The sequence below is a fragment of the Argentina silus genome (assembly GCF_951799395.1).
Source record: "Argentina silus genome assembly, chromosome: 9".
Taxonomy (NCBI): domain Eukaryota; kingdom Metazoa; phylum Chordata; class Actinopteri; order Argentiniformes; family Argentinidae; genus Argentina; species Argentina silus.
The window spans coordinates 7,736,236-7,879,756 of NC_139663.1; the positions used below are offsets into that span (position 1 = coordinate 7,736,236).

The following is a 143,521-nucleotide window of genomic DNA, read 5'->3' on the forward strand; positions in this document are numbered from 1 at the left end:
GAGAATATATTGTGTTGTTATTGTTGCCCCAGTGACTTGTGGAAACACCTGTAAACCATTGAATGGAACTGTCAGACCCTGACCCTCTGTCGCCTAACATCTTTAGTATTCACTGATGCAGTGCAGATTATTGTTGAGATGTGTAGATGTTGCAGAGGATAAGAAAAGGTTCAGGGCTGTTTCAGATGCACTTTGGCAATTCTCCAGGATTATGTTTTTCTGTGTAAAACAGTACACAATTTGGTCTGCTAGATGAAACACCTATTCTATCTATTAGAATATATCACATCATGTAGTTATTACTCCTTTGCAAAAAAAAAACCTGGACATGGTCATTGTTCAATTAAATACATAAATGTTCATCTAAACAATTAAAGGAGCAGGGTGTAAGTCTGTTGGAAATCTGTCATCTCTGGAGAAATTCAGTTTGATGTTCCAAACAACAACATCCATTCTTAATAATAATATAACCCCCCGAAATGGACTTGCAGTGTCTGACATTAGCTGTTGTGTTTCTGCATGCGAGCACAATTCAAAGAGGCAGCCACCAGAGAGAGAAAGGCAAAAATAAGTGAGTCACCTGGCACATCCCTGGCCAGTAACAACATGTTTGTATACAAACCGAGTGTCGGGTAGGACACTCCATTTTAGAAAGCGCTTTTCGGGACCAAAACAGTGGTCTTAAATAAAATATTTCTTTCAAGGGATCTCATTCCCTGATCGCTACCAATTAAGCATGGCCATTACAACCATTTAGAAAGTTTGAATTTTACATTTTGCACCTTTAAGTGCAGAACAAATGACATTTTCTTCTTGAGTAATTGACAACTTGGGCTGAATTCTAACTACATCTATTTCAGTGTACGCATAGCATTATTAGTTAAACAACATTGTTGTTTTCCAAACTTCATCTGTTGCAGTATTAAAGATACTGTACAGCCCCACATGTTCCGATAGGGATGCCTGTGGCTTAAAAGTCACTCCCTAAAAGGTGTTATGAAGTGGGAGTACGTGACTACCATGTACTTTACGATTGCAACCTATTTGTTTTTCTTAAGTTCCTCTCCATAAGTGTCTTTGTTACTATTAATGTGTTTGGTCAAAACATCTCTCCTAATTATCATGTTCAAGTTTCTTCCCCCAGGCCATCAGGAGCATCAACGACGACCCCACCAGTGCCCCCCTCAAGTCACTCACACACTCACTGACATCATAACACATACGCACACACATAATTACCCATTGCGGACTCATCTTTCACTGTAATGAACCTGTCAATGCCATTGTATATAGTCATTCCATTGTGTACATTGCTTACATTGCTGTTTATACTGCTGTTTATATTCTATTTATTTTAAATTTACTGTTGCACTCCTCTGTGGCACTGTCACTTTTGCATTTCACTGCATACTTGTATGCATGTGATAAATAAAGAATCTTGAATGTTGAATCATGTACTATCATTGTTTTTTAAATATTGCATGTATCTGCTCCTATACAAAGTTGAATAAAATGTGAAATACTGTCTTACTGTATTTTCTCTTGGTTTAGGTTATATATATTATATATGAAAAATGTGCCTGAGGCTACAGTACAAGTGAACTGAGAAATAATAAATATATAAATAACTATTTGTTTCTGGTTTGATGTTTTTGCAAAAATATAGTATGTTGTATTCTCAGAATTGAATGAAAAAATGGCTGATTGTTGCTTACTTGTCAAATACCCTTGCAAAGTAGAGAGTGAGGTCTCATTTGTCCAATTTAGTTTGAAGGTAACTAGTCTGATAAATGAATATATCCATATATGATTACTCTGTCCCTTAAACTTACCATCAGAAATCATTATCCCTGTAGTACAGTATTCTCTCATCTGGTTAAATATTGTGCATCACCATGATATCACATGGCACATCATTTATATTAAGGGGAACTCTAGCAGTAGTTTAATTTCCTCATAAAACCAAAGTGCTTTCCAGAATGGAAAGGTGGGATTAGTTCCATCAAGAGAATCATAACTTAATTGTTCACTATAAGAGACTGTTGGAAATGTTTTACAGATATATCCACTAAAACTATTATGTTCTGTCTAAAATCACCATAGAACAACATGGATGAGCACAGGACACCGTTTTTCAGCTTGAAAAGTTGATATAATCAATCTTAAGTTCATGGCCTGCCACACCATGAGATACATTTGTACAGTATATTTTAATTTGTAGAGTAAAATTAGGAGCTACATGAAAGAACGAACAGGTCAGGTGAAGATGTCATACCCAGGTTTTTACTTTGACAGCTGGGTAGTGGAAGAAACTGTAATAGAGCTGTGTGTACCTCACAGACTACCAGTTCCATTTCACAGGGCTCACAGTATCAATTTTCAAAGTCATTGCCTTTATTTACTCCGTCCTGTGGCTGTAAAGGTGGTCAGTGGTCTGCTGCCCGGTGTGTGTACGTTTACTGTATGTATGAGACAAATAGTACCAGACAGAGGGCGGGGGGGAGGGGGGGGGGGGGGGGGGTGCCTTTATGTTATTTGTTATTTGTTGCACTTGCGAACTAGTCATTAATGGTCTGGTCAAAATACTCCTCCGCACTACTTTTTAAACCTACAGTTCACTATTTCCCAGTCTGACATGATGCAGAATGATATGTACTGTATGCACTGATTTTCTATGCAAACCATACTAAAGAGGGGCGTGAGCTACTGTACTGTTAATATGACCAGTGCCCTGCAGAGAACTGATGGTAGCCTAGGAAAGGTAGGTAATCCCAGTTCTTGGAGTGAGTGCCAAGCTTGCGCTTCCTCTGTTCATTAGGGTAGAAAAACGGAATATACATCAACTTGACACAAACAGAAGTCTTGCATTCTGGCATAATTAATCATTCTGCGACATAGTCTCACATCTAATGAGCAATCTAAAATTGTAAACAGCTCATGATATGCTTTTCAAATATAAATTCTGCATACAGTTAGTCTATCATGGATATAAAATACATTTAAATACACTTTTTAACTACTTATGTCATTTATTTGGATGAATATGCATATATTCCAAATACTGGCCCAAGACTGGGGCAGAGTCAGATTTTTCCCAATGCTATTATTGCACTGCATGTAGTCTGTCTGATTAAGGTCACACTACGATCTTAACGTACCTAACCTTCACTTCATATGTTTTAACCTATCTCCAAGTCAAGCATTTCTTATATGAAGAGAGGGTCATGCAGGCACAAATGAAAAACAACAGGGAGGACAAAAACAAAACATACTGTAATTGAGAACAGCCTTCTGAGAACTAAGGCCTTGGGCTGCCCCTCCTTCCAGACAATCCTCCAATGCTTCCTCCCTCCGACAGTACCTCCTACCTCCTCCCTCCAATACCAGCCTCAACGTCTCCAAGACTCTCCAAGAGAGGAAGCAAAAATATCTTGGAAGGAAACCACAATAACGGGTTGGAGGAGCTAGATACTGGGCATATAAAAAAGGTGAGCCACTCTGGGGCTTTCAGCACTGCATAAGGAGCAGCAGACCATGTGCATGGCACTTGGTGCAAAACAGAGAGTATTTGGCAAAAATCCTTGCATTGGAGCAGTGCTAGACTCCATGCAAAATACCTTGGAGGAGTTGGACTCATGCAAAAGGCGGTGGCGCATTTACAGACATGCTGACACAAGCCTGATAACAGCATCATTAGGGTGTATCTACATATCAATGTACTGTATTGATGTTGAAACATCAAGGCTGTGTACTATTGAGACCATTAACGGTTTGTACACATTGGTACATAACATGGTGAACCTGCAGGGTTTACCTAAAACATTTACCAAACCATAACCACAAATATAATATAACCTGTTAAGTTGGATGTTAATGTACTGTACATGACCTTTTCTTTTTCTGACTGACAACCGGCTCTTTCTGACTGACAACCGGAATGTGCTGTTAAACGACATAATTCACCTATACTTGTGTGAAGAAGGACTGCATTCAGTAACAAGTATTTTGTTATTCACTTAGACAAATATAATGGGAGAGAAATTGTCACTGTCATCACTACATGGCAGCTGATATCTGCTTTTACAGTTTGCCATTATCTCCAGTATAAATGTTTCCCATATTAGTTGCCTTTCTTTTATATTGTTTATGAACACATGAAACACTTGAAAATGATTTATGCAAATAAGAGATGTCTCCATATTGATACTATGGCAAGCCCATGCATGCAGCTATAAAGAACCACTGACAAAGAGGTGGGTCAATTTCTATCAGCTCGTTGCACTTGGCTGACATAGCATGATGCCTGAAAGGAAAGGGACTATTAGAGTAAATCATCACGCACGGACTCTTGTTTCTCCCTTAAAGATGGTAATCTACTGTAAATCAATAGGCCCCCTGCACCATGGGCATGGCTGGGCGCTGACGCAGCTTAATTACCAGCCAGTCTGTGCCCTAAATCACATGAATGAGATCAAATAAATAATGACCAGTTAAAGTGCCGCTGTCCAAGTGCTTCCGTCAAAATCGGCAAGCGTAAATGAATTGCAAATTTATGGAAATGCAACAAGCTCAGGAGGAACGTCCTGTATTTTGGGTGACAAATTGAAAGAGGGGGAATGCCCAGGAACTGTCTGCCTCACTGCCAAGTGAGACAGTCAATCTCTACAGAGTCCTGGGTCACTCAATTCCCACTGAAATGTGTGTTACTTCCCCATCTCTCTCTCTCTCCCTCCCTTTTGACTTTTTAATTCGGTGTGCGTTGACGATAGCCAATATGACAGCATGTGCTATTCTCTGCGGACTGATGGCTTACAGTCCTCAGGCGATGACAAGAATGTATGTGAAAGGGAATGTCTATCCTGTTGCATATATGCCTCAATACTATACAACCGTATGAGACAATTAAATGGAAAAATAAGGACCTCTACACCCTATGCAGAAAAGCTATATGTACAGTATACCTACACCTCCTCTCCATCCTCCATGGTCTGGCATGTATTTGTGATGATTAGAAGTTTCCCCCAAAACTCCAAGGTCAGCACATCTGCTGCTATTGAGAACCAGTTGACAACATGATTTAGTTTGGTTGGTGCAATGGATCCTGAGTGTGAAGTTTGTCAACTGGGCAGCAAACTCAATTTGCAGAACTCTCCATTGATTTTTTTTCTCCCCTCACATGTTGGGAAATGATTTGTGGGGACTTACATCCCTTTTAAAACTGGGTCAGATATTGTTCTTCAAGGGGTTGCAACAATGGTTCTGCAGCTGACAGGTTTATTGGGTCATAGTGGTGTTTTACGCTAAAATCTCCTGTGCTCGTTTGTGCAATACGTGCTCTTCTGAAAGGTACGCTAGCTGTAATAAAACATTGTTTTACCTTGTCTTTTCGACTATCAATGGCTAACATGACACACTGCTGCTGGCTCTGAACTGTCCACTGCAATTCATTACATTCACAGAAGACCACACTCTAATAGATCAAGATATTCTGTAGGCCTACCCTACACATGTATGTACTATAACTGTCATCATCATCGGTACTTTGAGTCTGGGATTGTTAGTTTAGTTTAGACTGGAGGATAATTTCTGACACCTCAAATGATAATACACTACCCAGTCAGCAGACAATTGTAGGTCAGTGTTGTGTTGAAATTATTGGGTAATTATTGGGTAACGCAATGCTTTTATTTATAACTTTGGAAAGACACTTTGTGGGTACTCTTTATATTAACAATAATAAAGGCACTAATCTATTTCCATAAATGTAGCCCTGATACGTTCCTGTAGTTACTGGGCCGTGTGGTTGACAAGTACTGGGTCAGAGTTGGCATTTTGCTCATGGGCAAGCTCTGAGATGTGACATCTGGCTCTAATACCTTCCTGTCATTACTTGGTCACTTTTGGGATTTGCTAAAAAATGGCAATCAAAACACTTGCCAAACTTCTTTCACGATTTAAGCCTGGGCCACATACAGTTCAGATCTTGTTGGTCTAAGAATGTAGAGCTATGAAACCACTAAAGTCTGTCATTGTGGCCATGAAATACACAACAAAAGACCAATCCTGTATTAAACTTCTGACAAAATCTAGTTTTCATTTATGAATATTCTATGTGTTCTATATTCTCAGATGTTGTCAGATTGTATGTGTGACTTCCCCAGTTTAAGTGATCCAATAAGTTCCAAACAAAACTGACTGAGATCTGAGCCAATCAACATGAGATAAGTCTAGATTTCATTAGACAGACCGCCTGTGTCCCATACTAAGACATTAACAAATTACTAGACTGATACAACAATGTTTATTTCTGAAGAAACTGGATAAGCAAACAAACTGTTAGTGTAGCAAATCTGACTTCCAAAAAAGCTCCCCAAACACTTGACACATCTTCAATTTAGAGGAGACTCAGGTGTGGCCGATTAAGACACAACACACCTCATGCCCCTTCACTCATTAAGGCAGTATGTAAGCTATGGCCTCAGAGTCATTTGGTGGGAGTTCTTTGGTAAAAGGTGGAAGGCGGAAGGCGCAAGGCGGAAGGCGCAAGGCGGAAGGCGGAAGGCTAGGCTGTTTGTGCATTTGTTTAGATTACTGGGTTGCGAAGTGTTCTTGTAACTAATCAATTTCACTTCACTTTTCAAGACCTAAAAGTATTTTTATCATTGTACTTAATATACATATCTATAATGGATTCTGTTTAAGGTTTTGATCTGCCCTTAAGTAAAATAAATATCCTGGATTTGACTTGAGTCTCTGTATGTTGTGTGGTGAGTGTGTTGTGTGTGTTCCTTCCCTTAAAGGATACGTTTATGATATTTAATGTTCTAATCAGATGGATCCTTATTTGGAGAGTAGTCTCTTCAGATAACTGGGCCACATCCATATACCGGCCAAGGTCTGGCCTTTTCATGGCAAAAGATAAGGTTCAAGAACGTCAGCCAGAGCCGGCCCACTTCTGGCCCGGGGAACAAAGTTGTACCTGGGCTACATCCACATGCCAACCAAGGTCTGGCCTTTTCAAAAACAAAAGATAAGGTTCAAGAATGACAGCCAGAGCTGGCCCATTTCTGGCCCAGAGAACAAAGTTATACCTGGGCCACATCCAGAGGCTGTTAGAAAACAGATGTGGGCCAGATCTGGGCCTTCACTACTCTGCTGACAGGGTTCTTGAAGTATATTAATCTTTTGCATAAGGACATAAGGAGGGAACAGCTGTTTCCTCTTAGGAGGCATGCACAACAAGTGACCAGTTCAGTGTGGATGGAACTGAGACACAAAGGTTAGATTATTGTGCCCTGTGCCACATAAATTCATGTTGACCATAATTAAATGTTTCTGCAGTGTTTTGTAACTCCCTATGAAATCTTTGCTGCTTCGATTAGAGGGCCACACACATAGAAGACCATGCAATGAGGCTTGTTGTTGACTTATCATCCAGTGGTAACAAAGAAAGTGGAGAGCAAAAACACCCTTTCATCTGCCCTGTGGGTCATTAAAAGCTCCCTAGGAAATGCTTCTGCCATGCCCTCATTTATCCATTAATCCTCTTTAATTAATTATCTTTCATTTACCTTGGTTAGAAGAAATCAATACCACAGGTTTCACTTAATTTGACAAATGTTCTTTCTCTTAATCCCTTGGTGCCTTATAGGATTTGTGTGTGTGTGTCTGCGTGTGTGTGTGTGTGTGTGTGTGTGTGTGTGTGTGTGTGTGTGTGTGTGTGTGTGTGTGTGTGTGTGTGTGTGTGTGTGTGTGTGTGTGTAACTTGATTCCAAAATGTATTTAGTAATGGTTAATTTGGTGTGCAAGACAAAACGGTGCCATTAACCCATTGTCCCTTCATTTACATCCCGAAATGAGGAGGGGGGTGAGTTGATTCTGTCGATTCAGGCCACCAGCTTTCATGCTGCTTCTCTCCTACTGTTTAATGTACATCATTATCAGACTCCTCCTGCCTCGAGTTCCACTCAGGATGCTGACCTTCATTATGGACTCCTAAACTGACATTTTGCACCACACCACATTCCAAATGAGTTTACTGTTCAACCAGCACCTAACCAGCCAGAGGAGGATGGCTCCCCCTTTGAGCCTGGTTCTTCTAGCCTGGTTTCTTCCTACCAGGGAGTTTTTCCTTGCCACTGTGCCCTCTGTTTTCTCCTCACTGGGGAGTTTTTCCTTGGCTTGCTTTTTGGGGGTCTACGGTTGGGTGTTAGTTCATATTGTTTATATTGTAGTAATTGTTCATATTGCTTGTATTGTTCTTCGTTGTAAAGCAGTTTGGGACAATTGTTTTGTAAAAAGCATTACACAAATAAATGTGATTGATTGATCGATCATTGAAACTTTTATACACAGATTATGAAATGAAGCACAATAACAACTATTTGTACTAAAAAATAAGTATTGTCAGCATGCAACTTATTATTTGTTACCAAAACCTTAAAAACTACATCCCTGGTTTTCTTTTTGTGTGACATATAAACATACTCTTATGCATCTATGTTATTAGTGCCAGAACCCTGAAGTTTAGTCAGATCCAATAACAAGTTAATAGTACCATATCTGATAGTTGGTAGATTCTTGAGGTGGTGGGCCTCTTATAGCAGATTGTTTTCTATAAGGAAAGGGCACAGATCCTTTGAGCTCTTTCCTAACATTTATATGCTTTTTCATGAGCTCAAAAAGTCAGTCCCAAAGGTTTCAATTAGAAAAGTGTGAAGCATCGTAGTGTATTCGCTTTAATAGTAGAGACTGATCTCCTGAGTGTTGTGGAAGGTTGTTGCTGGAAGTGTTGCCCTGTCTCTAACTCGGGTTAATTGGGTTCCTTTCAGCTTTAGCCAAAGAGAGCCTATCGGAAATTGTAAGAATCCTCTTATTGTAGGTTGAAACTGTTAGCCAAGTGTGGAATTCAAATGTGTATTTTGTCAGTTCCAGATACATGCCTCTAATATTCCACAAACGTTGAAAATAGTGTCACATATTTAACTTTGAGGAAGAAGCAATGCTTTTGAAGCTTTCTGACCACTTTCTGACTTCATTATTTCTCTGTGTATGTACACAGGAGAGGCTGCTAAGCCATGCAAAGATCCATTGGGAATTGGCCAAAAAAAGAAAAAAAAGTTTGAAACCCACAAAAGGAAATTATTTCTAAAAGTTGCTACAATGAAATGAATAGTGCTGTTCTCTTAGTGTTGCAATGAAACTATTGCTGAATGATAGAAGAGTATTGATAGAAGACTATTGCTGAAGAGGCCTGGACACAATAAAGAGCATAACTTTCAAGTTCCTACCTGTTTATTTAAGCTAAGACTTGTGTAGTTCATACAGAAGAACACTCCCAGTCAGCAGACAATTATGGGCCAAATCTGTTCTTGTGGTGGCACATACAGCTGAGTGCCAGCAACGGCAAGTATTATATGGGTCAGACCTGGTCTAAATGTGGGGGGCCAGCACTGCGTTAGAGTTTTCAATTTGCTGTGCCAGCTCTGGTATGAGGAATGTGGCCTTGATACATTCCTGTAGCTAGCCATCTTTGGTCTGAGCCTGGGCCACATCCACGTGGCCTTTTCATGGGAAAGATAATAAAATGGCAACCAAAGCCGGCCCACTTCTGGCCCGGGGAACAAAGATGTACCTGGGCCACATCCGGCCGGATGCAGGTAGATAACAGACATGGGCCAGATCTGGGCCGTGGTTACTCGGCTGACAGGGCTGTAGCATACATTGTGAAGACAAGAGATGACAGACAAGGGCGAGATTAATGACAGAGTGTGTGTGTGCGTGTGTGTGTGTGTGTCTGTGTGTCTTGAGGGGCTGGTTAGAAAGCAAACAAGCTACAGGCTACAATAAGCTTACTATAAGCTACAAATGTATCTTACAGGATGTGTCTTCACAAAAATAGTGCAATGATTTAACATCAACAATTAGAAAACATTCTGGCAAATGTTTCAAATGGCATATTATTGAATTCAGATTAGCACAATGTACAGCATAATAGGATTATGCTGTCATGATCCATTTGTTATGATAATATAAAAAGTTCTGGAACAATTCAACAATTTATTACTTTTCCTGTATGAACACATTCATTCTTCTCAGTGATTGACTCGTCCCTCACCTTTGTGGACATTTCTATAGTTCTTGAGCTACACAGTTTTCATGTCTTCCATTGGCTTCCGTGGCACGGCCAAACCTACATTTGGTTAGGTAAGTATACAGTAAAACATGGTATTCTTACAGGGTTGTTCTACAATTTACTCCTGACATTTTGAGAGATCTTAAACAAGTGATGAAGCCTTAAAATCTTGTTGACTGAATTTGTCTTCTGTGAATTGTAAAATAAATTACTTCTTAATAATGTAAATTAAGCAAGTTTGATGGTGTTAAACCACAAACAAATATAGAGGTAGAACCATTGAAGTGGTGTTCAGAGTGCCAGTGTTCAGCTGCATGATCTTATGAGCTAATATATCCAGTTTGGTGGTGTACAGTATGAACGTGTCTGTTTAAAAGAGTACTTCATAAAGGGAAGTCACTACACCTTTCATAAGTGACTCTCTGTTGAAGAGGGGGATACGCTGGATGTGGATTTCAGTTGATAGGGAATGCACTGGTTTCAAATTATTATGCTTTCTAATATTACATGATAGAGGCTATTAGAGTGGTAAATACACTCACCGAACACTTTATTAGGAACACCTGTACACCTTCTCATGGTGGAGGTGGTGTAATGGTGTGGGGAATGTTTTCTTGACACACTTTGGGCCTGTTAATACCAATCAATCATCGCTTGAATGCCACAGCCTATTTGAGTATTGTTGCTGACCATGTGCATCCCTTCATGGCCACAATTTACCCATCATCTAATGGCTACTTCCAGCATGATAATGCACCATGTCACAAAGCAAAAGTCGTCTCAAACTGGTTTCATGCACATGACAATGAGTTCAGTGTTCTTCAGTGGCCTTCCCAGTCACCGGATCTGAATCCAATAGAACACCTTTGGGATGTGGTAGAACGGGAGATTCATAGCTCGAAAGTGCACCTGAAATATCTGCAGGAATTGCATGATGCAATCATGTCATCATGAACCAGAATCTCAAAGTAATGTTTCCAACATCTTGTGGAATCAATGCCACGAAGAATTGAGGCTGTTTTGAGAGCAAAGGGAGGCCCTACCCAGAATTAGTATAGTGTTCCCAATAAAGTGTTCGGTGAGTGTAGGAGTCCACTGTGCTGTTCAGAAATCTATTCACCCTCCACCCCACTCCCCCTCTCAGTCTTTGCTTTGAATCAATATCCTTGGGATAATTCATTCTGTATGTAGCAGTAACTGTTCCTAGCTCAACTGCTACATCTACAACATAAATGAGGGATTCCATGCAATAGGTTGCTAATTACAGGAATTTACAACATCCCACATGAAACAGCAGTGGCGAAATAGAGAGTCGTGCAGCAGTGCCAGAGACTTCCCATGGTGCAATAAAACCACATGGGCAGAACTGAACACTGATGATAAAAAATTGAATCGATGGGAGTGCTTCACATGTTTCCTATCCCATTGATAGATTATTTCATGGATCACAGCAAACAAACTGTGGTTCGTCCAGCAGAGGGAATGACTTAGCTTCCATTCTTTAATATGTTATTTTGATTAGTATGAGGCAGAGGCTGTTAAAGGTTTTTGGCAGGAACAGAATTAGATGTAGAGTGGGGGTATGGGGATGCTCCACACTGACTTACTGCAGATGCCAAAAGTAGGCAGGCAGAGAGAGAGAGGCACATAATCTAAGTCATTATCAGACATAAATGGACAGAATGTGCAACCATCTCAAACGAACAAAGTGATTTCACAGATCGCTGATGCTCTTTTCTGGAGATGGCAAATTAATGGCTGCGCTATATATTTTTTCCTCTGCTGTGTAAGTTCTCCTGAGAGCAGTTATACTGAGTGCAATGACCTCCTATCATGGTGTTGAAATTGTCTTCTGCCATGGATGTAGAGTGATAGTAATCTGGATGGGGGAATGAATTAGTCCCTCAGTAATGGGATTCTGTTAATTGTGCTGTTATTTCCTTATTGATTGATTCACTCATTTTGCAGTATTGATGTTGAAGGATGTTTTCTGCAGTCAAAGATTAGGAGGAATTAAAGCCACATTATTGTTTGATTAATCAAACTGACCAACACAAATACGGTTTCAAATTGAACTGATGTCCATACTAACTATTTGTGTATATCAGTGATGACACATCTTGTGCACAAAACATACTAAAATAGGACCCATTCTGTTCATTTTTGACAGTATTTCATCGAGACGTCTTTCCCAACAAAAGACTGGCCCACCTTCTCCTCTGATACCTGACCTGGCTTGCTCAGCCTGGTTTACAAAAAACTAAACTAAACCTCAACACTGTAGACTGTACTGGACGGCATAATGTAAAATTGGTCACACTTCACATTATCCCCCCCCCCCCGTTTCAGCTGTTATTTACCCAGTAATTCCATAGAAACTATTTGGTAACTATGTGGGAACAAGTGGTACTTTCTGGTACTTACCTAAATAAATTCAGCACTATTAGTACTAAATGGCATATAGTGGTGCTTGAGTCAATGAATCGAAAAGAAACACTGAGTGTAATTTATGTACTATTATAATTATAATAAACGCTTTTACTCAGACTTTTAATTCCAGGATTACATGGATACCCAACATTGTACTAACATTGACAACAGTAAGTAATTGTTATTACACAAGTGAACTGTTTGTTATTCCACTTGTTTAATAACACAAACCACTCAACCTTATACAACATTGAATTGCCAAATAACTATTTAAAAGCATGTTTATACATTGTTACCATAGCAATTTCTGTATTACTATATAGGGGCATTTTCTGCATGCATTGTCTGAAACCAGAACATAATGTAATGGCAAATTTCACCCATATGATTATGTAATTACAGATATGCATGCCAATAAGTACATCTATCTAATTTGCCTAATGTCTAATATCACATTAACCTGATGTGATTAACCAAATTAGAGCCTAAAATAAGCAGAGACCATGACTCTTTTTCAAGTCAAATTAAATCTTAAAGAGGCAATCTGGGATTGGTACATCCATGTTTTGACTTTTAAATGCATGATGTATAGCCATATGATTCTTATAAATGCCTCATGAGCTTATTCGTTAGTTTTACTCCATTGTTTGTGAACAATGTAATTGTAAACTAACACTGTGTAGCTTCAGAACCTGGTTAAAACTATCATTTTGTTCTCACAATTGCTTCTCGGTCCTTGCATCATTGCTTTGTCTATGAATTTGAGAGTGGTTCCATTTCGCTCGCCAGCTCTAAAGGAACAGTTCACAGTGTGCATTGATAATCAGTTGCTACAGCTTCATGAACATTGTTTTTTGCAATTGCTACATTTTATAAAAAATATCATCCAACCTACCCTGACAAGATCCTGTTTGGTCTCTGATCCATGTGTCTTACTGTACTTGTGCCTCACTGCTTCCCTTTCAAACTGTCAAATACTTTGAACTCATTGTGAGGCGAAGTTGACTTGACCACAGCTAAAAACACTTTGTCTGTGTGGAGTTTCTTAACTTTGTGTTGCTTGCATGGCAAAACCCCCTATTCTACTATAATTCAGTTCAATGGACAATTATAACCTATGCCCTTCACAACCAGAGGGTCAGACGGCAAGGAATGAAATACACACCATGATAAGAATTTATATTTTTCAGACAAAAATGGCCACTCCCTTCACAACGAATCTACTCTGTGCCTGGGCAGAATGCTGATTAATGCTACAATATGGACCTTGTTTGAGATCTCAAGCTCCAAGGTTGAAAAATAACTCTTTAATCCTCTTTTCTTAAAAAAAGCTGATTTGCCAGGCCTTTGAGACGCGATCTTCCTAATCAGCCAGGACTGAGTGCAGTGAATATATCCAGTGAATATTGTGACCTTTTTATGACAACTAGATACACCTCTCCTCACAGCATACCTCCTCCTGTTGGATTGTCAACTGAACCTGCCTTAGAATAATTCAGACAGGAAGAATTGCTTTATATATGAAACATGAGTGTATTTTATCATTTATACTAAGTTGTCACTTATATAAATGTAATATATAAAGTACAAATATATAGTATCTAATATGTTATTCTGACAAAAGGAGACTATTAAAATATACATTTTTGTGATTGAGATTGTAGCCACAAATGTATGAAAATGTATTTGACAAAATTAAGACATAGATTGAATACATTTTAACTATTTCACATAAGGTGATTTCCTACAACATGTGCTGTACTCCTTCTTTGGTTTAGTGTATTCTCAGATACCCAATTTCTACACACTGTAGTGGAAATGATTGGATTAGCCATACGCATTTCATCTTCAGCATGCTCAAAATCCAGTGCAATTATACACATTGAACGGGCAGGAAGGATATAAAGCCACCATGCCGCAGTCATCGAAGGCACCCTTATCACCCTATTCACACCAGTTAAAGCCACAGAGCTGGGGGTCCTGCTTAGCTTCACACTAATGGAAGACAAAAGGTTTTAGCTGTCATGACAATTAGTGGAAGACTCGAAGCTGGGAGAAGACTCGGATTGCCTGAAGTTATTAGCTAACGGTAATTAAGTTTGCATTATTCTCTCCCGACACCAATATGGCTCCCTCTGTCCTCTGTCATTGCAGACAGGACATGTACTGATCTGACTCTCAGAGATACACAAGAGCTGACCCTTTTCTTCCTATCATATGAGGAACATTGTGACAGAGAGGAAAAGTATCTGAATAAGATTATGATTTGTAAGAAGGCAATGAAGGAGGATGAGGAGCAACTTCAAAATCCGAGAAATGTTAATTAAAGTTTATGGTGGTGGGGAACCTTAGTTCTTACCCTGTTCTTACATTTAAGTAATTTAGCAGATGCTTTTATCTAAAGGGACTTACAATAAGTACATTTGTCTAAGTAAGTGAATCAACTACACAACAGTCAAAACCTTCGATAAGAACAAGTGCCATCAGCAGTCACAGTGCTAGAGAAAGATAACTTTTTTTTTTTTTTTTTGGGGGGGGGGGGGGGGGGGGGCATGTTAGGGGGGTGGAGAGGTCAGAGGAGGAAGAGCCCAGGTGTACCCTAAAGAGATGGGTCTTTAGTCTACGGCAGAAGATAGGTAGTGACTCAGTTGTCCTGGCAGTGGTGGGAAGCTCATTCCACCACTGGGACGCCAAGACAGAGAAGAGCCGTGACTGAGCAGAGAGCGCACTACGTTCTCATAGAGATGGGCATGCAAAGCGGCCAGCAGAGATGGAAGAACAGAGTGATCAGGCTGGGGTTTGGGGACTGACCATCATTTGCAGAGAGGGAGGGGCTGTTCCCTTTACCGCTCAGTAGGCGAACACCAGGATTTTGAATCTGATGCGAGCTGTTACTGGGAGCCAGTGAAGGGTGTGGAGGAGGGGGGTGACATGGGAGAATTTGGGGAGATTGAACACCAGATGGGCTGCAGTGTTCTGGATGAGCTGATCTGATGGCGGAGGCAGGGCCAGAAGTGAGTTGTAGTAGTCTAGGCGGGAGATGACAAGTGCTCAATGTTCTTGTGACGTGCCAAATTAAATTGCAAAGCAGTGCAGGCTAAAATGACGTGAAGGGAGACCAATTAGTTTAGTACAGTCGTATTGTCATGAACCTTCACAACCAGATATGTGAGAAAAGGCTAGAATGAATAATTATTTTGGTTAAATTTGTTGCATGTAGCGATCAAGGAATGAAATCAAGGAAGAATGTTCGTTGAAGAGCTCTGTTTGGTCCAAACAAAGAGCATTCTAAAACTAAAAGTTTCACCTTTACAGTAGGATACAAACCATATCTTTCGCTGAACAGTGTTACCTTAACTGTTGTGTATATATGCTCTGGTAAAGTAGATTAAGGGGGACAGTCTTTGCAGCATCAAAGGAGAAGGTGTGTGTGTGCATGCGTGTGTGTGTGTGTGTGTGTGTGTGTGTGTGTGTGTGTGTGTGTGTGTGTGTGTGTGTGTTTGTGTGTGTGTGAAATTGCACAGAAAACGTGACATTCACAAATTCACATGGCATTGTCCAAATAGATTTGCTTTCTTTTGTCATTTCGCGCTACCTTGTTGTTTTCTCAGTAATGTTTCTATGACTGCACCCTCACAAATCATTAGAATAAAAGGCTGTGCCTCGTGGGTTACTCAAGGACATTGGGTTTCAGAGAAGCAGCACTTCTCTTGGCTTCATCAGGCCTCTCCAAGGTCTCCTTTTCTCCCTGAAGCTGCTGTTTACAGAGGTTGCTAAGAGTACTTTGTGCTCTTACATTCTGAAAACACAGAGAACTCAGGCTGGAGAACTTACCAATCACTAGTCTCTTCTACAGGGATGACAGCCGCAGGTAGAGCAGAGTAGCTCAAGAGCATAAAGACTCCAGATCATACTAATGAAAGCTACCCCTGCCTCCCCTCTAGAAAAGGATGTCAACATCATTTGACAGCATCATGAGCTTTATGAAGCATTCATTATGTTGCAGGAATTACTTTTGCATACTTGAACATTAATGGGACAGTTCATATTACTTTAAATATTCATATACAGTGCAAGTTTACTTTATGGTAATATATGTACATTCAGATCTCAGTCATGACTGTATGCCCAAATTATTTACATGCACCAATGAAACCATGTTGTAACCACACACATTTTGAATACAAGTGCATCAAATAAATGTACGGTTGTGTAATTTGAATTTGCTTAGTGACCCCCTTCATAACTCCAGTGTTAATCATAGACTAATGTGATGCTTTGAAGTTCCCCAGATGGTGTTCTGTGGCATTATTCATGCTCACTGTTTGGGCTCTATGACCTGTGGCTAATGCCCAAACCTGGGTTGTGCTCAATGTCAATAACAAACACGTGGGCATTGCTTTGGAAACTTCAAAGAGTCTCACAGTTTCAGAACCCCCCACCCCCCCAAAGAATTCTGTTTAATTTCCCTCCCTCTCATTTAATACAAACATGGCATCAAGGGTCCTTGTGAGTTACAGAATACGTCTGTACAGTAGGTCTGTGTTTAAAACATTCATACTGCCTTAGCAGTGGTGGGGTAACTCAATGCCGCTGCTGCAGCAGACACAAATTGTGAAGACGTGTGAAGTGCTTCCGAAAGCCACCACAAGATGTTGACAAGAGCTGTGAAGGATGTTTGAGATGATCCATTCTTCTGTCTTATTTTGGCCATTGGAGTAATCGCACGCCTATCTTCCCATTTTTGAGACATCTCAAAGGGTTCAAAACAAAACTGAGTAACAGATAAGCAAGAGGAATAGTCAACCTTCCAATTTAAATTGTTGTTGTATGCCTCAGAAATATGCTCAGATTTGTCACTACCCAAGGCAACTAGCTACCGGCGCTAGCTATCTAGCTGCAGAAATAAGCATGCAAAGTGACTAAAAACTAAACCATAAGTTGGCAAACAAAAGCAAAATGCAGGTGAAAACCAATCCAAGATTACTGTATCTTTGTTTATCGATTTGTGTCCTGTAATTTTTCATTTTACAGGCAATAATCCAGTGTGGTGTGTAATCCAGGGATGTGAGTGTGGGTGCTGGCTAGCTAGCTAATGTTTTCATGTTTTTTTGTTTTTTTTGTTTTACCAACTGTCAAATCGATTGGTATCAATAATGACTAGACTGCCAGGTTTATGTATTTTTTCTTTCAGTAGTAATGATTTGTATTGTCCCATTGATAGCCATCCAATCCAATAGTTTGGTTGGGATTTATATCTTTAAAAATACATTTGTAACAAAAACTTGTAACATTTATCCTCAGATTTTGAGTTATTCACCATTATTTCAGACATTAGAGAAATAGAATAATTGTGTAACAACCTGCTTAAGGTTTTTAGCCCATATTTGGCCAGGTGAAGCGGGGTGGGAGAATCGTCAAAGTGAGGAGGAGGAGAAGTTGTTTTTTTATACCACACAACCGCCCTGTTGTGGATAACTGCTCATGTTCAGGCCTCATCTATCAACATGTTCCTAACTAATTAGTTTAGGCCCCATTGGATGATTCAAAACTGAAATCAATGTCAATTTCAAGGAATTTCTAAATGTTTGGAATGTCGCAAGCTGCTGTATTTATAAAGCCAATGTCCACATTATGTGCCTCTATTCAAACGCTACACGTGTGCTATTCAAATGGAGCCAATTTGATACGTTGATACCTCCAATTTTTTTTATTTGTTCCATGTTTTAACGAAAGTTTAGATTTACTCATGATAGTTGTTCTCTATGACAACTATTTCAAATCGACTTGTGTCATTACAACAGAGATCCGATCGAAACAAATCTAAATGTTGGCGCATCTCGTATTCACAGATAATCAATGTTGATTGAAGGGGGAGGGTCATATTTTTTTCTATGCACCGCATAATTACAATGAGTGAGTGAGAGAACGAGAGGGGGAGAGAAAAGGAGAGAGAGAGGGAGATTACAGCAGAGCATGTGTCCAAATCAGGGGTGTTGCTATATTCTTGTGTGCTGGTACGCTCCTCCCAAATACATTTCATTATCTTTAGCCCACTAGTTAAAGTAGGCCTATGCCCTCTACACCCAGCATCTTTTCAACTATATACAGTGCCTTCGGAAAGTATTTAGCCCCCTTTACTTTTTTCATATTTTGTTGGTTTATAGACTCAATTTAAAAAGAATTAAATAAAAAAAAAAATCTAACAATCCACACACAATACCCCAGAATGAAGAAACAAAAACATGTTTTCGCGTATACTGTACATTTCTATATTTAAATTGTAATACATTTGCACAAATTTCTAAATACGTGTTTTCGCTTTGTCATTACGGGGTATTGTGTGTGGATTGATGGTAAAACACAACAAAATGTGGAAAACGTGAAGGAGTCCGAGTACAAAGGCACTGTATGTGCAAAAATTCATGAACATAATTTGGACAGAGGGTCTGTAAATGTGGTATACTGTCACTACATTTCATGCAATTCTGCATAGTTCTCTTTCAATCGACTCGGCTCGAACCCTCACTATTGGACACACAGTCTTGTGTACCTTTCGCTGAAGGCCCTTATGAAATCATGCCTGGTACAGGCTGGTGGCTCTTGCAAGGAGATAGCCTCGCCTATCACCCATCCCAATAAAGGGACGCAGCAAGCGCACCAAATTCTTTAGAATAGTTTGAACCCCTGCTAGCTTGACGATAATTCCTCAGGTTATTATTATAACATTCTAGGTCACTTGTGTAGGCTACGGCTAGCACTTGGACGGTTGGCTAGTTTAAGTGACTCGTCTGCAGATGGCTGAGCCCTTGGCTAGCTTTGACAAAGCACATTTTTTCTCACCTATATTATCATGGTAGAGACCTGTTCGCAGGAGGGTTGGCCAGCTCCTGTTTGTAGTCCAAGGACTATTTGAGCACTTACTAGCTCACCGTAATTCCTAGCTAGTTACTTTGTGTAACTAACCTAGGTTCCTAGTGTCAGCATTGAGTAACCACACAGCTAATCTGACAGTTGCTAGTTCCTATGCTACGCACGGACAGAGCTATCTTAAAAATAGCAACGCTATTAAAAGACTGACCTACTGTAGTTGTAACGCTTTTGCTTGAGAATTATTTGTGGCTATAATAAGTTTATTTTATACGGCATATGAAACGTGGATATTGTATTGTTCCTTTGTCCTTGTGAAACTCGGGTTTAAACTGTTCAGCATGCGTTTAGTCATGGTGGCTCTGTTACTGGGGTTTTATACTGCAGTAATTAGAAAGGGTGGTCTGATGTACTTTGGGGACTCTCCTGAGATGGACCGTTCTAATGTACTCTGGGTAGAACTGGTGCTGTAAAAAAGGCCAATGACCTAGCTTGTCTTTTCAGAAGACACCATTGGGTCAAGGACCATATTTGAAGACATAAATTCAGCTGCAACCCCCTTTGAAACTGCTTTCCATCCAAAGGCCAACTTTTTCACTAACTATTACTGACTGTGGTTTATCTGCTGTTCACATGCTGTTCCTATTGTTTTGTATAGTTTCTCAGACCCAGAGCGAGGAATAATAGCTTTCCCTGAGCAAAGCTGACACACTGGCAAGCCCTGCTTATAGAGGTCTGACACAGAATAAATTCTACTTCCACTGAAAATCAACCCCTCATTGGTAGAGGCTCCAACCACCACACACACACACACACACACACACACACACACACACACACATACACACGCACATGCACATGAATGCACACAAACACACACATGCACACTCTCTCTCTCACACACACACAAAAAGTGAAGGTGACAGTGAGGGGCAGTCCCTTAATCTCGGCTTACCCTTGACCGTGCGAACATTGTGTTAACAATAATGAAATGTGATCTGGAGGGTCATATTGGGTGAACAAATCACCAGCTCTGGTTAAATGTGTCACCTTTTATAAGAGAATGTCATAAGTTATTGTGCTGCATCAACCCTTGTTTCATGATTACTGGAAATTGTTATATCTTGGCTAAAGCTGATGAGTAATACCTTTTCCTTTTTCCAAAGTTATCAAGGGGAAAGGTTAAATATCCAATTTCATTCCGTTGGTTATTCTGGCAGCAGGTGATTTTGCTGAGTGAAATTCCTCTTGACATTAAACTGTGTGTGCTGTAGAAATAAGGACTTCTGTTGAACAAAGAGTTTAAGACACACAGAGATCCTGTTCTCGAAAACATCAACCTAACTCTTGATGATGGGCTACTGTTGTCCTTATAATCAGATACTGTAATGAGTTATACAGATGAATTTGTATTGTTTTGATAAATATCAATTATAGTGTAAAGCATTCATGACCTTTTTTGAAAGGCTTTATGCAACATGTAATTATGTATTTTAGAATCAGGATGATGGTTTGCACAGCTGGGGAAACAAGCTCTTTCAAGTGAAACAGTGATTTGTGTCTGTGAAACTGCTGTGTACTGATACAGTAAGTCTGGGTATTGCACTTACTGTATGTTATCAAATGAGCTGAAAACAACACAAACCTCTTTCATCTCTTCCCACTGAAACTGCATCTGTTTCATAATGGATGACAGCTCTGCCCTCCATGGATGAGGGGATTTCATTAATATCACAATGGAAGCCTTCTTCCGACTCCACTTCTCAACTGTTGTCTCCAGATAACCCTGCCAACAGTCAAGGCTGCAGTATGAGTACAATACACTCATCCCACTCTCCCTCATTTCTACCACTGAGGCTAAACCTCTCACTATGTGTATTTTCTCTTTAGAACCATTGTCATTCATGTGTAGGAAGACTGATAGGAAAAGAGATGATGATATTTAACACGATAAGAAAACCCTTGTAACCTTACAGTACGAGGAAGTCCATACTGTAGCTTCCACTTGTCATACAGTTTCCCTAGTTTTGAAAGGCAAACAAACAGTATTCATGACCATCTCAGACATCTCATCTTCCTGACAGTGTATGGCAAGAAAAAAACGAAAAAAAAAAAAACGTGTTTGCATTACCCTACAGAATTGATTCGGTCTGAGAAACACACAATATTGTATTTTGTATACAAACTAGAAAGCAACAGTCTAAATTCTAACAGTAAACCAATAGCTGGCATAAAACTGAAACACTTACAGTACAGCCCCCTAAGGAGAGAGGTGTTTATCCTACACTTAGGCTCTGTAATTCTCCAGGACATTAGGGAGGCGTTTCTCCATGGGGTGAGCTAGATAAGTAGCCTTGCCATAGCCTGTTGTCACAGGGGTAAGTGTGAGTGATGACCATTGAAACACACCTCTTTGGTGGATCTCCTTCACCCCTGCCACTGTCCTTAATGCTTAGCGCTGGCAGAGAAAGCTGGTGCCCTACTTCAAATGCTGTGTCTCTTCTTTTTGTATAGTAGTGCCACATTGTTTAGGTGGCATGCAGGCATACATAGCTCTCCCTTTTTTTGCATTGTTGTAATCTATTTCATCAAGAAGTGCTGCTGCATGACAACTCCTCATTGACTGCGGTCTTATTACAAGATATGGGAAATACCAAAATAATTACTGACTATGTAATTTGATCCAATTAAATGGGTTTGATGAAGCACTCTCCTTCAACTGTCATTGCTAGCAAGATACAGTATGGGCATGTAAGTGTATTTATTGCTCAGATGGTGAAGAATTTGAATAAAAACACTGAAGGATCGAGAAAGGACTGGACGGGTTAAGAATAAAGATTCCCCAGTACAACTCATATAGTTATGGACATGATAAAGCGGACTCTACACAAGTGTTCACATGACCAACTGACACAAGTTAACATTACGTTATATCTGACTCCAAAATATATTTGATGGTTAATAATGATTAATAATGATTTGCTCATCCCTGTGTGACAGACACTCGATCATATCAGATTCTAGATTCCATTGAGAAAACCCGTAATGCTACCACCATGCTAATTACAATGAATCGCAAGGAGTTTACTTGGTTTACTTGGCATAGAACATAGGTGGGAGGGGCCATGTTGGTGTTGTTTTTTGGTGTCTTAAAGTCTTCTACCCATTGCATTTACTTCAAATTCGAGGTAAGTCCCTTCAGAGAGACAAGTGGAAGTGGACAAACAATCAGTGAAGATAGAGACAGATGGAATGTTTCCCAACATGAGCACACCGCTTCCAGCAGTCCACTTCAGACTAGATCCACAGCACTCATCCTTCCTCTGAGGACGTGACTCCTCCAACAAAGCATGTCTAATTTAAAAAAGGAGTAGAAAAAAAGGTTTAAATGAGCCAGAAAATCTAATGTATCTGCCCCAGCCACTTTGATGGGAGTCCATCGACTTTGATATTAACGTGAGGATTTATGTGGCCATTTATGTATGCTGCTTTTCAGTTGAGAGAGCATGGCCTTGTTCTATTACATGGGTTAACACTCCTGTAGAGATCACCTGAGACCTGGTTGACTTTTTTTCCTCCATATTCTCTCACATTGTCACTCCTCAGCTGTGCTGTCTAGTGTCTGTCTAGTGTGTGACAGTAAAATCATATAATACCAAAGTGGATCATCCAAGCTTGAAAATGGCTGATATAAGTTATGGCTCGTTATTCAACACACTTAAGATATCCCTGTCTCTAAGACTATAGAGGTAATAAAGATGAGACTAAAAGTTTGGACTAAATTTGCCTTACCTATTAGATAAAATGTTCTATCTAGGGTTGATAATTTTTCAACATAACGTGATAAAGTGACAGATACTCAAAAGTGAGTTCACTGAGTCTAGGGCCAGTAAAACTAGGCAATAACTTTAACAAAGTGTCAGCACAGTATGGTCATAATCAAACCTGTTCTCTTCATTTTTTCTCAGCTTTATACAAAAATAGTGTCGTGATAGCAACAAAGCACATGCAGCAAGAGTTCTGAAATGTAGTAAATATTGTTAAACATTGTTTAACATCTAATTAAACATTGTTCCATATTAAACACAAAGCACTTACAATAAATCACAATAAAACTGTGGAGTGAGATACTGTCAACTGAAAGATTTCTCAATAAGAGGGGCTGATGGTCCCCTGGAAGTATTCGAAAGTAAAGATGTCAACATTCAAGCAGGTACAGCAGGGACTGTGCGGAGGTTGGAGCTCCTCGGACAACAGGACTGCAGCCCACTAATGGAGCTGGGGGAAACGGAGGACATCTTGAAGGGGTTATGACTCCAAACACATACAGCCCTGAAAGGCCCAGCAGCTCCAGCCTGAGGGAACAGATTGCTCCAATTACAGCAAGCCTCACACTCTAGAGTCTCCCCTGATGCATGCATCGGTGTGCTAGAGTGGGCTTGGGGGAAGCAGGATGTTGCTCTGGAGCACTGGGAGCCAACACATGCCCATGCCAATCTGTATTCTGTTTGAACCTCGAGACATGTCCTTTTAGCCCCGCTTTCAATTCGAATTCTGTCCAGACCGGGTGTCTATAGCCGCCAATTCAGGTGATTGGCACCCACTCTCTGAATTTATAACAAAATCAATTCTCCAACAGCATTCCTGAGCACATCAATCTGAGATAGAGATGCTCTCTCCCCCCCCTCTCCCCCCCCCCCTCATCACAGGCGCTGCATGGTTTCAGATGAATCCCTTGGCATGCCCTGCCCATATCGGCTCTGATAATAGTGGCTGCCTGCTCCTTTAATTGGCAGCATCAAGTAATGCACAACATGTTAGGAACCAGCAGCATTGGGAATCACTGCGTTAATTGCGGGCCGCAGTTGAGCGATTGACTAATTGATCAAGGCCTTTACACTGGTAGATAATTCATGGCGGCAATGCCAGGAGGGAGGAGTCTTGTCACTGATGATTCATGCGTCTCTTGGAGGAGAGATAGTCTCAGTGGGCTCTTTTGTTCAGCAGGCCTGGTGTGAAGAGGATTGTATCATCAGCACCTCTGCCCAACCCCTCAGTTCTCCCTCTAAATCTGAATTAAAAAGGTGAGCCCAGTGTTGATAGGTTGCCACAAATGATACAGTGTTGTATGTCTGTGTACTCCCCTGGATACAGGCTGCTCTCCCTGTACACCACCAAGATGCAGGGAAGATGTATGGCTGTGCTTTAATGAAGGCATGAAGGGACCCTAAGCCACGGAGGAAATGTCTCTATCACACAGGTAGCACAATAATCATGCCCTGGTGTATATGATAGCAAATGAAATGTGTGACAACATTGTGAGGCCCAAGGTTGTGGAGGAAAGGCTGAACAGCTTCTGCATGGAGCTGTGAGCTCAGCCCAAGGAGCAAACTCCACTGTGAAGGCTAACATAAAGAGCAGACTGGTCAGGAACATTTGCCTTGCAGATATCTCTTCTTAATTTATATTAGAATATGGTAATGACTGTCAGTTATGGTGAACACTGTTATGTTGGCTACAAATTGTGAAACTAGTTGCTTTGATTTATTAAGTATCAATAAGAGCAGTAGCAGTGACAGTATGCATAGTGGTAGTTTATGTACTACCAGCAGTCTTAGTGATCATATCTTTTATCTCAACATTTTGTCAGACATGAATTATTTTAATTCTACTACTCTCAATGCCTGCCTCTTCATTTCCATTACCTTTCAAAGGGAGCGAGTTTGTCTTTGATACGATTATTTGACATGTAGGCAGAGACAGAATGGAGTCATGTTTCTTGTTGAGATGTGCTGTCACAGTGGTTTAAAGACAGTGGTCTGTGGCGCATACTGAGATGGGCACTGCAGATTTTTGGGATAAGGAACTGTTCAAGTCATGCACTGTAAATCAAATTTCCCTCTATTGTCTATGTCTGGAAGAAAAAACAGTGACTGCATCGAAAAATAGCTTGAGGGCTATGACTTAAATTATTTTCATGATTTCACACAGACTCCTTTCAGCTAGTATATTAGCATTAATGAATCACACTGTGAATCACTTATGTTTTACATAACATTCGTATCCACATCAGAAGACCCTCTCAGGAAAATATTTAGTTTGAGTCAAATCTCTAAGCCCAAATACAAACTCTTGCCAACTTCACATGGAGTAAGTGAACTGCCAAATCTTTATCTCATCCTACGCCCAAAGGATTCATCTGAAAGTTTCTGTGGTGGAGGAGCATTATGGGTTTTGGAAATGCCTTTCATGGCCAGACAGAGTGAGTCACAAGGTCTCCTCACACACATTTGACTTCTTTTGAATGATAATGTCCCCAGAGTACAGCTTAAACCGCAGAACTACAGGTTCTCTTTGTTGTCCAGCTCATATCATTGTTATCATAGGGGTCAATCAACAGAGATGTTTCAAATTGTATTTGGTAACATTCTAAAAAATATGTGTATGAAAAAACTGTAGTGAATTAAAATAATACAGTCCAACAGTATCACCATTCTCACTGTTTGCATTGGTGCAAACATTATGCTGACTTCCTTAGTGAACCAGTGACATCACTAATGTCAAAATACAATCAACTACATTTGTAAATGGCAGCCCTACAGTGTGCCCAAGGCAACTCTCCACGAAAGTAGACAGAAGAAAATAATTAAATGGTTGGGCTTTGATTTCAGAGGAAGTGTAAGAAGCTTATGGGTGACTGCAGTCCTTCAGCCAGTTCAATTATGTGTCGCCACCATCATTAAGACTTTCCCTAATTTTTCACAGACTATGGAAACTGCACACAACTTATATTACAATTTTCACATACTGTATACATGAGCTAATATGGGGAGGAAGCACTTTCTTTCATCTGCTTTTCTTCATATGGACTGGTTTCAATGGACTGGCAGAGCATATGGTCTTGCAGATAGGTCTCGGAGGGAGAAGAAAATAAATGTTTTGTCATCTTTGTCCTTGTACATCTGGCAAGACGCAGAAGTAGGATGTTTGACAGATGCAGTCTGTGTCAATTTCAGTTTTTAGTATCAGAAAGTTTTGGACTTTCAAATGATTTACAATATGAAGGACACATTCTAAAACAATTTTCACAACACCTCTAGTTTCCAAGGTTACCACAGAGGCAGCTCTATTATTTAGATTTCTGTTTTGTACAAGGAAACATTCACACATACAGTAGGCTGTGGTGAAAAATAATGTTTCCCAGCTACTCACTGGTAATTTGCCCTAACCCTAATCCTAACCTGATCATAACCCAAAATCTATGGCAGTTTCCCACATTGCCTTTATGCTTTTGTTGTTATTGGAGAGTTTGAAAACAGACAATGTATAGCCTCAAAATGTGTTTTTAAAAAGTAATGTTGATCTCATGGAATGTCATCCCATGCATCCATAGCTGTGTTATGGTTTTAGGGGCAGTTACCTTATAATGTGGCAGCTGGCTGATTGGGGCTTTGATGTTCAAATCATACTTTGCTTTGTTGCTGCTTTGAGTCATGTAGTTAATGCAAACATTCAGAACATGAGAGTCGGTGAGTATAAAGAGGGTGAGGAAACAGAATAATTGCATCTTAAAGGGACATTTGACTAATGATTTTACCTCAAAATCATTGTCCAGATCACCTCACAGTACGAACGTGTGGGCATGTGAAAACAGCTTCCAAATACATTCTGTAGATCAAAAGCTACAGAATGTATGTGGAAGCTGTTTTCACATGCCCACACGTTCGTAAGGTGATTGAGGATTTTACCCTGAGTGACTGTAGTGTTTATTTGGGGGGCACCACACTAGTGCATACATCTATCACTTGTATTTACTAACATGCATCTTAGCTTCCCTCCATGGCTGGCTGGGAGCCGCAAAGCACTATGGTCATTGTAGGATTTCATCATTCGGACATATAACTTCCTGGTCTGATAAAAGGCTATTTTCCCGCTTATTTGTGTGATTGTATTTTATATTTCCTGGCTTTTAGACAACAAAGACCACTTATAACTTGCTGTTGAGTCGTGGTGACCATCAGTGAAATGTTCCTTTAATGTGACCACCTAACTGATAAATCTAACTGAACTGAGATATTGAGGTCAAGAGGTCTCCTGAGGTCAGACGTTTGATAGCATGTTCTAGAATCTATGCCTACTAAGTCTCATAAGTGCACACTGCACTGACCGAACAAGGAAATATGGGGAGAGAAAGATGAGAGAAATGAGAAAAAAATGACTCCACTATGTTTTCTCTGATGTATGTTAAAACTTCTCTCTGCCAAAGAAAATAACAAAAGGTGCCTTTATGCAAATTGGTGCATTTTGCAGATGTTCAATAATGATCTAGTGGCATGACAGGTGTATGGTAATGATTTATTGTAATGGCAATGAAGTGGATGCAAATGATGTCCTTAAAGTCGGGAAGCGTCACTGTCAAATAGTCTTAAGTGAGCAGAGTGGCAATGAGGGGGAGGCTCATTGCTAAGCGAGGATAGAGTAGAAATCATCAAGCCTACACCTCAGATCTCCTAAATCAATAGCAAGTGGTGGCATACACTTGGCAGGGTTCTGCAAATCTCAGAACGACGGAAATGCACCACACACTGTTCGAGCTAAAAGCTAGACTCTTCTGCCATGTCTTATTCCCCTATTTCCCCTTTGATTTGCCTTGGCAGTTGTTGGTGGCAGAAACAGAGGCAGGTCACAGGTGCCAGAGAAATTATCTATCCCCTGCTCCCACAGAAAACAAGTGCGAACGTTTACCCTCCCACATGCAGAGAGAGAGAGCAGGGTGTAGAGGCATGCACCCTGGGCATTAGATTTTTCTTGTACCCCAGCGAAGAATAGGCTGCTCTTCACTAGTAGAGTTCACTGCTGACTGAGACTGGGCCTAAGTTCCAAGGTCACACGCCCACACCTAGAGGTTTTGTTTATTGTTCACAAACTGCCAAAAACCATCCTTAACTCAGGTGAACATAAGAAAGTGTGTTTTTATACACAATTTGATATACTTCTCAATAAAGTGTAACGTAGGCTACAGACTACCGTGTTTCTGTGGTAGTTTTTTTTTGTCAAAAGATGCTTGCAGAATTTGAAAAGGAGCTTTTATTGGTCTGTGCTGTTATCTTATCACCTTAGCGCATCAGTTCAATTCTAGATGCAATGGACCCTGGGACTAGTGGCATCCAGTCCTTGTATTCCTTATTGAATAGACCCTCTTATCGATGTGAACATTCACTTTTTGTTACCTTTGAAATAGCTGTTCTCTAAATGCTTCAAGTGCTTTAAGAAACCAAGAAGGGTGAAGAGATCATGTGCCTTTGATATCAAATATGGCCTGTTGGGGAAATGTAAGATGTGTATTCTAAATGTACAGCACATAGTCTAGTGTACACACAAAAGTGTGAACACAACAAAAGATAAAGATGATTTTAAAACCTTACTTTGTTATTTTTCTTACTAATGCCCTTACTGGGATAACTAGCAGTTTGCTGCCACACTACTGCCCTCTGCTGGTAAATGAACCTATTACAGAGTGAAATATCAATGGAAAATTGGGGGAAATGACCAGAAAGAATAACAATTCATACTGTATGAATTATGAGAAGTTTATGAAACATACTGAAAGTGTGACAGTGCATAGTATACAGTTTCCTATTGATGCACAGTGTGCCCATACATAGGGGGTCTTATATTCCCCAATGAGCTATTCAAATGCCGAATCATCCCAACACACCAACATGAAGGTAGGAAGGGACGCTTAACATATACCATCATAATCTTCAGACATATAGACTAGCATTCTATTCAATTAAGTCTATTATACAGAACCCAGCTATGAAAGATCATGCTTTACTTCTGAAACTGATATTTACAAGAGGAGCTTGCAGGACTTTTCTCTTCAGAAGCGAATTAATTTGTGTCCCTGGTTGAGTGCACACTCCATAATTTAATCTCATTATTACTTCATTAATTAAGATATAATAAAGAATCTCTCACTGTAACACTATCCAGTCCAATACAGTCCATTATTCTGATAAATGATGAGAGAGAAACCATCAAATCAATGTCATCAACTGTATTTGACATTTACTGTCTTGGATATACAGTGGATCTCCATTTTTGTCAATTGGTTTAGATGTGGGGGTTTTCCAGTCTCTTCCCTGAGAAAAGACAGCTCATAAATGCACTGGTGAAACACTAGGTCTACAAAAGCAGATTCAAATTCAATATGTAGATTCTACAGTACATTGATTTTTGCACAAAGCTGTCATCTTCTTTTTTTCTCTTTCTTTAAAAAAACAAAGGTAAATCTAGATGGAGCTCACGCTCCATCTATGCTATGCCTATTACATGAGTAACATCAAAGCCACCTTAGACTGTCCCTACCACTCACAGTCCCTTGAGGATATCTCACACTGTTAGAATGAGTAGGTGATATCCAGCCACTGCTTCCATTTCCCCCCCCCCTCAGGCCTGGCTAGGCAACTGAGTCCTTATTGCCAGAAATGCCTTGCCCACCGACATCTCCCCACACATGCAGCTGTCTGAAAACAGGTCTTCATACTCAGATATACAAACATGAACAACATCAGTGCCGTCTCTTACATTACTCTTCCTTACTTCGTTAGACAGATAACTTAATAAATATGAAATATATAACCCTATTGGTGGATTCTCATTCAGCGTAATACATCACTAGAAGACAAAGAGGAGCACCCTACAGTACACTCAGTGCTCTGAGTCCCCATTTGGCGTTGGTGTCTCTGTCACCAGCAGCAAGTCACATCTCGCCCATGGCGGATGTATCATGATTCAAAGCATTGGTTCAGGTTGGTGAACAACATGGGACAGCCATCCCCTCTGTCTATCCTGAAACAGCTGTTTTAGCTCTAATTAAAGGGAAGTAGCAGGTGTCACCTGAGCCCCAACTGTGGGGGCACACCTGGTTGAATTAATTTGATCCAAAGTGGTTTCGACGGACTGCCTGCACTGTGGCGTCTCACATTAGGCCATGGGAACTGAGCACCTGCTTGGAGTGAGCAAGCAACAGCATTGCACTACAGTGTGGAGGCATGCCAAGCTGGTGGTCCTCAATGACCCCAGGGACTGTGCCGTCATCTCTCAGCCTCTGAGTAGCAACAACATCTGTAAGTGAACAAGCTTTCGGATGCAGACCTATGGTCACCCAGAGATAAGAGCTGAGTGTACCCAGGATAATTGGCTGTGTTAGGAAACCACCCTGCGGCTGTAATGCCTGCTTGTTTCAGGTTCTCTCATGATTTCACAGGACATTTAACTTTACACCTCTCATTTGTTACATCTTTAGGGCATTTCCAGATGTCCATTAAGTGTATCCCTGGAACTTAGCAATCCTTAACCTAAAGGGATTTTATGCATGCATAAATTGTCTCTGAGATGCAAGGGGATATTGCAGTGGTCAGTTAGTTATATTGACACTGCAACTGGGGAGTAAAACACAGTCTTAGGGGAGTTGCTTAACTGAGCAAATAAAAACAAATATTTTGTATAATAGTGTGTGTGTGTGTGTGTGTGTGTGTGTGTGTGTGTGTGTGTGTGTGTGTGTGTGTGTGTTTTTGAACAAGGCAAGTGAATAAGGCATTTGAATAAAGCAAGTGACCATCCCGTATAGGTGCCTCAAGATATATGTAGCCGAACATTGTCAGCCAGATATTGTGTTGTCACTTTGACAACATAATTGGCACAATAAAGTTTAATATTGACATCATCAAGGTATGATGCAGCTATGTCAATTTGACTGGATGCTGCCTGAGGTAATGCTTTGCTTTCTTTGTACTACAACAATGCATTAATTTCATGAGTCAACAGACTAAGACTGGCAGCTTGTGTAGAGCTAAACAGTGTTTAATTGGATTCTGATCCACAGCAACACCACCGCAGGGTTGTTCCATTTTTTTTCAGGAGCACCTGGAGCGTAATGGGTGATTACATCCCTCCGATGGTGCCTTGGTGGTTCAGTGTTGCAGGCCCCTGGGAATGTCATGTTGACAGTCACGCTCCATGCTGCCCTGATGCCCTGGCTGGGGTCCTGGCATCCCTCATAATGTCACCAGCGCTTATGCTGCTAATGCTGCTGCCGCTACTGCTGCAGAGAAGAGACAAGCCTACTGTAGTGTTGCAGGGATTACCCAATGTGATTCCAGCAACCATAATAATTTCCGGCTCTGTGGTATCTTACACACAAAAGGAACTGTTTATTGCAAAGTAAGTGTTTGCCATTACTCATTGACTGTAATCTTGAAGATGATCATGATTGTAACCTATGATGTGATTATGTAAATTTACAGTAAAATAAGTGTCTTTAATCTACCTCATATTGTGTTTTCCACAGCTTGGAGACTCAGCTTCTCATCAGATGACCTTGATTCTCATCTCTCTATAGAATCTGTGGCGCTGGTAAAATTCACTGGATGGATACCCCCTTCCCAGCCCCACTTGCATTACAGTTTGCCATCAGACTCTTCACTTATGGAGAGGAGAGTCTGACTAAGAGAGACTACTTGGAAACAATTGAAAATATTCTATAATACTGTGCCCAAATATTCACTGAAAGGTTGATCAACATACTGTAACAATCCACAGAGTCCAAAAGGGGCCCATACTTTTTGTGATGTACAAGAACAATTGTGCATTATTCAAATAATTAAGTGATGTTCCACCAATAGGTGCTTACGAAAATTGCCAAAAGAAACACTGTCTAAAAGGATACCATGAGTATGCATTATCACTGTCATCACTCTGGTCAAGGTTCAGACCGATATTTAGATTGGAGGTTTATTTACTTATGTTGATTCAGACTAGTGTATGTTGTGAGTGACACCAGCTAACGAGTCCCTCGGCATAACAGACACGTAGAGATGTATGAACCAGGGGAAAGGTCACAGACCCCTCCCGAAGAGGACCTGGGAAGACGGCCAGCAGGTGATGTCAGTGTTGACAGCACAGGGAGGAACAGCGTTGCTGAGCCTCTGACCTTCAGTGCACCCCTACACTCCCCACACCCCCACAGAGAGAGACGCATCTGAATAATACATTTGTGTCTCCTGCAGGGACAACCCCCACCTCCACCCGACCCACAGATAAGCTAACACGGCATCTACGTCACAGTATGAGCCATGTCTACCACAGCACCACATGCACAAATACACACACACTCTGCATGCCCAGCTGACGCCAGATCTCTGTATCCTCATGTTCCACTGCCGTAGAGACACACACGCAGAGACTTCGAGCATACATCAATGGGTGCATGCATTGACTGAGCATAAAAAACTATGATTCATATATTTTCAATATAATTTTCTGAATAAATTAAATACTTCTTTAAAAGGTGGGAAAGGGTTGAACATTATAGAACATCTCTGATTTATTTAAATACACTCGAAAAAATGCTAAGTATATCTTCAAAAGGAGCCATTATTCTTTGGAATCTTACCCTAACAAACCTATGATGAACAGGAATGACCACACAACTCTAACAGTAAGCATGGTGCACTGCAGAAAGCATTGTGGGGCACTAAATTCTTGCTTCCACTCGAGTAGGTGAACAATGGAGTGAGCTCCCAGAATTCAGCTGTTTACATAGCAAAAGTGAATAGAAATGCATGAAACATTTTCCAGTCCCTTGTGATTCCTGGAAGAGCAGGCGGCCTTGTTTTCATCTGCTTTACATACGGGAACAGCTCCACAGTTTGCGCTAAGATTATTTGAAATTCATGAGGTGTTTGACAGTTGACAATAGTGTTGTGTCTATAGATTATTTTGAGGTCTGTGACAGAAGATTTCTTCTTGTGTTTGTTCAGGTATCCCTAAAAAGGTATATGGATATGAAAAATGAAATATCTCTGGATCAGATCAAGGAAACAAGCCAATGACTGTTAGTGCTTTTTTCATTTGTATATTATAGATGAACAAATAAAAAGACACAAGAAAAAAATATCTGTATTTCTCATCATTTAATTATAATAAATGTATTATCTCCCGTTAGGAACAATACTAGTGTTGTTCTCCACTATGAACAATATGAGTACTACATTTAGAGAGCATTTGTAATAAAAGTGTGCTAGAGGGGGTAAAAAACTAATTGTTCAGTGTCTCATGTTACACCTTTTTTTAATTAATGTTAAGTATTCAACCCATCACTGGAAAACTAGTGTTGACAGGATTGAGCTGTATGTTCTGTATCTGTCCACTATTCATGTGTTCATCATCAATAATTTACTACATTGCTATGTTTTTGCATCTGTTAAATGACAGGGCATTGACACATCTAGATCAAGATCAGCTTAGTAGGTGTGTTGAAGTTGAGCTTAAAACTGCAGAGACCGATTCCCTGCAGTGCATCACTACATTTAAAGCTTCCAGTCTACATGTTTTATCAAGGCCTTCAAAAACTTTTTAAAAATACATTTCTTGAGTTACCCTCCTTTTGCCTGTAAATGCATTAAGTATTTTGTGAATGTGAGCTCTCTTTCAGTCGAGAAAGAGTTTGTGGTTGTCTATGAACTGCTCTCTGATGATAACTATTGAAACACAAACATAATTAGAACTGTATCTTTATAGTAATATCTTAATGGAATACTTTTGTCGTATTGTGCCTTTTACACCATCATGGTCCCTTTCTTCATTTGGCATGTTTGGCATGTTGATTCAACACCATCTCTCTGCCCTCCTCTCACACAATCCTTCACAGATCATCTAACCGCAACCACATCTCCTAGTTTTAGGCAGCTGGCCCATTCCTATCTAATAGGCAGACTAATTGCCAAGGGAGGAATTACCACTAAATTAAGGACTAAACAAATGCTCTAATTTATGAAACACCATAAATGGATGAGACAACTTGGAGCCACTGTCCCAATTGTCCCACTGTCCCAATTCAATATTTGTTGGAATATTGCACTCTATCTCACTTAAATGGGACTTTATGGACATTGAGCAAGGGGTCTGCTGAAATAACATCCAGAGCATAAACACTGTACCCTGGTGGCCTAGTGCTCATGAATAGGTCTGTTGACTCAGTCACTATTGTTAATTAGAAAATAATAGCAGTGGGGCAGAGGGGAATTGATCTAATCTGCATCATAATTTTTGTATGCTGTTTTCCCATATCCTTTTAAGACGTTTATGCACATCATTGGGTTCAAAACTAAAGTCGGTACTTGTCTGTGATTCAGCAGAATTACAGTAAGAATGATTAATTCAACAAATAATTAAGCCATCACAAATATTGCATTATCCAAAACTTTCATATAAATGTCATTTATTTTATTACATAGTCTAATAACAATGTTCATTCCCTGGAATTTCTTGTCAGCTTTCCAACTATGGCCCTATCTTTCCCTGAGTATGGTACGACTCCAACCCTGTTGGCAATACCATAACTGCCTTTTTATTCCCGAAACTAGTCAACCATGCAATGTTGCACACTTTATTTCTTTAACAATTGGGTACAATGTACAATATTGATCTAACAAAAAAAAATCCCAGTGTTAAACTATTTTCAATTTGTTTTAGTCCACTGAACATATTACAGTTTGTGTGGGCTATCCAGCCAAATCAACCTGGGTGCAACACTACAAATCAAATCGATGCAGACATTGATAGATTGATCTTGTGAGGCTAGAACCCTGGGGGGCTGTGAACAGATGTGACTGTGAAAGAGAGCCATGGGTTGGATGAGTTTATGTACAATGTTGGTGAGCTGTGGCAAGATGTCAAACATATTTCTTTCAAGGTTCTCTCAGCTTTTGAGAAGGAAAAAACATCTGTGTGTTACCACCCATTAATGTGCAAACCAGCAAGACATTGTTGCATTAAGGATAATTAATGAACATTACATGAATGTTCCATGGAATTAAATGAGATGTTTGATAATGCAAAACAAATTCAATTTAAAATCACAAATTCAATTCACAGATTCATAGGTCTGTGGAGCACATGCTCCTCTCATTGATATACAGCACCCATGAAAAGTCCAAAGCAAAGTTTTCTAAAACAAAAATAAATACAAATAAATAAACTTTAGCATATTTATAAGAAGCCTACCATATCAGTATATCCAGAGCAGCCCTCTTCGTAAATACTGAAAAATATAGGCATCTACTCTTATGTTACTACCCTCTTCTGGAGGTAGATGTCAGCAGCAAAACTAGTCATATGAAGCTTTTTTGTCTCCTCGCTCAGACCGATGTCTGACTCAGAAAGGGAAATAGCTAACATGTTTTATTTTCAAACGAGAAATCTTCATCATTTCACCAAACCATATGATCCTATCACTGTTGGAAACCAAATCGGAATAAACTGGAAGAACCACAGCCTTGGAAAGATTGTATTGTGTGGCTCTGGGTAAAACTTCTGTTTTAGGCCTTGTTTGACTTGAAATTGAACCCAACTAGAATTCTGGAGAACAGGCGAGCGCAGTGTATCTGTGCATTCTCAAGTTGGACAATGAAGTACAATTCTGACTGCACGACTTGAAAACATGGCGGTGACATGACGGTTATTGAAATCCTCAATAAAACGACCGATGAATTCTCTTTGAATAATCACCACATCACAATCACCACAACAGCTCTATACTCCAACAGTTTGGAATTGAAATCAAACAATTAATATGAGGTTAAAGTATAGATTCTCAGCTTTTATTCAATGTTTTCTTTTTTTAGATTGGTTTCACCATCTATAAATTACAACCCTTTTTATACATAGTTCCCCTATTTCAGGGAACCAGTAGTATTGGTAAATTGGCTTGGCAGGTGTTTCTGGTTAGTTAGGTGTGTTCTGTCACGTCATTTGTGCAGGCATAAGAGAGCTGTCAATGTCTAGTATTGATTCCAGCCTTTACGTTTTCCTTTGGAGTCTGCTAATGGTGTCTGTCAACATGAAGACAAAAGAGCTGTCACTGCAAATCAAGGAATCCATTATTGGGCTGAGAAATCTGAAATAAACTATCATAAACATATCCAAAACCTTAGGCTTGATAGCAACAACAGTTTGGAACATCATCCAAAAGAAGAAAAACACTGAATCGCAAACAGCCTGGTTGGCCAAGGAAGACGAAGAATGCTCACCATAATTAAGAAAACCCCCAAAACAACTGTCCTAAATCAGGAACCCTCAGATCAGGCCTGAATGTGTCAGAGACTACCATCCGCAGAAGAATTCACCAGCAGAACTACAGAGGCTACACTGCAAGGTGTAAATATTAGCTAGCAACAGAAACCAGATGGCCAGATTTTAGTTTGTTAAAAGGTACCTAAAAGAGTCTGCAGAGTTATGGAAAAAGGTCTTGTGGACAGATGAGACAAAGATTAACATGTACCAGAATGATGGCAAGTATAAAGTGTGGAGAAAAAGAGAAACTGCCCAAAATCCTGGCATACCACCTCATCTGTGAAATATGGTGGGGGTGTTATGGCTTGGGCATGTATGGCTGCCATGGGAACTGGCTTACTTGTCTTCATTGATGATGTAACTGCTGACGGTAGCAGCAGAATGAATTCTGAAGTGTACAGAAACATCTTGTCTGCTGAAGTATGAGCAAATGCTTCTAATCTCATTGGACGGCGCTTCATGATACAGTACAGCATGACAATGATCCAAACATACTGCCTTAGCAACTAGGGAGTTTTTCAGGGCTAAAAAGTGGAAGGTTCTAGAGTGGCATCCAGATTTAAATCTAATTGAACATGCATTTAATTTGCTTAAGAGGGAACTTAAGGCAAAACAACATAAAAACAACTGAAGATGTCTGCAGTACAGGCCTGGCAGAGCATCACTAGAGAATATATCCAGCGTCTGGTGGGGTCAATGGGTCACAGACTTCAAGCAGTTCAGTCAGGACACTTATGTCAGTTTAATCATTGTTTAATCAAAATGGTAATACATTAAGTTTGGTTGTATACGTGTGAATCAGATGGACAGCTGCGCCGTTCGACTTAAAGTGTCATGCCTGAACTAAGGCAAGCTTCATTTATTGCATGCAAAGGATTGTCGACCAAATACTAAACATAAGTGCTTTATTATGACATTATATGATTTTTTCATTATATATTTTTACATTTAATTTAAAATCCAAACTGTTGGCGTATAGAGCTAAAAGAAGACCAAATGCTTCCTCTTTCCAATACGTATGGAGGGCACTGTAAATGTGCAATCAATAGATCTCTCAAATACCATAATGATGTATATCCTACCACAGTCTACACAGCATATAGGGATTTATCTGATTCAGGTACACCTGTCAATACAACATTCATGACTGGTCATGAAAAGTACAGTCTGTGAGAAGTAACTAAGGGGCTCCACATCACCTCACTCTGAAAACTGTGTGAGCCTCGATCTTTGTGTGGCCTAAATGGGAATTAGTGAGGGTAACTTATACCCTCATTATTACCATGTATTATGTGTGTAATAGGTTATTACCATATTACCCATTAATGGATACCTGACAACGTAACCCTCACATGTAGAATTGAGGGATCTCCCAAACAGGTATGGGTCCAGAGTAAATAGGACCAGAGGCTGATGTAGAAAAGATAGTAATACTTTATTTGGCACAGTATCTAATGTTAACACAGGAAGGGCCCAGTAATGTTAATTAGATCAAAGAAAAGGGTTAGGGTTACATTAAATAGGGCTTAATGGGGGGCACAGAGGAAAACTAGGACAAGCAAGGAGCAAAACAGGGGTGATGGGATCCAAGGCAAACTACTAGGCCTACTAGGGGCATGCAACCAACAAACAAATCAAGAATAAGAGGAAAACAAATCAAACTTAGGATGGATACAAAAAAAAAAACACAATAACACTTAATGTAAACAGAACACAGCACACAAAGGCCCAAAACCTACAGAGACCAATAAGCCTGCCTCACCCTGTCATGCCTTGCCCAAATGATGATGCTTGCCAGGACCTTAATAATAAGTTTGCTAAAGATAATAATGCAGCACAAATAAAAACGTGGGAAAAATAGTGGCAAATAAATTAGTTGCTTCTTCCTTTTGTTGTTTTACAGCTGCCCGTGATCTCTGTCCAACAAACATTCAAATAGGACTTGGTACAAAACGAAAGGCCCAAGCTTCCTTTTGTTGCTGCTGCTCAGGCTCTGTTCAACAAACACCCAAATCAGGCTTGGTGCAAAGGAGAACAGAAGCCTTGTGCTCCCCTATTTATACCCTCCCCTGCTCCTCAGGGTCCTAGAGTTATAGGTCTGCATTTGGACTCATGTAAATCTCAAGCAGCCGAAATGTTTTAGCACATTGGATAGATTTGATCTCCATCATGCAACAGGTTGTGAAATGCAACTGCTCAAAATTGATCCTCTCAAACACGCTGATAAGCCTTCAAGTCATTAGGGAATCAAATGTCGATGCCTCGTTTTCCACACGAACTATTATTTTCGGAACACCTGTGTGTTCATATGTGTCGTTTTTTGTGCAATATTCTAATAATTCGGTCTACTGAGAACATTTATTGGTACATGGACGTAGCAATGTAGAATTACCGCATTCAACCAACTGCCTTAACGTTACTAGTAAAGAGACCGGCTAGTTCAAACCCCTCGCTAGTTAACTAGCCAGCTAATTGTGATTCACTTGCTAAGGAGCTAAATCAGACAGGATACGCATATCATCCGCAAAGACGAAAAGCGAATGAAATAACGTAGCTATAGCTTTGTTTGTATATGGAAGTACAGTAAGGGTATAGAGCAATTAGCTAGCAATGCTATTCTATTAACACGTTACATGACTCAGCAACGACCTGCATGGCAGTTGATCAGACTATCCTCTGTATTGGCCCATCCGATCTGCTGCATAGCTATGAGATATAATTGAATGGCATCAGAAACTAGTCTATCTTGTCTCTCTAACACTATAAATCAAGCTTGAGCATTTCTTATAAATCCGTTGCATGGGTCTACATTCTTTCTATTCTAGTCTAGTTTATGGCTGAACCGTGGTCAACCATCTCTGGTGCTTTGCCTTTGACTGAGGCAGAATTTCCACTTGAGTTCAGTGAGAAGGTGGAGTCCAGTGTGGTGGATGTGCTGAAACGGTCCAGGCAGCAGCTGTACAGCTGTAAAACTGGGGTCTCTCCCCTGAGGCAATATGCTCAGATCATCTTGGACATTTCCTGGGAGAAGCTTAACACAGGGACATGGCGTGATGTGGACAAAGAGTGGAGGCGTGTGTATTCATACGGCTGTCTGTTCAAAGTAGCAGCCCTGTGCCACCAGGATTCCTCAAAAGCTACTGTACAGGAGGCCATAAGGACTTGTGACATGGGTCTCCTCATGGGTGCAGAAATCATGAACAATATTTTACAAACCCTTGTTAGGATCTTGCAAAATGAAGTCAAGAGGAGCCACTTCAATGAAGATGATCTGTGTGAGGGGGTTATAGCCAAGGTGGTTTTCATGAGAGCATGTCATATTCCTTTCCTTCTGTCATACATTTTTGTTTTTTCTTTTCTTGTCTGGAAATTTTCTTTTATTCATGCTCCCTTCTCTTTGCTTCTCAACAGAAAATAAAGATTGACTGCCTCTCTATGCCTGTGGTAAAACAGACAATAGCAGTTCCAAGAATATGTTGCCCATCATTGGAGAGCTTCAAGACAGGTTACTTGGTTCCCCAAAAGCCAGTCATATTAGAAGGCATTATAGACCACTGGCCCGCCCTCAAAGACCATCTCTGGAGGTACCTTTTTCTTTGTGCATATGTCTTCCTCTTAGTTTTCATTGCCCATAAATATACACACTTTTGAAGTGACCTTATAAGAAATGGTTAACCCATCCCTATTCATGCTGCATATTGACCTTTCTTCTGTGAGAAGTGTGTTTTAAGGAGCCTTATTCAGACTACACTTTTAAGACGTTTGATTGGTTTTAGCTGTTCTACCATGCTTGTCAGCTGACTCAGATTTTCTCCTCTGTAAAGCTTAGATTACCTGCGAACTGTTGCTGGTTGTCGGACTGTACCTGTTGAAGTGGGATCAAGGTATACTGATGAGGAATGGACACAGACTCTCCTTACTGTCAATGAATTTATAGATCGCTATATCCTTGTAAAAGTAAGTGTGCCTTCATCCTGGTCATTGTATCTCCTGTCATTGTTGATGTGAACAAGTACTCTATGATGACACAAGGCTTCATGCACTCTATCTATCCCATCCTCTCTTTCTCTCACTTTGTGAATCTCACATAGGATGCAACGGGTTTGGGATATCTTGCCCAGCACCAACTATTTGATCAGGTGGGTCAAATCAAACTTTATTAACATAGCATATTTCGTACAAACAAGCAATACAATGCACTTAACAATAAAAACAAAGAGAATTTGCACACGATAGTAACTGGAGTTGGTAGTACATCAATGCTCCAAATTTCATGATTACTATTTGCATTGATGAGGTCAATAAAAATATATTCTTAAAAATGCAAGGTCCCAGAACTGAAAGAAGACATTTGTGTCCCTGACTACTGCTGTCTTGGTGAGGGAGATGAAGATGACATCACCATCAACGCTTGGTTTGGTCCAGGAGGTACGGTGTCACCCCTTCATCAAGATCCTCAACAGAACTTCTTGGCCCAGGTATGTCTTACACACATGTCCACAGGGAAGGGGAGGAGACTCCAGAGAAGAGTCATGCTGTGCTTTCAGCCAAGCATGTTTGGTGACTGCATTTTTCCTTTCCTTTTGTGCAACAGGTGGTTGGGAAAAAGTACATACGTCTGTACTCCCCAGAGGACACTGAGAAACTCTACCCTCACCAATCACAGCTCCTACACAACACCAGTCAGGTAAGAATTAAGTTAAAAAATGTCCATGTCCTTATTCCCCATGTATAAAGGTCTTAAAGTCTAGTTATGCATTCTGCCTGTTCTAATCCCTAACCTGTACCTCTCTGGTACATGTTAGGGATTTGTTCTGAACAGGGAAGACGCCTGCAATATTTGCCAATTACAGTATATACTTTCTTCAATACAGGTGGAGGTAGAGAGTCCAGATGTGGTGCGGTTCCCAGAGTTTGTAAAGGCTCCTTACCTAGAATGTGTACTGTGGCCTGGGGATGTCCTGTTCATCCCAGTCAAGCACTGGCATTATGTGCGTTCTTTGGAGATCAGCTTCTCCGTGAGCTTCTGGTGGTCATGATCCAGAGCAGAACAAAGCTTTTATTTTTTATACAAAATGGCATTTGGGTAAAATAGGTATAAAAAAACAAAACAATTGCGATGTTGCTTCATGACCATTTTCCGTTGGTTATTTCTGCAGTGATCTTGTTGATTGTCCTATTCTAGTTTGTTTCTCTTTTCTAGATGTGGGGAAATTAAAAAATTAAAAATCTATTGATTATTTACATCATGCCTGTTCTTTAATTGTTTCTTTTTCATGCCCTCTGGGTTTCTCTCACCAAATAGCATTCATAATACCACACTTCAATCAGTGGTACTCCCAATGAAGATGGATAAGTTGAGATGGAAAATGAGTCTCTGCTTTTTGTCTTCTTTTTGCTCTATACACCAACAGTTTGAAATCAAACAATTACTATGATGTTAAAGTAGAGATTCTCAGTTTTAATTCAATGTTTTATTTTTTCACCATTTAGAAATGATATATTTGTATACATAGTCCCCCTATTTCAGGGCGCCAAAAGCATTGGAAAATTGGCTTGACAGCTGTCAATGTCTAGTATTGATTCTAGGCTTTGCATTTGCCTTTGGAGTGCTATTGGTGTCTGTCAACATGAGGACCAAAGCAGTGTCAATGAAAGTCATTGAAGCCGTTATGAGGCTGAAATATAAGAAAAATCTATCAGAAACAAACTAAACTTGGACTTACCAAACTCAAGTTTGTAACATCATTAAAAAACAGAAAGCACTGGTGGGCTCAGCAATCACAAACGGGTTGGTAGGCCAAGGAAGACACTGGATGACCGAAGAATGCTCACCATAAATCTGTGAAACATGGTGGAGGGATTGCTATGGTTTGGGCATGTATAGCTGCCACAAGAACTAGCTAACTTGTCTTAATTAGCCAAAAAGCATTCTTGACTGACCAAGGCAATCTTCTGATTTAAATCCAATTCAACATGCGTTTAATTTCCTGATAAGATTTTAGGCAAAAAGACCTAAAACAAACAACAACTGAAGATATTATCAGGTGATGCTCTGCCAGGCCTGCAGTACAGGTCTGGCAGAACATCACCAGAGAATATACCCAGCGTCAGGTGGGGTCAATGGGTTGCAGACTTCAGGCAGTTATTGCATGCCATTGTCGACCAAACATTCATACTTTATTTGGACATTATATGATGTTTATAATACATTATATTTCCAATACTTTTGGAGCCCTGAATGGGGGGAATATGTTTAAACAATGGTGAACCCAATCGGAAAAAAACAACAACATTGAATTAGTCTCTACTTTGGCCCCATAGTAATTGTTTGATTTCACCTGTTGGAGTATAGAGCTTAAAGAAGACAAAATACTTCCTCTTTCCAATACTTATGGAGGGCCCTGTATACTGTATGTATAACAGAGACTTATTTTCCATCTGAACCTATTATGGCATGGTAGTTCATAGCTCCCATATTCAAGGGTAATTCACATTTAATAATCATGGGAAACCTACTCAACTCAACATAAAGAGGAGAAAAATAGCCTCTCTCAATTGCTGTTTTACATAATTACAATTATCCCACCTGAATACATAAAAAGGGAAGGCCAGATGTAAAGCGAGTTCTCAATCTGTCAACGCTTGAATGTGAAGGTAAAATACCCATATTAAGTAGAAAGCTACCTGCATGGTTTGTGCTTGTATCCACTCATCAGAAAAAATAAGTGAATGAGCAGTTAAAAGTGTATGCTCATTTCCTCCTGCATATAAATTATGGAGAGTTGTTACCCATTTAATTTGATAGGGTGTGCTTTTTCAAATTAGCATATTTAATTATGTGTTCCCAAATTATTCTTGCAGATACTTTCAGAGATGAGGAGTAATTTCCATAATTTATTCAAATAAGGCAAGACTTTTTTAATTTAACAACCTAATGAACCACAGGTACAAATTATGTAAACACAGCTTTCCATTTAAAACAAGTCTTAAATAATGAAGTGGTTCTCACATTTCACAGAATTGCACCCCAAGAAACAAACTTAATAAAATTAGGATAATCAAGTTAAATCCACTGACAATTCAACTTCAACTTTTTCTCACTGCCAAGGACAATCTAATTATAACAAGTGACAACATTTTATTTAAACAATTGAATATCTTAAATCTACCAGATTCAAGCACAGAAACATGCAAGTAGAAACTTTGAGTTTATGCTACATTGGTCTGATCTACATTAGAAAATCAGAGAAGAATTTTATAAGATGTACAATTTAGGTTCTCCTTGATCTTCGGGGATTAGTTGATGTCCGAGTTGGGGCAGTGTTCTCTTTGGTTGATGTTGACTGGCTCTGAGAGGACTGTGATTGAGGCCGATTCACTTCTGAATGGAAGAGAAGCACATTTTTACTTAATAACAATAGTGATACCATGTGGCATAAGTAATTCATCTAACAGGGAGCATGACATGATATGATAAAGATTATAGAACGTTTTTACCTGGAATCTCATGTGGCCAAAAGTCCTCACAAGCAGGGCATCGGGGATCAGTCCTTCCTTTGAAGTATCTGGCAACACACGGGGTGTGGATTTTGATGCCACATGTAGGGCTCTCACACATTTGGCACTGAGGGAAAAAGAGCAAATCATCACAATGAAGAATGCAGCCAAATTATTTGCCAATCGAGTTAATTACATTGAACATTATATTAAGTTTCACATGTGTATATGGCTTTGGGGAATTGATGAGGATACATTCTAAAGTGAAAACATAATGTTGTCAATTAAATACCAATACTGTGCTCAATTACCAAACCATAAGTATATATATATCTGCCCACATATCCTCTTTAAAGAGCATCTGTAGAGTACAACATACAAATAATAACAATAATAAATGTTATACAAATACAATACTTTTCTAGAATCTAAAGACACTTTAACACAATGCAATGTCATACAAGTAAAAGCATTATAAGGAAGGTAGAAAAAAACTGAAAACAAAACACACACCATTAGAAGAGGGAGGAACAAAGGAGCTGGAAGAAAAACATACAGTATGGAGAGCAGAGAGGTAAGTGTGGTTAGTAGACTTGGTAATCAGCAAGGAATCATTGCCTTGACACCTTTTTACTAGTGAACTTTACTTGTGACTTTACCTGCAAGGCAACATTGTGACAAATATGGCAGACCTTGACCTGGTCCTGGTACATCAATCGAATGTATGGCTCCATCTCCATTACACAGCGAGTGGAGAGTGAGTATTCCCCATGTTTCTGAAGAAAATAACATTTTATAATAGATTTAATAATAAGTCCTATGTAACTCAAGAACTCCTCTGAGGACTTCCAGAGTGAATGGAAAGAATGTGCAGAAGCTCTATAGATACATTTTCAGACTGTACCTCATTTAGCCATCTGTCCTGAACAAGCCTGCTCAATACATGTTCCGTTTCCTTTTTCTTTAGTTTCTTTGTCACAATGCTGTCAGCGCAATTCAGAATGTCTGTGGACGAGGCGGTTCCATTATCGGACTCGACAATCATGTCCATCTGAAAACATACTAGTTAGTACTAAGATATTAAGTATTATTAATTGTAAATATTGTCGATGAGGTCTATAAGTCATTGGGCAAATATCGGTAACTGTGAATAGATATCCACTAACTGTTTTCCTGAATAATTCCAACTCGTTGTCCGCATAATCTGATGACAATCTTGTCACATCAGTCTCAGCCATGTTCACCTAGACAGGAGAAGATAATAATAGGTATGGTTGGTGATTCCATGAAGTAATGACAATGTCAAGACTATACTGATCCATGTATAAATCACCTGTTTATATACTGTCAAATGTTTTCCTGTTATTGCATCAACCCTCAGATAGTCACTAACCAAGGCATAGTACTGAAGACCATCCTCCTCTGACATGCCTTTTCTGATCTCCATGAACATGGGCTGAAGTTGAGCATTGATGACATCAACGAATTCATCCAGTTTATCCTGAGCATAGTGCGCTGAACGAAAATGAGGTAAATGTTTGATGTTAGGGACTAGTGTCTCCCACCAAATACTATTTGATTTGACGTCATTCATTGAGTAGTAATGTTCAGCAATGAGAATCCGATCTGAAAGCTGCTGTAAGAAAACAACTAGTATGTGTATGTGGCACAAGCTACAATTTCAAGGGATTGCTGTAGATTTAACATGGCAAATGCAAACAATTACAGTAGAGCACTTGAGGCAAAATAACCCTCAAAATGTGCTATCCTCACCACTGTGTGTCTCACAACAATGCCGATGGAGAACCCTTGCTCGAGGGCCATCAATGATCCCATTGATCATCATGGTTTGCAAGAATCTTCTATGACTTTCTCCCATCGGTCGAGCCATAATAGAGTATTGAAGATGGACTGCCCTACAGGAAAGTGAACCGTGCAAACATAAATGTTTGGTTAATATGTATGGTCTTTACTATGGTCATACGATTACCAATATGGATTAGCTACAAATCTGATACATGTTAAATCGGGAATTAGCTGCATTTAGCTACGTCGCGACACAAGAAATGACACCTTGTGGGCGTCATTATGATAGCGAACGCTTTGCTAAGTTAGGTCGTTTAATTTAACTTACAGTACTTGTGCCCCGTTATTGTACTGCGTGCTGACAGATGAAAACAATTAAAGAAAGCATTTTTACTCAATAGTATGATAAGTTCAATACTTACTATTTGTTTGTTTGTTTACCCTTGCCGCCTTCCTCTTATTCTTCCTCTATGTTTTATTACGAGTGCGAGACACATTGGGCAGACCAATGGCACTACCGCCCTCAAGTGGAATGAATTGGATCAGCAACTTAGGTCGACCTCTAAAAAACACACTAAGTAGGGTTAGTTCACCTTTTTTGACTGCACTACAGGTGCTGCTGTCAGTATCTGTGGCAGGCCTGGCAGAAGACACTAAAGTAGTCGCCAGTAATTGTGAGAGACTGTGTTAGCTAATAATGTCTGTCCCTGTGGACAATCAATCTATTCTATTTTAAGAAAAAAATTAATATGAGAAAATGTAATCACTGGAAATATAAATTCAAATGTATGTCTTAGCATAAACGTGCAATTATAAACAATGAATAAAAGAACCGCCCTTAAGTCAGTGATATCACTGATATCATCATAGGGAAAGGGGACGAACTTCCAATGAAAGGTGTGCCCTAGTGGAAATCTACGATTTCCAGTAAGCAGCGTTGCGTCGTCACATCTAGTCAACTTTTCTTTCACTTTTTTATTCCTACATGACATGAAACCTTTTGATCAGGATTAAATGGACTATAAGCGGTTTAAGGAATATTTTCTTTTGTTTGTTTCAGTGGTTTGTCTTTGATATAAAAACCGTCAACTTCCTCAAAATATTTTGGCTACGATTTGAGAAAGGAATAAGTAACAAACAAACAAAAGAAGTTAAAGAATAATTTAAACAATGATAGCCTATTGACAGAAAACATTCTCCGAATCATTTCAGATTGAATAGTGTGGCCTCGTAAAAGCTATTGCAATAATGTATTTTCTGTTGCTACTTATTTTCAACAATCTCGCACCTGTGCTGGGTGGTAAGTGTTTTATACATATATTATGATTATTGTATTATTGTATGATAACATTATAGGCCGAGGCCTATTCTTCCAGATAATGAATAACACTTTTCTTATTGATGTCTTATTTTGTAGCAACGCATATGAGTGAAATTAATCTTCACTGCCTCAATGACTATGAAAAATTGATGGTTTGTCATTTCACATCTGACAAGTCTAATTGTTCTGAATACAACATGGATATGAAACTATTGAACAGTTCTCTATCAGTGTAAGTATCAGTGTTGTTTGATGCTGCATGATTATGTTAATCTCATTAGGAAGACGTATATTTCAAATGTGTACCTGTATTTCCCAGAATGACTAATTGCACATTCGAGGACAAAGAGAGGTCCAAAGATATTTCCAAATGTGGATGCTCTATTGAAATGGCACTAATAGGTGGGGAGCAGTATAGAGCAAAACTTTGGAATTCTGGGAAACTTCAGTCTTCAAAAATCATCAACATCTTGGAAAGCTGTGAGTTTCTTCTATGCAGATTTCTATATTTAATTAAAATACCCTAGATACTAACAACCTACTAATAAAACGTCTGTAAAATTAACCTTATTGTTGTCCTCTTCAGTGAAGCCCAAAGTTCCCACAATCCTAGATGTGACACAAACAGTAAATGGCAATTTCCTGGTCACATGTACAACAAACTACAAGTTGAATAGCTTGATATCTCGACTAACTCTTGAACTGAACTACAGACAGAAAGGAGAAACAGAGGAAGTAAGGCTGATGTAATATATCAGTAATATTACACCATTTCCCCTCAATGTGTTATGGAGTCAGTCAACCAAAAGGAAACTCTACATTGACCCCCTTAATTTTTCCTATAGGTTTCATCAACATCCCATGAGATACTTGGCAAAGACTTGAAGCCAAATACAAAATATGTGCTTAGGGTCAGAACCTCATCTTCCTTAAGCAGTCATATCAGTGACTGGAGTGAAGAATGGGAATTCATTAACCGTAAGTTAGAAAACAGAGATTTTAACGGGTTCTCAAACCTTGATTATGGTGATACCTAACTTATTCTACATCCATCTCTTATTCACAGCTGCATCGCCTCAAAGTCCACAGATTGTCATTGTTGTCCTCTCCATCACTGCTGTCATCATTACAATTGCCCTGTATTGGTGCTATGTTAGGTATGTACTCATGACATTTTTTGCATGTTTTTCAAGTATTTTTCTAATCAGAGGATATGTATTTATCAGCCTATGATTCTTAAATCCTTGTCCTCCATACAGACTCAAAGGTAAATGGTGGGATAACATTCCTAAATGTTCAAACCAAGACCTTTTGTCTATGGTTCCAGGAGAAATTAAGGTAAGGCCCCATTACCCGAATGTGTAAACTTAAATGTCAACTAGTTGTCTTTCTCTAGGTTTCTAATCTCAAATATTGTTCATTATACAACCTTCATTATACAACGGATTGATGAAAACAAGCATTGTTATTGGCCAAGAGGAGTTGTGAACAATAATGTCACAGTTAAATCACATATTATGATATTCCTACACCACAGTATCACGTTCATCATTTCTGTATCGCGTTCCCCTGACAACGTTTACAATTTTAGGAACTATATTTCTCAGTGCAGGGCAGAAGCCACCACAATCTATCACAAAATAAATACTTAAAACATTGTTTTCTTGTCACAATTTTTTGTTGTATAACCGTTTGTATTAAGGCAATAATGCCCTCAAGGCTGTGATTTATCGTAAATATTATCATTTGGTAGGGGTTTGCCAGCACTCCACTGCTCATCGTGCAACTCCCCCTACCCATGGCAATATTGACAGTAAATCACGGCCTCTCAGGCATTGCTTAATAAAATTCTTATATGTTTCCAATTAAGCCTTTTCATTTGGTGATGCCTTGTTCTCCATCACAGGTATTATCCCTTCGAAAAATAGTTTTATCTTCCATCTATGTTGATTCTCCTAAAATGGACATAACTGACGGAAAACCATGGTGAGCATTTTGCTATAGTAATATATTGTCTGCACGTTAAGTCCTGCTTGCCTTGGCAGTCATGTCCTTGTATTGGAAATAAATGTAAACAAATATCTTCTCTTTTTTTTGCTATACAGGACAACCCCCTCCATTGGAGATGAAAGTGGTGAGAGATGCCAGAATGGCAGTGGGACAGACTCCTCTTCCCTAGGTTATGCCCACACTTGTCCCACAAACCAGGAGCACAGCAATGAGCAAATCATCAAGCATGTTCAGGAAGCCCTGAGCAAAGTTTTCCCCAACCTTGTTCATCCTCATAAGTCATCACTGTCTGACAGTTCTATGATGGATTATGCGAGTACAAATATTAACTGCCCACAGTCAAACAGAGACAGTGCTGTGTGCTCCTCTGACTATAATGCTGAAGTTGGGGGTTCTGAATCATATTCCTACAACAATAGGACCTATCTTAGCTGTAAGGAGTCAACTCTGACATCCTTGTTTTCTACACAGCCTTTGCCCTTCTGTGACTCTGCCTACCATCCTGATGAAGGAGAGGTGTTGAAAAATGTCAAACCACAGGTCTGTCTAGCTACTGTTCAACAAGACCTTAACTTGTCCACAAATGTTGCACCTCTCATGCAAAAAGACTTTTCATGTTGCCCATATGACGGTGGCTCAAAGAGTACCCCATCCACAGAGGGTACCAGCCTGAGCTACGCTTCCAGTGAGAACAATGTGTTCACAGCTGACAATGTCAAAAGTGACGTTGCTGGATATCAGAGCTTCAGTGAGGCGGTTAGCCTGGAAAATAAGAGAGGGACTGATATCTATAGGGACGCACCACTGATGAGCTTCCAACATGAGTACAGTAAAGAGGCACTGAACTATGGTATGAATCCATGTTACAACACGTCTACCCCTGAATGTGACCTTCCTCCAAGTGACGGTGATTATCAAGATTTACAGAACCTGAGACTAAACAGCCCAGATCTGTGGATCCCAGGACCAGGGCAGAGTGTTGAGCAAGTGGAATTGCTAAAGAAGTGTCAGAAGAGTGAGATACCTCAAAGCCCTACAGGGAATATGTCTCTAGATTTCATACACAACTCCCAGGGAGAACCATGTCTGACCCTTGGAAATCCCTTTCTCTCTACTTTGTGTACAAATCAAGCTGAGCAAATACTCAACGACAGCACTTATCACTGTTTGTAATAATACCTTAGCCACCATAGAACCTTCACAGACAGTTTGTTATGAAATCTATCCTGTCATGTGGTATTTGTATGCTAATTAATTTAGCTATAGTGACTTGAGCTTACTTCAAATAATATATGTTTGGTTTGGGGGTTTTCACAGTACAGAAATTATCAGGTATTTATTAGTAATTACAGCACTCAAGGCACCATTTGCTACCAGGCACCATTTGGTATCAGGTAGTACCAGGAAGTACCAGGAAGTAAATACAAGATAATACCAGTAGAACAGTACTGTTAGATAAAGTGCAACAGATGGTTGTTTTTTCCAATACCATATTCTTCTATGAAAAATGAGAATCCAGATTCTCCCTATCCTGTCTGTTTCTCCCAATCTCTCTCTACCATTGTTTTAATAAAATGAATAAAGTTGTTCAAATGGAGCATTTTATGTACGACTAGACCAACATTTAAGGTTGGCACTTGTGTTAACAGGTTAACATTAGACAAATCTTTGCTGTACAGTACAGCACCCTGACTTAAAATTGAAGTCTAATTGTGCTCTGCAGAACTCTTCTGGGGAGAGACAGAGATTATTACGTGTTAATACAATGGACCTCCCTTTCAGATGACTGAGGGAGAGACACTTGAATATTCATGCAGATGTTCCATTCTGGCATAAAAAAACTATTTTTTTTATTGTCCTTAATTTCACAAGTGTCCTCTATATATTAGTTGTCTGATATGGGATTTTAGAGACTAAGGAGCCTTATCAAAAGCATTTGTTCAAAATAAGTGGAAAGTTAATTCTTGGTAATTCCATGCCCCAAATATGTAAAATGTTCATTTAAAACTTTAACTGACTGTCCCTCTCAATGAAACAGTTCCATTAATATTGAGAAAGAGAAACTTCCCCTGCACTGAAAAATGCAAATGACTGCCACGTAGGCATAGACTATCTAAACAAATAGTCATATCTTAAGTGTAAGAAACATTTGAGTATATTCTACATAATTTGTATAGGTTGGAGATAGGGGAAACCAGTAAACTTATGCGCGTACATGGAGATTGAGTTTCTGAAGAAGAACAAAAGCAGGTGCTACTTTATTTCTGTTTTCTCAAACTTGTAAAATGCAGCTTCCACAGAAATACACACCCACGTTGCAGTCATAGTTGCACGTAGAGTGTTGCACACATTAAGGGGTTGTTTGGTATTGCCTTATGCAAAATCGGTTATGTTGATGAAGGTACAAAGCATCAGGTTTCAAATATGCAGTGCTTGACTGTTGACATGAAGTGATGATTTCCAAAGTTTAACCATCTCAATAAAGTTATATGGTTGGAATTGGATGAATTTCAATAACTATAGTAGATGTATTGTGACAAGCACTCTTTTCATACGAAGAGAACTGTGGTCACACCAGAGGTGATTGTGAAAGGCAATTGTCACAAAGCTACATGTCTGCTATACCAGCTTCTCATGAATTGCGCAAGCATACCGGTAAGGCATTGTGGCAATCCACAGCCACAGGCTATTTAGAAATGCCTTTGGCAGGCAATGCAACAAATGGAAAATGTTCTATGAATTTCACTTGAAAATCGAAATGAAAAGGTGAAAACATCACCCATGAACATGCAACCAAACAAAAATGTATATGTTTTAATACACAAAATAATGTAAGAAATAAGCAGTTGTTGACTGGCTTAAGTATTTCAGTGCTTACTTCACATTCTTGTTTATGTTTGTACGCAGAGCATCAAGTGGCACAATTGACTAGAAAATAGCACGCAGGAAAAGCACTTTAGGATTCCGATTATAATGCAATCAATACTCAATTACCTGTGAAGTACTTTGGGACCTCTGGTGCCCTCCCTGCTCCTCCAAGGCTACTCATCCACCCCTCTGATTTATGGGCCCAGCCCTTGGACCTTGCTTGGAAAACAAATTAACTGAAGTGATACCACATCTCCCTGCAAGTAATCAACATTTAAATGTCCTTGTTAGAAAGAGAAAATATGTATCACATTTATGGAGAGGGAACATTTAAATCACCTTCATTAGATTATTTCCTGCTGTTCATCTAAACTGTTGTCAGGCTAAAGCTTTGCATTGTTCACTGAAAACATTTAATATGTACAATGATATTTATGTGCAAGTAATAAAACTTCTAAATAAAAGTGCAATTCAACAATAAACAGAACCAAAACACCAGCAAGTAGTGGTCAGAAGTAGAATAACTTTTCAAACGTTGGCGTAGTGTAGGTGTCGGTGTAATTGCGGTGTCTTGGCACCATCTTCTGAATGTAATATGTATTGCATGCCATTGTCTATATCAGGGCTAGCACTTGTCCCACAGACAATGATCTCTGACATTAAAGGTGCAACCTGTCGGCCCCTACATTCTATTTACAGGAGAAGGCCTAGGAGGAACTACAGTAGATGGTATTAATAAAATCAAAACATGTTGGGGTTGTTTCAGGTCAGTTGTGTATGTGCTTCATCTTCTTGTCAGAGGGAATAGAGAACTTTAATTAAATTGAGTAAATTGCTTTATTTATTTAAAAAAAAAAAAACATTAAAAATGAACAGGCACTTAGTGTGTACAACTAGCAGTGTCATGATAAGCTAACTATAAAAATAGAAGCAAAATGATGGAATATTCTGCCCTTCTATGTTAATGCACTTGGCTGTATTATTAGTAGAGTACTTCCAAACATCACTGTTTGACTTCTGAATAGCTTTGGTATGACAGTTGTTGAGCATCTTTATCACTTACAAACCTGATCATCTTACACTTTCAACACATCATTTACAACAGTGGAGGCAGAAATCGGAAGACGGGCTCATTGTAATACATGGAACGGATTCAGGAATGGTATTTGATACCACTCCTTATTCCATTCCATGTATTACAATGAGCCTGTCATCCGATTTCTACCACCACCAACCACCCCTGATTTATAAGAAGTACAGTGTCTGTGAGTCCTGTCGAAAGATGACGTGGGGAGTGGGAAGAGCTTGTGCAGTCATTGGAAACCCTCATCAACTAGTAAGTATAACAAGCAAAGCTAATATAAATGTGTTCTATTTCCTTGAGACAGAGACTTGATGAAGAATCAATATTAATATGAAGAGCTGTTTCTCATTCTCTTTGGTGGCAAACGTATTACAGCATTCATTTACCAGTATAATTCAACATCACTTGATCACACATGGCTAACGTGGCTTTGTTACTAATTACATACAGTATTTCATCAAACTAAAGTTTTTCAACCAAAAAGCCTTGATATTAACATTTAACAACTAGCTCATGTATATCTTACATTCCTATAATAAACGATGTACAAAAAAACAAAGGAATTTACTAAATGTATTATGATATATAGCACAACAGAATTGGCAACAATTTGAGTTTCATAAATAACAACCCTGAGAGCAATGCATAAAGACATCTAAGACATAAGGTGAGTGGTTATTACTTACAATTAATATGAAACATAAAAATCCTACAGTAACATGTCTGTAGCAAAAACAACATTAAAAAAATATTGATTATCTAAATACTATTGCTGTATTGTTCAAGATAAGTTAAAACAGAAAAGGTGCAAAGTATCTTTTCTGTAAAAAAACAACAAAAAAAACCTACAAAATATGTTGAAATGATGGGGCCTAAGAGGCTAGTACTCTGGCAAATCCACAGAGAAGTTTTGCATCCTCTCCACCAAGAAGAAGCAGAGTGTTCCAGTGAAGCCCAGGATGACCATGAGCAGGAGTTGCCATGTCAACAGGAGGTAACCACTATAGAAGAAGGCCACAGCTGCAAAGATGGACTGGCAAGAGAAATTAGAGTATAAAAGCTGTTAAAAGTAGAAGTAGAATACGTTGATGCATAAAAGCTGTGTAAAAAGAACTGTGTTATTTCAGAGTACAGTATACTGTATCAATTGTAGAGTTCTCACAGAATACTACTTTGTCATAATCCCACATAGACCAAAACACACCAGCCATAAGTTATTAATGAACTACATTGTAGGTCCTCAGTATCAGTTTCAGGTACACTTGTTTTTGTAAATGCAAAACATGCATCATACCCTCCCAGGAGTTACCTGAATGAATTTGAAGATTGCAAAAGCAGGCGCACTTTGATCAGCATACACACGCCCCAAGATGCTGTACAGCTGAGTGTTGAAACAGCTGTCACCAAGTCCAAGCAAGAAACTACACAGCAGGGCAATGGGCACACTAGGGAATCAGATGACACACACATTATTAAAGGATACATATATTCTGCTCTCTTTGATATTTAGTAGCCTGGTCATATTTTCTTTTCACAGTATTGCTATAGGGCCATATTCATTTTGAAAACAAAACCTTCCATAGTAAATGGGGTGCTATGGCAATAATGTCAAGGAACTTGACCTAAACACTGTCTGGGTGCATCAACTACAGCCAACGCCAGTGGAAAATCTCATGCTGGGATGTATTTTGAGTCCACAGAACATCCCTTTAACTGTGAGGGGATTCTAACGTGTAATTTTCACACACAGCATCTATGATAATGAACACAAAAAAACTGTACCTTGGTGTCAGATATGGCTTGTGCTGTGTGCTGGTTTTTAAAACCACAGGGGCATCATCTGGGATGTTGAGGAAGATCAAGTAGAAGGCAACAAAATGAACAACCATTCCCAGAAAGACCACAGAGGTGCGTCTGAAACGGTTGTTCTTACATATTAGTCCAAAGAAGCCTCCACCTGATGAAAGAAATTGCTTACAGTCAAACACCACCAACCTAGATCAGAAAGGATTTTAGAACAAACTAAATAATAAAAATGACCTTGAGTCACAGTGGTAATCATAAACTTACCAACTATCTCTCCAATTCCCACCACAATTCCAGAGATTCCAATCAAGCCTTTAGCTGCCTCTCCAAACTGTTCTGTCGCTCCAATGCATGTTCCATACACACCACTGTAAAAGGACAGCTCCAGACCTACAATGAGGACATACTGATAGTAACAATTCATTGAGCAAAGCATTTTATATGATTTTTTCTTGTTTGTGTGCAATCTACTCACCACTGTATGCCATGCAGCAGCTCAGGAGCAATATTGTTTTGGTTTTGAGAAGCTGCAGGATTGTCTCTTAAGAGGGAGAAACACACATTATTGTAGATGGCCAACAGCAAACAGTGCAAAAATATAATCTAAGTAAAATATCTGTTCCAAAATAATTCTATAATGTTGGACCATGGTATACAAAATGTACCTGTGATGTTAAAATCCACTTACTGAATTCGGTCTTTGCATCCTTTACAGCAGAGTTTGCTCTTTGCTTGCTGCAAAATAAAAGAGGGAGTGTTCAAAGCAAATAAACTATGTCCATTCCATATATTATATACATCTCAAGCATAGCAGTATGCTCAACTACCCATTGAAACAGAAACCCATAAGCAAAGCAAACAGATGTGGGACTACCTATATCAAACTGTTCAACTAACTATCACTTCACTCTAAACCTAACACCTACGCATATTAATAGAGTTGCAGTTGATAGTTTGTTGAGCATCAGTAAATCATCTATGTGGCACTATCCAAATACAGTTGGGCTGAAATCAGTTTCTTTACATCATGCCAGTTGACAGCAAAGACTGCCCCTCTTCCTCGGAGAGAACCTCCTCTTGCGGACGAGTCTTTCTCAATGTTAGGAAGCTAAGTGTTCCTAGCACCGAGGTGACCAGCAGAGCTATGAAGATTGTCTTTCTGCTCCTGTCTGAGAGGGAGATCAAGAGCAAAGGATAGTGTATTAGAAACAGAAAACACAACTACTGAGGGGAAACAATATTGAAAGAAAGAAAACAAAGACACAACCATTCCCTGTACATAATTTAAGCAATTTTCATATGTTATCATCCAATCATCTGTACATACCTGTGATTTCTGTACTTCCATTCCAATCAAAATAAATGTAAAGATTGCCAAACAACATGCTGTAAAAGGAAACCAATGTTATATATATATATATATATATATATATATATATAGATATAGATATATATAATCAAAATATATAAAATGATGACACAAAAGACAGTGTAATAGTACATACAATATGATATGACTATGACCAGTAAACACACAAATAGGACCAGTCACACCACTTTGTAGATCTAACAGTTTACAAATTCTAACATTGCATACCTGCACTGCAAAAGACCCCAAAACATCCCTGTGTTCCTATTGATTGTTGAAGCATCAGAATTCTCCACAAGGAAGTGTCCTTGAGCCGTCCAAAGCACTGAAAGGAGAGGGAAACAATGAGTGTTCTTCCTTTCTCTAGCACTGTGACATATATATATATTATTTTGATTGGAATGGAAGGACAGAAATCACAGGTGTATATATATATATATATATATATATATAACATGCAGTTAGTTTACCTAAATTTGTCCACCAATAATGCTTTTTTACCATTTGAAAACAATTGTTCCCGCTCTGAGATAATGCACATGACCCCTTAATTTCCCTTTTTTGTAACTCATTAACAGGCTCCATTTCAGACTTTATTCCTGTGATAACCTTTGTCCAATGTTCAGTGACTCACTAGGCAGACTCATAATATATTACATCATGCATGCAAGTTTCTTCCTGGATTTGGTCTTTCAATTTCAACATGAAGAGATGGTATAGTGAATTCCTACCAGAGGGAATGGAGTAAAAACAGAATATCAGGATGAGGGACTTACTGGCTGCTCCTATGCCAATTAGCATTGAGGTCAAGTAAAAGGACCATGTTGTTGGGTTGATGAACACAGCTATGTAACCACTGTGAGGAAAAGATTGACATCAAAATAAACATGTTGTGTCCATGTACAGCTATAAAACTACCTAAATACTGTAGCAACTACTAATCTGCAACATGCAAACAACACTTTATTTACCTTTGTCAATACTCACCTGTAAAGAATTCCACTGAAAAACATGGTAAACTGTGGTCCAATGATTGCAACAACAGTTGGCGCTAATAAGTTTGAGAAGGAAAAAATCCCATAGATGATCCCAAGGCTGTTGTAGGAGAGGAAAAAGACATGTATTCTAGCAGAACAGAAAATATGAAAAATAATCTGTTTTATAAAACTTTTAGCCGATGTTCAGCTAAAATCATTGTGGTGTAATGCATCTGACTGTTGGGGATGTGTAAATGTACTGTATCTGTCCATACAAAATCAAGTATATGATAAATATAGTATCATGAAACAATGCATTCATAAAGCTATTATTAAAATATTACTGCAATGGTCTATTAATTGTATGGTTTGATAACCTGTGACACACACATCTATATAGCACTAGCGCGCGCACACACACACACACTATATTTTCTTGATTTCAAACTATTGGAATAGATTTTAGAGGGGCTATTTCAAATAGTTCTAATTTCCCATCCTATGATGGTGGAACTTGTTTCTGATGTCTATGATGACAGGTGGACAATGGCATGAGCTCTGTTTCAATACTCGTGGATTTCTAGTGGGTGACCAGGCTAGTAAAGGGCCTGTGTATTAATCAACCATACCAGATGGCTCTTTAATTGGGTTTTGAGTTATTTCACTTTTGTGATGCAAGGTGGGACGAATCCAGTGGATTTACAGGGGTGCTTTAATTCCCCATAATTATGTAGCCTACTCCACTTTTGGAGTCGAAGAAAACTCACCTGTGGTAACCACTTCCAGTGAATGTATCATTCTTCAAACTTTTAACCACGGTTTGCTTTAAAATAAGGAAAAAGTAAAAAGTAAATCACATGTACAAAAAGAATGTTCAAATACTGCTGCCACTGAGACCTGCGGGCGTGACCTCTCAATTTATACAATTATTTGAGTCATCCTTCTGGCATGATATTCATTGACCGATGAGGCAAATTAGAAACACGAGATGCGCCTGACTCAGGATTCCTCGAACAATTGCTCTACTGACAAGCTTATAGAGATCATGTGAGCGGGGAAGAGCATGGAGAAATAAACTGCTGCAATTTACTAAAGGAAAATGGTCACAAAACTAAATGCACTTCTATTATCGTTTATACACTATTAATTAATGATATAATTATAATTAATATTTCCTCTTTAATTCAGTCTAGCAAGGATCGAGGATCAAACAGCCGCCCAGCTGTGCTGCTGCTGTACAGATGTGGAGCTGCAGTTATTTCAAGTAATTCATTCCTATCTATCAAATAAAACAAATAATCAATATAACTTTAGACAACACCACATTTCAGCTGACGTCCCCCAATGGAAAATGTGTCCGTGAACTTACTTCTATGTTTCCACATGTGGTGAAGGCAGTGAAAATGAACAAAAATCCTACTCCCAGAACGACAACGTTAAACGTTCTCAGGTCTGCCATGTTACCTGCACCAGCACTAGATTCGGGCTCCCAGATCGCTGCTCTTTCAGGATCAAAAGAAGATGTGATTTTTCTCGCAGTCACACTTCTTACGTGGACCTGACATTTCTATGGTAGCTGCGAAGCTTGAGTAGTAGTTGCAAAGACCTCAAGAGGAGACCCAACGCCCCTGCCTAAGCATGAAGTTTCGCTACCATTCTCCGTTAACTTTTTCCTTTTGCCAAGTTTTCTTGGCAGTAATACCCAGCGGATTGTGCTAACGTACGCAGTTAGATATGATTCTGGTTCTCGTGACCATTGGCCAACATACAATAGTACCAAGCTCGATATCGATGTTGGCAAACAACTGCCATGTGACTTCCATTACACAGTAAGCGAAACGCAAACTATGGAAGCCCTGTAAGCACAGTCAACGTCGGACCGTAGGTTTCCCAGCAGCAGCAGGCACACTTCATATTGTACACAATCATCATGGCGACCCAGGATGGTAGGTATTGAGAAAATATACTTTTATGCCATCTCAACTATCTCCGCGGTGCACTTTTACGTTTTTTTCTGTTAACTGACCAATGTATTATTAATTGGCTTTCAAGTGTTTGTACACATTGAACCTGTCATTGTGATTGAAATTATTTTTCCCCTCACAATCGAATGCTCGCCCGTACGTTTGATACTGGCCAGATCGCACTAGCCCTAGCGCTTTCGATTTTGTTACAGAGCCAACAACGTACGGTTACATAAGTTGTCATTTGGTTCTCGAAAGAACCAGAAATATAGTACCAATTGTTGTAATTTAGTGTTCTCTGAGAGCTAATTTGCTAACTCACATATACAGTGAGATTCTACAGACAAATTTACGAGATAGGTAGCTACCGCTATCTAGCTAATTCGCGACGCTACTCGCGAGTTGACGCTAGCTGGTCAGTTTTCTCCATCATCATCATCATCATCATGCACTTATAGGATTCCTAATATCGAATGTCACAATAACCGTCCAGTTAGCTGGCAAGCGGCGTGGTTGCAGAAGGAACTACGCTTTCCAGTTAGCTGCTGGAGGAAGTTATAGGCCTAGCTATAATAATATGTTCGATATCATACATTAGGGTCGGACTAATTGCCAGTTAATTGCTTGACATCTGCTCAATCATAATAAATAACGTTACTAGCAACTCTTGTTTTCTCAGGGAGTGAAGAAGTCATAATGGAAACTGAAGCCAAGCTGAAAGAGCCAGAACCACTGTGTGAAAATGTTGACAAAGTGGATGCTGCGGAGTCTGAATATGCGTCTCGGACAGATGGGGAAAACTCCTCAACTCAGGACCCTACTGTCAGCAATGGAGACGACACTGATGAGGGGAAGGAGATGGTGGATCTAAAGATTATTTGGAACAAGAATAAATATGATCTAAAAATTCCTTTAGATGGCACCGGAGCCAAGCTGAAAGAGAGGATTCATTCACTCACTGGTAAGAGTACAGATAGGCTGTAGGACAAACTTAGAATGCTCCCAAGTAAGTTCTCAACAAAATTACACTTGACTATCATCATGTTCAGAGTCAGACTTCAAAAGTAGTCTCATGACAAGATAAGTCAAATTAATGAAAGGGGGCCAGTGCTTATCTTGTCCATTCATTTGGGGGTGAGGTATATGGGTGAATTTAGCAATCACGGACAATGGTGTGGGACGTTAGACTTGATCTCATCTCATTAGATTTGATATTATGGTAAGAAATGGCTCACAAACTGTTTGTAGATTGTAGACTGACTTGTCCCTTCTTATATGGTGACTTTGACACGTATTAGTCATCAACCAATTTAAATGTCGTTCTTTTACATGTTATTAGGTCTTCCACCTGCTATGCAGAAAGTGATGTACAAGGGATTGCTACCAGAGGACAAGACACTACGTGAAATTAAAGTAACAAATGGTGCAAAAATAATGGTAGTGGGATCCACAATAAATGATGTACTAGCTGTAAATACTCCAAAAGAGGTTATTCAGCAGGAAGTTAAAGCCGAGGAAAACAAAAAGGAACCTTTGTGTCGGCAAAAGGTAAGACTATAACAACATCATTGGTTTGCATATTGATAAATCAATTAGGATGGAATTTGTTTGATGATAGAAGCTTTTCATACTGTGCTTTCAGAAGTAGATTTGCATAGTGGTGTGGCCCGGTCCTCCCGGTCCTTTTCCCCAGGAAAAATGAGTTTAGCCAGCCAGGTTCACCATCAGCACTTAACAAGTCACGGCACAAGACTGTCTGTTTCTAAATCAAGCATCAATTGCTGACACATAGGACACTGCTGTAAATAAAGCACACTTATGAAAGCGCAGTATGGAATGCTGCTATCGGTAATTCATCGAATTGCCTGTGCGAAAAATTACTGTTACACTTTCCAAGGAGTGGTTGGGGGCTATAATCCATTTGATCCAGATGTTTAACCTGCTATGTATTGTATTACAGCAACACAGAAAGGTGTTGGACAAAGGTAAACCGGAGGATATAATGCCATCTGTTAAAGGAACAAAGGTAAGTGTTCTTCATGTTTGATGATAATAATGGCAGGGGGGAGTTATTCACTGTCCCCTATCTAGTCTTGTCCAGAGTTTTATCAAAAAAACACTCCACTGTTGTCATTGTCGGAGGAGCTAGGAGAGTAGGCACTGTGAATGACTCCTTTGTTCTTATACTAATGACCAGCAAGTGATCTCTCATTTGTTTAACAGGAACGCTTACCCACAGTGCCTTTAGCCGGAATGTACAACAAATCCGGTGGAAAAGTTCGGCTCACCTTCAAACTGGAACAAGATCAGCTGTGGATTGGCACTAAGGGTGAGTTAATGCCCTAGTTTTAAAGAAACTTGTAAAGATTTTTTTTTTTATGGTATAGCCCCTTATATTTGTGTATTCTCTCCTACAGAGAGGACAGAGAAGGTGCCAATGGGCTCCATAAAAAATGTGGCGACTGAACCCATTGAAGGCCATGATGACTATTACATGATGGTCAGTTTCATTGCACAAGCTGAAATGATGGTTGAAGTAATGTATTTGTTTTTCAGTTAAAAAAGAGACCCACTCATAGTGTCTTAAAGATGGAAGAAAATAAGGAAAACCTTGAAGGTTTTTAGTTAGGAAGTTAAGAACTAATGTCATGTAGCTAACCTGCCATTATTTATGGTGAAATTCTGTTTCATTGTTTTCTTTTTTCCTAGGCGTTTCAGCTGGGTCCAACAGAAGCCTCTCAGTATTGGGTCTACTGGGTGCCTGTGCAGTTTGTTGATGCAATCAAAGACACAGTCCTTGGGAAGTGGCAGTATTTTTAATGTGCCTCTATTACTGACTATGAAGAACTGGGATCTAGAACAGGAACTTGTGTAAATGGGAACTGGAGACGACGAGGAGACCAGAGGAACTTATTATTGAAGCATATTAGAGAAGCAAACTGAAGGATGCCTATGGACTTATCATATTCTTTTGGGTTTAATGTGCACTAAGCGGCAGCATCATATTTCTTAGCCCATTTCATCAATTTTTTGAGCAAACCCAAGGGAAAATAATGAAACAATTGTACAGAGATTGCTGACGCATTTCTCCCAGTTATTCTTAAAGAAATAAAACTTATTTAAGGAAAATAATGCACTAGGACATTTTTATGTAGTATGTTTGTCCACTCTATGGTCATCTCAAGTGCAATCTTGCCAAAGTTAAATTCAGTTTAATGATCTATAGATACTGGTTTAAATGGATAGTTCAGGATTTTCTATGTTAGACCCAATTTTCCATTTACTTAGTGTTTTTTCTGTCATATTTCCATTGAGCTTTCTTTGGCTGCCTCAGGGGCTAGCATTTAACCACACCAGTGTACATGAATGGGATCACCTGAGCGTTATGCGTATGACAACTTTAAAACATCTCCGCAAGATCTCCACATCATTCGGTTGAAGTAGCTAGTCCATTCTATTCAAAGGCATAATGACACACTGATCTATTTGTGTGAGAGACGTTTTAAAAGCTGTTTTCTGCCTTTGATAGCTTACAGGTGATCACATTCATGTACACTGGTATGGCTAAATGCTAGCCCGAGAGCCAGCCAAAGAAAGCTAAAGAATGGAAATATGACCGGTAAAAGTATCTGGATGAGCCTACAAACACTCCAAGTAAGTTGACAAATGATATGTAACATTAAAAAAAAAACTGAACTACTCCTTTAAGTTTGGTCATAAAAAAGTTTATGTTCAGGGAAAATGTTGAAAAACCTTATCGAATTCATGACAATTTCCTCATTGGAAATAGAGGAATGTGTGACTATCCAGAGAATATACCAGAGATATGAGCAACTTCCTCTGCGTTAGAATATTACTATTTACCATCATTACTTTCAATGATTGATGGAGGCTTTCTTGTTTATAAGTGGAGCTTAGAGTGGTAAGCTAAGGTTGGGGCACATATATGTGCTTAAATTGACTAGAAAATGAAAATGCCTGTTTGTATTAGGGCTGTGACGGTCATGTGATTGTGGGTGATGATCGATCATCATGCAAATAATCGTCATAACCGTTTGAAGTAACGTGGCTAACGTTAAAAAAATAAAAACGTGGTGCAGTCGCTAATATAGCTGAAAAAGGATTCTGAAAATAAATATTCTTATCTGCGCAGTTTTTCACACTGTCTGTTTCTGGGATGATGGGGAACTCAAAAATAATTAATAATATTCAATTATATTATGGTGGGAGCCCATTTAGCAGCCAAATATGACCATCCTCATGTCAGGGTTGCATCACTGCAGGTCTGTTCCACTTTACCAGCTAATTACTGAATAACGAATATAGGCCTACACATTAAATGTTTTTAAACAGAAGATCAATATATGTATTCAACAGAAAGCAAGAACATCTGGTCTAAAATCAATGTATTGAAACGGTTATGACTGTCTTTTTCTTTTCTTTTTTCATGGTCCACATATAACCGTCAAACCGAAGGTCACCTTGTAACTGTCACAGCCCTAGTTTGTTACCATAGACAATTCAGCATGTGATACAACCCCGTTTCAAGTAATCTTGAGGCCTGTTCCACATGCAGAGGGAGTCAGCCCCCAAACGGTTTAAATGTGCTCTGCTGTTCCAACAGGAGAGGGCAACAGCATCACTTTTTCATAGCCATATCAACTGCCATAAGCACACCAAACTGGGTTAAAATGCTCTTGTATGCATTTGACATTTTTATAGCTGCATTTTGGGATTTTATTTTGGTTACACATCAAGGAAGTATCTAAATGCAGTATCAGACAGCAACAATAACCTCAATATTCTAATCCACACACAAAAAATAAACACTGAAAATGCTTACAAAGCCTAAGTTAGTTATGCATTTGCTCAATTCTATTAAATGTCCATAGCAAAATTCATCAAGGGTCTTCAATCTTCACATTAAAGCCATTAAAAAAAGCAAATGTGAATATGTTAGGGCTTGATGTTGTAGTGATACATTGACAGGTATAGTTGTGTCCCCATGGTAAGTCATCCACTGAGCCTACACAGAGCTACAAACTAGATTTAGTATGCTTCTCTGACCTGGTTGATGAAGATAAATTAGAAATGTTTCAGTTCAGTCATATATACATTTGTAATTAGTTCCTCTACAAAGAATTGAAAGTGGTTAACATTGACTGCAATAATGCAAGCTTGTGACTTCCCGCTCAAACAGCACTCTCCTGAAAGAGTCATTTATTGAATCATATGATCTAAATACTGAAACACTACATTAATGTATACAGTTGTTTTCTTCTTTTTTTAAGTGTTTACAATTACACACTGAACCATTAGTTTATTGATAGTCTTTGAATCAGTTATAAAGGGTTATAACCCATTTACTAAAAGTGTGTGATCATCACTTCAGTGCTGGGGGTACCAAAAGGTAGCTTGCTTTAAGCGTCTGTGAACTTTTCAAATAAATGGGTTATACCTGTTATAAATAAACTAATTATTAACTAATTACAAACCACAAAGGATACCTTATGTGTGATTGTTAAGTGACACTGGATGATACGTTGACAGTCTATAAACCACCACAAGCATTAGTGTGTAAGCATTATTTACTTGACAATCTATGTTGCCCATCTAGTGAATCCATCCATTAAGTGTCCCGTTTTACAAGTTCCAAGAGAAACTGGTAAAAGGTAGTTTTGAGTGTTAAACTGTTAAAGGTAGTTTAAAGTGTTAAATCTATTTTTTACAGGCCAAAGAGTACCATCTAATATGTAATGTATTATTAACCTCTTATGTGAGAGATTCCCTGCCAAGTTATATTTCTGTAAGGAGTTATGAGGAAAAATAAACATTTTGAGCATGTCTCTTTTCCTCAGGTAAACCACCACTACCAACATTTTACCACTTACTGTACCCTTATTTACAACAGACCAGTCCTTTCTAAATAAAGATATGTGGTGGAGCAATTGAGTGTACAGGCTCTATTTAACTGGTATATGCTTATAAGTACTGTAGGTTTTATGATGATTATTCTCGGGATAGAAATTGCCAGCAATTCCGATTTTAAAATGAATTGTAACTACGGTTCTACAAAGATAAAAACCTTTGTTCAGATGGATATGAGACGAGGCAGTGCACTTTTTAGTTGTTGTATATCTTAGTCACAAAGGTTTCCACTCCCATAAGAAAGTCTTTTCAGGAATGTCACCTTTGTCCTCAAATAACTTCATCTCATCACCAGGCAACACCCTTGTTTCTTAACTCTCATAGGTGAATAGCATTGCAAAATATGTAGCATGACCATTTTTAAAGTTTCCAGTGATACAGGTCAATAATTACACACAATATGTTTAAAGATAACAACATACTTGTCAGTCCACATTACATGTTTATTTTGTAATGTCTGTAGCATGTAACAAGGTGTTTTAAAGACCTTTAGATATTTTTACAAATCAATAACATTTAGGATAATGTGCCATGGCTCAGTCTGGGTAAGGTATCTGTCCTTACTTGGGAAGGTTTCTTGACATATTAAGCCAAGTTCAGACTAAACTGCACTTTCAATGGAACATCAAGATTGAAAATGTAAGATATCTTCCTGGTCTTTGAGGTTTAATCTGTATCTGGGAAAACGCCCTGTCGTGTTTTCTGTGTTTATCAGAGGGGGGGTAAACCCGCCAGCTGAACAGCTGAGTGATGGGGCTGGAGAAATGTAACCACTCTCAAATTCATAAACGGAGCTATGGATGCAATGAGTGACCATCCATTAGACCCAAATGTTTTGAAGCTATAACAATGTTTTGAAGCTACAGTATATACTGTAATGTTTGTTTATAATTACAAACAATAGAGTAAAATAAGCTTATATTTTGGCTTCTGATGGCGTAAGACAGTTTAACTAAGCTCATGAGGCATTTATAAGTTATATTCTTCATTCTTCGTTATATACAGTGTAATTAATTGAAAAGTCTAACAATGGATGTACCAATCCCAGACTGCACCTTTAAACTAAAAAAGAACAAATGTCTGACCTTTACTGTCACTTAAAGCGTGACAGCCCTGCATTATTCTGGCTCGAGATTGTCTTCCAATGTTATGGACCAAGTAGCATGACCGGTCCTCCCAATCTGCATTTTATTCGCTGGTAGCGTCATGAGTAACTGGCACTGTAACATGAGTTTTAGTGTCACATTCTTGTGTGTCCTTAACAACCACTGTTTGTCCTATCTTATAACGTGTAATTAAGAACACAGTAACCTATAATCACATACTTAACAACCCCCCATACAAGTTTGATCTTGCAATGCATTGTTTTTCATTCACAATAGATTTTTTTTTTGTGTTCTGGTTTATAGCTGTAAATCTTGATCACGGTGGTTTGATTTTGAAATAACTCACTGTTACATCACTTTGGATTGACATTGTGTTGTACCTCCCATCTCATTTTTGAAGGATTTTCAATTGAATACCCTAAACTAACCACCCGAAAACCTTTTTTGCCAGCTTTTTTACTATCTTAAGCCTAAAGGTTAAACACATTATGATTTGATTTGAATTATGATCATAATTAAATAATATATGACCTGTATGACACTCTTATGTCTTAGTATCATCTCTCAGATAATTATGTTGTTACTATTAGCCATTTTCTTTTAATAAAATGACAAATATTCTTCATTATTCTTCACTATATGCACTGTTCAGTGACTTAATGGTGTTCAGTGACTTAACTATGTGAGGTAGTATTATGCCATTAATACTACCTCACATATTAACAATTATGTTGTGGATCTTGCAATACTATCTTTAATGTGACCAGTGTAGCTGTATCATGTAATAGTGATGCTAACTCTAAATGTATGACATTGTGTTTGTGTGCTTGAGCACATCATATTGAGAGCAAACAGATATTATATTGCTGTTATTTTCATGTAGATTTCTTTTTTAATCATTTGCTTAGTATCTATCTACTGTATATTGTTATGGTCTTTGGTAATAATAGCCATATGTGTTTTTCTAATTTGCATTGTACACACCCTACAGTATCCCACACCCTTTTTTGGCAATATGTCCTGGTTCGAGTCTCATATATCACTCACTCCATCTCAATTGCTCAATGGTACCACACATCACAACAGGCAGGCAGGTAAGCCCTTTTAACTCATTTAGTGCTGAGGGTGAATAAAGGTGCCAAAATTGTTGACTTCATTCACCAAAAATGCATAAACTTTAAGGTTGCTTGATTAGAAGGTTGTCAGATGTTGCCAGATAATTTGATCAAATTAATTTCAGATTGTTTTTTAATGAAGAAATAAGAAAAAAGGATTTTTCAGCCTGTTATAGCAAATGAAGAGAGTGATTGCATTGAAGTCCTTCCGTCGAATTACTCAGTGTTTTTTTCAATATCAACTAAACTGTGTTTACATTTATATGTGTTTTATTTCAAGGGATCCTGGTTGAGACAATAAAATGAGACATACGTTTGGTCTCGCCATCACCTTGGCTGTCCTTGGTTCAGGTGGGTGAAATTCTTGAGACAAATGAATGACAAAACCCTAAAAGGGTGGCACTTTATTACACTGTCACAGAGCCAAGATGACTGCATTAATGTTTTCATTGTTATGTTCTGTTTATTTTAGGTTTTGTTTCATTTGTGTCAGGACAGGTATGACACATTATTTTTCTTTACACTAAAAACAGGATTTTCAAGTCCCTCATCAATTGATGTTATTGTGTAATTAACAAATGAAACAGCTCATGTGACCTATGAAGGAAGATATGTTGCCAAGGCTTCTCAATAAAATAAAATAAAATAAAATACTTATGTACCACTTGATCTCTAAGAATGGAATCTAATTTTAGAGAATGTGCTCATTGTTAGGTACTGTACCAGTCAGAGAAATTACAGTCACCCAACACCAGTTTGATTGTGACCTTATTCAATATGAACAGTAATTATGAAAATGCTATGTTGATGTACTTGAAACTATGGTAATGTTGTTATGTCATTTTTTTCTTCTTTTTTCTTCAAGTGCTCAGAGGGAAATGGGTAAGTTACTAAACATTTTCTATTTCTTGTATATATTTGGTACTGTGGTCATGTAGTGTTCTGATTAGAGATTGTCCGTAGCAAAATGTGTGTCTTTATGTCATTCAAGCATTAGCAGTGAACAAATCTTCAAATTAAAGCCAATATAAAAGCAAATGTAAAGATGTTAGGGCTTGACGTTGTAGTGATACATGGACGGGTATAGTTGTGTCCGTGGTAAGTCATCCACTGAGAGATTGTCTTAACTTGCTACTTCTCACTCTGTTCCCACATAGCACCCAGATCAGAAACTCCACTGATGGAATGTGTAACAGCACCTTTGTCCTTGTGAGTGCTCTTTCCTCACTTTTACTACTTTCCAAAATATTGAAACAAAAATTGCAGGAATGTGCAGCAATATGTGCAGCAATATACCCATATACACATGAGCTATTGTAAGATTAACAATATTTTCTGCTTATCATGATATGTTATGGCACACTTATATTCTTTTTTTATACCACAATCACTCTTTTTTTAGTTCTCAAATGCCACACTTACCAGCTTCCAAAGTTGTGCTGGACTGCAGATGATGAACAAGTCTGAGATCAGCATGGAGCATCTCAACAGGCTGAAAGGAGTCATGGACGAGGCCTTTGATTTGTACTCCTTCATGGTACCGTAAAAGAAAAGAGACACTAACAATCTCTGGTGAAACATAAACACACTATTATGAATATGTTATAATGGCATAAAATGGAATTTCAGATGTATTATTAAGTGCTAAAGGGCCTCTCTGTGGTTTCCCTATGTAGCGGTCCAGCAGCCGTCTGAAGCCCAACCTTGACTTGATTCGTGGGCTCAGCTTTAACGCCTCAAGGGAGAGGTTACACGATGTCAACTTCATCAGATTGTGGTCCCGGGTCAAGCTCAGGCCACACCTGGCGTCCGTCTCCCAACAGTTCCTCTCCTGCCTCAGCACCAGCAACTTCACCTGCGAGACCTACCAGGCTCTGTGAGTGTTTCCCATTTTATGCATTCGCACAGTGTATTTCACTTGCCACATAGCAGTATTACAGCCATGGATGATGTTGATTTGAATTGTTGTTTTGAACATTTTAGGGTAAAAGAACTAAATGTCGATATCCAGAAGATTAACCCCGTGCGTCAACAGATGGTCTACATGTTCTTAATTCGCCCATTTCTTGCCAGGACTGATACAGCAGGTACTCATTATTGTTGTGCATTGTTGTCACAGTCTATAGTGTGAGAATGGATACAACGTGTTCTGGGTGTACTTACAATTGATGACTGGTGAAAGTGATAATGCGTGGGAAGTAATTGACTTTTTGTCTTCAAAAGGCTGTGTGAACAGTGGGAACAGCAGTGAGGAGTGGCTGGTGCAGAACTTTCTATCCTTTTCAACCCTCGCTCCCCTTAGAGACTTGACTGCGCTGAACGTGAATTTCCGTGGGGTAAGTGTATTTCTCACAGGGGGTTATGTTGGCTCTTAGAACAGGATCTGTAATGTCAAGAAGATACAGGTTATGGTTAAAATCATATAGGATGAATAGATACAGGAAGTTCATGAAGAACAATGTCCTCCCACAGCCGGCGGTCATGGAACTCCTCACCCCTGAGCAGAAGGCTGAGCTGATTCTGGACCTTGAATCTGGAGGCCTGGACAATGGCACCATCAACCGTGTGTTTGAGAGCCTGCTTAGACCTCTGCTGAAGAATGAGCACCTGAACCAGTCAATGCTCAATGGAACCAAAGCACCAAATACTACCATGTCCAACATGACCGCAGAGAATGCCACATTACCACGTAGACTCAATGAGGTGGGTTCATGACATGTCTATTGTTTTCATATCAAACATATCAAACGTTGACTATGAGATAACCCATACTTTCATCTCCATGATCGCAGAATTTCCGAGGCTTTGTGTCATTCCTAATACCACTGGGGAGATTTGTGAAGGCTTTTGTCTCCACCATTCAGCAGGTACATGTATTGTCCTTCTTGAATCTAGCCAGGGTAACCCGATACTTTCTTTCCATTATGTGAAATGCTTTTGAGTTTGAAGTCTGAAAACGTCCTTCTCTCTCTCACCTCAGAGTAACGTGAGCTCTATGAGTAGCCAGACTCTGGCCCAGGCTATAGTGAACTGGACCCTGACAGAGCTGGCTGGACACTTTTCCTACAACTTCACCCTGAGAAATGAGACCATGCTGGGACAGACTTCATCTCTCAACACCTTCAACATCTCCAGCATGGATGACTGGTTCCGGAATGTAGTCATCCCCGCCATCAAACGTTTTCTGCCAAACAACCAGACCGAGATTCCTCAGGACCTCACTGCTGCCTTCCACCATGTCTTGTGAGTTATCTTTTGTGTTATTGGCCCAATACCAGAAATGGACTAGCATAGAATACTAAAACCTTAGGCCTCTGTCATTTTGCAGCTCACTGAAGTCTGACATGGGTTCAAAATCCTTGGATTCCATGGATATCTGTTACGCCAGCAACAACAATAGGTCATGCTCGGTGAGTTTGCTTATCTGTGCCTACTGTAAATTCACCTAATTTAACCCCTGTCCTCAGTACTCATATGCTTCTATCTTACTTTTCAAATAATGCCTTGTGATATAAGCATTGTTCAAGCAATCCTGTCTGGTCTGTTAAGAAAATATTCCACAGACACTTTATTTCAACAGTACTGTCAGAAGAGACTCCCTGCACAATCAGGATCACCGTCATCCAATGACATCACATTCCACTCCTTGATAAGAGATATATTTTTTCCCTCACTGCTGTGAATGTCTTTTTTTTTTTTTTATAACTTTACACTTAAGCGGTCAGGATGTCACATTATGTCTGTAATATTCCCAATCAAATAAATTTCAATCTAAATCAATTTATGCCATGCTTGTGTCTCCCATTGTCATAGGTGTCCCATTCAACAGAAAACCTGGCTGTAGTCCTTAAATGTGTGGCCCATTCCAATCTGAGCTTGACTGCTGGCAACCTGAAATTATTGGTCACAGAGCTTTGCAGGACACTAGATAACTCAACAGAAGTACGTCCAATGATGGTATGAAACATGATCTTTTTCAATGAGTATAACATTTGAGCATTTGTCATAAATGTCACTGTACTACAGTATGTGATTCATATTTTGAAATTCTTCCATTTCAGAATGGCACCTCGGGTCAGTCCAACAGCACAAACTTGTTTGGGAAGCTTCCAGCCAAAAGTTTAAGTGTTGAGAATCTTGATGATGTGGATTTCATCCGGTTTTGGTTCCTGATCAAACTGAGGCCCCTCCTGCCCTCAGTGTCAGAGGAGTACCTGTCTTGTCTCAGCACTCAAGGCTTCAGCTGTCTTGCCTACCAAGCCCTGTATGTACACTGCTGAACCACAAAGCTGCTAAATACACATTTGTCAGTACAAACACATATTCATCATGACTTCATTTATATAGCCATCTTATGTAGATGCATATTGCATTTGTTCAGAATTAATTCACTATCAACAGAACAATGTTTATTATAGATAAATTAATTGTTGTTAAAATTAATAATTTTTATTACTCATTGTTTCTTCCCTGGTTTTTGCTTCATTTACAGTGTCAGGGGTCTGAGTGATCACATCTCATCAATGAATGAAATGAGACAGAGACTGGTGTACACACGCTTTATTCACCCCTTCCTCTCCCAATGCAGACATTCAGGTATTACTTTCTTGATCTAATGGACATTTTAATAAAACACCCCAAAATTAGATAATGACATATATTTCATGTTTTTTTTTTTCAGATATGATGAACTGTACCTCACAAACAAACAGAAGTGTTGATTCAGTTAAGAGGAATTTGGGGAGATTTTCTGTCTTTGCCCCTCTCCAGCACTTATTTGACTTGCAAAGGAATTTTTCTGCTGTAAGCATAAATCTGGCATTTTGTCAACTCTGTCCATAACTGGGTAGTTTTAATGGAGTGCACTTTTCAGGGATTAAGCTCATGTTTCTTTTAGTTTCTGGTTGCACAAAGGCGTGATAAATGGATGGAACCTCTCTCTGTCTCTCCCTCAGCTGGAGGCTCTACCAGCGCTCTCTCCTCAACAGATAGCAGACCTGGTGGCGAAGCCCCACACTTCACCTCCACAGAGAGATCACATCATCAACACAGTCTTTGACCACCTGCAGAACAAAACCAGATTCATGGACTTCCTCCAGTACCTACAGATGAGGGCCAGAGGGGTAGCTACATCATGAATACTCTATGTTTACTTCAATATTTGTCACATGTTGGTCTGCTTGTGTTCCTATTCCATAACCAATGCGACTGCCATAATGAAAACAATTTTTGTTTTCCGCATTTCTCAGGCAAACCTCAGTTGTGAGTCATACAGCATCATGTAAGTGTTCTCACAGAAGTTTCCTCCATGATTTTCTTTGCCAGTGCATGCATCAATAAACACCATTATCTTCTCTTCATTTTGGTTCCATCAGATTCAATAGACTGGACAGTGCCATTCCATCTGCCTTCCCTGGACTGGCTGGATTCATCAGAACCAACAAGGACTCCCTGATGAGGACTGCTCCTGATGGTGATTTAGCATCTTGCATTTGGGTAGGATTATGTAAGATATGAATGAATGCATTAAGTCTTAATATCTCATGCCTTTGTGGTTTTGTCTTGTCTTTAGGCTGCAACAGAGTTCCCTTCATGATTGGGGTGAGAAAATGATATACTATTAAACTGTCATAGTACACTTTATCACCATTTCAGTACAACATTTCCTATTTTTCAACAATAAATGCTATGGTCAGAATACAGAATTTGTGTGATTTACATGATGCCCATTCTTTCCCCAAGTGCTCTGTGACCCCAGTTAACAGTGAGTAAAACATGTTTAACACCTTATTAGATTGTGTGCAATTACCTGGTCATAACTGAACATAACTTTATTATTATGTATCTTTTTGCAGAGAGCCAAATCTGTGCTGGGGTGAATACGTGAGTGCTACCCATTAGTCTCTCCATAGCTAGACAATCTCACACACAATACAATTACAATACACAGTACATTTGTTTATTTATCGGCATTACATGACCGAATTAACATTTTAGTAACAGTCTGTGATATGGCAGGCTGTGATATGGCAGGCAGGGATATGGCAGGCAGGGATATGGCAGGCAGGGATATGGCAGTCTGTGATATGGCAGGCAGGGATATGCTTTCATCTGTTATGCGTGAGTTGTTTCTGATTACTTTTTTTCTCACAGCACTGAACTGCAACAATACTTGGAGAGGAATACGACGCAAATTCTGCACAATTTCACCATCCGACATTATGCTTGTCTACCTCAGGTTTGACACTGAATTGTGCATAATTATGTTCCATGAACTACAAGGTCTATACCTCCAAAAGCTATGTTTTGTTATATGTGTACTTATCCTTGTGTCTTCAGAGTACTCAGTTAAGTCCAGCACAACTTTCTGAGCTTCTACGATGCAAACTGTCAGGCAACATGACCTACACCAAAGAAATGTGGAAGTTGTTCTTCACCAGATTTTCGACAAATCTTGATCAGGCTCTTCATGTGTTCTCAGCGGTTCTCATGGTGAAAACATTATTTTTCCCCCTTTATCTATAGTGTTCTATGATAGCCAGTCTAACTGTATTTTTCCTTTTGATAGATTAATAATAGTGTTCAGATGATGGTGTTGGCCATACCCATGCTGCATTTTCTGGAAGGGGGAGGGTACTGTATTTGTAGGATATTGAAGGGAGAAGTCCTTCTTTCAAGAGAAATTAATCTGAGATGTCTTTATTTTCACAGCCTAAAGGGCCATCTCAAATAAAACCTCTTGTGCTGGACATACTTGGGGAGGTCATAATAGACCAGTTTAGTCCCCAAGACCTGAGAAACACAACCCTCATCCACATGTGGTTCCAGAGGAATCTCCAACCCTTCTTACCCCATGCATCTCGAGAGTTTCTGTCCTGCCTCAGCACCAAGAACTTCAGCTGTGGGACCTACCAGATTGTGTATGTGAAAATATCCATTTGACTTATTGACTATGTACCCTCATCATACATATATATGACTTACATGTGGTTTCTTTGTTCTTGCAGAGTGGCAGCCCTGGGTCACCAATCAGCTATGGCCAGACAGCCAATGGTCTACTCTGACTTCATTGAGGCCTTCTTAAGTCGCAATGACACTGAAGGTACTGTATATTGTAACATTTATGTTGATGATTTCATTTAGCAAAGCATGCTATGTTACAAGGGAATAGTAATAAGATAGTATACAGGATTTAATTTCTACTAACACCATTTTTATTTATTTTTTTAAGACCCCAGCTGTGTCAACAATTCCACCAACAGCACTGACTGGCTCCTGAGATACCTTGGGCCATTCATTGGTGTTGCACCCCTGGGAGAACTCAAAAGGCTGTATAGAAACTTCTCTGCGGTGCGTTCATCATTTTGACCGTTGTAATCATTGATCAATGAAGTGTCATTGTGTCCCAGTACATAGGTCAAAACATTTTCAACTTGAACTTGATTTATAACAGTGGTCTGAATCTGTTTTCATATTTCAATGGGCAGGTGGATGTCCTGCCTTTGTTGGGTACAAAGCAGCTGGCAGAGTTTGCGAGAACCCCAGGTCAGCTGAGAGACCCTAGAGATGTCAGTAACATACTGCGCCATGTGCCTCCCAGAGATCTTGGAGAGTTCTTTGACACATTCTCTCCAGCTGTTGAGGTATGAAATGTCCATTGTAGATCCACAGTTACCTTTCCATTACACAACATATAAAGACATACAATACATACAACAAAAGCAGTCACATGGTAAATATTCTGTTGTCAATAGTTTACATACAATAGTACCAAGAGTGGTTTAACATAGCCTAAGAGAAAGTCAAAATATTGCATGTCCTCATGTGCTTCTCTCTCTCTCTCTCTCTCTCTCTCTCTCTCTCTCTCAGGAACTACACCTGCTGTTGGATGTCCGCTCGGCCCTGCTCCAGCAGGTCTTTGACAGAGCTAATCTATCAGAACCCTCCAGAAATGACACAGAGGTGCTGGTGTGGTTGGGTCAGAGACTCAAGCCTCTCTTACTCAACCTGACAAAGGAACATGTGGCACCTTTATTCAACATTGTCAGACACAGAGACTGTGAAACCAGCCAAGAAGCGTAAGATTAACACCGTGTTCTTGCAATGCACGTTTGCCTTCATGTATACAACCCTCTAGTTATAGACAATTCATTGCTCTCTCTGTTTTTTCTGTTATCCCTAGGGTGGAGCTGTTGAACTCTGTCCAGTCAACTCTGTCCAATGGCACACAGATGGCAGTCCAACATCAAATCCTAATGTCTCTCAGAGGTGTTAACCTTGTAATCTCTTAAATTAACTGGGAGTATTGACTCATCATGCTATAAATTGACCTATAGTACCACATAGAACTTCTCATACTCACTCTCATGAATCTTCTCTATTGTTCTCCTCAAATCCATAATATGATCATATACAATAATAGCAATTATAATACAACATAGTCTGAGTACTGCAGTTGTGTGAGCTGACCAATAGGGATGAGATTATTTACAGTAACTCTTTATTCCCAGGATCAACTCCACTTCGTTGCTATAAGGACGACAGCTTCTTCTTGTTCCTGAAAAAATCATTCCTCGACTTTCCATTTCCAAGAGTGACCGCCTTCCTCTCCCTGATTCCACCACGGCGAGAGTCTGAGGTACAGTAGATGGAACATGCTTCAGCAACACTTCAACATCACCTTCCAACTTCTGGAAAGGGTGTTTTCACCCTGTTTATGTGTTATGTGTTACAGCTGCTCAACACCATGCGTCCCTCAGAACTTGGCACCTTCCTCAGACAACCAGAGGTGGTGGACAACAACACTGATCTCTGCACAATCCTCCGTAGCTACAACAGGACCCCTGAGTTCTTGGAAAGTGTAAGGAGACACACATGATTGTTGTAACCATTGCAAATCTCACAGTTTCAAGCACCATCTCTGTCTCCAATCTCAAACTATGGTTGTAACCCGATTATCCCCTCTAACTGGATAGCTGAAGAAAAAACTCCCTTTTTCATATGATGTGTTTTGCTTTCTCAATCCCATAAATATGTATAAATAACCTTGTATTTGGTCTTTATCACTGTTCATCTGTAGGAGGAGATTCCGGATCAGGTGAGACGTCCAGTCCTACCCTGTGTCTGGCCTCTAGCCCTAAGCAGTGACGACGAGGATGAGGTGGACTGTTGGTTCGACAACAGGCTGAAGAAGTACCTGAAGTATCTCAACAGAGACCTTCTTAACTCCTCTGACACACTCAAGGCCTCCTGCTTACCCTTCAGGAAACTGTAAGCCATATGTGGAAATTAATGTAACTTCTAAATGCTAATACCTATAAAGACACAAATTTATGCATGATTCAATTTCAATGTTGAGTTTGATTTGTTTTTTTTATTTTACATTTTTTAAACAGTGTCTCCATTCTGGGAAACAACATTACCAACAGCTCTGACTTCTCTCAAGACGATGCATACAGCACCATAAAAACCTACCTAAAAACAAGTGACTGATCATGCCATTATATTTTTACTGACTATTGCACTTGCTATGAGAATATTCATTCATGCAGTGACTAAGGGGATCATTGGGGTTAATGTTGAATAGACTATATGTAAGATATGTACTGTACTAGACACCAGTGAAACATACTACAAATTACTCTAAGTTATAACATTATTGTTGATTTGTCATTTGTAGATTCGACACCAAAGTGTTACAGTGCTACTGATCCAAAACTCAACTCCACAAACTGGTTTGTCAACTACATCGGTGGTGGGTTCATCAACTTTGTGACCTTGGATGACCTTGATACATTTGGCTCAGAGTCAACGGTAAGTTAATGCGCCTGTCTCTGTAATGCTGCAATCATGTAAAAAGGACATAGTTTTTGGTGACGTTGATGGTGATCGTTTTTGAGCTGCACTGCAAGTATTAGCTTAGGACTCTGACATAAGCATATTAATGAGTTCCCTAATTTATAATATACATTAAATATTATATATTAAAGGAACCATATGCAGGATTGCTTTTGACTGCAATGGAAATTGCAATGACAACTCAGAATAGTGCCTCCTCCTCTCTCCCTCCCCTTGCTTAATGCAAACTACTTCTAACTGAAACAATGAATCTATAATTTTCACGTTTTTATCGTATGAAACTAGCATAGGAGTGAAAGTGGTTGAAAGTGCAGCCGTTATTTAGTTTGGAAATGTTCATGGAAACATGAAGTTTCAAACAAATCGCCTCATTCCCCAAACAAAACTCAAGGCTGTAATGTCAAACTGGACGTTTACTAGGAAAAATCATCAGAATACATGTTACAAACTTATTTCCACATGAAGGCTTCTGTTGCTTAGATTGGCTCCCAACACTGAGAAATGCTTGGGGGCAGTAGTTAGCCAATAAGCCACACACATGCAAGTAGAAAGTTACACACACACAGCAAGCGATAGACATCCAGAAACATCCAGAACGTTTTGGAAAAGCAAATTCAGGTAGAAGGGCAGGGTCTTGGCAGGTGCACACACCGTCACAGACTGCCAATGCATCATAAGTAATGATTCAGCATGTTTATTTAGTGACATTTTCAAGGGGGAAAAGCTACATATAGCACCTTTAATATGACAATACATAACCCCATTTTCTTGTCTTTTTTTATTCCAGCTGCAATTGTTTGCTGTTAACCCTGTGAACATCAGGCTGTTCAATTTCAATGGTGTTTCTCAGGATTTGACTGACCGCTATACTGAGCTTATCTTCCAGCAGAACCCTAACTACAGCCCATTACAGTGAGTTTTGAGCAATGGCCAGCACAACAACATTGACCTACTAGTAACCTTTCTCACTTGCATTAAAGTTGTGGTCATGATAACAGTTCCAATTATCTAGCTGGTGAATACTGTACAGGTGCACACTAACCATATCTGTAAGGATGTTTTTTCTATAACCTAGATCTGAATTGAATCTGAATAACAAAAATGGGTAAAATAATGCATTAAGTATTCAATGCAAGTTCAATGCACTGTTTCTGTTCCTGTTTTCAGGCTTCCGCCTAAGTTCCAATGTGGTGTCCCAGGCTCAGTGTTTACTCAGCTGAACCAAAGTCAGAGTGAGACCGTTCTGACTAACCTTAACCAGTCTTGTACTAATGTGGACACAGAGGTGATCAACATGAGGAGAAATAGTGTCTCAATTTCATATTTTTGGTCTAAAATTCAACATGCTTGAGAGCAATAGCAGTTTGATTGCCGCAATGATTTGTGTGACCTTTTGACCTTTTGATGCACTGGAAGCTTATCATCACCTGTATAATTTTATAATCTGAATAATCTTTCAGGTATCCTCTGCCTTGGCATCAAACATCCAAACTATCAGTGCTGGAGCGATCACTGCCCTGGGGCAGGAGAGCACAGGTTTGACCCCAGCCCAGATCACTGCAGCTCCACCGTCTGTGATAGTGGGCTCTCTGCAGACACTTGGCAGCGCATCAGGATGGAACCTTGGACAGTCCTTGACCATCATACAAGTCCTCTTCGCCGGAAACTTCCAGGTGACTTATTACCTACTGGCGAGCTTAGCAAGCTATATACTTGCTACTGTATATAGCTTGCACATTTTACTCATGCCACCATGTCTACCTCTATAGTAGAGGACTTACATACTGTTTATTCATAATAAGTCAACCAAATGTTCCCTTTCCACAGATAAACTCGGCCAGCAGTTTGTTACAGATAGGCTCTTTAGTTGGAGGACTTCCTACACAGACAATCACCTCAATACCTTCTGCACAGATTCTAAGAACATCTTCCAACCCAACATTTGTTACTAACATGTTGAATGCTCCACAAATTGTGCAGCAGACCTACGTTAAGAAGGTATGTACTGAACTCACTAGAGCAGATGATACCGTTTTTCTTCGCTAAACTATGAGCTACTCATATTTTGCTCTCCATTCAAAATCTCTCTTTTAGTGAGGAGAAGCCTATTTGGTAAGTTAAGTTGATAGCTTTTGAAAGGTTTTCATATTATTATATTCATATTATACATATTTTCTACTCAGATTATTACAGTCAATGCTGCACCACAGCAACTGCTTGTCAACGTCCCAGATGATATGGCATCCCAAATTCCCAGAAATCTACTCAACTTCCCAGCATCTGGAAATCAAACACTCCTCCTGCAAATCAACAAAAAAAAATGGAAACCTCAGCAGGTACTACCTTTTTTTAAACAAAAATGTTTTGTTCTTCAAAAAGGACCTTCAATAAGTATAGTGAATCTACTCTATAACATACTTGAGCTTGTTTTTCCATGTTTCATTTACAGGCTGCTCTGTTCTTTGACACAGTAGCAACTGGAATTACCAACTCTGATGAGTAAGTGTAAATTGAATACAGAATATTATTGAACATAAATCATTCCAATGAATAATTTCTGATGGAAAAGAAAAAGTGGTGTGATTAGGTCTTATGTTTTAACCTCTAACTCAATGTAACCCATCAGCGTGCCTTATTGATTTTTATTGTAGCCTTTCCCCGGAGGTGCTTCAGGGATTCACTTGCACCCGAGTGCAGACTTTCACCAAAACAAAAATCAAAGGTCTGATCAGAGCTTGCAGGCGAAGAAGGGGTCAAAAGAAGGTGGTTCTCCAGGAGACTCAGGTCAGTATTGTTTGCAATAAAATAAAAATCCATCTCAGCCAAAAGGCCATACTCAATCTAAACTGGTGAAGTAAACAAAACATAATTTCAATGTGAAAACTTATTTGACTGATTACGCAGTTGTGTTTATTTTGAAATTTATTTTGATTGAATTTGACAGCTAACCTGCATGTACAACAACATCAAGGATAATAACCCACAAGATTTTGCCAACTACCCATCAGATATGTTACTATATTACAAGTAAGTTGCAATGTATTTGTCATTGTATTTTTTTCCAAGGCATAGGCCTAATGAAGTGAAGAAAATGTCCCAAAAGACTACAAAGACAACATGATTTATTTGTTTTTCTCTACAGCTATGCCAAAGTACAACAAGCCAACTGCAATACATACTTCACTGAAGCTGGAAGAGCAGACTTCAATGTCCTGTCCCGCACTCTGGACGGGAAAAAGGTGTCACTACTGAACAATGCCAGAAGCTGCCTGGTAAGTTATGAATTTGAAAATGAAAAGCTATTTGATACTGTCCCCAAAAATGAATGCATATGAACATATAAAATGTATTGTAGGGCATCACTGGCACTCAGATAAGTCGAGAGAATGTGGAGGTGCTGGGCAACATGTGCTGTACGCTGGATCAGAACTACATTCAGAACTCAGATTCATCCATCCTGGAGAAACTGAAGAACTGCAATGACTTCTCAGATCAACAGATTTTAGCAATGGAGAATGTTCTCATCAATGGCAACACCAAGTATGGGTAGGTACAGCTTTTAGGAGAGGTCTGTGTGTAATTGTGTTCATATGCATGAATAGCATTTATTTCTTTGGAAAAGTTATCTGATTGATTATGTTAGATTTTGTCTCACTCTTTCTTCATTGTTTTCTTTTCAGACCTCCCTCCAGGTGGAAAGAGAACACTCTTCTGGGTCTTGATATTCTTCCATTGTACTTAAGAGAGAACTTCTGGAAGCGATTCAGCATGGTATACAAGACAATTGTGCATCACTTTAACTGATCACTGTGTTTGCTCTGTTGACTCTTCATTGATTTCACAGCATTCCAGATGCTCATCTATCTTGATGTATTACACTCCAACTTTCCTGATATGCCTTTAATTTTTTTCTCTTTATTTGGTCTCTTTTGATTGAAACAGCGGAATAAACGCAAGTTCCTAAAGAAGTTCATGAGAAGACTGCGAAGAAAAAAAACTCTGAAAAAAAAACTTAAGAAGTTGTTCAAGGCAGTATCCAAGCGTTTCAGATCTACACGAGCAGCAAGTAGGTTTAAATCATTTCAGGTTAGATAACCTGATGCTGTGCTGTGGTGGCTGTCCTCCTAGAAATCATTACAGTCAACTTAACTTACAAAATTCCTTTTCACTGCATGTCTTTTCAGTAAATGGGTGCCCAGAAACACTTGGTAACATCACTCAAGTAACTATAGGCGATGATGCTTTCCCCTTTGGATATGAAGCCACAACATTTAACCAATGTCTGAGCACCCAAGTAGTAAAGGACAACCTGGCCAGCCTGACTGAGAAGGTTGATGATGATGATTTCCAACTTGTCATTTTGGAGAAATTACACCAGGTACTATCAGGACTTTACTGGAATTAGACTGATAGATATACAGTATATCATCATAGTAGTAGTCATTGAGTAATTCCTCCCTTTGTGTGATCTTGTCTTTCAGGCATGCCCTGCAGGTCTATCAGATCAGCAGGTGCAGGTGCTTAAATCTGTCTCTCGCATGGCCTCTCTGGAGCAAATTAACAAATGGAACATCACTAGATTGGACACTCTAGCAGCACTGATGGACTCCTCTGATGGAGGATGGGACTCAGCGAAAGTAGGGACATGAGATGGTTAATGTATTTAAATGGTGTGATGAAGAAGATATGTAAATGACAGTTTGCCTCACAGATATCTAGTAAGGTACATGCTAGATTTGAGGGTGCTGGAGCATGGAGATTAGAGAGTGCTTTTGGATTTAAGTGATTTTTTTATGTACCTTTTAGAGCAGCGTTATTCTCACCAAGTTCTTGAGTGAACCTGGGAATACCCTTGGAGCCTCAGAGCTGAATTCAGTAGGAGGACCTAACCTGTGTTCACTGGAGGCCAATGTGTTGAAAAGCATCAGCAATGACAGTCTCAGGTAACAATCACCTCTCTGCAGATCTAACCCTAACCCTAAAAAGCCATTTATCTTTTTTTGACCTTAACAGAAGTTCCAGGCCTAAACTCCCTTTTAATGATGATAAAGTATCTATATTCAATATGCTTGTATCTATGCTCAAAGTCATGGTGTGTGTGCGTGCGTGCGTGCGTGTGTGCGTGCGTGTGTCTTCACACAACAGAGATGCAGAGTCTTTGGATGTCACCAAATGTTCCTCTGAGAAAAAGAAGGCACTCTTTGCTGTGGCCAAACGTGCCTTCCCTATTTTCGTCAGAAATGAAGGTGGATTGAGATCCTACCAGCTCATTGAACCGTACATGGGTAAGGTCCCCTTTTCTTTGTACACCAAACATACCATCAAGCTATCAATCCTAGGTTCCAATACTTTTTCACAGGTCACTATTGTAACATGGGGGCCTGTACCATCTCAGTCGCCATTCTCACCATGCTCATTACTCCTTTTTAGGAGGTGCTGGAATAGATTATGTAAGAGGCCTGTCTTCATCCAATGTTAGCATGAATATTGCCACTTTCACTGGTTTGGCTGAAAGTGTCCTCCTGGTAAGTGCTCATAACTGCTATCTTATCGTTTAATCAGTGACATGAGAATGCAGTGACTTGAACTAATTTAGTAATTTTCTATCTTTATTCGCCTCTTAATAGAATCTTACAGTGAAAGAGGTTCAAGGACTCCTTGGCTTAAACTTACCCGATCTGAAAACCTATGAGAACCACACTGTTGTGCAGAATTGGATCTCAAGGCAGTTACAGTCTGAACTTAACACTCTGGGTATCAATCTGAGTGGAGGAAAGGTACAAGCTACAGTGAGTCCAAACGCGGGAAGCAATTCTACCAGCAGCACCAGTTCTGTAACTGCTGCAGCTACCACAGCAGCTTCTGGTAAGGTGTCAAACTAGAAGGCATATCATTTTTATACTTGACTTTAAATGAATAGTTGAGAAAATACAGTAAACACAGTGAATGTTTTTCTAACCTTGCCATTCTTTTCATCTCTCCTTACCTTAGGTCAGTGCAGAGGCACATATCCAGCGCCTTTCCTTTCCCTGTTAATTGCCCTGATCATTGTTGCAATGCAAATGTGGAGATTCTAACATTCCCATACAAAATTACAATTTAGATAGACAAATGAGCTACGCAATATGCAAAGATTTTGTCATAAAATATGATTTAAGCTTAAATTGTTCTTTCTATTGATTAATCATAATTATTACCATAGGGTATTTATCAACTATTTAATCTTATGATTTTATGAGGACATTATGTCAGCATTGTATCAGCCACATGAGCTATCTAATCATGCAATGATTTTGTTGTCATAAAAGATTTAATCAGCTCCAATTGTCCTTTATTGGTTCTTAATGTACTGTTGTGACCATGGCCATGTATCAACTACTTCTACTTTTCTAAATTGAGATTTTGGTTTATTTAATTGTGTACCTTGTAGATGGAAAATACATTAAATGAATATAAGGGTGATCAATGATTGATTGTAGCCGAGCTTTTATTTAGAAAATCCGTAGTATGTATATGGGTCACACAATGGCTATATTCTAAAATGCGTTCTTGCGCTCTATCTAGAGCGTATAACAAGTACGGATATGCGCAGTCATGTGACCGTTAAATGTCAACATTTTACATTTTCATTTTAGACATTTGGCAGACGCCTTTATCCAAAGCGACTTACGACAAGTACATTTGTCTAAAGTAAGTGAATCATCTATACATCAGTGATCATAAGAAAAACAATTCTATGCCAGGACCAGCGGCTATAAACCAATATACACTCACCGAACACTTTATTAGGAACACTATACTAATACAAGGTAGGGCCCTTTGCTCTCAATTATTCGTGGCATTGATTCCACAAGATGGCATGATTGCATCACGCAATTCCTGCAGATTTTTCAGGTGCACTTTCAAGCTGTGAATCTCCCGTTCTATTACATCCCAAAGATGTTTTGTTGGATTCAGATCCGGTGACTGAGAAGGCCACTGAAGAACACTGAACTCATTGTCATGTTCATGAAACCAGTTTGACACAACTTTTGCTTTGTGACATGGTGCATTATCATGCTGGAAGAAGCCATTAGAAGATGGGTAAATTGTGGTCATGAAGGGATGCACATGGTCAGCAACAATACTAAAGTGTCCGGTGAGTGTATATTTCATATACAGTGATTTTCATTGTGGCCAATGGTATGGGCGGATTAAAAGGCCAGCAAAAGTTTCACTTATGCAGTGGCTTATGATATGACAGCATATGTTGATTCTGCAGACTCTTCTGAGTATTTACTACAATACATTTACCGCGGCGCCTGTAATAGTTTTTGCGCTATAAGCCAATATATATTTAATATACTGTGATTTGCATTGGCTGCATTTATTTGACCTTGAAATATGTTTTAAAACCCACATTTTATACAAATGTCACTTAAATATCAACAAATATTAATCATTGTTCATGTTTTTCTATTTATTACTTTGGGACTTTTATTTAGAAAAAATCCGTGACCCGGAAGTACTTCGTGAATGTGGCTGATAATATGTTTGGCTTTTTTTTAAGTCGTGCAGCGCGGGCGGCGAATAGAGCGGATGAATGGCTGCATCTGGAAGAAATGCTGGGGACAAAAAAAGTCCCCCGATCAAAGTTCTTTCCAGCCAACTCAGAGAGGGAAAAGATCGTAATGGATTGCATGGCAAGATCGACTGTAACATACAAAGACTGGGACGAGTAAAAAACATTCCACTTGTCGTCTCTGTGGTATGGATGCAAGGAACAATACTAGAAGTTCGGTCGGATCGCAATACAGTGCTTCTTATGGACGAGACAGGGACATTTGTTGTCAATGGTGTCAACAATATTCCCAAAGGCAAGCCATGCCTATTTCAGGGTACGATTCACCTTAATTTTCCTCTTATTGCAGCAAATAACATGTATGAAATTTTACGCATCTTGCGCGAAATCACAATAGATTTATGACCCCCTAATTTCACAGGCAAGTATGTTATGGTGATGGGGGTCATCCAAGCGCTCTCTCCAGAACCCGTACTCCGTGCGGTGAAGATGGCAGACCTCTCGGAACGAGCTGTGATTCACAGGAGAATGTGGAAATACGAGGTGGAAGACCTTCAGCAAATGCTGATATGATGATGGCATTATAATGTATATTTGTTTTTCTCCTTATTTGTGCTAATTAAAAATGTTTATGGCTTCGGTTGATAAGTGACTTCCTGGATTGTCTGCATACCACTTTGATGAATGCAAGGTCAGAAAGAAATAATGAGAGCCCAGCCAGCTTAGAGTAGGCAGTAAAAAATAGTTTTCATTTATTTGGCCTTTATAATCCAAACGTACGTACATATTGTAACTAAAAGTGAATTCAATAAAAAAATATACACTTAACTAGTTATATCCAACTATTAGGGAAAATTCACAAACATGACAATGTAAATGTAGGACTTTGAGCCAACAGAACTTAAAGCGACGTCTTAACCTGAATTTGACTCCATGTCAATCATTTATTTTTGCTAAAACATCCTGTAAAAAGACAAAACAACTTCCATAACTTGCAACTATTTTTTTAGTTTGTATCCTATGGACAATGGATATTCTGTGGACCTACTGAGGGCAGTCTGTTATGCAGATCAGTGAGGTTTGGATACTCAAAAAGGCACTTTTTCCTAGGTAGACATACAGTTCTGCAATGTAAGAGATAATATACTGTTAGTTAGTTAGTTGACTCAGTAAAATGTATAATCACATACCACTTTTAATAACTACCAGTATCACCTCCCCACAAACAATTGTCATTTGTTTTTATTCAAGCCCTACAATTATCTAATTTTAAAGTGCATTAAACACTAATTATTGACAAAAACAATTATTAAACCTGATATACTGTATATGATGAACAATTAAAATGTGCATCTTTTAGATTATGCTTAATGTTATTTTTAAACAATTATTCAAGATGAGGAAACAGACGGCAAGTTCTGAGCTGTGATAAATTGAATGCTCAAAAAACAAAATCATTTTACAGTCACTGTATACAATCAAAGCCTTTTGTAGACCCCAAGGATGTTTCTGCAGTTGGGGCACCGATGTCTCACATCCTTCAAACCATCCACACAGAAAGGAATCAGGCAACACCCATAGACACAACTACAAAAACAGAAGATTAGATTATGTATTGTGCAGACCATGTTACAGTGAATATTTCAGGATTGCGAAAACATAACACTGCTTTTCGGCAAGCACACTGGATGTACTGCAGCAGGGGCTCTTGATATGGGGAGATGGTCCTACCCGAAAATGAACAAGCCAGCGCAAGTGAGCCAAGCCATTGTTCCAGAGGTGTGCTCCAGGCAAGTGATCACAATCTGGGCACATGCAGGGCAATGTGTCTGCACTGGATGATCCCCATAGACCACACCCTGCTGCACGTAAATGGTCTGAACTGACACTGAGGAATAAAGAGTGTTAGACATCAGCCTGGAAATTCATATCTTACAACCAGTGTGTAGGACTCCCTGGCATTTGACATTGCTATTATACCTGAAAAGACTCCAGGGCCCAAAGAGATTTGTGGAGATAATACTACAGAACTTGAACAAAATAATGGAATTAGTTTGAGTAAAAGAATGCGGACAATACAATTTCATATTTTTGTTGTCTAACAGCTTCAAGCTTACAAATCCAAAGGATAGATCTCAGAGTACTGTTTGAAAGATTAAGACAGGGGTTGAGCATGAAAATGTGGTGATATTTTTACCTATTGGACTGGTAACCGCACTGTTAGCTGGTGGTGGGGGGTACATTGGACTATGTGTTTGTGTCGCTGGGTATGGATGCTGTGCAGGCTTTGCATAGGCAGGAGGGAGCACAGGGCCCTGTGAATACTGAGGAGACGTAGCACCCATTGCCTCTTCATATGATGGTGGCAGAAGGTGCCCCTGAAATTCAGCTGACTCCAGCGGAGGTGCACTTGCCATGTCTAATAATCAGTCAGCTAAGAAAACAAAACAAAAAGGAGATCGAGACAACCAATAATAATTTCACCTTGCGCAACGACTGGCAGTGTAAATTAGCTAGCTGCAGCCTTATTTTGGAAGTGTGAATTAGCTTAAATAAAGATACCCGTAACTAATGCATTATGCAACTTGACAAAACGTACTAGCTAGCTAACGTCACAGACTCTCACGGTGTACCCAGCTGCCAGGCACACTGCCACTGAGCAAACATGGCGAAACAAGCTAGCTAGCCGACTTGGCGTGGCAAAATGTAGCTAGCTAAATTAGCTAGCCACACTAGCCAGTTAAACAAAGATAATACTGGCATCAACTACCGACTCTGGTCAGTTGAATGGTTAGTTAGCTAGCTAGTAGTAGCTGCATCGATTATAAACAATTACTTGCCTCTATCACCCCAAGCAGAACAAATGATATAGCTGCTGTTCGTCCGGATGACAGGAGCAACTTTTTTTGGTTGTCCAGCCCATCCGCTTCTACCCAGAGAAGGAAGTAAATGTCACATGATACTTAGTTCCTTGCGTCTGTTTTCTTAATGCGAACTAAACTCCAGAGTTTGAGAGATTAAACTGAGATGGACATACGATAAATTATTCTAATAGATGGTATTGATACAGACTACAAAATTACTGAAATGTTACAGCAGTAATAACATATCGTTTTATTATAGTACAATTATAGTTCTAAATCTGACTAATTTGGCAAAACCAGACTATCAAATAGTTTACATAACCCCTGTTTATCTGGATGCCAAGAGCATAAGCGATCTGGGAGGATATTGTTTAAAAATTGCAGGAACAATTCTGCTGTAAAAAAAGTATATTTGATTGGATGTTGTGAATCAGCTGATCTCATTTCCTGCACTGTGATGGGGCCTGATTGAAGTTATCGTCGCTGGTTGTGTCTTTATTTGGATGTAAACATTTGTGTTCTATTCGGGTGAAAAATATATTTGCAGGTAGAGTGATCTCTAATAAGTCATACATTACTGCATAGTGAATTCATGAAGATTCATGAAGACTCCTGTTTAATGATAAGGTAACTGTATTGTTCTTGATTTGTCCGATGCGATGCTACATAAAACAGATGCGCATCAGATTAAATGTGGAGTGATTCTAAACATAAGTGTACGCGTAGCCCATATCCATGCGTTGATACTTCCATTCGTCATTTAGCTCTGCACCATATTTTCAGGCGTACAGTAGGACGGTCTACCAATGCAGCTTTTTGCACCCATCGCTAAACGTTAAGCCAATAGTGTGCTCATTTAAAGTAAATAATATTGTTTAACCTGGACCACGTGGTTTCTTTTATTAATGAATAATGTTTTAGGCCTGGCCTCCAGATTTGGAGTTTGAGGGATTCTGGAGACAGGTGTCTGCCAAGCAGGACTGGTAGCTTTTACGGTCAACTTCCTGGGACAGATAAACAGCAATATGATTTAGACAGAGACTGGATTTGTTATTGTTCAGTTGATATCACTCACATGATGAAAATAATTAGCTGTTTTTGTCTTCCAGGTGTCGCCAGCAGAACAGTGGGCATCAGGTTCACAAGTGATTCCACACAGTGCTTCTGTTGGCTACCCTGTTAAGTGACAATACTCTGAATCACCCTGCAGGAATATGTCCATCATGGACCACAGCCCTACCACAGGGGTAGTGACAATCATTGTGATCCTTATTGCTGTTGCTGCTCTTGGTGCTCTTATCTGTGGATGCTGGTGCTACCTGCGCCTGCAGCATATTGGCCAATCTGAGGATGAAGAGAGCATTGTGGGTGAGGGTGAGACCAAAGAGCCCTTTCTAATGGTGCAGTACTCCACTAGGGGTCCTCGTGTTGAGCACAAGATCAAACTCACCCCCAGCAACGAAAATCATGGTTAACTGAACAATCAAAAAACACAGTGTGGTGAACACTTGTCCTCTCATTTTGTCATCTGTGCTCATCTGAGCCCTGGTGATGACCAGCATTCAACATTCTTCACTTGATTCATTGATGATAAACAGGATTCGGAAGATCCTGACACAAAGGATGAAACAACAGCATGCTTTTTACGAGCCAGTATTAAATCATCAGTCATATTAGGAAATATTTTCTTCCTGTTTCTGTCATTGCACTGTAGATCCCATTCATGATGTGAGGCTGTGAACTGATATTGAAATAACACTTCATGCTTGAGTTCTTGAGATTTACCTACTCTCCACTTAAACAAAATGTATATTGGGTTATTTTCAGTAGATAAGATACATTTCAGTGTCCAATGAAAAGAAAGAAAAGATGGGAACAATTGTGTCAATGCCCATTGGCAAATTGCTGTAACAATTACACAGACATGACTTAATACTTTTATAAGATGAATGATGTAGGGCCAAATGTCTGTTAAGCATACTTGAAATTGGTTTGAATGTTTACCAGTATTCAAATTAAGTGAGTTAATTGCCATTTCATGTTTGTTCCAATAAGCCAAATTTGTACTATGCCAAATGTGATGCCGTTCCTGGTTTATGATGTCTGTTATTATACTATTATATGTGATAAGATATGTAATATTGTTTTCTTTTTGGTCCTGGTATTGCACTGGTCCTATGTTGTGTTATAAAATGTGTTTATTTAATATTACTGAAGCTCACAGCAGTTATTTATATACACAGAAGTAGCTGCTACTTCTGAGATGGGCGATAAAGGAGTTAAATCCTGTCAAGAAGCTACTGTACCAAGAATATAAGGGCCAATGATCGATTTTCCATGTTCAGTAATAAAGTAGTTACGTTGGAATATCCTGATGGCCAGATTTTATGGGTGCTGAGCAGGTCGATATTTGGTAAAACAATCATTAAGTGTAAATAATATAACACAGTTGTTTTCTCCTTGACATTTGTATCAAGTATGATTGAATCATTTTCCTATTCGCTGTAAATATCCTGCACACAGATATTTTTTTTATTTCTTTCAGATCAATGATTGAATTGATTACTAAACTGGGTGGCGCATTGTTGATCTTTGTTGTCTCTAAGCTGGAGAAAGAATGAATTAAAATGTGTGGAATGTATTTGTATATGATGCTTATGCTGAGGTAATAATTAGTGGCCTTGCCTTGCCTATAGTTCTAAAGTCTCATACTTTTTATTATTCGCTTTCTTGCAACTTTTTCTCACTGCTACTCCTCCTACAACTTTTAAGCTATTCACACCAATCCAACTTTACAAACAGGACTTTTACTAGTAGGAATCATCAGAATACATGTTACAAATGTATTTGCACACAAAGGTTTCTGTTGCTTAGCTTCCAGCATTAAGAAATGCTTGCCCAGGCAGTACAGTAGGTAGTTATAAGTTATATGTAGTAAGTTATATGCCCACAGCAAGTGGTAGATGCCCAGAAACATCCCGAACATTTTGGAAAAGTTCAGGCAGAAGGCAGGGTATCTCTCTTGGCAGGTGTACACACCGTCTCAGACTGCCAATGCATCTTAATTTAATCCATTTTAAATTGAGTCTGTAACACAACAAAATGGAAAAAGTGAAGGGGTCTGAATACTTTCCGAAGGCACTGCATTAGCGTCCTCCGTACACTTGTTCTTTCGCGGGGATATGATAGCTTACTCCTCTAGCAGGAGCGTATGGAACTTTTGCGGGCTCAGTCCTACAGTATTTCGCGGTGACACGATACTCGGCAGGTGCGCATAGTGTTCGCGCGCTTCCCCTGGATGGAGCGCATACATTGTTTGTAAACACGTTTATTCACGTTAGTTCCTGGACTAGTCGGTGCGGTGGTCGGCTACCCACCAACTCCCCCATCCACATCCGATTGGCTGAGGTGGAGAGTCAGTAGCTTCAGCTTTCTTGGTGTCCACATGACTAAGGATTTAACATGGTCACACCACACCAGCGTCTGTTTTTCCTCGGCTGAGGAAATTCGGCATGTGCCCCCAGATCCTCAGAAACGTTTACAGATGCACCATTGAGAGCATCCTGTCCGGCCGCATCACCGCCTGGTATGGCAGCTGCACTGCTCACGTTCGAAAAGCCCTGCAGAATGGTAAAAACGGCCCAGTCCATCAAGGGCTGTGTGCTTCCCGCCGTCCGCGCCATCTACTCAGAGGTGCAAGAGGATGGCCAGGAAGATCAAGGACAACTGCATCCCCGTCACACCCTGTTCTCCCTGCTTCCATCGGGCAGACGGTACCGGACCAACAGGTTCCGGAATAGCTTCAACTCTTAGGCCCTTACATCTTATACTATTACACTGTATTGTTGATGTTGATTGATGTTGTAGAGCTGCTCTACCTTAAGCATTTTGTTGCATTGCATACTTGTGTATGATGTAATGACAAATAAACTTGAACTTGAAATAAAGCAAATCACTTTGTTTTGACCACTTAATGGACGCATTCTTTGTTATCTATTGAGCTGGATAATAATTTGATCATACCTTGTTACTGTTTTTCCCTGTCTCTCTCTCACTTCTCTTTCTTCTTAACCAAAACAATACTTGGGCAAAGAAATTAAGTTTTTATTTTGGTTTTGTTGGTCTATATGTCAAAACCAACAGGCATGAGTGCAACATACATGGAAAAAAAAATGAAAATTACCTATCAAATCACAATTTGAAAGGATGCAGAAATTAATTTCAAACATTCCAATCCCCAATCTTCTGAATTGTATAAAACCGAAAGGTGTGAAGACCTCATATGAACCTTTCTTAATATCACAAAAAACATACATTTTCTCTTATGTCACCCTGAAACATACAGTTGTTCATTGATAGTGTCTACCTCTGCTTTGGCTTCTCTGAGCACATTGTCACACCATTTTCTAACAAGCAATCTTTGAGACACATCAATGATAGCTTCATAAAAGGCAACAGTGCATCTCTTTCTCTGTTACAAAAGGAACACAGCCATAATTCTCTGGAGCACACAGCTGTCTTTGTGCTTTCCATTAAAATCAAGCTGTGACCTGCATCTCTCCCCTTAGTTCTACAGGGCCCTTAGGCTCACCTGATTCAACACTGTACTATACCTCTGTCACATTAAACAGCAACAGATATTGCATACAAACAAAATGCTGATCACCATCATCATCCAACCATTACTTTATGTCTTTAAGCAGAAAACTATATTTGCCAAAGTCATTGTCATTTGGAGCTATGAGGTGGTCTTTTCTCGCTTTGGCCAATTTCATCAACAGGAATTCCCTGCGGTCTGTCCATTCCTTCAGTTCATCGCTTCCATGCGCCAGCTTACACAACTCCTCCTCTGTGCATGTGCCTTTGAGATATCTGTGGAAATAATGCAGTATCAAAAATGTTAGTTGTCAATAGCTTTATCTCAAGGGATTAAATTAGGCACCAATGACTTAACTGATTTGCATAGACATGTTACCTCTCACAAACTCTGAAAGTGCCAGTGGGGAAACGATACTGCCAGCAGTTCTCGTCATCCTCAGAGTTGAACACTTTGTCTTTGTGTTTCTCTGAGGTGATGTGCTGCTGCCACTGCTTATCACTGTTGCAGTTTTTACCACACAGCCAACAGTGGTTACCAGCCTATCATAACACAAACAGGAAAATCATAAAATACATTATCAGCATCACCGCAATCACCATAAACACCATAAAGAACCTTTCATTGACTGACCCATATCATTCATATATAAAGTGAAACATTTTAAATACTTCCAGACAGTGATTGCTTACCACTTCCTCAGCATAGTCTGTGGGCATGTGAATCTGCTTCCCATTCTCCTTGATGGCACTGCTGGATGTCTCCTCGCTCCAGCCAGGCTTCTGAGACTGCAGCCAGTACTCATACAGCTGCTCCATGTCTGGAACTAGGAAAGGAGTTTTTTTTATTTATATATTATATTTTATTATTTGTACATTACACAGGCATGAAATCCTACAAATGCCCATCTTCCTTCCAACTCACTGTTGTTGTCCTTCATGTATGTCCAAAGGTCTCTTTCTTCTGTACTGTGTGCAAATGTGCAGTTCCCAATGTATGTGCACTTTTTGCCAGCAGACACATGCATGCAAATCTGAAATGAGTCAGCATATGAGTCAGCAAAATAAGATTGTGGTTAAACAGGTTGCCAGGTTAATGTCGGAAAATGTGCAGCAGACCTACCTCAAACTGAGATGGGATGGGCTTCTTCGTTGGCAGCGTGCGAATTGTGGTCCACTTCTTGCGTTCAATGGAACTCGCCAGCACCACACGCCTGTCTTTTGACCACCTGCAATATAGGTCAAATGCAAATATTATTCAGACAAAGCACATGACTCAAATTTCTCCTCATATGGTATCAAGAGAGAACAAGCTACTCACTGATGCCTGGCCTTGGCAGTGCAATACTTCTTGTTCTTGTCAGCCTCACAGAGTTGGCCATTTCTCCAACACTGCCCACAAACAAACAGCATCTTCAGATTTGTGGGTCCAAACCTCTTCGGTGCAGTCGGGAATTGCTGAAACGACACGAGACATGAGTGTTATATATTTTGTACCGTTTGTATGTTTTCACCTAGGAAAAGTATTTCCTATGAAATATATAATATAAATGACAGAATATACTATTGTGTACAATAACTATTTACCTGGACTCCTTGGGAGCTGCTCTCCATGCTCCAAAATGTTGTTCCCTCCTGGACAATATTTTCATGTGTGATGCCTATATGATTCAACAAGTTGAAATGAGTTTTAATGCGCTCTTTAACTATAAAAAAATACTTGTATATAACATGTAAGAAATACCAGACATTTAATTCCAACTCTACCAGTGAATCTTCTAATTCAAAGCCAATAAGCTCTCAGAGACACTTTGGTTAGCTTACCTAGCTCATCCTGCATCATCCAGACCTTCAGTTCGACCAGGCTGTGAGCATAGAAGCAGTCATCCTCACGCACGCAGCCATAGCGCACCTCGTGCCGGCAAATGTCTATCTGGCACTGAGGACTGTAAGGTCGGATTTTGGTGTAACGCACTGTGTTCTCCCTCAACATGTGAACCAGGCACCTGAAAGTACAGCAAAAGTATGAGAGTCGCAACCTCCCGGAGTGTTTGTGGTAAAAAAAAAAAAAAGTGGTATTGATATTCAGTGAAAAAGTCTACTAGAATTAGAGCTACTTTTATTCAAAACACCAACAAAGTTCTGTTTAGTACATGCATACTTTTACAGTGCAAGAAGAGTTTGACTAGTGCTGATCAACTAGTTACTGGGTTTGATTGAGACAGACCCGGAACTATTCATTTGTTTTGTCCTGCCTTAAACCATCAGTTAGGCCTACAAGGCAGAAGGTTGCTTCACATCTAAAGACGCCCTCCAGAGGGGTGATTACCATTGTCAGGTGGTATACCAGGCAACCTGAAATTCAGCTGGAAGTTGGCTCAGATGTAACTTGACACTCGATAATAATGAATGCAATATTTCTTTGCAAATAACCAGATCAACATCTCCCTTTGACTATGCAATGTGTAGTAGAGTAGTGTCACATAGCCATACCTCCCAATCGCATTGTTCTCATGCCTACGTTGGAGGTCAGGAGAAATTGTTATTAGTAATTCTGTATGAATGGAGGGCGAGTGGTCTCATTTTGATTTGCTTTGGGCAGAAGTGTTGAATGAACAACCCCCTCCCCTTTTTCTTTACTCGCTAATTAGTCAGTGTTAGCTAATCATCTTAGCCAACATTGCTCACAAGGTATATTTTTTGAAAATGTACATTACTGAAGTAGTTTTATTTTTTCCTGTAATTATCATTTCATCAATTATCATTTTATTGGCTGTTCCGGTTGAAGCGGTCTACAGACTGATTGTGAGTGTGGCATGCACATTACAGGTCCCCACCACTCGCTAAAGCACTTGAATTTCCCCAGGCTTTCCAAACTAGGGAACGCCTGGTCTCGTTGAGGTCAAGCAGAGAGCTGCAAGTAAAAGGTGGCCTACACTGCTGTAGCATTTTTGCTTAGTCAAAGAATAATAGGGCAGCGTCATAGCACTGTTTCCTAAGCATAAAATCGATTGATTTCCTGTTACCTTATTGCAAATGTCAACGTTTCACAAAAACATTAATTTGAATTTACTGTGCCGTAACAAAATTACGTTGGCTGATTTTTTGTGGAGGGGGTCTTTAAGGCTCAGTATCTCTCAGCTTATTTAAACAAGTGAAATGGCTTACTTCTCTTCTTCAAAGGTATGCTTTGTCACAGGGTGAGAGCAAAGAGAGGGGTTGTCCTTATTGGTTTTGCTGATTATTCTGGGTTTGTGATCAAAGCACACCTGGAGATCAGACCATACGTACAGCATTAGGAGGGATGTTCAACTACAACAGGATATTGTACACAGAGGACAAAAAGACATGAATTACGAAATGGCATCACAGCACACATTTTGTGAAGAAATGCTGTTAACCAATGGTTATATGATGAGTCATTCATTACAGTCAGCATTAGTATTGTATGGGAATAGTGAAATGGCAGGATGTGGTTAATGTCCAGCAATCAACTTTTTAACAGGTTACAGAACTCCATGTCAACATTTTCTTACAACACAGGGGTGCAAAACTTAAGTCCTGGGTTAGTAATGCTACGGGATCTTCGCGACTACGTCTGGTCTCAAAATGGAGCTATAGCATGTACATGTATAATATATCATATCGATCACTCATTACCTGATATGGTCACCAAATCATCAGCTGTAATGCATTACTTTTCCTAAAGCAGAGTTCCTGGTTGAGGATTTTCTCATGAATAAGCCGCAGAAAAACACCCATTTGAAACTCAGTAATCTTTTTAAAAGGTTTGCTTCCTTCCCCTTTTCACAAGTGCCGTGAAAATAAATAGCATATATGGCTGTTTAGTAAATATAGTATTTTGATCTATTAGTAAGTAGTTTCAATATTCAACATGCACCTGGCATGCATGTGGCACATAGACTTCACTTGAGACTGACACACGGGACCCTTGAGTGAATGAAATGACACCCTATCCTGCTCATCACTTTAATTAATCAATCAATAAATAGTATTGGTAAGTTACCACAAACGTAGTCTCTCAGGTGTTCTGTAACCTGTCTGATTTAAAGGCAAGGCTAAAACTACCATGCATCAAGCTCCTCAAGGACCACTGTTGTGCACCTCTTCAGATGGGCCTTTCTACCGCGGCTTGTTCGCAACAGAAAATTGCTTTAGGAAAAGTTACACATTACAGCAGACCATTTCCCGGCCGTATCGGGTGAGTGAGTGATTGATATTGTTTGTTACGTGTATCAGGCTATAGCTCCATTTCAAGCCCAAAATGTGAGTGTGGGGGGGGGGGGGGCATGCAGCGTTCGGCCTGTAGAGGGAGCTACAGGACCGTGGCCAGGGTGACGGGGGGGCGAGGCTGAATGAAGCCTCGTTTAACGAAATGGTTAAGATGTGTGTGCCTCTGCTTTCAGTGGGTGGGCTGGGACAGCTGAAAAGCTAACGGAGAAATACAGCTGAAAAAGCTAACGAGAGGAGACAAAGACTGAAAAGTCCCCAGCGAACTAAAAATAAACAAACAATTTCCTCATCCCAACACTGCGTCTGCCTCTGTGTGTCACGGACCTTTGCTACAGTGAGGTTTAAAAAAGACCAAGGTAGTCTCGAACATCCTGTAGCATCTGTTTAAATTGCAGATGCAATATGCACACATTATCAATGTTTTGTAGTTCGAAGGACAACTTACACCACAGAGGAACAGGAATATCCCATGGTGTTCCTGTAAGATCTTTGGGACCGTCAAATTGATCTTACTGTTGGCTCCAAATGGATCAAAGAGCCGATCTCTACAGATGAAACCTTTGCGCTCCAGGGTCCAAACATCAATCTCCTCTTGACAGTATGCAAATGTGCAGTGACCAGGGTACCGACACTCATCTCCAATGGCAACATCTACAAGGTACAGTCATAAGACCTGTTATTATTTCCACATCCATCTCAACACAAACAAAGATAGACAAGAAAAAGGCTTGCAGTGATATCTGAAACAAGTTACCCTTGCAAATGTAATAGGGCCCGACGTATTCGGTTTTGGTCGGTCTTGCTCGTATCAGCTTCCATGTTTGGTCCGGTAAATTCTTGATTCTGCCAAGTAACACATCCTTTTTGCACTTGTGCTCTTCAGTACAGAGTGAGAAATCCAAAACTCCAGGCCCTGTGGATATTGAAGGGAGCTTTTACATAATATCAACTGGAGCAATCATGTCCCATACCAATCAGCCCAATCTCAGACACTGAACAAAAGCAGAACCATCTTTCAACAAACTCTGGTGTAGCAATTTTAGATATGGCATATTCTTACCGGTTTTGACATAGCAAGACGAGCATGCTTGTTTGAATTCATGGGTTTCAGCTAGGGGATTTTTGGTCAGATCCACGACAGGAAGTGTTACATCTGGCATTCCCACAGCCATTCCCATGGGCTTGTCATTGTTGCTAAACTGGAAGAAAGTGTATGATTGTAGCATAAAAACATTGATTATTCAAAGTATACAAGAGAAACTATAATGCCTAGGTACTCTACACTGGATGTCCTTGGAACATTTGAGAAATTAGCTGAGGACTTAGACATACCTGCTGCATGAATGAATGCTGACCATATCCTGGAAAACAGAAGAAAAATACATACATTGAGACAACACAGTTGTGCAGCCAAAGTTGAATGGCTCAACATCCAAAAAGTTCAGGATAAAACAAGAGTTCTGAGTTGTTGTGAAAATCTAAATTCAAGTAAAATGTGTGCCATTGAGATGAGAATACCCAACACTTACTGTGATACTGTGCACCTCCATGCATACCTGTCTGAGGTTCCGATATGGAGAGACTGTCCAGTGAATCCAATGGTGAAGCAAAGGAGTCCAAACCCAAAGAGTACCCACTTGACCCAGGCTTGTGGTAGGGAGGAGGAAGATTCACTGTGCACCGTGGTGCCACATGCATAAACGGGTGGTTGATATGAGATGGCATGAGGAAAGGATTGGGCATGGGAATGCCAGAGGCAACACTGGTTGGTAAAGGGATAGGCCCCTTCATCGTGGGTATGACCTAAGACATAAAGTAATAAAATCAGCTTTGTACATCATCATAACATGGCAGTAAAAGAAACAAATGCAAAAACGCTCATGCAAAGATCTTGAATGTAAAAAGAACAACAAAAAAAAACCTGTAAGGTCACAGAACTGACCATAGGGGATTCTGTGGGACCTGCTTGATCCAGCAGATCATCCAGGTCATCCCCAATGATTTCTGCATCGAAGTCCAAGCGGGGCTCTGGCACTGGGTAGGACTCACTGGCTCTGGCACCATTGACCGATGTGGGCATAGGCACAGGCATGGGCACGGGCATGGCAACAGGCTCAGGGTTGTGTGCCTCAATGGGTGAGACTGAAGGGATGATGTTGACAGGGGCAGATTCAGCCTCTAGTTTCACATTCAGAGTTGGGTGTGCCTTCATGGCTGCAACTGGGACTGGAACGCCCATTTCCTGAGTGAGCTGACACACTTCTAAAACATGTGGGAGGGGAATGTAGAAAGTACAATGTTTTTGTGCTGAGATGTTACCTAAAAATGGTCAATAATGGAAACTAAATGATTGAATATCTTACCCATTTCTATTTCTTCCACTGATGTCGATCCACTAGAACACTGAAACAGAAAATCACAGAAAAGCTCTAAAAATCATGCATAGTACTGCAATACTTTTATTTTAAACCAGTCATTATGTGCAGACCAAAAGAGATAAGTAATTTACCTTGTCATTGGATGCACCTGAATAACTTGATCCAGGTGAAACATTTAAGGCAGGCTATTGAAAGAAATAGCATGAGGTTAGATATCGGTGAAAAACTGAAGGATGTGCCACTACATTTATGGAGCCTAACTGTTGTTTCAGGTAATACAAATGATTAAAAGGTGGAAAGCAAATGGCAGCAGATCATTTCATAGGTAAATACTGATTTAGAAAAACACTGATTTAGCCAAATGAGGATTTCATCTGTGATTGTGTGACAGGATCCTTTAGAGTAAAATCAGTGTACTCTTACCTTGCTTCTGATATAGGCTTTACGGATTTTCAATCCCAACATTTTGGCAAGGTCCTGAGTCAATTGTATGACACTGGAATCCTGAATAAACAATCCCATATTCACATCATTAGGACGTAGGAACAAGACACAGTAAAACTAATATCATGACATACAAAGCCTTAAATAAATATGACAGGATGTCATCACTGTGCTCTCACCTGAGGCACTGCTAGAGAGCACTTAGCAACAGCCTCATAGGCCTCTTGGTGCCTCCCCATCTCTTTCAATGCTCTGGCTTTCCTGTAAAGAGCTCTGTAGTTCCTCTCATTAAGTTGAAGTGCTTTCTCACAGTCTTCTAGTGCTTGGTCATGCAGCCCCTAAAAGTACAATTTCATTATCAAATGCCACTGCTTCAACAGAAAGGCTCATCATCTTGAACACAGAATATAGACATTACTCAAGTTGGATTATCCAACTCCATGACACTTGCCACTACTCTCACTTAAGCATAACTTACCGGTACTATGTTTAAGTATGCAGCAGCCCGATTGGAATACAGTTTTTCCAATATTCCCGTAGAAATACTGATGTCTTCTGAGTCTGCATATTCTGCTATACTCAAGGCCTCAGTGTACATTTCACTAGATCTTGTCCATTCACCTTCATTGAACACATCGTTTCCTTCACCAAACAGATTCCTCACAAGGTCCTGAATGAATATCTGAAATGAAAAAAAAACAACTTCTCAAAACCTAAATGTGAAGTAAATTCTGAGTTAAATGATTCATTAATTTAATTGCTGCCGTTTTGGAATGATTGCATAATCACCTCATATTGTTCCTGAGTTCCAGGAAAGGGCAGGGTGGACCTAAATGACAATGACTTTAAACATAAAGATCTTTCCACAACATTAGCAAATAGAATAGTAATTAACTGTGTTGTGAGAGACAAATTAAAGCATGACAGTTTCAAGGTATCATTACACTATTAAATAACATCAAGTAAATAATCAAGGAAAATACAATGAAATTTGAAGACATGAGACATGAGGAACCTGACATCACTTTATGTCCTTCTGACTATTTATTGAGTCCTGGCCAGCTACCACCATGAAAACATTTAAATGCCTCTTGGGACAATGGGCTGAGTTCTCTCCCAGAAGAATAGCCCTTGGTGGCATCAGCTATGAGATCTGACTTCCCTATGCACTGCACACAATCAATTAGCATTCCCTGAGTAACCAATAGAATGTCCTCTATTCCTCGCATCCTCCGTCTTAGCTTCCTTCTTAAAATACATTGGAGAATATTTACATTTATAGCATTTAGCAGACGCCTTTATCCAAAGCCACTTACAACAAATACATTTGTTTAAGTAAGTGAATCATCTATCCATCAGTCATCATAAGATAAAGTCATCAATGCTCAGACCAGGGGCCATAGGCAGTCACAATACTAGAAGAAGGATTTTCTTTCTTTTTTCCCCAAAGGAGAGGCACCTTGGACGTCCCCTCCAATGCGTTTTGAGAAGGAAGCGTGGAGAGCAGATTGGGGAATAAAGACTATTGGGATGCAGGTCATGACTAGTTGGATAATCCTAATAACACTCACTGGATGAACTGAAGGCCATTCTGAATATCCTGCCAGCGGCTGCTTCTGTCCTGACAAACAATAGACATGTTCGAGTGTGGTTTCAGGTCCAGATCTCAGTCAACACCTGCAATTTATAAACATAAGATACATACACACACATCTATTCATTTTCACAATTGATCCATTGTAAGAGAGAGACACAGCAATTCAGATAAGGGAATTACATGTAAAGATGAATAGTGCAAAAAAAGAACGTTCTCGCGGAACTTTATAGTCAAACCATATATGATGAGCCATGCCGCTCGAGCTTCCGTCTTTTACGAAAAAGTAATCTATTTCCTTAGCTATAGCAAGCTAACGAAAGTGATATCTAAGTGGTCCGCTTTAAGTTGACCATAAGCCTACATTCAACAACAAAGTGGTGAACGAAGATTGCCATTACCATTAAATAATGGTCATGCATTATCTCTCACTAACAAGACAGGAAATGTGCAAAGCGAAGACGCACGAGACAGTACGCTTTGACGAGACTCCAAACAGATAGCAAACCAGTCTTACGTTTCTAACTCGTCACCAATCAAGCATGTAGTAAGGTAGCCAGACTAGCTAGCTAGTCTTGAACAACGAGTAGAAATATTATCCATTTTTAGAGACAGTGTATGAAGCAATTGGCATGTTGTTATGGCAGTTAGTTACTAGCTTCTGAAGGAGTTTGTAAGAAATGTATGCGACGCTCGTAGTACTACTAGTAGACTACTTTGCTGTGCGGTAGACAGTTAGCTGTACAAGCTAGCTAGCAGTTTGCTATCTTACAAACATAATGGCATTTAGATGCATAGTAGTTTGCCATTCAGACACATTTGACTGTAACAAATCCACATACGTATGACACATACTTACATATACATTAAAGCTCAGCCTTAAAGACTTTGTTCATGGGCGAGAACGCAATGTGTTCTGGCCTGTTTGTCGATGTTCATGATTAACCTCAATTCCAATTTCAGAGGAACAGTGACCCCTGTCGAATATCATAGGTCATCTGCTCAACATTTCATCTGGGCTAATAATTGAATTGAATAAAATGATGACATGTCCAAGAATGTTCGATAGGATATTGCTTTTTACCTGGCTAATAATATGTTTCATATTGTCATGTTTAGATTGTTGTATTCTAAACGTATAAATTATATTTATAGTAACACAAGTTAAATTGTATGTTAATGTTTCATGTTGTTTTTCATCTTAACTGAATTAAAGTGATAAATAGTCTATGAAATATGCATAATCGCTGAAATGATGCACACAATTTTGGAAATCAGAGCAATGAAATGCATTAGTAGGACACTTAATCCTATCGGCCTGCAGATTATGTCGACTAGGTAGGCATTAACTAAACTGAGGTCGTGCCTTTCCTGCCAGAATTTATCTGAGCAAAAGTTATGAGGACAGCAAAACACTTTTGGAACTGCGGAATGCCTCTAGAATTGAGAAAGGAAACTCAAACCGAATGTGAGCAAGGATTAGGCTGTCGCGTCAGGGAGTGATGCTCAGGAGATTATTTAAGACTGCATCTAAAAAAAGCACTCAAACGAATGCCCCTGGTCACCAGAGGGTAAATAAGCGGCATTCGCTGTTACTGCCAGTTGCATACCATGCCTGCGCTTTATCGGATACTTCTACTGTTGTCTGGTAAGTTTCTTATGATATAGTTTACGCTCTACCTTTGTAGAAAAAGTTGTAATCCTTGAGTGCTTTATGGGTGTAATATGACATTAATACGCTGATAAAATTCCACTTCAGGCAGTGAATAGTCAAAGTCGCCTACAGACTTCTGACATAATGTTCATCCTACAGGGATGTCAGATACATTATGATACAGTATGCAAAGGGAACTATGATCCATACATTTTCTACCATTGAATTCCTCAAACATGAGGAAATGCTTTTAGTGGAGAACCGATTTACCGATTTATGGAGTAGATGTAGAATAGAACAGTATAATGTTTTTCAAAATGTTTGTGCATAATAAACTTGTGTTAGTTCAGAATTTTCTCACCTGCCTAGACATATTTCAGGTTTGAGTTGTATGTGTATTTCTTGTGGGTAGGAGAGGATAAAGCAAAACCCAACAACTGACTCCTATTCATTATTGTCTTGAGGTATGCTGGAGCATTGCCCTGTGAGAGGGGCACAGACTTTTTGTAGAGAATTCAGACACATTGGACATGTGACCACTCAAATTAAGTTTATGAGAGAGATTAGAAACCAAGCACAGATCACTGCTCATTGAACATCATCACATCCGCTGGACTTATTCATGACAGGAGACAGTACAGTATGTCAAATATTGAGCACACTGATAAGCAAGGTTGCTCTGTGCATTGACCAAGGCTGGTTTCAAGTGGTGAGCTGAGATTGTTCTTCTTCCTTTGTGGTTGTTGTTTTAGCAGTGGGCATGGCCTCTCTGGCACTGCAGAGGTCCCCGCGGACTAAGAGAGGCCTACTAGAGCTGGCAGGAGTCATCAAATGCAGCACGGGGAGATCTGCCTTGGCTTACATGATGTATGGCTGCTACTGTGGGCTAGGTGGTCAAGGCTGGCCCAGGGACAAAGCAGACTGGTGAGGCCATAGGAGACAGATGTTTTGGGGATTGGGAGATGGAAAAGAAAAAAAAAAGGCATGTAAAACAGTGAAGCTGTTCATTATTGTATTACTGTATTGAATATGTATTAATAACTATACAATTCATGTCTGTTATTTCTAAGTTGTTGCCCAGTTCACTTTATAATCCTGACAATTGCATCTGTCCCACTTGATAAAAATATCTTGACTGTGATATGTTCAGTCTGCCACAATAACAATCTGAATTATGTGATGCAGTACCAAGTGTGTTATTTTGTGTGCATTTATGAGGTTTTGCCCTCCCCTCAATTGGATATTTGAAAATAGACACAACCAGTACTCCCACACCCACAATCCTAACCATTGCTTCCTTCCTCCCCTAAACACAGTCATGATGTGCCACAAACCATTCAGCTACAAAATTATCTTTTGAGCCTATCTTCCTTTATTTCCTTTTCTTTTAAATAGAGCCTCTGGTGAGAATAACACAGTCATGGTTATCCACCCACTCTATGTCTTTCTTTTAAGAGTTAATTTAACATTATTCACCCTGTATAGTTGTGATTATGTATAATTTTAAAATCTGAAAAATGTAACATGTGTGAGGTGCAACTCTGAGAAATCTTTTAGTGATGTTACTGAGAAAGTGAAGGAGCTTCTCTTTTCCTTCATAAAGGTGTTGTCACAAACATGATTGCTGCTACGGAGATGCAGAAATCGCTGGTTGCAAGACCAAGACAGAACAGTATCAATGGACATGTGAGGACAAGACTGCTGAATGTGGTATGTCATGTCCTTAAGATGCATTTGAACAAAGACAAAGACTAATAAATCATTCAATCAAAGCAGAAGGAGCCCTTGCCCCTCCCTGTCCTAACATGGATTTGGATCAGGATAACACGATGATGCTATCAACTTGATTTAATTTGTGCTGTTAGAAATGAATAGGAAGACATAACTAACCCTAACCCTAACCCTAACCCTAACCCTTAACATAAACACAACATAATCATACAGTAGGTCCCCTGAATGAGATTTGATGGATGATGACTCACAAACGTATACAAAAACAGTATACAAAAACAGTGCACACATTATAGGAGATGGGCGGGTCAGGAGGGAATGGGCACAGTAGACACAGAGTAGTTTCCAACCCACATTTAGAGGTATTTTAAGCTCTTACTAACCATGGTAATTGGTAATCGCAAAAACACATGGTAAGCAACACCCTTGAGGATGTTTACAGTGTTTATTTAAACGCCAGACATTGAACTAACATTTTTAAACCTCAGAAACCTAAGAAAGTTTCCTTTACTTCTTACACAGACCATTCCTTTCACATCAGCAGTCACTGAAGGAAGCTTCTCATTGAACCTTTTTTTTCATTCCAGATGATCTGAAGGACAAATGTGAGAAAATTCTCTGCAAATGTGACAGGGAGGCAGCCAAATGCTTGAGAAAGGCACCTTTCATACAGAAATATGCTCTATGGCCAGATTTCCTCTGTGGATGTGACCATCCAACATGCAATATTTACTGATTTAATAAATACACTTTTAGATTTCTGGGTGTACTGTGTGCCTTATTCCTGTTATCCATGTCTGTTGCTTCTCCTTAACTATAAGATAGTCACACTGTCTGAAATAGTTCACTAACAACAGCATGACAGCATTCCTCGTTTTTGCTGTAGACATGGAAGGGAAGAGGGTTCCACAAATTAAACTTCCCAAAATGTAGTAAGTTAGTAGGGATTGAAAGCATAGAAGAACTGAAGGAGATTCCTTCCATTCTCGTTTAGAAGAAGTGAGAGCTTGGGCATGGCTCCATGAACCTCTGTATAAATGCAGAACATAATGAAAGCAGGTGGGGTGTTTATCAGCCAAGGAGAGATCAGGTAGCTGCCAGTCCTCACAATACTGTCCTTATCCAGTAAGTCGTGCCTTACCTTACACTCCCACAGGCTCTGCAGTAGCCTGTCACTCAATCCCCTCAAACCCATTCAGCACAATGTTTCACATTCCAGCAAAAATACTAACACAGCAAAAATTGTAAAAAAATAATGTTTTTATTAATTTGTATTTTATTTTATTTAAAAAAAAAACTGTCACCAGATTTACAAAGGAAAACGTTCTTTCAAGCGTTTACTTACCAACAGATGGCAGTGTTGAACATTACTGTTTCCTTGCCTTTAGTCTACAAAACACATACTCCAATTTCAAGTTGATGTTGCTTTTGTAACACTAAACTCAATATAAATTATATACATAGCACATCAATCATTAACCAATAATAGATAACTTCAAATGCTGTCACCTGAAGTGCAGTTTCATATTTTGGTTGAGGAAAATACAGTGCCCTGTGTAAGTAATGGGACAGTGAAGACTTTTCTCTTCTTTTGTAAGACAATGACCCAAAAACATACACACTTCATCATACAGTAACAAAAACATACTGCCATAGCAACTCGGTCCAACTTGAACATGGATTTCATTTCCTGATGATAAGATTTTAAGCAAAATCTCAAAACGGATTGATGGCTGCAACTGTAGATGGCTGCAGTACAGGCCTGGCAGAGCATCACCAGAGAAGACACCCAGTGTCTGGTGGGCTCAATGGGTCACAGACATCAAGCAGTTATTGCATGCAAAGGATTATTGATCAAATACTAAACATGACATTTGGACATTTAATAAATCTTAAAAAGGGGGACTACGCATAAAAAAGTGTTTCTAATTTCTGAATGATGAAACCAATATGTGCACAAATACCATCAAATAAAAGTTGAGAATCTATATTTTAACCTCATAGTAGTTGTTTGATTTCAAATCCAAACTTTTGGAGTGTAGAGCAAAAAGAGGAAAAAATGCTTCACTGTCCCATTACTTACACAGGGCACTCTATGTACTGTATGCACATAGCCTATTAGTAGCATGTTCAGTATAGACATCGATTCTAGTCTATTGAATGTCCGAGTTTATAAATCAACAATGTTTGCAGTGTATGCATTAATTTTGATGATGATCAGCATGGACTGTTAATCAAACTCCATCCAGGCTAATTGTAAGCTTTTGGTTTGATAAATAAAGTGAAATAAATTATGTCTGATTTCTTACTTTTTTTGGCCATTTAATTTCACTCCACTGTGTCTCAAAAACTGCCAGACTGTAAATGATTGTTTTGTTTGGAATGTTTGGTATTTCATGTTTTTGGCACAACTCAGTGACATTATCATCCACAGCAAACAAAACATAAAACTCCTGTTATTACCTAGCTACATCATAAATATGCTATTATGAGATGTGTATTATAAGAGTCTAATCAATTGGTTCATATGTTTGGAATGTTGAGCATGTTCAGTTGGCAGTTGTGCAGATACTGCTCTACAGATGTTCATGGTAGGAGTCTAGCTCCCCCTCTGGGCACAGGAAACAGTCTGCTTGAAACAGGCCCTCCTTCAGCTAAACTGGAGCGTGATGCTTCTACCCACATCACTCCTCATAGCATGGCCCAGCAGTGACATCATCACAGTCAAATAGAGATGGGCTCAGTCACCAAACCTGCAAAAGAAGACATTAAAAAAGGAAACACATCTGTCTGTGTGTGGTTTGAGTGCTGGGGCTGTGTTTCTTTACCCTGGCTGCATGATTTCTTTATTTCCCTGTAGAGAGGGAAAATGCAGCTGTGTGTAATGTCAGATAGTAATACCAACCAGTAGGTGGTGTCATACACATCGTACTTGACACACACTAGAGAGACCACAAAACAAATGTGTTCACAAATGTTTGGGTTTGAATGATATGCTTGCACTTTTACCATATTTCGATACAAACAATAAGAAAAAGTATAAATGTGCTTTAATTTGGTTGTACCTCATTAAAAGGTACAGCGCCCCCTATTGAATTAACATAGTTTTGCTTAAGCATGAGGGTAGGGACAGGAGGAAATGATTTTGTCTGACTCCCCTTGAGAACCCCACCCATATTGCACATACAGTCCTTCCCATGCGGTGCCCCGATGATGACCTCTGTGAAAGAATGTTCGGACCTGTTGCTATATGTTACTGCTGACTCATGGTATACCCAGGAGCATGCGAGTCTTCGGTGTACATGTGTAGAATCGTATCGCTGTTATGCACATTTTCCCGAGTTGTCCCATAAAACAATACTTGAGTGACTATCTCGCCAAGGTGAGAACTGTGGCATCCACTGTCAAAGAGTCCAGTAAGGTATGTAGTTCAGTGGGGCCTCGTGTCCCATTTTCTAGCTCACACGGGACGCTCATGTGAAGCTCCTTGCAGGCTGCCAGTGGTGAGTTGGCCTGAAATGGGAGAGGAGGATGCTACTGCGCAGTGGCCAGAGCCGAGAACTGGGAAACGAGTATCTAGGGCATGGCCCACAAACACTTGCTCAATTGTGTCCAGCCTCCACTTGGTAATGAGCGATGAAGTTATGGAAGTCATATGCTGTAGGCGTCACATGGCAGGAGGGGAGAGGGCGCGTTTAATTCCTCATTCTCATGTTTGACTGTTTACTTCCTTTAAGAAGCGCTCAAATCTTAATGTGACTAAAAAAAACGATGGCGTGTCTTATTTCACTGAGTCTAACACTCCTCATGTAAAAGATCCTCTAGCCTTGTCTTACTTCAGTTGTGGACTAATGCACTTTTTAGCACTATTTTGTCTTGTTGTTGTGTATGTGTTGGTGTGTTGGATGTATGCTGCCACTTTTAATGCCCAGTAACAATAACCCCCCACAATAGATAATGTATTTTGAATTTAATTGAATAACAAAATGTTTTTTTGGGTCCAAGTGTCTATAAGACTCCATAAGACATTTTAAAGGGGCAATGTAAGATTGGTTCATGTATTTTTTTTACTTTTAAATGATTGATATATAGCCATTGATTCTTGAAGAATGTAACTCATAAATGCCTCATGAGCTTGGTTCAACTGTCTTACTCCATCAGAACCCAAAATATAAGCTTGTTTTAAACAAACACTGTATAACTTCAAAACATGGTTAAAACTATATAATTTTGATCTCATGGATGGTCAGTCCTTGCACCCATAGCTTCATCTATGTATTTGAGAGTGGTTACATTTCTGGTTACATTTCTCCAGCCTCATCCCTCATCCCTCAGCTACCAAATAAAGTGGTGGGGAGAATGCTTTGTTATTGTTTGAATCCCAGATTGCCCCTTTAACCAAATATGAAGGGGAGGGGAGGATGTAACTTTTTCCAATGTGTAATTTTGTGCTCTTGTGTAAACCTTCACATGTACCATAGAGAGCTGCATAATGATAGGATATAATTATTTTAGTTGTTAAACGTACCATATTTTGAGAATAGATACATATGTTGTAGTTTATTTAAAGGAGTAATCAGACAGACAGAAACTCTTGATGAGCTATGCAATGGTAAGAATTCTCAGTTTGCTACTTGCACAGATAAACAGGGGTGTCATGACATGGTGAAAAGCAGAGCTGTAATACTTCTAACTAGGCCTTATCTTCCCATTTCTGAGGAACCATGAGAGGTAGACTACAGTCTACTACTGTAAAAATACTTTTGAGAGGGGGCTGCTGGCACATAGACCTCTGTTCTACCATCTCCCACCTCACAGCCTGTGCCAGGAAAAGAACCTCTCACTGCCAAGGAGTTCATTTCTCAACAGCTCTTTGAGGAATATGTGGTGTTGCATCACCACACCTTTTGTCACGTGACCCGAGATGAACTGTACTGCAACAACCTGCTCCTCAAGTGCTCTAATTTTTTTTAATATTACTACTGTTATTGCCGTTACTGATGTTATTACTACTGTCCTACTGATTAGGACATGATGCAGTTTCTCTTAGAAACACAACATTGTTTGACCATCTTACAAACACAGTTCATCTAATAATTTAAAATACCTCAATATCAATTAAATGATGTCAATATCGACTGTTCAGGATGTCATTATATGCTATATGGCTCCCATCATCCACACCCATACACTAAGAAGTGAATCATCAGGATAAGGCAGCCACCGGAGCAGGTGTGATCACCACTACCAACATCACCCTTCCGTCCACTGATCCTGCCAATTTCTGCTACCGCTGAGTCACCATGTTGACCCAGATTTGCATGACACCTTAAAAGCCTGCAATCATCCACTGATTTAAGAGTAATCTGATAATGATCTAAAAGGGATCTATTTCTCCTCTAATATGCCTTGAGAGTGAATGTTGAGATACAGTATACAAGAATGGGTCACGCCCTCCACTTCCACCTAGCCTGTGCCAGTCTCTCTTTCCCCTGTCTGTCTCTGCCTGCCTGTCTGTGTGTGTTTGTGTGTGGCCATGGCTCCAGGCTCCAGCTATCCTGTTCATGTCATCATCTCCACCTGCCCGATCTACACACCTGTGGTTCATCAGCTCATCACCTTGCAGTATTTAAACCCCGGCCTCCCATCCATTCATTGCCAGATAGTTTGTTGTCTTGTCTACAAGTCAGTCTTGCTCTCGGCCGCTTAGCAGTGCTTAGTTCCCTGAAGATTCTCTGTGTCTAAGTATTTGTCTAACTGCTCTCTCTCTGTGCTACAGGACCACTTCCCAGTTTCTGCCTGCCTACTCTACCTGCCCTGTCTGCCTGTCTACTTGTTCTGCCTGCTTTGCCTACCTGCCCTACCTGCCTGTCTACCTGCCCTGCCTGCCTGCCCCGCTACCCTACCCTGCTTGCCATTCCACCCTGCTACACCGTTTTCCCCAATTCCCTCATTAAAACCCGATTCTTTTATATACATGTCCTGACTCTGTCCTGCGCTTGGGTTCTTCAGCTCTGACCGTAACACAATGAGCGCATTAACTGCAAGTTGTATATCTGATTCATAGCGGGACAAACCGGATTAAGGATATGAAACACTTTGATGAGAAAGGTGAAAAGGGAATGTCAGATACATAGAGAAAGTGTTCTGACTTGCAAGAGAAGGTGAACATGTTTTGGAGCAACTGAGGGAATTGCTATGTATAAAGACACATGTCTTGTCCTGTCTTGTGGGATCTTGTGCTGAGAAAGGGAAAAAAGTTATTTTGATTAATTGAGGATGGTTTAAAAGAAGAACTCAACTTAAATTTGATCCCCAAAATACATATAGTCTCTACTTTGTGTGCCCTGTGGACACACCACACTAAGCACTGTTTTTTACATTTAAATTCTGGTGTTCTCCTATCCGGTCTTAGCAGGACCACATTCATTCACAGTCAAATCATTGTGCAATATAACATATTACATTGCTGCATTTATATGGATATTTGCCCTAAGGATTAGTTCTTAAAGTAGAATTGGTAGTCAGGAAGTGAATCATCAGAGATACCCACCAGGGGATTGTCAAAACAAAAACCCCATAAAGTTTGAGGACCCCTATTTGTTCATCATAAGAATGCCTTTTGGACTATTAGTTTTCATATTTCTAGGCATGAGATAGAGACACAATACAAGAAGAATGCAAATTCTGTCCAATAGGACAGTATGCAACAATGCTTATGTTTATATAAAACATTCTTCATATTGTTCTGTACCAGATCTCTATTCATGGACATTCATTCATTTGGTTTGGCTGCAAGAGGCCTGCATGTGCTGTTGGTTAGGGGCTAAGCTGTACTGCAGTGATCAGCAGTGGAGGAGGGTGTTTCGGCTCTGCCCTTCATTTGTCTCTCCCCTCCCTCTTCCTTGACCCTGTGACTCATGGGACTGAGGAGGAGTGTGGTTCAGTGTGGACTTCTCCCACTCAAGCATAAAGCACAGAAAGAAGACAACAGGTTTGGTACATAATAATTGAATAAGGGAAGAAAAAACATGGATCATAAAATGTGGTTCCGCCAGTCAGTACTTTTGCTCCCATTTGATCTTGCCGACTGTAGACTGAGGGTACAGTGCTGTGCACATTATTTTATTTTTGACTTCTGTGCTTAATACCTAACAATGTTAATACCATAACAAACATAACAAACTTCTACGTATATAGAAAACTAGAACTGCAATGGAAAGAGGCGTGACCTTTTGTTTTAACTGTTTCTCATTTTCATGAGATATTGTAAATCAGGCAACATTGGCATTAGGGTTAGCTGACAAGGCAGCAACTCTGGGAAACTGTGGCTACAGTACATGTAAGCTCTTGCCCTCCTCAAGCTTTGAATAACTTAGTTGCTTTGAGAGTGGCACAAATGTTCATGCAGTTTTTGTGGTGTTAATATACAGGCTGTCCTCTGTCAAATTTGCCTTGATTTGCCTTCATTTGCCTATCTGATGCAGACGTCTCTCAAGAGATCCTACATCTCCATACAGTAATGGCTATTAAAGGTCCAATATGTAGATTTTAGCTTTAAATAGTGCTAAATGGCCATGATAAATCTGTATAGCCATCAAGGAATGAGATCACATGATGAAGAACGTTCATTGAAGAGTGCTATATTAGTCCAAATAAAGCGTTTTCTAAAATCTAGTGTCGGGTATGACATTTCACATTTGATTTGTTAAGCACGTTTGGCGTCAATTTTTTTAGTGTGGCCAGCAGGGGCAGCAACATGCAAAACTACATGTTGGACCTTTAAAGGTGCTGTGCGTTTGTGTCAGTTGTAAATCTGCCACCTCTGGCCACTGAGGCGAAATTCAGTTCCGAAATTCAGGTCCAAACAACACCATCCTCCCTAAACTTTAAGCAGAGTCTTATTCTGGGTGTAAATACTAGTGAGGACTGGGCCTAATGCTGATTCACTAGAGGTTCTCTCCAATGCCTGGCAGTCATATGAGGGAGCCACTGCACTGAGCTGGCCTGGCCTGTCAAGGATTCTGGATTTAACAAGTGAAGAATCAGAGATTTAGTTACTGGAAATACAGTACTGCTTGTTCCTCTGTGAGGAAAATGTGTTATGCTATGCTGTGCCGTGGAACTAAATTGTTCAGGTTTGTTTGAAGTATTGTGTGCTGTACATGCTCTACAGTATGGTTATAAACTATAGCATGATCTATATACACCATATGCCTCCTATGGACACCTGTGGTTATTAGATACCATTGTATGCTCTCTACAGTGAATGCTTTTCAAATTATATTCAATTTGAAACACATTTTATCTTCACAAAGACATCTACTGAGACATGTGAGATAAGTCACACAATCTGCCCCTGAAGGCAAATTATAATTTTTCCATGATTAGAATTGGGCCTCTGCACGGCAGCAACAGGCATACAGTTTAAGGGAGAGAGACAAATTGGCTAAATTTGGCTAGAAGTTAATGGAGTTATAAAGTTGCTATTTCTAGCAGTGGAGCACAGTCACCTTATGTACAGTATATAGTGAAATAATATAGCATCAATAAACACATGATGAAGCCTTCATAACTATAAGGCCTACACAGATGCTTCACAAATCATATATTAGCTAATTAATTAAATACAATTGTATAACATGTTCAAAGTGGGACTGATAATTACAGTGTTACTTTACATAGAGTAGGAGGTAGGAAGGTATAGTGTGTTTTGTAAGTGAACATAGGCTTAAATAGTCATCCCACATCCCTCCTATTCACCTTCAAATGCATTATGAAGTCCTCTCTTCACGGGTTGTGTAGAAGCTCTAAATATAACTGCAGAGGCAGAGAGGGTAAATGTATCCCCCTCATGCTGTCTAAGGGTGGCTTGTCATGTGAGATTTTTCAATATACTTTACCCTGCAGAGTCCCCCCTGCAAGGTCTCTGTGTGGCTCCTCTCTCCTCTAAGTAATACTGTGTTGAGAAATGTGACTTCAACATTGAGTAGCCCACAGCTCAGAGTGACTGCAACAGTAGAGCTTCCAAACAATTAACCTTCAGACAGTTCTTTAGATGTTTGAAAAAAAACTCTGCTAGTTTAGATGTTGTGTTACTGTCTGAGGCAGTTTGGTAATGTTTCAAGATTCCACTCCAAACCAATTACTGTACATATTATCTGGTATGTTTTTGCCAGTTGTCCTCTGCATTGGAGCAATAGTTCAACAAAAATTCAGCATTGCTAAAAAGTAGTTTTAAATTGTTCTATGCCACCTACTGTGTGTGTGTGTGTGTGTGTGTGTGTGTGTGTGTGTGTGTGTGTGTGTGTGAGAGAGAGAGAGAGAGAAAGATAGAGTGAGAGAGAGAGAGAGAGAGAGAGAGAGAGAGAGAAAGAGAGAGTGAGAGAGAGAGAGAGAGAGCTCCTTGCCTGCTAACTCTCACACCCTCAGACTGTTGTATCTGGCGGCCTGTCAGCATGGAGACCTGCCAGCTGAGATGATTAAACAGTAAACTGGGGCTGTGGAGGCGCAAAGTGTGCCCTTCTTTGCCTCCTATAACGCCACTGAATAGTGGTGTGAACTCATGTGTGTGAGTGCAGTGAGGGATACATGCTATAATTGACTCAGGCAGCTATTGGTAGACCATCTGATATAATAGCATATAATATATACTGTAAATACCTGGTATTCACATAGAAAACACATGGTAATAGGATAATTCCATAATAACTATGGAAATGTTCCTAGAAAATGTGGTGTGGGTTTTTAGAAGTAGGTCTTCAAATGAAGGTTGATGAATTGGAAACACAATAGTGTTAGGATTGTCAAGGCCCAGTGTATATTGATCACTGGAATCTGGAATGGAATGTGACAATCCAAACCATTTCGTACGGCATTGTTAATGTACTTTGCTAATTCAGCAAAAATGTTATCAAGCTCATTCCTCTCCACTGAAGTCAGTTGTGTCCTGGTTAGGGTCTTAGGCCATCCACCTCAAGAAAATATATGGATTACTACAATTCCAAGTCATCACCCATAGATGATGACCCATCACCCATCTGTTGTTTTCTCACATTTTCATTCACTGCTGTTGCTGTTAACATCTGTTCTTATACGAGAGGATGGATATCACTAATTTAAGGCCTTTCACTTGACTGTGATATACTGTATGAAACTCATTTTGTCACAAAATGTCACCCAAGACGCCCCTTAGGTCTCAACCCTCGATACATTCAAAAACATGTGTTCTTTATTTAAATTTGGCAGAGGAATAGATCCTTTCTGCCATGTCATTAAAGGTCCACTCTAGATTTGAGCTTTAATATAGTGCTAAATGGCTATGATAAATCGATAGCAATCAAGGAATGAGATCACATGATGAATGTTCAGTGAAGAGCGTGTTTTGGTGCACACAAAGCGCTTTCTATAATCTGGTATTGAGGTCAAGCACTGGCTTTTACGTACAGTACCTAATTTACATTTAGTTTGTTTACAAGGATATGCACTTACAGTATTTGCCACTATTATAAAAGCTAGCATATCAAATTTTCAGTGTGGTCAAAGAGGGCAGCAAAGCGCAAAACTGCACGCTTCACCTTCAGTTTGGAATGTTCGCCTCTTCTTTCTGTTGAAAGTATAGGGTGTCAATAATGACTTCTCCAGGTGAAACTCTCTCCCTAATGATAAGCGAAGACAAACCTGTTTGTAAAGCCAGCAAGTGCTATGTGATTTAATACAGCCCAGCCATACTCTCCGCTCATAGTTGTCACAGTGCCCTCTCACACTGTCAGCCGTTCATAGCCAATGACTTTCTTTCACACTTAATGACACTTCATTAGCAATGCGAATACTACCATGAAATCACAAAAACTTTGGTTTCACTGAACCATGTTCAGTGAAAAACAGTCACCATTTACAACTCAAACTACAAACATTTATAAGGCTTTACTCAATTACAAGTAGCATGGCATGCATCACTCCTTCCATAAAACAAATCACTTCGTCACTTATACTTACAGTATAGTGACACTTATTTATAACGGAAAGGTTCAAATTCTGCTCACTGTGCCAGTATCCACCCAGGGGACAGTGCTCTCTTGACAGCAGTAGCTGCAGGCATGTTGACATGCTGAGAAATTGATATCCCCAGTTTTGGTAATCCTCTATGGGTTGTTTCCCAGACTCAGATTAAGCCTATATACTGTAGTCCTGGACTAAAGTTTATGTTCAATGCAGAATCTACATCTAAAGGGCCTTTTAGTTCAGGAGTAGGCCACAGTATTTTTTCACTATGACAGTAAGAGAGTTCAACATAACATCACAACATTACAGCTAAAACGTTTGATAATTGTGAGGCACTTCCTTGATAACCGTTACCTTTTGAGACTCACTGAGCTATTTGAAATGGATATAGTGTTAGCTTTAAATGATACAACATTCATATCTGTTGTGACTGCATCAGTTAGTCAGTGAGCCCTGTGTCAGCTGGAGTTTAACAGTGCAGTGATACACAGAGGCTGTGTGCAAAACAACTTAATTGGGCACTCAAGGCGATCTGTGATGAGCTCAAATTGCAGGCATGACATGTGTGAACCCTCTACCATAGGACTTGTTGGGGAAGTTACGCTGGCAGTGCCAATGATTGTGGAGCAGAGCTTGTGTTGTGTCACATGCTCTCAGCAGTGATATGTGTGAAAAGACGTGTTCTGGTCTTAGCTTCAGGGCTAGGATGGAACAATCTGGGCTTTGAAAAACATAGTCTCTTTTACTTCACAGTCATAAGAAGCTAAAAACTCCTCTGCATTCATCTTCTCAAGGAATTGTAATGACCTCTTTACAGTCATTGATCACTCATTGAGGTGCTGTTATGGGAGAGGTATTGATACTGTTTCACTTATTAATATAATCTAAACTTATTATAGCATATTCTCAATTGAATATGAGGTCAAAAACATAGGTTCTCATGAAATTTAGATAAGGTAGTAATTTATTGATGATAATCAAAGGGAAAACGTGATGCCGCCAACCTATACAGAACAAGGAACATAACACAACATCAATGGACCACACAATACAAGTAGGTTGAGTGCTGAGTCGCTAACCAGGGCAGCAGGAAGATAACTTAAACTTGAAATAAAGTACAAAGGCAGTAAACATGCTGAATAATGATACATTAACTAATTATTTATCAGCATGAGAAGTGAGATAGCTATCATCTTTTCATTGTAATTTCATGCCCCAACTTTATGCAATAATATTGTTACACAACATATATTATAACCAAAAAACAAAAACAGTACAACATCCATAACTTAGCCTACTTTTAATATTCAAGCATTACATTGATAGACATATGGTAAATAGTGATGAATGGAGTTAAGGTGAACATTATTATGAACATTATTGCATACACCCTCATATCAACACACTTGGGAGATCAGTGCAAGAGCAATAAGGATTTTTAGGGGCATTATGATGGTGAAACTGAAACACAACTGCCCCCAAAGGCCCCTTATTCTCCCTGCGGTGTCATATATGAACTTGGCAGGGGCCCTACTACCACTACTATTATTGTTGTTTGCTGTTCCCACTTAATCACAATAGTACTAACTGTAGGCCAAAACATGCTTAGATGATTGGGTGAGTGCCAGAAGCGGGACTTTGCGGGCCAGTTGGATTCTGTTAAAACTCATCTTGCCCCCAAGATCCCGTGACTGAGATCACACTAAAGCTTCCTCATAGTCTCAAATATACGATTATGTAGTAAACACAATCTTCAGATGTATAATGTATGTATAATGTTTTAATAGTATTTGTGTAGGCTTACTAGGTGTCATTATGGCCGCAGCGAGGTGAACCCTAAAAAGATGTCACACAGGTACACACTATTAGAATTCTGAAATCTGATTATTATTTAATCAGAATCTGATTTTATTTTGACTCCATTTTTGATAATAGTCACCTATATTTCTTTAAACAAGCTAAGAAGAAAAGCTGTATTGCCATACTATACAGTGATTCAACCTACATATTTCATAAGCTTCACACAATTGACAACCATCGATGTATTTTCAGTAGAATACAGTGTGCTAATAACGAGAATACATGCAGGTACATGAAAATGATCGATTTCATAAAAAAGATATAGCATATTTATTTTGATGAAGACATCTGCTCCATTGCGCATTTAGTGAAGACAGTGTTGGGCGTTAGTTGAGTCCCAGACAGTGTCTGATAGTCCCTAGAGAGTTCAGGTACTCTCAGACACAATCTGTCTGCTACTTTGAGAGACCTATCCCTAAAAAATAACGGCGATTTTATTTGGTCATGGGTCATTTATACCATAATATCAATACAGTACTATTCACATGCATTCATAGGTAAGTAAATCGTACATTATCCAACCCAAATTATCAATGATAGAATTCTTAGGTAAACGGACGGACTAAGAGCAATAAGAATCTCCCTCACACCTGCCTGCCCTCCCAGCCCTGGTAAACGATCGTGACAGCCGCTCCAACCTTTAGAAAAACATCTTCCCTGTATTGTAGATATTTAACATCGCTTGAAACTTACCATGATAGTATCAAACCAGTCAGCAGTGTATCAAGGAACGTCTGTCTGATTTTTATCTGTTGTTGTTTCTTTAAGTATACGTGCTCCTAGTGGTGAGATCAGCAGTGTCTGGCGGACTTGACTCATTGCATTTTAAAATCTCGATACCAGCGCCTCAAACACGCTTTATGGTCACGCCACGAGGTAAGAGGCCGCAAAGGGGGGATGTGCAGTCTCAATAAACAGACAACACCAACACGGTATCAATTATGCTTTGTTTTTGGTGTTACATGTTGGCTAGGTATTTAGGAAAACATTTAGTGGTCAATCTCACATCCAATTTTTAAGAGTAAACTACTCTAGTGTCAAAACGTTTTCTGTTGATAAGGGACAAAGTGTGGTAAAGTTGGGCGTAGGAGTAGTAGCTGTAGCTGTTATGATCATTTTTATTTTCCTAGAAATCCCTACCAAATATAGAATTGGGAAAGGGCATTCCTAGAAATCCAGGGCACGTCACAACTATTTTGTGGCTGTTCTCTACAACATCCATCCAGAAAATGGTGCACGTCTATGAAAATGTGTTAATAGAACTAACACATTTTAAAAGCAAAAAAATAAGTTGAATTCAAACACATCACGTAGTTTTTATATTCAATTATTTAAAGAATATATGAACGGCACAATAAAAAACTTAAGTATTTGCTGCCCCCTGTTGATAGTTTCTGCCCATAGCGTTTTCAATTGTCAGTAAAGGTTAGAATGGTTAGAAAATGAACCATAGTCATATTTGTACACATTTTGTTCTCGATTAGTAAAGTGTATGGATGGATATATTGACGGATGTGGATGTAGTGATCAGCAACATTCCAATTTTTCGAGTAGGTACAATGGAAGTATCATCCCAAAAGGCACGGACGGGGTTCGAACCCGCGATCTTCGGTTTACGAGACCGACGCCTTACCACTTGGCCACCGCGCCTGCGCTTTCCGAGCAGAATAAAACGCAATTGATTGTGCGCTCCGATATGTTTTGTGTATGTATACCATTATAGTGAACAGTCTTAAAACAGAAATTGACTATTATGGTACAATTCTGCCAGTTGAGACATTTAGATATTCCTAAATAATTTATGGAGTAGTAGCTACAGCAACAGTAGCCTCTTTGAATTTTAGAGGGAGTGACAGAGCAGCATTCTCCAAACAAGATGACTGAACTCAAACTAACTAAAGTTTGAGGGGGAGTAGACCAACATTGTAGGAAGAGAACAGAAGGAGAAAAAATAAATGTATACTGAATGTTTTCCGTCAACCACAAGGGGAGGCTGTTACACTGCACTCAACTGCCTTCGAAGGACCCCCCCCCCCCCTCTACCTATCTCTCTCTCTCTCTCTCTCTCTCTCTCTCTCTCTCTCTCACACACACACACACACACACACACACACACACACACACACACACACACACACACACAGCTTATGGGATAATGCTACTTTAAGGTTAATTGCAAGCACAAAACAATAACAATAACAGATAGACCCATTGGCTAATCTGTAAGTGATCGATGCTCAAACCCAGAATAACCACTATTATAACTTAAAAGATATTTGAAAAATTCTAGGCCTCAATAGAAAGATAGAGAATCAAAATAATGCCTGCATTTATGTAATGATTCAATAATGTAATGATTCAATTCGATTGATGCAATAATTATTAGGACCGCTGTGATTTGTTATTTATAGTGTGTGTGTGTGCGCTTGTTTTGTGTGTGTCTTTGCACATGTGGAAGTGGCACAGATGGTTTGGTCAGCTTATACCAGTTGTTTTACTGTGTCCTTTAATCTTCTCTCTCAGTGTGTTCTTTGACATTGGGAGTGGGCTTCAGTGTTACAGCCTGGAGGGATGAATAAACAAACACCTTTGGGAGAGAGGAGAGAAAGGGGCTAGTGGTGGAGGGGGGGGGGGATGTATAAACCTGTGTGGAAGAGTTATATCCTTATTTTCAGATTGAGAATCAAGGAGAATAGACATTCAAATAATTTTGCTTGTAAGGAAACAATTAAATCTCTCCATTACAATTGAGGGTGTACTTTCTTTAGCAGTGTAAATTATTTCCTCCTGAATACTGTAGACATACTGTATTTGTGTGTTGTAGATGAAGTCTACTGGGATCACTGCACCCTAGAATGTGAAACCTGAATTGAACTGATGTATTGATATTTATAGTCAGTACATTTATTGCCTCTCCATTTAGTGATACAATATGCATGAGCTTGGTTAAGCTTTCACTGTATTCTCCTTCTTCAAAACCTCAGAGAGAAATACTTGCCTTAGGGTGGTTTTTTTGATCAGATATCCTAGGGGTTGTTTCAAAGGGTTTCAAAAATGAATAAGACTCATTACCATTGGGAATGAGTCAGTGTTGAAAACCACAGATGTTGTGTGTGAAACCTTGACCTGCTTATCCCTAATCATCAGCACCTAGATGAACAAAAGCTCTCACTGTCTCACATTGGACTATTCTAGTCTGTAGGTTTGCTGCAGCTAATGCTATCGTTTGTGATTTTTTAACATTTATGATTTCCTATTCTACTGAAGCACCTTGAGAAATAAGAGACAGTGTCTCTGCTAACATTACAGTGTGCAGTGTTCATACTGACATAGATTGGAAAACAACATAGTTAAAACTCTTCTTTCTTATAAAATAGTATTTTATTGTTTTCGAAGTAATATGACATGCTGGAGAGGACAATGGAAATGCAATATGTCATGATGAAGTGTTCAAGAATCAGTTGGTTGGAATTCTTTCGCCCCTTTCTCAAGTATCTGAAAATCACATTGGCCTACCGGTATGTGCCAGTCAAGATTAGTTGAGGAGGTGGTCTTTTGTTTGTTTTCATGCTTATTGTTTTGCTGTCAACTGAATTGTTGCTTGAGATTAGGATTGACTGCTGGTGCTTTGTCCCATTCTGATCATTTGTGGAATTTCATTCTGTGGGCTTTATCTTAGAACTCCATGTGTGGGGTCTGGGGATGCTGATAGGTTTAATGCTGCCCAGTTCCTAAACAAGGAGAAAAAAGTACAAGTGCAGGGAATCAATATTTGTTGGTCCAATAGAATTGTAAACTCCATAATAAACAGTATTATGAAGCTCGGTAAATGATGGAGTTCATAGATTAGAATAATTATCAAACAAAAGCCAAGGGCATGGCCCAAAATAACTAAAAATGATATGTTCTGTAAAAAAACAAAACACTATTTTCCTACACAACTTATTTTCCTCTGTGAGCAGTGTATTATGAATGCCAAGCACAAACACACGCCTACGTGCTATGTGTCTCTCAGCCTATAACATTCAGAATACATTAAACTCTTCAGTAGCCAGAGCTACGTTCCTGTCCAGAGGTCAGTTTGAACAGAAAATTAGGCTCTGGTCTTGGCTTGGACACACCACGCACTGGACGATAGCATTCCAGAGATCATCACCAACTGCCAATTGTCCATTGCATCTGCTGCTGATATGTGCAGTGTGTTTACCCCTCCCTCTCTGTCCTGGTCAATACAGAGGACTGAAGGTTCTTGGCAGAAGACAGGCTTTATATTCCAGAATTTAGTGTCTTAGACAATGGAAATTAGATTTGAGAGAAACAATTGTGCCTCACTGCCTCCTACATTGTGTGAATCTGGAGGAATTCACCTCAGCTACGCCTGGTATACATAAGTATTTGTTATTTTGGATTATTGGGATTGGTCTGTTGCACCCAAGACCTTACAGAGTTTTGTAATATCATACAGCATTGATTTTGTGCTCTGAACAGATCTGCTTTTCATTGAATTGTAAATCAATTCAACTCCTCAACCTTAGAGCCATCTCTCAGCCTTCATGTCATGAGCAGCAAGCAACTCACTCTCTACCTCAGAGTATAAGACAACTATTAATGTATTTTTTAATAATGCATGGCTCTGTTTTATAGACATCCTGGCTGAAGAGGTATTTGATGATAAGCTAGACTTGTTTTGCAGTCCAAGAGGGGAAATAAAGGAGTGTGTCCTTGAAAAGAACAGTAAGGATCACGTAAGCCAAACAATGAGAATTCCAACACTGTGAAATTGTACCTGATATAGGCACAGGGTAGACTATGAAATGTGGTCAAAACCCTTAGTGCTTGTTTTTATCCTGAGGTCTTGATTAGCTTACCTTCAGGATTTGATTCTGTGGACAGAGAAATGTAATTTGTGTAGGAGGGCTTGCTTTGTGTTGACGTGTATCAGTCTGGCCAGGCTCTTTCTGATGCAGTGATGATGATGTCATGGAGCCCCTTCCCTAGCCTCACCACAATCTGCTGTGCAGAGACTGCTGGGATGTTGAAACACCTCATCTGCATCAGCGGCTAAAGCTTCTTACTACCTTCAACCCACCTCCTCCCCCTCCACCCTCCTCCCTGTCTGTGGATGACTTTGTCACCTACTTTGAAAAGAAGGTTGATGACATTATCAGCTCTTTCCCTCTACCTCTCACCAACACTGCTACCTTTCCTCCCAAACCCACTGTGCTACACCCGGTCTCTGGTTTATCAGATTTTTCCCCCCTCTCCCCTGATGCCCATAACTACAGACCGGTATCCCTTCTCTCCTTCTTATCTAAAACCCTTGAACGTGCTGTCTCCAACCAACTGTCAAACTACCTCCTTCAGAACAACCTCCTTGACCCTCACCAATCCGGCTTTAAGGCTGGGCACTCTACTGAGACTGCTCTACTTGCTGTCATGGAGGCCCTCCACTCTGCTCGAGCTTCCTCCCTCTCCTCTGTTCTCATTCTTCTGGACCTGTCCGCTGCATTCGACACAGTATACCACCCAATCTTTCTCTCCACCCTCTCAGAATTGGGCATCTCTGGCTCTGCACTCTCCTGGTTTGCATCCTACCTGGCCAATCGCTACTACCAGGTGACATGGAGAGGACAGCGACCCTCACCACTGGGGTCCCCCAGGGCTCTGTCCTAGGGCCCTTACTGTTCTCCCTCTATACCAAATCTCTTGGCTCGGTAATTTCCTCACATGGTTTCTCCTACCACAGCTACGCAGATAACACTCAACTCTTTCTCTCTTTCCCCCCTTCTGACTCACGGGTGGCAACACGTGTCTCAGCATGTCTTGCAGACATTTCTGCTTGGATGTCAGCCCACCACCTCAAGCTCAACCTTGACAAGACTGAGCTGCTCTTCCTCCCGGGGAAAGCCTGCCCTCTCCAAAACTTCTCCATCACAGTAGAGAACTCTACTGTGACCTCCTCCCATACAGCCAAGAACCTTGGGGTGATCCTTGACAACCACTTATCCTGTGTGGTGAACACCACAGCGACAGCACACTCCTGTAGATATTTCCTCTACAACATCAGAAGGATACGTCCATTCCTCACCAGAGAAGCAGCACAACTTTTGGCCCAAACACTTGTGATCTCCCGCCTTGACTACTGCAATGCACTCTTGGCCGGACTCCCCGCCTCCACCGTTAGGCCTCTGTAGCTCATCCAGAATGCTGCCGCCCGTCTGATGTTCAATCTCCCCAAATTCTCCCAATGTCACTCCCCTCCTCCGCACCCTCCACTGGCTCCTGGTAGCAGCTCGCATCAGATTCAAGACCTTGGTGCAAAGGGAACAGCCCCTCCCTACTTGCAAGCAATGGTCAGCCCCCAAACCCCTGCACGATCACTCCGCTCTTCCACCACGGCTGGCCGCCTGGCACCGCCGCCTCTATGTGGATGCAGCAGCCGCACTACTTGGTCACGGCTTTTCACTGTCCTGACGCCCTGCTGTCCTGGCTGCCCGCTGGTCACTACCAATCTTCCGCTGTAGATTGAAAACCCATCTCTTCAGGCTACATTTTAACAGTCCCTCCTAAAGACCTCGTCACCCCCACTACCCCCCTGTACTAACCCTAACCCTAACCCTAGAGACCTCTTCACCCCCACTAACCCCCTGTACAAGTTTTTCTCCTGTTAAAAAAAAGAGCATTGATTACTTTATCTTATGATTACTGATGGATAGATGATTCACTTACTTAAACAAATGTATTTGCTGTAAGTCGCTTTGGATAAAGGCGTCTGCTAAATGGCATAAATGTAAATGTAAATGTAAACTAGAGCAAAATGAAACACAATATGGGGCACAATATGTTCCTAACACACCCATGCACTCCCAATTTATATTGTACTATGTTCATCTACTGTACATGCCACTCCCCTCAGGCTACCCTTCTGATACTGTACTCAGCTCTCACATTAGCAACTATCTTTTCTTAAAGCCATGTATTACCTTAGTGAATGATCTTTGTTTTTTATTTCCTTCATTTTCATTTATTCAGTTAAACTTTACATACAATGGAATTGCCCTGTGTGCAGTACTTTGATCCATGGATAAACATGTTATACTTACCACAGGTAACTATTAGAAAAGTGAGATCAAAGTTGATAAGTATACCAATGACACTTGTTGTCATTCTACAGTACCGTAATACAGTACAGTAATGATCACTAGACTATACAAGTCATTCATCACCTGAGATGCATGTTATTTATTCAAACATCCGTTATTTTTCCAGTTTCTCCATATAAACCGTAAACATAATAAGTCACAATGTCATATGTTGTCACAAAATTATTAAGTAATTGCTTTGTAATAACATAGTATTAGAGCTCAGCGTTTTTTGTTATAGCACAAGTGGAGTAGGGATTATTCCTATTTCCTTTGGTAACAAATACAAAATTATTATGCAACAACATGCTAAAACAATGTTACCAGGTAAGATAATTCAGGGTTACTACACAGGTATAGACAACACAATGTAAGTATGACTACATAATGTAGCAATTTCATGTGGTGGAATCTGTGACATGTTCATTATCTGTGTAGGTCTTCATCCCACTGAGTTTACAGGATAACAAGAAAATCATTTTTTGACAACATAACTACTCACCTTCGATGAAAAGGTAGCTAAGATATAACTCTCCCAGCCAGGACATGACTGCTCCAACATTTCGCCCCTCCCGACCATTAGCTAACCCTGGCTGTCTTTTAGGGGCCATTGCTACTGCTTGTCAGCTGCTGTCTGTCCTATGATGATCCTTCTTATAAGTCACCTGTCTTTGAGTGTAGCTACAGTGCAGGAGACCAAACATCTCCTCTAATTTTTGTTAGTTTTATTTCCAAAAGTCTGAGAGGATGACCACTAACATAGTAAAAAAAAAGAAAAGAAGAAAAGAAAGTAACATTTGTTTTCGTGTGGCGCAATCAAACAAATGCAAGTGGCAGGCGACACCATGGGTCTTCGCTGGTATAGTGTGAATGGAAAATCGGTCATTGTGGGAAGGGTTTGCTGGATCTGACCCTGGCTGCTACCAGACAAGCAAGTGTGAAATCCATATGAAAGGTAAGCAGCTGATAACGCTATATACAACAAAGGCAATATCATCTCTCCCCCTTTCCCCCAAATGTCTTTTCACTACTCTCATCTGCGTACTACTGCTCATTGGCTGTGTGTTTTGGGCATTTATTCATCAATTAAATTCATACAAATCTTGATCTAAAAAGAATAGAACTTCAGTCTGTATGACAAAGAATAGCAGGTTTCATTGGGTGATAGGACAGGCAGTCTATGGCTACAGAGTTTGTTTTTATCTAGACTGGATAAAACAGGCTGGGTTTCAGACTCAACTCCGACCAGCATTGTTTGTTTAAACTTTAATTTTTGTAATTGTCACCCAACTCTCGTCACATCCTGGGATCATATCCACTAACAGTAAGTAGGCTATTTCTCATGTTTACCTAGCAATTAGGAAGAAATCACTCATGCCTGTGGGGTCTGTTGCCATAGTTACAATAGGATTCTGCGGACTATCATCTGGTCCTTGCATCCTCCAATGGGGTTGCAGAGCTGAAGCTGCAACATAAAGTAAAGATGCACATCTTTTAGCAACACACTAGTAAGCAACAGAAACAGGTTCATGAGTGTAAGAAAGTACTCTAGAGTGGCAAGCAGGCGACTGCGCCCAATCATGGCGGACCACAGAATTCAGATCCGACGACACACTCAGCAGGAGAGGCAGGTGAGAGCATCGACCATTTTGAGACTTAACTCCCGTTATTGTTCAATGAAAGTGCTCTATGGAACAACAAACAATGATAGTGAACATGATTTGCCTTAACATGCCGCAAAAGATGAATAAAAAGGGGTTGTCGGTGTAGATGAAGAGCATTGGCGGGACCAAAGCGTAAAAAAAAGAGCGCGGTCATACTTTTTAAAAATGTAGTCAAAGGCCTCTCAGATCAAATTTCTTGTTTCAAATGGCACAATCAAAGAACTCCAGCTGGGCTCTTGTTTACTTACGATATGTTTTTTTCCGTCTCAATTCTTACATTGGAAGAATTTAACAACAACAAAGTAATATTGGTCAGATCATGTGGTTGAGTTTCTGATACCTTTGTGTTCGTAGATTTGTTACCGTGTGACCGTATGTGTGACAACACATTGACATAGATCAATCAAAGTACTCTAAATCTCATTAGTCGGAACATCTGAGAAAAATATGTATTCAATAGGCTCTATTGAGGAGCTTCAAATCCGGCCTTCCAGAGATCAAAGGCCTCAGAGATTAGATGAATTTGTGTCTTCAATCTGTACAGTATGTTTTTCGAGAAAAACTAACTGTGGTCGGTGAATGAGCAGCGCGGTAAAGGACAACAGCTAAAACTGCATGTTCATGCTGCCCCCCTACCAGGCGGCCCATGAGCCTGTCGATATGGCGGTTTGATGTCAGTCAGAAAAGAAGAACCCCCACAACAATCACAGAGGGGGCTGGGACGGACAGACAAGAACAGAGAAAGAGAGGGGAGGAAGGGAAAAACCATCGACAGATGAACTCAGTTGTTATTAAAGATGGCGGCTGTGCATACCGCAGACTGCGTAGCGCGAGACACGATCCATAGAAAGAAAATCGGAGCAGTCTACATTTCTGCACAACAAAAACAAGCACCACATAGCAAGGTAAATCCAAATGGAGGGTAGGTATGCTGTCTGCATAGCTTTGAACCTTTGAGAGTGATGGCTGCTATTGCCCCTCTCTTGAAGTTGCATTGTTTATCGTTCCATTTTTTCTTTCTTCGCATTTAGCAGTTTACGTTTTGTAGTTTCCTGATATTGCCTGTTACGGCCTTCTTGTTTTCAAAGGCAGAGCACATCAATTGTTTTGACTGCTTGAAGTGCATCCCCAGCCAAACTCTTGGCGATAATGCCAAGCTTTCATGCCTTAATCGGGCTGCATTTGTTCAAGCCAAGAGATCTTCTACGATCAGGGACTTTCGCCATTGGGTGCATGGCTACAACTGCATGTCACCAGTGTTCCAACCCATGACAAACAAAAAGCGGCCTGAAGATATAGTTTTATGTTTCTAAGAATATGCTACAATAACCAGTAATATAATTATAAACTAAAGTAGGCAAATCGTTTAATCCTCTGTGCCTAATCCACTCTTGGGCTTGTTAGTCACGATATATATTCAGCAGTGACAAAGGACATCAGCAGGACTCCAGAATGCAGTTGGTGACAGTCTTTTGGTATTGCTTTCTCAAGACTTGCAAGTACTTAAAAGAGCAGCCTATCAATACACCAAAGCCACACTTTCTTTCAAAGTCCTTCTTATTCAAATAACTCAATTATTCTTCACCAAAGCCTTTTTTTTCCATTCACCAAGGTTCAGGGTGTTTGTATTAGTTTGCGAAACCCTCAGCCTTTGAGATCATTTGTATTTGTCTGAGTTTATTTTGTCCTGCTAGTAAGTCTGTGATTGCATTGTTTCTTCTTTCTTTCTTTATTCTTAAACATACTTCACTTTACTTTCCCTAAAATATTGAGTGGATAACTTGAAACATAATTCCCCTTTGTGTTTACAAAGAAATAGAGCATTCATTTGTAGATGGGCTATTGTCAAGTGAAGAGGCCTCAAAGATAAGCCTATTTCAAGCAAGGCCAACCAGGGAATGTAAATCCACATTGGCAGCCGGAACAAAAAACACTAGAACAAAAAACAAACATGGAAATATTAAGTTGTTAAGATGTTTTCCCTGGAAGGAATTTGACAAGAAGAATGAATACTGATTTATATTTTGTTTTACATTCTAAGGCATAGCTTTAAACCATAGCTTTAAATCATAATGTTGCATACATTTCAAGAGCTATTGAATTCTGTGTAATGATAGCATCAACCTAATCCTTGACCACATTTTGTATGTCATTAGAAATGTAAAAATGTTTCCCTGGTAAACAGTGTAAGCTTCCTGAAATCAAAGCTGGCTGTTTCCTGCCCCTTAATCTTGATTACCTGCTTCTTGATGCATGCATCCAATATTGTTGAATAGTGTTTTTATTTTTATTGTCATAAAGCAGTACATGCATTTTATGTATGTACTGTACTGTAACAACTCATTTTGATTGCTGTGTCCATCCATCTATTCTTACATTTGCTGTGTTTTGCCTCTCTTACTGTAGCCATGGTGGGGGCAATTTCTATATTTACAGTAGTATTGTTTAACATTTTTGTAAGGCATTTTACAGCAATAAAAAGGGGTTGTCAGTGTAGATGAAGAGCATTGGGGGACCAAAGTGTAAAAAAGGAGCGCGGTCGTACTTCAAATATGTAGTCAAAGGCCCCTCAGATCAATTTTGTTTAAAATGGTGCGATCAAAGAACTCCAGCTGTGGTTTACTTAGGATATGGTTATTTCATCTCAATTCTTACATTGGAAGAATTTAACAAGAACAAAGTCATATTGGTCAGATCATGTGTTTAAGTTTCCAATACATTAGTGTTCGTAGATTTGTGACGGTGCGACTTGTTTAACATTTTTCAAGACATTTTACAGCAAAGAGAGGCTCTCAAAAGCAGTGTGAATGGAAGTCAAAAGAACACCTGCATGTTCCATTCTTTCCCTCTCCATCTCATTACACCGTTATGGCTGTCATCACCTGTTTATTGAAAGCTTGAGCTGCATATTATTCAGTCACAGCCACTGAAATGGTTGGAACAGACCTTGCACATTTGAATGGGTACATGAATCTGGTGGCATGCAACTGAGAGATTGGAATGTCTTTTGTCTTCATTCCTGCTGCAGTGGCAGAAGGGATTGTCTAACATGTCCTTAAAGGAACGTTTTGGTAAAAATAATGTAATTTATCAATCAAATAAGCGTACATGGGTGTCCAAAATTGACACTGTAGGACTGCAGTATCCACATACTGAAGTCATTAAAGGAACGCTTCACTGTTTTTCTTTCACCTCTTAGTCATTATCTCCAACAACATACCTGTGTCTACATATTTGAATAGATTTTCTAGGTTCTGAAGTAAAAAAGATAAGAGAAAGGTCCTAAGGAAATGACCCCCTATGATGTTATTGGGGGTTATTATTTTTTTTCAATTCAGTGATTTTCAGAAATGAAGTTTCCAGCAAGGGGGAATGTGTTTGTGGCTGTAGTTCATGTAGACACGAGTTTGGTGCTGAAGATAATGAATAGGACGTAAAAAAAATTAAAAGTCTGTAAAATATCCCCCCAAAATGAGCGGAAAAACAAAATGACGACAACCCATTGTTTCATCACATTTCATGAGCTGTTATTTAAATCTAGCTGGAATATAACCTTAAACATGAATCACTGTGAATCATGCACACTAGCTGTTGTTTTTTCCTTTACCAATGAGACTGCGTTTGCTTGTCTCAAAGCAAACACAGTTCTCAGATGTGCAAATGAGATACAATGGACAGGCTGGAGGGAGTCTTGAGATTTATTTTGGATTTACAGGAAATGTGTTTGGAAAATGAAAGCAAAGGAATCTTAAGGAAAAGAGGTGAGAGGCTCAAATTGAAATACCACTTGCTATGCAGAAACTCATCTCATCTGTGTCTAAAACAGTGTATGAATTCACCGGTTCCATTCTCCTGTGATATAGCCCACTGTAGGGATCCCTGTGGAAGCATTTTCATCTGCTGTTGGAGAGCAGATGGCTGGGTCACAGACAATGGATAACATGAAAGGTTTTAGAGGGCTGGTTTAGGTTACCTTATCATCTTCACCAGCTGTAATTTGCAGCACAGGAAATCATGTGTACCATAGGTGGCACAGGTTTTAGCTAGCGTTTACGCAGATATGAACATTTTCCTTCAGGTCAATGAGACAAAATAAAGATTCAGTATTTTTTTGTGCTCTTTTTGTTGTTTTCTGTAATACAGATTGTCTTCAGTTCAATTAATGACTGTATATTCTGTACGGTACCATCATAAATCATTTAACATGCAAACAGCAACTATTAAGAAATACTGAGACGATAGGCTCATTCAGTGGAAGTTGTGTTTTTTGTCATTATACTTGTGTAATAGGGACTGTTGTTATTACCACTTGTGTAATACTGTTATAAAAGCCACTGAAAACAATTTCTATGTAGCAACATGTAAATACAGTACATGTGTTATTGGACAGATAACACTTTATAATAACTTTAATTTATAAGCCCTTTACAAACCATTAATAAATAATGAACTCACTATTAACAAGTGATTATTCCACATTATTATTAAAGGTTTATTGAATTATTAGTAACTATATTCATATAAATCTACAAATGATTTGTTAAAAATGTGTATAAAGGTTGATACACATGTTGTAACATGTCATTACTGACACCTTGTTATCTTGTTCCTCATGTTTTATACATTATTTGTATCATGTATACAAATCATTTAATTCATCATTTGCATAGTTATTTGCAGTCCCTACGCTAATCTAAATAATTCTTTGAATTATTCAGCCTTTATACACATGTATACAGGTTTATAAGTAATTTGTAGACCATTGGTGCAAATTGATAGCGTAGAACCCCCTATTATCGGACGTAAATAGACATTTTAAGATACATTGATGCTACACATTTATTTTTTTCAATGATTGAACAATCGGTCAATGTCGTACAGCCGTTTTATCGGTACAGCCAAAAATAGGACCCCCTATTGTCAGTCACTCAGACTCCAGTCTCCACTTTATCTTTTTCGCTTAAATCATACTATTACCGGTTCGTTTTTACCCCCCAAAAAACGAGAGATTCCTTCCTCACAGTGTTGCCTGGCTAGCTGGCTACATACCTAGCTGATTCCAAAAAAAAAAACGGCACATGGACACTAAAACATGGCACTGCAAGGGCAAAATGTGCCTCTTGATAGATCTGCTTGATAACATTTAGTGGTTTCGTGACCCGGGTAGCCCCCTGCCTCTCTCTGATCCCCTCCCACCCTGTCACACAAACAACGCACTGACAGTGTAATTTATAATTATTTAAAATTATTCTAATTTATAGTGTACATGCCCCACCATTTCACAGCCTCTTGTGCCGACAAGATGTATTGTTCTGCTGCTCCTCTGGCTGAAGGAAGACGATCAACGAGACACCACACGGGGACTGCTGGCTGCTGAGTGTCGGGCCCAGTGGCCTCGGCCTCTAATGAGGACTTTTTCGACTTTGTCAAGGATGATTCACACGTAAACACATCTGAATCCTAAGTAATGGATTACTTATCCCACACACAAAATTAAATTTCAACTAATGATGTGGAGAAGTGGCTGACTTCGAACACCGACTCTAAAGCAGTATTTAGAAGCGTGACCACAAAGTGTTCGGCCCTCATGTGCGACCGCGATTGGTCTAAAGCAAGCCGTTCAACTGTAGCTTCAGAGCTTGTGGAAGATGTGAGTAAAAGAAAACTCCTTGTGCCCACAACAACCCAATGGAATTCATTCCACGATGCCCTGTCCCGAATCACCGAGATCCCCATAGCAGAGTTGAACACACTCTGCACTCAACTGGGAATGAAATGCATAACTGACCTGGAGCACCAATTCCTGAGGGAATAGTTATGAGGCCACTCACTGTGGCATTGGACATCTTGCAAGGTGAAGATAACTGTTTCTATGGCACTCTACTACTGACCTTGGAGACCTTGATGTCCAAGACACTGGCACTGCAGAATGGCCTCTTTCGGATGCCATAGTCCAGGTAAGCGTAGTTGTGCTGTCCTTGCCCTCAGTGCCCTATGTTTTAATATCAGCCTCGTAGGCCAAATACAAATAGCCTATTATTATTATTAGCCTGTGGCACCTCTAGCCACCCTTCTGTCAAACTCCTGAAGTTCGCGGATGACACTACCCTCATTGGATTAATCTCCAACGGTGATGAGGCCGCCTACAGGGAGGAAGTTGACAGCCTGGCTTCCTGGTGCAGCCAGAACTACTTGGAGCTGAACACCCTAAAAACTGTAGAGATGGTAGTAGACTTCAGGAGAAGCCCAGCCCCAACCGCCCCCCTCATCATGTGTGACTCCCCAGTTAACATTATGGAGTCATTCAGATTCCTGGGGACAATCATTTCAAAGGACCTCAGGTGGGCGGAGAACATCACCTCCACCATCAAGAAGGCCCAGCAGAGGATGTTCTTCCTATGGCAGCTGAAGAAATTCCTCCTGAAGAAAAAATGCCTCTCTCTGACCCCTCCCCCCCACCCTGTCACACAAACAACGCACTGACAGTGTAATTTATAATTATTTAAAATTATTCTAATTTATAGTGTACATGCCCCACCATTTCACAGCCTCTTGTGCCGACAAGATGTATTGTTCTGCTGCTCCTCTGGCTGAAGGAAGACGGTCAACGAGACACCACACGGGGACTGCTGGCTGCTGAGTGTCGGGCCCAGTGGCCTCGGCCTCTAATGAGGACTTTTTCGACTTTGTCAAGGATGATTCACACGTAAACACATCGGAATCCTAAGTAATGGATTACTTAAAGTCTGGAACATCAACAGAGATACTGAATCAGTTCCCTACGATAAAGAGAACATCCACCGCAACCCCATCCATTGGTGCTTTTGAGAGACTTTTCAGTCTGGGCAGTCTTGTCCTCACGCCAAAGAGGAACAGGCTGACCTGCGTTTTGAAAGGCTTCTCTTCATGAGATATAATCGTTGTTTTAAGTAGGCCTAGGGCGGAAGATGGAGTGATTATGTAGAACGCAGAGTTGTAATTCCGTATGGCAATTGATTGTGCTTTCAGAGGCAAGTTGATTTTCTTGCGATCTGCAAATGCATGTTGTTGCAGCCTTTGTGTTTGCTGTTATGTTATTTGGCTATTGAATGTTGTGTTATTATTAGGCTATTAAAACAAATAGGCCTAAGTCTAAATGTATTGTTATTTATTTATCAGTTTGGCATTAATTGAATTAGGCAAGACCAACCTTTTATGTTTTTAAATGAACTAATACATTTGACTCTTTCTATATTAACCAGCTGAAATACGATGTGCCGATTATGTGTTTTTCATCAGCCTCCCTAAACATCAAATCGGGTTCACCTCAATGGCACATCCCTTGCACCTTGCTATGGATAAGAAATCAAAGAGGCTTTCCAATTATTTGATTCTAACATGTGTGCTTGTTCTGGTTATTTCTGTGTCATATTGTGTGCCATAATAAGCTATTATTTTGATGTAGGCCCTAATTTTAATGTAGCCTATAAAATGTAGGTTCATTGTTAGATGCCTGGGTGCAATCTGGGCTCTAACACAAAGTAATGTAACGCATAGTGTAACGCGTTACTTACTCAGAAAATAAGGAGTGAAGTAATTTCGTTACTGTTGAAAAAATAAAGAGTAATAAGTAATATATCACTTTTTTTGAGTAAGGGACCCAACACTGGTCATAACAAATTAGTGATTAAACAAGGAAGTTGTTGAATGGGTTGGGGTTAGGGTTAGCTTTCATGAAAACACAGCCGTGTTGGCTGGCTAGCCAACACACACAAACCTTTTTAAAGATGTGGTTTAACTGTAGTGAGACTGACATCAAGCACACAACTTTGTGATTGAGGATTGCAGGCAGTTCGCCTTCCATTGAAAGCCTTATGTCGCTAACTTACTGGCTAGCTAGCTAGCTAGCTAGCTAGCTAGCTAGCTATTCCTGTTGAATTGTTCAAGCATAAATGTCACTGATTGTTCAAAGAATACAAATCAATTGTCATTTCTTCTGTGCTTTTGTGGGTTGATGATCAAACAATTTGCACCAAATGTAGCTTATAAACCTTTATTAATGTTTATAAATGTTGTAATAGTTGCAAGTTAAGATTAGGTATTGCAACAAGTCTTCAATTGATTAATAGATTATGAATGTATTTATTTAACACCTGAGACATACTTGGGTAAACATTAAAGTTGTATTTCTAAATGTTTATTAGCAAATCATTAATTAAACAAACATCCATGAACATGTGTTCATGTTGTGCAAATGATTTATAAGCAGTTAGAAAATCATTATAAAATGTTGTAAGTAAATTATTAGTCAATATATTTATAACTATAAACAAATAATCAGAAAATCATTCGTAAATAGTTATGAATATAGTTACTAATAATTTACTAATTATTTAGTAACGTTTATAACTGTTATAATAATAATAATAATAATAATAATAATAATAATAATAATAATAATAATAATAATAATGTGTTAATAGTGAATTCATTATATATAAAGGTTTACTCTTATTCTTTCTATTCATTTGGACAGATACTAGAAGGGAGAGAGACAAGGGGGACACTGTATAGAACATGGTGGTGGAATTTAAACCCTGCCATTAGGGGTGCACACAGTCCAGAGACGGGATGGAATAACCACTAGACACATGTCTGGCACAAAACACTGTTGACAATAAAACACTTCTTATTGAGAAAAAAACCTAGGATGGCCAGTTGCCCATGAATGTGTAGTAAGGCAATATGGTATTTCATATGCAATCCCACCACAGGCCTCTTGGTAAGCCTTGCACTTTGCACATTGTATACATTTTATTATTCCAATAGATTATAAGTATTGCACCATCAAAAAATAGAACCTGAATCATATTCCTGTGTATCATTTCATGTGCACAAAAAAAAGAACATGAAGTACAGTCCAAAGATGACACATTGGATGTAAAGAAAAAGACAACTTATATAGTTGTTCTTGTAGGATATACTGTAACTACAAACCATGATGTCACCTTGTCAGGTTAATATTTACCTTAACAGAGTATTTAAGAGAGTATGGTTTGGCATTATCAAGCAGAACAATGATGTCTTGACCTCACAGTGGCTTTGTAAAATATGCGATTATAGTGTTTTGTTCAATGATATCAACATGCATATGTTACAACATCCATCTTTGCCATCATACTTATAAGAAGGATATGTAATATTTGTATCACATTAACAGAGATGTTAGAATTGTATATGCTCTATGACATTATTGTCAAAATAGAAAAATATGTGAATAATTATGAAGGAAGACACCTCATTCGCCTCATGAAGACTGTTGGATGCTATAGTGTGCCAATAGGTTTGGGCAAAGTTCTTAAAAGAGTGTTTTATTGGTTGGATAATAACAAGCATCAAGGGACATGACATCATTGAACACCACCTTTACGAGGCGTTTATCATGCAGTATGTCACGCACTGCTGTTTAGCTGGGTTTATGGTTAGGGATGCCCTTGAAAGCAAGTTAATATTACTTGAGATATAGATTGTGGCATAGTATCATGACATTGTAAGTCCCCATGTGACTCTAAGACTCTACTCTAGTCTTAGAGTCACAAGAACATTCGAATGGTAGCATGTAAGAAGATCAATGAAACCTGGGAGTAAATTGGTTTGTCTGACATTAGCCCACTGTAAAATGCATAGCATACTGAATCACTGTTTATGAAGAGACTAGAGGCATTACCTCTGGCCCCAAAGGTTCATTTCCACTCTACATTAGCTGCTCAGGCATGGGTTTGGAGTGCAGGATCGAGTCAGGCACTGTGGTTTGTTTGTTAGGGTGAACTGCACTACGGACAGCCCTCACTGTCAATAATCCTCTGCCTCACTAGCTTGCCAGCTGCCTTGCAAAGGGGCAGGTACTAAATTGACTGACTTAAATTGCACCTGTCTTGTCATTTGTCTGTCTGTCCCAAGGCCAATCAGAAGGTAGCCAAACACAGCTATCAAATCATTCTAATACTGTAGTTTGTTCTGTGTAGAGAAAACATACACAAGGTAAAATACTCTGGCATTGGCTATGTCTATCCTAAAGCTACTCACCATCATCAACATGCTCATAATGAGTCATTCATTTCAGGGGTAATTATTCTTTGAGGACAGCTTCAGTAGATTTTGCAAAGTATGACAACTCAACAGAAACATTAAGTTCTACAAAGGTAGTTTCTAAATGTAGATTTTATCCCATCCTCCTGGCATTTCACAAAAACCTCCCATTTTTCTCTTGATGGTCTCCAAAGTGTTTCTGAGATTCTGTGAGCAGTATTGGTATGCTCTGGAGGCCTGGTGTTGATTCACCATGGGGGGGCCCACTGATCAAAGCCAGGGCTCAGGAAGGGCAGGGAGAGGGCTGTGTGTGCAGCTGCTGATGACATCTGATGGGACCTCTGGCTGAGTTTCCTCTGGACTGGGGAACATTGCCACAGACCTTGTGGTATTCACTAGGTTATGGTAATGTGCCCCTTATCTGCCTGGCAGGTTTTATAGGGGAGAAAATAAACTCTAACTCTAATTAATTGCACATTTTCTAAAAAGTGGAATGCATTCATTTTAGTGACTGGATTGGATAAAGGATTAACTTTTTTTGAATTTCTGTTTTGAGATTTCACACTGTAAACTTTACAAAGAAGAAGTAAATGTAGCATACAGTTTTTGATGTTACATTTGTGTTTCACATCCTGTGATGGTCAGATATACTGTATCTATTGTAGACAGAATGCGTTATTTGAGTGTAGATATTATTTTTAAATGGCGGGTATTTATAATGTCCCTTATTCAGGAGCATAACATCTATTGAAAAGATATTCAGCATTGTTTTCTTGTTCCACAGCTTTTTTTTCTTCTTGTTCCTCTGTTTCAGAACCGAATGGATAGAAAAGACATCCTGGTATGGCAATATTCTCCTTTGGCAGTGACCTTCCCTTTTCTGGTGTTGAGAGAAATGCTGTCTTTACTGGCACCTGATTCATCCAATGACCTTGCAATGGGAGCCTCAGCCAATGGATGTGCAATTGGAGGTTACAAGTCCATACAACAATGGAGTAACTTTTCACTGAAGGTAAAGCGTGTTTTACATAAGTTACATTTTCTTGTTTTCTTCATCTCATTTGTGGCAGTTGCATAACATAATCATGGCAAGGCTTTACAAGGTCATGGATATAGTGCTCTGATGACCAATGTAAGTGATAGGTTGGAATTTGGGGGACTAGGAATGTACAAAACTAGTATTGTACTAGTATTTATTGCAGAAACAGAATTTGAGTCACAGCTTTGTTTCCAACAGACCTGTCCATAGCAGAAACATTCAAAGTACAAATAAAAATGATGAATTATCATCTCCTCTAAACAGTGTTGTAGCTACAGCAAAGTCTGATCTGCTTATCCAGGGAATGACTCTTCAAACTCCACTACCAGAGCATACAGTGGCTCTACCCCCAAAGGGATCATAGACGCCTATGGGAGGGTATGAACAGTTACAGGTGTTTTAATGCTGGGCTGAAACATGCAAACAGTGTGATACTTAGGAGTTGCTAACTCTTGCCTTAGACTCTCAGTTGCCATTGTTACCTTTCCTAACTCTTAACTCAAATACAGCCTTTTGACTTTGGCTCTTTGAATTCCATTTTTCAATATCCATTAATTTCACTGAATCCGCTTGGGGTCATGTGGGCCTGCAGCGGAGGACTTAAATTATTATTGTAATGAGACAAATATGTCAGACATGTCTCTGTGAGTAGTAGCCTTCGTCTTCACATTGAGTGGCCCATTGTTAGGTGTGAGGTGCATGAGAATGTGTCACAGTGGAGGTGTGATTGGCTCAGGGGCACTGCACTCCAAATCACATATGTCGACAGACAATTGCTCTAGTCAGCAATTCTGTGTTATTTGAAACCTCAGGCATCTTGTGTGCCCTTGTGGCTGCAACGCTTGAAGAATAGTGCACTTGAGTGCAACTGGCATGAACATGACTTCCGATGCAATTTTCACAGAGAAGCAAATTCTCTCTCAGAGAAGAGGTTACAAGAGAGAAGGTCTGGCTTGGTAAGATATTATGGTAGTTTACAATTTGTCCTCAAGTGTTTGTCACTATTGTATCACACTCTGGTGTACTGTATGCGGTTCATTTCTGTTATTCCTCTGCTGGTCTTTGGCGTTGAAGTATACAGTGTCCTACATGATCTAACGCAAACTTTATCTCGACTAAATGTCCTTGAACTCCATAAAGAATCAGAAAACAGGGATGAGGTCACTCACTATTCCAAAGAAAATGGCTTTAGGCCAATCACTTAAAGTAGATAATTACATGTCACACTTGCACACTGTAATCTTCTTTTGTGTATTTCATTGAGACACACATGATCTTCCATTAGACCAGATAATAGCTTTAGCATGGTTGTTACACATCTAAGTTGATGTGATTTGCTTTCACGTGCAATGCGATATTTCTCCATTGCAAAATCCAGTCATATTAAACCAAGACCAAAATGCTGCAAAATAGGGTCTCCTGAACATTTCAAGGACCTGAGATTATTTAATAAGGGACCACACCAACAGGCAATATTTGTGTAGGCTGGTTAAAATCAGTTGCAGTGCAGGCATGACTCAGGCACTTAAAAGATGATGTGGTTGAAATATGTACACTCATTCTCTGTACTTTTTGAATGATCTAATCTAATCAAACCATGGAGTCCGGTAATGGCTTTCTGCATTCCAACAGCCTTTGATCTCTGCACAGTAAAGCCTACAGATTACAGCCCTGATTGTTTGCAGGTGTGCAGCTACAGTTTGCATGGCCTCGAACACAAAAAGCAAGATAAACACTGCACAAGATACACACTGTATTTCCTGTGCAAATATATGTTTCTGTGAAAATAAATGTCCATGCTCTATCCCTTCTGTGTTTCTTACAATGGAATCCAGATTTGTACAGTGAGTTGAGAGCCACCTTCTTGAACTTTATGTAAGCATTCTTATTCTTGGTCAGGTGGACAGATACAATCACAGACATACCTTTGATCTTTATCCCCTTTAAAGCTGTGAGAAGAGAGCTATGAGAGCTGAAGGTTCCTTCATACCTCCCTGAACATCTTTTTGGTAAACTCTAGCAGAGCCGATAGGATGCAAATACATTCCTATGCAGTTAATGTGCATGATACAACTGGTGACTATACTTCTCTTTCTCTTGTAGAACATTTCATAAGGTGTATAAGCCACACTCAACGTTTATGTGGAATTGATATTGATGTTTCGTCATGGTCAATTTGAAAGTAAACTGTAGCAGCAGGTAAAGTAGGCTACCAGGGTTCAGGTTAATTCCTTTTCAATTTCAGAAATTCTGATAGTGAATTGAATTCCAGTTAGGTAATTGAAAAGATGATTTTCAATGATTTTTCAATAAATAATTGAAAAAATCGGAGTATTTGGGTATACTGTATGTCACAATGGTCAGCAACTCAACTGTATGGCAACTCAACTGTGTGGGTTCTTGACATTCTACTGTAAGTTGACAATGAAAAGCTTTGGAATTTGGAATTGAATTGGACTTTCAACACACTTAATGAACTGATGGAATTGAAAAGGAATTACAAGCCATGTTTCTCTACATCCTGCACTTCAGCCATGTATATTGTGAAATTAACAGTGAATGATGACTTGCTCTTATGCATCTATATGCTAAGAACATTTTCTTGGAAAAAATAACCTGATGACAAGAAATACATTTTGTCAAGCGTGCTGCTATATATGTCCCATATTTAGAATTGGTTGAAATCCTACAGTAAATTAAGAGAGACATATACTACTGGTATAATGGTATCATGAAATAGACGCTTCGGAGAATAATGTGATGAAGATAACAATCAAAACAGCGTAGGATATGGCAGTATTACTATACCTAATGATTTATGCCACATTCCTCTCCGCATTCTTTAGGAAATCTAATATTATTTACCCTACCTCTCCATTATGTCACGTTTCTGAATATATTTTTCTTGTATTATGTCTTAGCCCCATCAATTACAGTGAACGATCAATACGATGGGGCACTGTTAGGGCTTATTTTCCTTTAGCATAACAATTACCTTCTGCCAAAGGATAGCTATACCTCTATTGACTATGGTGTGGTGGCAGTATTTTAATGTCAATTTGTATACATGTACCTGAATTGATTAGGTTGCCTTATTGCAATCATACATTATCCTAATTTTTTTCGGGCGCGCTATTATGGAATTTTGGAAGATGATGCCCCCCCATTCAGCCCAGAGCGCCCCCCCCCCTTTTTTTGTACAGGCGGCAGTGTGTTTTTTGAACACGCGTGGCGCTGTACATCTTCTGTACCACCACACACAGACAGGAGTGTGAGAGACAGCCATGGAGAGGTGGAGAACGGACTGTTTTCTTTGTTATTTTTAAACTCTTGATATTCGCATCTATGACACGATTCACAGTGAGCTGTGCACGCAAAAATTCCCGATGCACTCGAAAACGGCAAGCAGGTTTTCACAGGTGAAGTATAGAGCACTTTTTTCCAGCTCAGGGTTTGGGATTGCGGTAGCCGGAGATGATATGTGCCATCGCTTTGCTGTGTGTGAGTCAATTCCGAGATCGAGTGTTCTACCTCTGCTCTGCGTCTTTTATCAATTGTGGAAAATTGTCGTGTGTTGGTCGTGAACATCGTTTATGATTCAATAGCGGCGATGTACAGATTTTAGTGGGTAAATAGTGTTGCAAAGTTGTGTACTAGTCGGTCGGCTGCGGAAGGGCCTGGCTGTGTGTACGGAGTTTGTTTCTACCTCCCCTCCCCCATCCGTTTCTGCTGCTGTGCTGCTCATACTCAGAGAGGCCAAGACATGAATGCTATGAATGTGGGGCTCACTTCAAAGCATTAGGGAGGGCAGCGAAGGCTGTAGTAATACCGTTTTAATACAGTTCTAGTAGCGAAAAATTACGATCTTTGGAATGTAGGCTGTGCTGTAGACTATGAATTATGAAACTGGACGCAGAATTGTACAATGTGCGCATGAGAATGCTTGTAAGGTCTACGTTTTCTCAGTTGGAGTCATATCAGTCAATTTTTGCCAGATGTGAAATGAGGGAACCTTTAGTCAAATAATGTCTTCCAATTGACGTTGGTTGCATGACAAGTTATAGCTAGCTACAGTATGACTTTTTGTTACAGTTTTATCAGAGCTGCCTGCAAGTGTGTAACATTGTTGCAGGAAGGTGGCTATGTTTTCAATTACTTTAAGTTATTAACTGATAACAACAATCTTATGTTGAAGACGTACATTTTTCATTCTCACCTATAAGCTTTTGCTCCCTAATGTCAATTTAACTTTTGAACACAAAGGGTAACTAAGGTTTGGCAATTGACAGAACATGTAGAAATCTGTCAGGTGATACAAATCAATACACAAGTTGGCTCTTTAAGACTTAATGCCCAGATATGTGATAACTGAGAAGTCTGGAAATGCAAGAGAGAACTTGGCCTAATTTCTGGCAACTAGAAACAAAGTGTAATTGAAGTAATCTTAATTTGATCAACGTGAAGGAGACGTCTTCCACTGTTTTACCGCACTTCACTGTTTTAGGTGATGTGAAAGCCCCTGTCATAGTTATTTGACTCAAGGTCATCCTCTGATATGATCAGTCAGGGTGTCTGCATACAGCACAGCAGCAATCGTCACAGTCATGGCAGATTGTGCTCTGCCTGCACCCCGCAGTTCCTCTTTTAACCTTGAGAATGCTCTGCCCTTGTGTGGCTATTTTATGCTCAGAGTCGGCTCCTGCTCAGATTTTGGTCTTTCCTGGTCTTTGGTTTTGGTCTTTCCTGAGTATACATCCCATGAAGCTATACATCCTATGAAGACCATTTTTGCTACCCCCTTTACATTACACACTACAAACACATAATTCTGAGATGTCTGTAAATCTATTGTCAGGTTGATGTGCACATCTGTCTCTATTTACAGGTGCATGCAAATCTAAAACACAGCAGAGAATAGAAGGAAGAGGCTCCCACTACCTACTGTCCATAACTCCTTTCCTTTTGGTTATTTTTAGCCAACCGTACCAACTAGAAACCATATGCAACAGGATTGTTATGAAGCAGTATTATTCCAAATTCTGTATTGTATACAATGGACTTAGCCTAATTCATTGTTTAGACACCCCCTAACAATAGGAAAGATGGTCTTGGATGTTCTGATGTTTAAGTATTGCTGTGGGGGAATTATTAGTGGAACACGCTAATCTCTGTGAACATATGACACATCGAGAACTTTTTTTCTTGCGCATTGATTTTTTCAAAGCCCTTTGCTAAAGCTGTAGGGGATATTGAATTGTATTTCCAACCTTTAAATGGATGCTATTGATGTAACCAATGAAATAATTTATAGCAATGCTGTTGTGGTAGGATTTCTTTTTGAAATATTAGACCAGTATGGATTCTAAGCTTAGACATGGATGAATATGATGTCTGGTCTTTTTCTTTGTTCAGCACTGTAATGCATTAGAATTTTGCGTCAAACGTTCAGGTTTTTTTAACTAAGCTGGTTTGTGTCAAAATGAGAGACTTCTGAATCATTGCCTGTGAATAAGCTTAGACTACATTTGGATGATTTGTAAAGCTGCATCTCATTATGTATTTTTTGTTTTTCCCTTGCAGGAGAAATTCTTTCGCAGTGGCATAAGTAGAGGTCTGGATCTAATTGTTTTGCGGTGTGGGCTGCACTGGCACTGGGTGTATGGACGCTGTGAACATGAGTGTGAGCGACAAGGGGGGTTACCTGGTGGACCTGGGGGGCAGCTTCACTGAGGATGCCCCCAGACCCCCAGTCCCTGGTGAGGAAGGTGAGCTTGTGTGCAGTGATGGACGCGGTTACAGCCACATCTTCTACCCCTCCAAGAGTGAGAGCCTTAAGAACGAGGCCTCCACCGCCACACCCAGGCGACCTGACCTGGACCTGGGCTATGAGCCAGAGGGCAGCGCCTCTCCCACACCACCCTACCTTAAGTGGGCTGAGTCCCTCCATTCTCTCCTGGATGACCAGGATGGTATCCACCTGTTCAGGACGTTCCTCAAGCAGGAGGAGTGTGCGGATATGTTGGACTTCTGGTTTGCCTGCAGCGGCTTCCGTAAGCTCGAGGCCAATGAGGGTAATGAGGAGAAGAAGCTGAAACTGGCAAAAGCCATTTATAAAAAGTACATCCTGGATAGCAATGGAATAGTGTCCAGACAGATCAAACCAGCCACCAAGAGCTTCATCAAAGACTGTGTGATGAAGCTTCACATTGACCCGGCCATGTTTGACCAGGCTCAGACTGAGATTCAGACTATGATGGAGGAGAATACCTACCCTTTGTTCCTTAAGTCTGACATCTATTTGGAATACACCAGGACTGGGGGTGAGAGCCCTAAGCTTTACAGCGACCAGAGCTCTGTCTCTGGGAATGGGAAGGTTTTACCT

At 39.7% G+C, this 143,521-nt stretch overlaps 11 protein-coding genes across 15 annotated transcripts in view; 7 read left to right on the forward strand and 4 right to left on the reverse strand.

Moving 5' to 3' along the window:
• Window positions 1-38,857: 38,857 nt before the first annotated feature.
• kdm8 (lysine (K)-specific demethylase 8) lies at window positions 38,858-41,799 on the forward strand. Its single transcript, XM_083676725.1, has 7 exons — window positions 38,858-39,869; window positions 39,986-40,158; window positions 40,399-40,531; window positions 40,666-40,713; window positions 40,903-41,052; window positions 41,169-41,261; window positions 41,449-41,799. Exons 1-7 carry the CDS (start codon window positions 39,408-39,410, stop codon window positions 41,611-41,613), a joined length of 1,224 nt encoding a protein of 407 aa, XP_083532851.1. The 5' UTR covers window positions 38,858-39,407; the 3' UTR covers window positions 41,614-41,799.
• Window positions 41,800-43,458: 1,659 nt separating this feature from the next.
• nsmce1 (NSE1 homolog, SMC5-SMC6 complex component) lies at window positions 43,459-47,525 on the reverse strand. Of its 2 annotated transcripts, XM_083677003.1 has the most exons (9): window positions 47,508-47,525; window positions 46,303-46,442; window positions 45,848-45,990; window positions 45,468-45,589; window positions 45,241-45,318; window positions 44,979-45,125; window positions 44,734-44,850; window positions 44,075-44,201; window positions 43,459-43,958 (listed from the first exon to the last, which is right to left on the reverse strand). In XM_083677003.1, the coding sequence occupies exons 3-9, from the start codon at window positions 45,963-45,965 to the stop codon at window positions 43,849-43,851; spliced, it is 819 nt and encodes a 272-aa protein (XP_083533129.1). In that variant the 5' UTR covers window positions 45,966-45,990; window positions 46,303-46,442; window positions 47,508-47,525; the 3' UTR covers window positions 43,459-43,848. The 2 variants fall into 2 exon arrangements, with proteins under 2 accessions (XP_083533129.1, XP_083533130.1); XM_083677004.1 differs by lacking the exon at window positions 47,508-47,525 and having other exon boundaries at window positions 46,299-46,419.
• Window positions 46,822-50,808, forward strand: il4r.1 (interleukin 4 receptor, tandem duplicate 1). The gene is made up of 9 exons (XM_083677002.1): window positions 46,822-47,180; window positions 47,298-47,433; window positions 47,521-47,681; window positions 47,788-47,936; window positions 48,047-48,179; window positions 48,268-48,358; window positions 48,461-48,539; window positions 49,108-49,187; window positions 49,307-50,808. The coding sequence occupies exons 1-9, from the start codon at window positions 47,129-47,131 to the stop codon at window positions 50,382-50,384; spliced, it is 1,959 nt and encodes a 652-aa protein (XP_083533128.1). The 5' UTR covers window positions 46,822-47,128; the 3' UTR covers window positions 50,385-50,808.
• A 2,094-nt stretch (window positions 50,809-52,902) lies between these two features.
• Window positions 52,903-59,071, reverse strand: LOC310809183 (UNC93-like protein MFSD11). The gene is made up of 13 exons (XM_083676371.1): window positions 58,685-59,071; window positions 58,083-58,138; window positions 57,326-57,433; window positions 57,115-57,194; window positions 56,567-56,663; window positions 56,297-56,355; window positions 55,994-56,138; window positions 55,658-55,704; window positions 55,445-55,510; window positions 55,234-55,359; window positions 54,946-55,120; window positions 54,473-54,608; window positions 52,903-54,196 (listed from the first exon to the last, which is right to left on the reverse strand). The coding sequence occupies exons 1-13, from the start codon at window positions 58,772-58,774 to the stop codon at window positions 54,044-54,046; spliced, it is 1,338 nt and encodes a 445-aa protein (XP_083532497.1). The 5' UTR covers window positions 58,775-59,071; the 3' UTR covers window positions 52,903-54,043.
• Window positions 59,072-59,209: 138 nt separating this feature from the next.
• ubfd1 (ubiquitin family domain containing 1) lies at window positions 59,210-64,114 on the forward strand. The gene is made up of 7 exons (XM_083677654.1): window positions 59,210-59,261; window positions 59,959-60,240; window positions 60,619-60,827; window positions 61,240-61,305; window positions 61,503-61,608; window positions 61,697-61,779; window positions 61,989-64,114. Exons 1-7 carry the CDS (start codon window positions 59,246-59,248, stop codon window positions 62,097-62,099), a joined length of 873 nt encoding a protein of 290 aa, XP_083533780.1. The 5' UTR covers window positions 59,210-59,245; the 3' UTR covers window positions 62,100-64,114.
• A 3,254-nt stretch (window positions 64,115-67,368) lies between these two features.
• On the forward strand, window positions 67,369-83,610 carry mslna (mesothelin a). Its single transcript, XM_083677573.1, has 55 exons — window positions 67,369-67,407; window positions 67,709-67,779; window positions 67,901-67,926; window positions 68,294-68,310; window positions 68,586-68,637; window positions 68,831-68,965; window positions 69,105-69,304; window positions 69,412-69,515; window positions 69,652-69,764; window positions 69,901-70,131; window positions 70,221-70,295; window positions 70,409-70,671; window positions 70,757-70,838; window positions 71,242-71,385; window positions 71,490-71,692; window positions 71,921-72,024; window positions 72,110-72,231; window positions 72,384-72,551; window positions 72,678-72,709; window positions 72,804-72,901; window positions 73,001-73,029; window positions 73,171-73,192; window positions 73,284-73,311; window positions 73,582-73,666; window positions 73,768-73,920; window positions 74,140-74,348; window positions 74,436-74,530; window positions 74,660-74,778; window positions 74,916-75,071; window positions 75,298-75,506; window positions 75,611-75,696; window positions 75,939-76,066; window positions 76,163-76,288; window positions 76,508-76,698; window positions 76,824-76,912; window positions 77,108-77,241; window positions 78,074-78,198; window positions 78,454-78,571; window positions 78,747-78,959; window positions 79,114-79,284; window positions 79,470-79,622; window positions 79,736-79,785; window positions 79,938-80,070; window positions 80,231-80,313; window positions 80,429-80,558; window positions 80,642-80,832; window positions 80,967-81,057; window positions 81,229-81,352; window positions 81,471-81,664; window positions 81,768-81,923; window positions 82,093-82,229; window positions 82,432-82,571; window positions 82,717-82,811; window positions 82,914-83,151; window positions 83,278-83,610. Exons 2-55 carry the CDS (start codon window positions 67,731-67,733, stop codon window positions 83,361-83,363), a joined length of 6,705 nt encoding a protein of 2,234 aa, XP_083533699.1. The 5' UTR covers window positions 67,369-67,407; window positions 67,709-67,730; the 3' UTR covers window positions 83,364-83,610.
• A 1,959-nt stretch (window positions 83,611-85,569) lies between these two features.
• On the reverse strand, window positions 85,570-87,679 carry litaf (lipopolysaccharide-induced TNF factor). Its single transcript, XM_083677859.1, has 3 exons — window positions 87,045-87,679; window positions 86,579-86,735; window positions 85,570-86,434 (listed from the first exon to the last, which is right to left on the reverse strand). Exons 1-3 carry the CDS (start codon window positions 87,262-87,264, stop codon window positions 86,326-86,328), a joined length of 486 nt encoding a protein of 161 aa, XP_083533985.1. The 5' UTR covers window positions 87,265-87,679; the 3' UTR covers window positions 85,570-86,325.
• A 14-nt stretch (window positions 87,680-87,693) lies between these two features.
• On the forward strand, window positions 87,694-90,341 carry snn (stannin). Of its 2 annotated transcripts, none has more exons than XM_083677857.1 (2): window positions 87,694-88,338; window positions 88,821-90,341. In XM_083677857.1, exon 2 carries the CDS (start codon window positions 88,926-88,928, stop codon window positions 89,184-89,186), a length of 261 nt encoding a protein of 86 aa, XP_083533983.1. In that variant the 5' UTR covers window positions 87,694-88,338; window positions 88,821-88,925; the 3' UTR covers window positions 89,187-90,341. The 2 variants fall into 2 exon arrangements, with proteins under 2 accessions (XP_083533983.1, XP_083533984.1); XM_083677858.1 differs by having other exon boundaries at window positions 87,694-88,258.
• A 1,453-nt stretch (window positions 90,342-91,794) lies between these two features.
• zc3h7a (zinc finger CCCH-type containing 7A) lies at window positions 91,795-101,940 on the reverse strand. Of its 2 annotated transcripts, none has more exons than XM_083676639.1 (23): window positions 101,837-101,940; window positions 100,955-101,060; window positions 100,173-100,212; window positions 99,862-100,065; window positions 99,563-99,721; window positions 99,363-99,443; window positions 99,071-99,124; window positions 98,925-98,964; window positions 98,504-98,823; window positions 98,118-98,364; window positions 97,894-97,922; window positions 97,622-97,760; window positions 97,316-97,474; window positions 97,007-97,212; window positions 95,476-95,576; window positions 94,132-94,313; window positions 93,895-93,968; window positions 93,629-93,765; window positions 93,431-93,536; window positions 93,233-93,341; window positions 93,001-93,134; window positions 92,687-92,850; window positions 91,795-92,583 (listed from the first exon to the last, which is right to left on the reverse strand). In XM_083676639.1, the coding sequence occupies exons 2-23, from the start codon at window positions 101,020-101,022 to the stop codon at window positions 92,394-92,396; spliced, it is 2,943 nt and encodes a 980-aa protein (XP_083532765.1). In that variant the 5' UTR covers window positions 101,023-101,060; window positions 101,837-101,940; the 3' UTR covers window positions 91,795-92,393. The 2 variants fall into 2 exon arrangements, with proteins under 2 accessions (XP_083532765.1, XP_083532764.1); XM_083676638.1 differs by having other exon boundaries at window positions 98,091-98,364.
• A 648-nt stretch (window positions 101,941-102,588) lies between these two features.
• Window positions 102,589-105,098, forward strand: pla2g10 (phospholipase A2 group X; the record flags this gene model as incomplete). Its single annotated transcript, XM_083676739.1, has 4 exons — window positions 102,589-102,625; window positions 103,387-103,555; window positions 104,235-104,341; window positions 104,950-105,098. 4 exons carry the CDS (start codon window positions 102,589-102,591, stop codon window positions 105,096-105,098), a joined length of 462 nt encoding a protein of 153 aa, XP_083532865.1.
• Window positions 105,099-140,402: 35,304 nt separating this feature from the next.
• Window positions 140,403-143,521, forward strand: part of axin1 (axin 1) — a 22,409-nt gene continuing 19,290 nt past the window's right edge. For both annotated transcript variants that reach the window (XM_083677546.1, XM_083677547.1), the window contains exons 1-2: window positions 140,403-140,558; window positions 142,720-143,521. The exon at window positions 142,720-143,521 is cut by the window's right edge and continues 173 nt beyond it. In XM_083677546.1, the coding sequence (XP_083533672.1) occupies window positions 142,799-143,521 (723 nt within the window). In that variant the 5' untranslated portion in view covers window positions 140,403-140,558; window positions 142,720-142,798. The remainder of the gene's footprint in view (window positions 140,559-142,719) is intronic.

Excerpts from the sequence above, each read along its gene's own strand:
- kdm8 (XM_083676725.1), top strand. The coding sequence starts at position 39,408 with ATGGCTGAACCGTGGTCAACCATCTCTGGTGCTTTGCCTTTGACTGAG. Across the intron at positions 39,870-39,985 it reads GTGAGGGGGTTATAGCCAAG|AAAATAAAGATTGACTGCCT; the intron begins GTGGTTTTCATG and ends GCTTCTCAACAG. Across the intron at positions 40,159-40,398 it reads CTCAAAGACCATCTCTGGAG|CTTAGATTACCTGCGAACTG; the intron begins GTACCTTTTTCT and ends TCCTCTGTAAAG.
- nsmce1 (XM_083677003.1), bottom strand. The coding sequence starts at position 45,965 with ATGGCTCGACCGATGGGAGAAAGTCATAGAAGATTCTTGCAAACCATG. Across the intron at positions 45,319-45,467 it reads GTCTTCAGTACTATGCCTTG|GTGAACATGGCTGAGACTGA; the intron begins GTTAGTGACTAT and ends TCTCCTGTCTAG. Across the intron at positions 44,851-44,978 it reads AGGACAGATGGCTAAATGAG|AAACATGGGGAATACTCACT; the intron begins GTACAGTCTGAA and ends TATTTTCTTCAG.
- il4r.1 (XM_083677002.1), top strand. The coding sequence starts at position 47,129 with ATGTATTTTCTGTTGCTACTTATTTTCAACAATCTCGCACCTGTGCTG. Across the intron at positions 47,434-47,520 it reads TTGAACAGTTCTCTATCAGT|AATGACTAATTGCACATTCG; the intron begins GTAAGTATCAGT and ends TGTATTTCCCAG. Across the intron at positions 48,180-48,267 it reads AGAATGGGAATTCATTAACC|CTGCATCGCCTCAAAGTCCA; the intron begins GTAAGTTAGAAA and ends TCTTATTCACAG.
- LOC310809183 (XM_083676371.1), bottom strand. The coding sequence starts at position 58,774 with ATGGCAGACCTGAGAACGTTTAACGTTGTCGTTCTGGGAGTAGGATTT. Across the intron at positions 58,139-58,684 it reads CCACATGTGGAAACATAGAA|CAAACCGTGGTTAAAAGTTT; the intron begins GTAAGTTCACGG and ends CTTATTTTAAAG. Across the intron at positions 55,705-55,993 it reads TTGCTGTCAACTGGCATGAT|CAAGCAAAGAGCAAACTCTG; the intron begins GTAAAGAAACTG and ends TTTATTTTGCAG.
- ubfd1 (XM_083677654.1), top strand. Across the intron at positions 60,241-60,618 it reads GAGGATTCATTCACTCACTG|GTCTTCCACCTGCTATGCAG; the intron begins GTAAGAGTACAG and ends ACATGTTATTAG. Across the intron at positions 61,609-61,696 it reads GCTGTGGATTGGCACTAAGG|AGAGGACAGAGAAGGTGCCA; the intron begins GTGAGTTAATGC and ends TCTCTCCTACAG.
- mslna (XM_083677573.1), top strand. The coding sequence starts at position 67,731 with ATGAGACATACGTTTGGTCTCGCCATCACCTTGGCTGTCCTTGGTTCA. Across the intron at positions 68,638-68,830 it reads GTAACAGCACCTTTGTCCTT|TTCTCAAATGCCACACTTAC; the intron begins GTGAGTGCTCTT and ends CTCTTTTTTTAG. Across the intron at positions 70,296-70,408 it reads TTGTCTCCACCATTCAGCAG|AGTAACGTGAGCTCTATGAG; the intron begins GTACATGTATTG and ends CTCTCACCTCAG.
- litaf (XM_083677859.1), bottom strand. The coding sequence starts at position 87,264 with ATGGCAAGTGCACCTCCGCTGGAGTCAGCTGAATTTCAGGGGCACCTT. Across the intron at positions 86,736-87,044 it reads TGCGGTTACCAGTCCAATAG|TGTCAGTTCAGACCATTTAC; the intron begins GTAAAAATATCA and ends TTTATTCCTCAG. Across the intron at positions 86,435-86,578 it reads GCTGGCTTGTTCATTTTCGG|TTGTGTCTATGGGTGTTGCC; the intron begins GTAGGACCATCT and ends CTGTTTTTGTAG.
- snn (XM_083677857.1), top strand. The coding sequence starts at position 88,926 with ATGTCCATCATGGACCACAGCCCTACCACAGGGGTAGTGACAATCATT.
- zc3h7a (XM_083676638.1), bottom strand. The coding sequence starts at position 101,022 with ATGTCTATTGTTTGTCAGGACAGAAGCAGCCGCTGGCAGGATATTCAG. Across the intron at positions 100,213-100,954 it reads AATGGCCTTCAGTTCATCCA|GTCCACCCTGCCCTTTCCTG; the intron begins GTGAGTGTTATT and ends ATTGTCATTTAG. Across the intron at positions 97,475-97,621 it reads GTCTTGCTATGTCAAAACCG|GGCCTGGAGTTTTGGATTTC; the intron begins GTAAGAATATGC and ends CAATATCCACAG.